The sequence below is a fragment of the Schistocerca americana genome, chromosome X, assembly GCF_021461395.2.
Source record: "Schistocerca americana isolate TAMUIC-IGC-003095 chromosome X, iqSchAmer2.1, whole genome shotgun sequence".
Classification (NCBI taxonomy): Eukaryota; Metazoa; Arthropoda; class Insecta; order Orthoptera; family Acrididae; genus Schistocerca; species Schistocerca americana.
The window spans coordinates 374,741,706-374,873,399 of NC_060130.1; the positions used below are offsets into that span (position 1 = coordinate 374,741,706).

The following is a 131,694-nucleotide window of genomic DNA, read 5'->3' on the forward strand; positions in this document are numbered from 1 at the left end:
GTGCTGGCGATTATGCTTCTCCAGTTCACACATCCGCAGAGCTGCGATAGTCTGTAAATTGTTACCGTAATGCGTATGAACGATCTGGCCTAGGGTTGCCAACTACCCCGGGAAATGCTGTAATTTCACTTAATTTGGATGAAAATACCGGATCCCGTATTTTTCAAGAAATATCCCGTATGGTCAGATTTACGTCCATTCATTCTTTTAGACGATGATTGCTTTGATGCTCTTTGTCTCCTGCTTTTCTATATTTTCCTCCCCTCTGCTATCGATGAATTTAGGCTCGCCAATGTGAGTTCTGTTCGGTGTTGCATCGGCCCAACACATCTCGATGCGTGACGAGGTACTCCCGTTTCACTGTCGCTCAATCGTTGTAGTTGTGTTCTGAGAGGGCAACGTGTGTCAGTTAAGCACTGAAACATTTTGTAAAGAGTTAAAGATGAGTGGTGCTGATGAGTATGATGGAGAAGAAAATTCACCAAGGAAGAAAACAGAAAAGTTACGAGTGTATCGCTGTAATTTGGAGGAAACGTGCTCGTGGATTGCACATCTAAAGAATACTCGTCATAACACACATTGTTCTTTCTGCAACAAGGATTTTATTACTGCACAAGGTGGCAACACAGACTGTCTACAACATTCGAAAACGATAGGTAAGTAGTATAAATTATAGACTTATACTCATTGTTTCCTTCATGTCATTCATTTGTTAATCTGGAAAACGCAGTAGTGACTGATTAGTTATTTTTATGTCTTGGTATCTCACAAAGAGAGGGAAAGGGAAGTCAAGCAGGCAAACAAGATATCTAACATCTTCAACGGCACATCACGAAAAAATTATGCAGCACAGCTGCAGGAGAACTAGCATTTATGTATCACAATATAAAACACAACCTCAGTTATAATAACATGGACTGCAAACGTAAACTAGCTAAGGAAATGTTAGTGATTTGTGTATTTCAAAAACATTCAGTGTGGTCAAACAAAAGCTGAAAGTCTTGTGAAAGACGTTCTGACTCCTGAAAGTGTGTCCGATTTTACTGAAATTTTGAAAGACCAATGTAAGTCGAGCTCATTTTTCTCTATTTGTTTTGATGCGTCTAAGCGTAAAAACGAGAAAATATTTCCAGTAGTCTTACGGTATTTTGATTCGGATGTTGGAATACAAGACAAACTTTTAGATTTATAGAACAAAGTGATGAAGCAGCCATAGGCATTCACAAATTGGTGAAAACTTCACTTGTGTCTCACGGTGTTCCCAGTTGTAAAGCGTAACGTGCGGTTAATGTAAATGTAAACTTTGGAAAGCACAATTCAATTATGAATCTGCTACTTGAGCATAAAATAAATATTTTAAAGGCTCATTGTTCCAATCATGTTTCACATAATGCTGTAAAACGCACATGTGGCACCTTAAACGTTGATGTAGAAAATCCAGTTTTAAAACTGTATGGCCATTTTTGCATTTTTAAATCATTTTTTTAATATTCAGAAAGCGAATGGAATGCAATTCTTTGGCATTATCCTACCGGCTGGTTAAGACTAACCCCTGCTGTTGAAAGGATAATTAAAACCTGGGGACCCATAAGAAGTTATTTTAAAAGTGGTAATAATTGTCCTAAAGTGCAGGAGAAATATTTCAATGATTGTGATGACCCAGAAAAGGAATTAATATTACAGTCATATGTATTGTTTTTCTCAAACTGATAACGTAATAATCGAATACTCAAATTAGAATGTTCTGACGTAAGTGTAATGGAGCCATCTGAAATATTAAAAACTGTAATTAGTAAACTGAATCAAAGAAGAGTTGACAAATTTTTTAGCAGTACTAGAAACAAAATGTTAAATCAATTGACTTCTTCCAGAACAGTTATTGTGACAGACTTTATAGATTTCTGTTCCACTTTGCTTGAGTATCTAAATCAGCATTTCACATTTGATGAAACTTTCTCAGTAGTATCTTGTATACCACTCACTTTAGTATCTGAACTTAAATTTAAGCACTTTCAGAAACTTCTGGAATTTCTTCGAATCGAAGATGATGAAGATGCTTTGTATGAGGAATTTAGCAATTCCTATGCAGTTCTGAGAAATTCCATCTCTCAGGAAGGAAACGCGTATAAAAATGGGTTTACGTTTTGATTTCTTTAAAAAACTGAAATGTCATTTTGCCTATTCTTTTAAAGGCAGTTGGATTTGTTTTCACTGTGCCTGGATCAAATGTACGTAAAGAATAATAAATGGAGTGACACACGCAACAATAGTAGCGTAGATCTAATAAAAGCAGAACTTCAGGTTAAGGTAAATTTTGAATATAGCTGTAACGAAATTTTCTCTTTTCTAAAAAGTTACACACTTCGACAGAAAGAACCACAATCTGTTGCCAAATACCAGAAAGCCATCAACAATTAAAAGCTAAGATTTTAAATTACTGTAGGTGTTATCTGTCAGGTGTTGAAACTCTGTTCTGGTGTTTTTTCTTTCTTTTTAGTATTGGTAGAAATGTATGTAGTTTGCGTTGTTACTGTTGTGACATAATTTTTATAGAGAATAATAATACAATAAGATTATTTACCATGTGTTATTCTGAACGAATAATCAACTTGAGAACCCTTATTTTTTGCATTTAGATGATGATGTTTGGTTTGTGGGGCGCTCAACTGCGTGGTTATCAGCGTCCGTACAAATCCCCAACCTTTGCTCAGTCAAATCTCACCACTTTCATGAATGATGATGAAAACACAAACACTTAGTCATCTCGAGGCAGGTGAAAATCCCTGACCTTGCCGGTAATCGAACCCGGGACCTCATGCTCGGGAAACGAGAACGCAACCGTGAGACCACGAGCTGCGGACTTTTTTGCATTTATCCTTTATTTTCACTTCTGTTATACACTATTATGCCTTATCTCCCCGTTGAAGAGTTGGCAACCGTAGTTTGGCCTGACCATCAGTATCCATGAAACAAAGACACCTTCACAGCCAGTTCCTGGAACTCCCTTTCCAGATTTAATTATCTCTCTGTCCTGCACACCTTTTGGAACAAACAGAACACTTTCTCTCTCTAGCAAGTATATTATCAACCAACCGTTCAACAGAAAAGGACGTGGAGAACAGAATTCATGCTGCACATGTAGCTTTTGGACATCTCCTACACAGTGGCTTTCTCAATAAAGATCCGACACTATACATAAAATAGACGTGGTTTCTACTCTGCTCTATGTCTGCGAAACTTGGACGCTATATTACTCTGATCTTAAGGACCTGGAATGCTTCAACCTGCAGCAGCTTACATACATTATGACCATCAAATCGGATGACTCTGAATTAAATGCTACTATCCTTGAGAAGCCAAAGATTTACAATATAGAAATAAGATGGATTGGGCATGTCCAGCGGATGAGAAAAAAGACTTCCTCGACAAATTTTGTGTAGTGAACTGAGCGCAGATAGAGGGCCACGTGGCGTGCCTGTGAAGCGCTATAAGGGCCAATTGCAGAAATATTAAGTGACTAAACAGTGACCCACGTAATTGGTACGCTGCAGCAGATAATAGTAATCCCTGGCACATAACTACTTCAGCTACTATCTTACATTTTGAGCAGGATCGTCCGTAGCAGGAAAATTAAAAATGTCAGAGATGCGAACTTCACCTGCCACTGTTCCCCTTACTATGTTTAATTTATGTGGCCGTATGTGTCATGTCAGGATTGGTCTATTAAGCCATCAAAAGCATCTCCACAGCTGAACTGCCATGCAGTACTGAAATGTAGGAGTATCATCTGCCGCCGCCGCCACCGAAGACGACGACGATGACTACATATGCCATGTAGTTAATTTAAGAATTATAAAAGCAACTTAACCCTCCACATTACCGACATATTCAACAAAATATAAAAATCCAAGTCTGCACCACCGTTATCAGTATTTCTATTTCTATTAACACTGGTCTGCAGACTATGAATATGCGAGGCCGGCTGTTGTGGCCGAGTGGTTCTAGGCGCTTCAGTCCCGAAACGCGCAGTTGCTACGGTCGCAGGTTCGAATCCTGCCTCGGGCATGGATGTGTGTGATGTCCTTAGGTTAGTTAGGTTTAAGTAATTCTAAGTCTAGGGGACTGATGACCTCAGATGTTAAGTCCCATAGCGTTCAGAGCCATTTTGAGAGCATGTAAATGAGGGGAGTTCTGTTTCTTTTAGTCATTTCCACATACGTTCGAGAAACAAGTCTTTTTTTTTTATTTTTTGTGGAGAGTCTATCCCCTTTTATCTCCCGTTACTCAAATCCCAGTGATTTGCTGGTTCTACCCACGGACTAACGAACTCTGTCGCATTTTTTGGTGACAGCCTATACAGTCAGCCTCTGAATGTGTGCCTTTACCCGGCTGGAATGTCACTGGTGGATGCAAGCCCGTCCACATGGATAGGCTCTCATGGAAGGAACTGAAAAGTCTCTTACATTAAACGTAGTTTGTCATTTTCAAGACGTACTTTCGATGCAACTATATTTACTAAAATATAGCTGTAAAATATGGAAACTGATTATATATCAGTCAATTTCCATTCAAAGCCAACGTACATATACACTGTCGGAAAAAATTAGCACACCCTTTTAGAGATTCCCATATCACTCAAGATTTATTGTTGCAACAGTGCATATGGAGTCTATGAAATGATTGCATTTACAGATCAATAGGACAAGCTGTTCTGATGTACCAGGTATTCAACCATGCAGAAACACCCATATTAGTACGTGGTATAGCCTCCTTGGGCGACAATGCAGACGATGACTCTGGCATCTAGTCGATCGTACAGATGGTGAACACTGTCCTGCGATACGTTATGCCACGTTTACTCGATCTGTTCACGTAGTTCTATAACAGTTATTAGTTGACAAGCCGCATGAGTCGCTTCTCGGTCCAGTATATGCCACACGTGCTCGATTGGAGACAAGTCTAGAAATCGTGCTGGTCAGCAAAGTTGCTCCACGTCTTGCAGGGCACGTTGCGTTTCACAGGCAGTGCGCGAGCGAGCATTATCCTGTTGGTACAACAAATCACTTTCCTCTTGCAAGAACGACAAACGAACGCGACTAACAACATTCTGCACCTACGAAGCACTGGTAAATGTCCCTTCCAGAAACATCAAAGATGAAAGAGTGTTGTAACTTATCGCACCACAAACCATAAGGCCTTGGATGGGGCCGATGTGTTTTGAACAAATACGCTTTTCGAATAGCACTCACCAGGTCTACATTGCACGTGCAAACGTCCATCAGTTACGTGCAGGCAGAATCTCGTTTCATCGTTGAAGACCACGGTTCGCCATTCCATCTTCAAAGTGATTCTCCGAAGACACCAGGTGAGCTGTGGACGTAGATGTTGTGGCATGAGTGGAAGACGGAATAGAGGTGTGCATGACCATAGTCGCACTGCTAATAACCGGTTCGACAGTTCTGCGCTCAGAAGCCCTCTTATCTGTGCTGTGGTAGCTCTTCGATCTGCCACTGCTGCCCTTACAACACGACGATCTTGGCGAGCGTCTATGCTGCGTGAAGCAGCTCGGCGAACTTTTGTGGCAATTCTCCGGAAAGACCCTCCGGCCACAAGGAAGGCAAAAATTTCACCCATCCAAATCAGCTCCGATGGCTGTAGGAAGCACGATTGCTTTTCTGTGGCACGGCTTCCTGCTTGCTTCAGACGTTTGCACCACACTGAGCCTTCTAGCTGTGAGCGTTCCCTATTAAGCGCTCTGGTAGCTAACCCTCTACGCTATCTGCTGGCGGACGATGCTGAAACCATTACCAGTACATCGACTATCCTCCAGGAGGCAGATTATATCAACAAATTAAACTCAACGTCGTCTTTCCAGGTGTACAAATTTTTTTCCAGCAGTGTATAAATGCAAACACTTCCACTAAAATGTTTCTGGGAGCGGGATCACGGGCTCCATGACGCTCCCCCCACTCCTTTCGGTCCAGGTGCACGTGCTCTTATTCTAGCTTTCTGTGTTTTATTGTTCTGGGTCTATCAAAGGTGTAGCTCTCCTGCTGTCATGTAAATAACCTCGACATATTGCCTGGACATTCTGTAACGTTGTTGCTTTAATTTGGTATGAAAGCGGTGTTGATAGACAATAAAAGCGGGTTAAAAGCTGTGAGCTGTCTGGGGAAGTTAACCTTGCATTACTGAGCAACTGTTTCACCAGGTATCCAGTCTAGCTTACCAAATTCCCAACCAGACTAGCATTAATTATAATCTTTTAAAAGTCATGCGACAACCGGTGGTATGTATATAAAAAAGAGAATTTAAATAAAAAGAAATAAATCAGTTTATATTTGGAAATTTATTTTAACATTGCTCATTGAAATTTCAGCATATTAAACTTGACTCATAACTAAACTGGTGCCATATTTAGGATTTTGAAAATGTGAGTTTGTAATCTTACAGAACACATCAAATATGGAGCCAAGATTGGGAGACTGCATACAACACTGCATTCATAAAATAACACACGAAGAACGTTGAAGCACATGCAAGAGGAAATTAACCACAACCAACCGATTCAATTTTCACCCAAAGAAGTTACGTTCGTAGCGCAATCCTGTCCGTCATGTAATTACCACACACTGGTATACTAAATTCATATTAACTCTCTGTGAAATCTTCCCGAAAAGAATAGCTGAGGGCTACTTTGATGATTACACCACGTGCTTCACGTGGTCAACTTGGCTTACACAAAGAGTGTAACTCCACAATAATTCTGATAATTAAAATAAATTAGATCGAAAAGCAATTTACAAAAGAAAAACCTTGAACTGGTTACTATCGTCTTACTATTGACCTGATGGGTCAAACAACTGTATAAGCACGTGGTACTGGTCTCACAAAGTATACCCCACGTGGGTTGAACATAAAGAAAAGTTGCTGTATTGAAAAATATTGTCAAGACGAGACGTTATAATCTCACGCACATTCGCATTTAAGATTGATGATCTTAGTTAGAGTTACTGATCAACACGTGGTCCACTTTACTCACAAAGTAGTGACAAAGCAACTACCGGAATATATTCTGAACTTCACACTCGAATTACACTGCGTAGCAATTTAAGATAACATTAGATATTTTAGAGCTAAACCTGAAATAAAGGTGATTAAATGTTCAGTTAGGCTGAACTTAAGAAATCCATTGTCCTGCGGACTTAGCAGACACGCGCTTAGCCGGAGATCTTACCACTTCAGACGCTCGCCGCGGACACACTGACGTGGTCCCTTCCTGAGGGTGGCTCACAAATACAAACGGAAGTGGCCAGAGAGGCAGCTTCCTATACCAACATGACAAGGGACGGACAGGACCATACTAAGAATAGAAACCTCTCTGCTTTTAGAAAGCGTAGCTACCTGTTCCGACGTTGGTCCTACTCTTCTCTAGCAGACAGGCTTGTCTGCTACCCTCAAGCATGCAACTAGAAATACATTTGCTCATTCATCCTCTCACACAGAAGGGAAGGGGGATGACAGTATCTTATCATATACAGTATATAAAAGAAAGCGGATGCAGGTTCCGTATGAGACTGTGTGACATGAATTACATATAAACTGTGTTTTAAAGTGTAGTAGTGTGACAGATCGTTCTTGTTTATGTGTAAAAGTAACACGTTTCACTGCTCAGTCTCCACCCAGATAGTCAGAAACGCGACAGTAAATTTAGAAGAGGAATTTATGCCGTAAATGACAACAGATTTAAGAAATTAATATGAAAGGAATCCAACAGAGACCTTTCAATTCATATGATCCTTTCATAACACAGTACACAGTCACCAGCACTGGCGGTGCTTCCATGTAGATTGCGTTGTCGGCCATCCATTTTGACGTAGGCCATGCCTCTTATTTCAGAGTGGTTTTAGGAGCAATGCGCGGATCGCAGTCTCATTCTGCGTTAACCAGTCTACATAGTGGCTGCTTCAGATACTATTACAATTAGGCATATGGATTGCATTATGTGCATGGAATTTCGTTCTTAATAACACTAGCAGACTTGTTTGAGGATGTGTGTGGCTTATTAATCAACCATTTTTGTAGCCACAAGCATGTTGTAGCGCCCCATCTAACATTCCACCAGCTTTGCAAACGACATGAGAGTCACATCTCTCGTGGGTAGCTGACCATCACAGCTTTACCCGTAAATGTAAATTAAAATGCGAAAAAAAATCAAAATCTTAAACCTGTGGAATTGTCTCGCGCTATGTTCGAGACAGAGAGCTTTGGCAAGATCCACTGTTATTAGCCGATTCTTCCTAGAGGAACTGCTACACGTAGCTCAGGCTTTCAGAGTTGCAGATACTACAGACAAACAGCTACAAGACAAAGTGTCCCAATCATTCACTGATAAGCCAAAACAGAAAACAGTATGATCACTGTCCACCGCATGACTGAAGCCGCCTGGGGGCGTTTTGGGCACATTACGCATTAAGAAAAGTATATAAGCAGAGCAGAGATGAACAGGGAATAACTGTAGTGACAATATGAGCCGCAAATTGGAAAATGCACTGACATAAGCGACTTTGACAAAGGGTAGATTGTTAAAGACTGGCACCTGTCATAGTCATCTACAGAAAGTGGTTGAAGGATGGTGAAACCACCAGTAGGCATCAAGGACGTTCACACCTCACCACAGAATGTGGAACTCGGAGGCTTGCCTACTCTCATAAGGAGTGTAGGTCCCGACCTGTGAGAAATGTGACGATGGAGTCCAATACTGGCGCAGCACAAGTGTTTCAGAGTACACTGTTCAGCACACTTTGTCAAACAGTGGACTTTGCATCAGACAGCCCGTACATGTTCCCATTTGACCCACTGACACTGTTAATTACGAAGACAATGGACATGGGATCATCGAGATTGGAGCACGGATCAATGGAAATGTGTTGACTGGTCAGGGGACACACATTTCTTGTTACAGTAGGTTGATGGTCGTGTCCAGATACACCATCATCCAGGTCAATGGCTGCTTCGAACATGCACCACACCATGGATGCAGCAGACTGATTGCTGCAGGACCATGCTATGGAGGACATTCATATGAACTTACAATGGGACCTTTCCTAATAATCAAAGCTACCATGACAGCTGTGGTCTACATGAACATTCAGGACCATCTGTAATCCTTCATACTTCGTCTTCTCTGATGGACATGGCATGTTCCAGCAGGATAACTGTCATCTGTGTTACAAGGCTGGAATCATGCTACAGTGAGTTGAGGATGATGGCAGTGAACCCATGCTTCTGCTGATGACCATCATCATCATGTGCCGCATGCCATTCTCGTGAACCAAGGGGGACGGGGGAAGGGGGGGGGAGCAAAGGTTGTGCCCATATTAGTTAACAATGCAGTGAAGTCCGCTTCCCCTATACAGCACTTTAGGGTTGAGGTTGGACAGTTCACAAAACTGCAAAACCTGTGTAGCACTGGTGTCAGTATCGGTGAGTATGGTGGGCAGAGTTCCACCGAGGGCTTTCTTGATGTTGGCATATATGACACTCATAACGAAAATATTCTGAATTGAAGGTGGCACACCACAAACTTCACAGAGTGGTGTATCCTCTTGCTGGGGGAGGAAACTGTGTTAAAGGAGCGTATTCTATGCGCAGCCTGGTGAGCAGCACTTCCTTCCATTAGTGAGGTTGGCAAAAGTCTGCCATGCCTCTGTGGTTGATTTCAGTGACTGCAATCTGTTTTATGCCACTTTCAGCACTTACATTTCCCTCTGACAAATGATTTGTCTGTCAGATAATAAGATGACTGCTTGGAAGGGGATGGTACAGCGATGTACAACACCCTCCTGGCATGCTTCCTTGGCTGCTATTCCAATGAACCCAGGTACCCAGCAGAAGACCATCTTCTTGTCATGCTGTTGGAACCACTGTAAGGAGTCATGGATGAGATGAAAAAACTGGTCAACTGCATACTTTTGGTGAACCACTTTCAGTGCACTGAGTGAGTCAGAACAGACAAGAAACCTTGTACTGTGATGCCTGTGAACCCACTCCAGTGCCGTCTTAATGCCATATAATTCTGCATCATAATTTGTAAATACTCCAGAAGGTGACTTTGAAAACCCTATCAGGGAAAACTGAGCAACCCAGGTACCCAGCAGAAGACCATCTTCTTGTCATGCTGTTGGAACCACTGTAAGGAGTCATGGATGAGATGAAAAAACTGGTCAACTGCATACTTTTGGTGAACCACTTTCAGTGCACTGAGTGAGTCAGAACAGACAAGAAACCTTGTACTGTGATGCCTGTGAACCCACTCCAGTGCCGTCTTAATGCCATATAATTCTGCATCATAATTTGTAAATACTCCAGAAGGTGACTTTGAAAACCCTATCAGGGAAAACTGAGCAACTGAACGCATTCTCCTGCTGGGATCCAACTGTATAAACAACTATTAAACTGTGATACGCATTTAAAATTGAAGGAAACAGAGCTGTACCCATATTAGTAACGCTGTAATCTGGAGCACCAGTTTTCTTGTACTGTATCGAGCTTAAAATCACTTTAGACCTCTAAAGGTGCCAAGGCGGCAATTTCTTCCATCTCTGACTATGTATTTAGAGGTCTGATATATCCAGATCCTTCAGATAATCAGTAGTGTGTATCCCACATGGCTTGGTCACATGGGGCCGTTTGCTCAACAGCTGCTATAAGTTGCGTTGGAATACGGCACTAAACGCCAATGACAAGTAAACGCTGAGATTTTCTTGAAGTAAGAAATACAGGCTGATCCATAAACTATGCTGCCATAATCTATTTGTGATACGTAAATGCACTATTAAACTGCAGAGAGTGGGACCTGTCAGCTCCAAATGCCTTTACACTTACGCATTTCAATAATTAGAAGGCCAATAATTAGAAGGTCTTTCATCTGAGGCAGCCAGGTTAATTTGGAGTCAAATAGCAGGCTCAGAGTCCTTAAAATGTAAAACATAATCTCCCACTGTGAGCTCTCATTGGTTAAAACTTCGACGAGCATGGCTAAAATTGATGCACGTGGTCTTGTCTGATGAGAACCTAAAAGCAGTCTTACTAGCCCAAGCTTCCAGCCTCCTGATGGTCAGATGTAGTTACCTCATTGTCGTCGTGATCGGAGAAAGAGAAGAAGACTGCAAAGTCATCTACAAAGAAAACATTTTTAACAGGGCTCCTGACTGCAGAGGAGATGCTACTGATAGTAAGTGCAAACAATGTGACACTGAGTACACTGCCTTGTGGGAACCCCATTCTCATGAACATAGCAATCAGTCAAGGAATCAAATTCAAAAGTATCGGTCCTCAATGAAGGATTGGATACGAAGCAGCAAATGCACACACAGTCCACATTCACAAAATTGGCGGAGGATGATGCACCTCCAAGTTGTGTCCTACGCTTTTTTAAAGTAAAAGCACAAACCAAATATTTTGAGTGCAACAAAGAATCCTGTATCGCAGTCTCCAGTTGAAACAAGTCCCATAGTGCTCAGAGCCATTTGAACCTTTTTTTTTTTTTTTTTTTTTTTTTAAACAAGCTGTCACGAGCAGAACAGTGGTGCCTGAAATCACACTGGGAGCGGCACAGGCGGCTTTGGGATTAGATCTATTAAGGAGACTGTCTACACTACGCTTGTCGGTCCTCTTTTAGAATACTGCTGCGCAGTGTGGGATCCTTACCAGATAGGATTGACGGAGTACATCGAAATAGTTCAAAGAAGGACAGCACGTTTTGTATTATCGTGAAATATGGTAGAGAGTGTCACTGAAATGATACAGAATTTAGGGTGAACGTTATTAAAAATAAGGCGTTTTTCTTGCAGCGGAATCTTCTCACGAAATTCCAGTTATCAGCATTCTCCTCCGAATGAGAAAATATTTTGTTGCCACCGACCAACATAGGGAGAAAAGATCACCACTATAAAACAAGGAAATCAGAGCTCGCACAGATAGATATAGGTGTTCGTTCTCTTCTACCAGGCATTTAAATGTGATTTGCACAATATCGATGCAGATGTAGATTTAGAGGTCATGTGGAACATTAGACGGTTCCTGGCTCTGTTCCCTCCATGACGATATCAATGTCCTTGACAGTAAAATCACCATGAGAGAACGCTCACTGATCCGAAGATCTAGTTGCACTTTCTTTGAGTTAGAACGACTTCTTGTGTGATGTTTTTCCTTACTTATGGGAGAAGTTATTTGCATGAGTAGTGAGGACTGCTTAGTGTGCTTCTGATGGTGCGCAGCGGTACGTGGCTGAGTTTCGATGTCCATCGTCGACAGCTTCCGAATGATTTCAGGTTAAAGTATAGCTTCCCCCCTCCCCCCCCCCCCCCAGCTACTCTGACAAGTTCATGTACTCATGCTTGAATTTGTGGTCTGGGTTTATGTGGAAGCATCACCCCTGGTGACTGGCTTCTTAAAGGGCTGATGCAGAAGACATGGCAAACACTAACTTTATCTTGGAGCTCTTCCGTTTGGTCCGTGTTTGCATAGAAAAACAATAATATTGGAATTGCGAGTCCGCCTTGATGCAAAACACTTTTTGTTATTTATTTACTTATTTATTCCCCAAACTAGTTTCAGCGACAAATATCGCCAACATCAGTGGGTTCTCTAAATCTAAAACATGCATAAAATAGCATAGTTATAAAACACTGCAACACTTCATTACATTTGTACTGTTTGTTTTTAAAATATTATTTTCTGTGAATACTTTTATATTATCTTATTTATTGTACATTGCAGCATGGTTTTAAGAATAGTTGTCGCTGATAGAAGCATATTTTCAGTGCTTTCTCTGTTGCCGTTTTTCTTGGCATACATCATGTCATCTGCAACTGTGTGAGCAGATGTTAGTAAACAAATACTAAAACGTGAACTTACGTATGTCAGCGTTATGCGGTTGGGACTGCGGATACAGTTTTGGTGTGAACTAGACTGTTACTTAGTTTGTCGTATACTCACGTTTGTTGGGCGGCTTGCAGCTACTTTTATACACAGAAAAACAAAACTTTCGCACTTCGTTTATGATCCAAAACATTACGCCATCTTGAAATTTCCTGGCAGATTAAAACTGTGTGCTGGTCCGAGACTCGAACTCGGGACCTTTGCCTTTCGCTGGGAAGTGCTCTACCAACTGAGCTACCCAAGCACGTCTCACTCCATCTCCTCACAGCTTGACTTCTGCCAGTTCCTCGTTTCCTACCTTACAAACTTTACAGAAGCTCTCAAGCGAAGGAGGAGACCTGCATGCCTGAGCCAGCGTTATACAACTGGGGGACAGCAGGTGGCCCAGAGGTTGCCCACTAGAGACTGTTCTTGTCAACACATAGCACACCTTGCGGTTGGCAGCTTTTTAATGGAGGTGCATACCTTCCTCGTGGTCCGAGCAGTAAAGCTGACACCTCAGTTCCCTGAAACAAACAATGTTCCACACCTGCACCTAACGATGGTCGCAGAAGTATGTGCAGAGCTTACAGTGGAAGTGGCTGGCAGCTCTGGCCAGTCCCTAGCTGAGGAAAACTGCAGTAGCCAGAACTAGTTCTGCAAGGTTCGCAGGAGAGCTTCTGTAAAGTTTGGAAGGTAGGAGACGAGGTAATGGCAGATGTAAAGCTGTGAGGACGAGGAGTGAGTCGTGCTTGGGTAGCTCAGTTGGTAGATCACTCGCCCGCGAAAGGCAAAGGTCCCGAGTTCGACTCTCGGTCAGGCACACAGTTTTAATCTGCCAGGAAGTTTCATATGAGCGCACACTCCGCTGTAGAGTGAAAATCTCATTCTGGAAACATCCCTCAGGCTGTGGCTAAGCCATGTCTCCGCAATATCCTTTCTTTCAGGAGTGCCAGTTCTGCAAGGTTCGCAGGGGGAGCTTCTGTAAAGTTTGGAAGGTAGGAAACGAGGAACTGGCAGAAGTAAAGCTGTGAGGAGGTAGAGTGAGTCGTGCCTGGGTAGCTCAATTGGTAGAGCACTTGCCCGCGAAAGGCAATCGTCCCGAGTTCGAGTCTCGATCCGGCACACAGTTTCAATCTGCCAGGAAGTTTCATATCAGCGCACACTCCGCTGCAGGGTGAAAATTTCATTCTGGAATGGTCAATCTGTTCATGGAAAAATGTTTTCTGTTGTCTATGGAACATTGATTTTATCCAGGTAGGGCATGGGTGTGCCCACATGTTAGCAAGGTTGTTGGAACGATAAGGGGCAGTCAAATGAAAACCGAACACCAAGTACAGGGTGACAATGGAATAGTTCCATTCCAAAGTAATCACCACATGTGTTAAGACGTTTATCCATCTCGGAAACGAATGATCAATTTATGTTTCATAGAACGCAATTGACCACTGACGGCTCCACAATTGCACCGACTCTGGCACATCCTCGTCCAACTGAAACCGACATTCATCCATGTCTTTCTTCAGGTCACTTAAGATGTGAAAATCACACAGTGAAAGGCCAGGGATTTATGGAGAATATTGCAGTGTTTCCCAACAAAATCGCTGAAAGCATTGCCTTTGTCCAATTGTCAGTGTGGTGGTGGACATTATCGTACAACAGGATGATTCTGTCCAATAGCATTCCTGGGCATTTTGACTTTATGGTGCATCGTTGTTCCTACAGAGTATCTTCAGAGCACTGTGCACTGTATGTGGTTTCATGTTCGAGGAGCTCGACGAGCATAAGGCACCTGTAGTCGAAGAGGGAGGTCATGATGACCTTGCCAGCACTTTTGTGACCAGTTTTGGATATCTTTGGTGCGGAAGATGTAGGCTGTTTCCAGTGTTGGCTTTTCATTTGCCCTCGAGCCGTTGGAATGTTGTCAGATAGAATAATCCTGTTGCATGATAAAGTCCACCACCCCACTGCCAGATGGACGAAGGCTGCACCTCAGCACTTTGATTGGGAAACACGGCAACGTCCTCTGTACATTCCAGATCCTCCACGATGTCATTTTCTCATCTATTGCGACCTGAAGGAAGACATTTATGGGTTTCGGTTTCAGTAAAACGAGGTCATGCAAGAGTTGGTGTGGTTGTGGATCTGTCAGTTGTCGACACGTTCTATGAAAGAAGAAGTGATCGTTTCGTCTCTCAGTGCGCCATTCGATGGCCCCGCTGTGGCGGGTACTCGGTTTAAACTTTACTGTCTCTCATACACTGCAGAAGTTTCGCTGGGAAGTCATTACACATCCTCAAATGGTTCAAATAGCTCTGAGCACTATGGGACTTAACATCTGAGGTCATCAGTCCCCTAGAACTTAGAAGTACTTAAACCTAACTAACCTAAGGACATCACACACATCCATGTCCGAGGCAGGATTCGAACGTGCGACCGTAGCAGTCGCGCGGTTCCGTACTGAAGCCTCTAGAACCGCTCGCCCGCCGCGGCCGGCTACACATCCTCCATAAAGTCCCGATCTCTCCCCATAAGATTTCCATATTTTTGGAGCTCTGAAGGAAGGCATTTGTTGCGACCGATATGCTTCAGACGAGGAGCTGCATGCCTGGATATGGTCATGGTTCCGTAGGCATCCACAAACGTTTTTTCATAAAGGCGTTGGCCAACATGTCGCTCTGTGGGATAAATGTTTTAACAGCTACAGCGATTGCTTTTGTAATAATAAACAGTTTACTTACTTTTTTCCATCTGTCCCGTTTTCGTCTGGCCGCCCCTCATAGGTAACATGCCCCAGCGGCGACACTCGCTCCTCTTCGGACAAGTCAGAAAAAATCTGGTACCAACTAGAGTCTGTTTTGCGTAGTGCAAGAAAGAAATGGCACGTTATACTAGTCCTAAGGCTTTCTCTATTAGTCAAAAATGCATGATAACGTCTCTTTTCAGCTTCACTGCATCTCTCTCTTGTGCTGGGACCTCATTCATGTGAAAAGTATTTTGAGTTACATCTTACGCTTTTGTGTCGGCACTACTTGACATGGTGTGTTTATTATGGTAAGCAACACCTGGTAACTGACGTCTGGTTAAGGAAGTGATGGCGGTAACTTCTTGCAATCACATTGTTGCCATAAAAACTATACCTTTCCTTTCTCACTCAGAACAAGAACATAAATTTTCAAACTGATGCAGGTGCTGTAACCATTTAGACCTATTTACTGACATACCAGCAATTACGAGCGCCATCCTTACCAAAACACACAGACTGGCGTTTTGTAGCAACCAAAATGTTCAAGTAAAAATGATATATCCAGTAATGGTTTGACACAAAAAAGTAATAAAACCAACAGGCGTTATAGCAGTCTCTTTGTTTTCACTTCGCTTGTGAACCACAAGAAAATATCAAAATAATATATTTGATTATTTCAAACTAATTATAATGAATGTGTTAAGTCCTCCTACCAAAATGCTATAAAATTCTGGTACCAAGGAGCATATTGATGAAAAGTACACTTTATAGCGTCATTCAGATGCCTTTAAAAATTATTAGTTGCCAAAAATCGGAGAGTTTTAGATAATCTAGTATTAACTAGTATACTGCCTCTGATATTGCCATCGATCTTAATAGTTCTCGGGCCAATTGCTTTTAGAGTGTATTCAAAATCGTATTTTTGTGAAATTCTGGAAAAGATGTATATCCAGCCGCGGTTCACAAAATCAGTTCGCTTGCATAAGAAAAGAACACATCAGCACAGCTCTATTTCTCTTTTTCTTGCTAGCTGTTTACTTGTGGAATACAAAGGCAGGAGAGCTGCACTCACTTCTAATAGTTCGCTATCGTCTATTTCACGGAAGTACTATTGTCCATATAAACACTTATGGCCCAGACATGTCTTGCCTCAAACACTAATGACAATGTTGTCGACCACATTGTTACAAATCGTGTGGTGGGCATTGTTGCTGGACAATACTGTTGACAGCATAGAAATATGGAGCACAAACACACCATAACAAATAGGTTTGAGGCATTGCCTCTTGCTGACAATGAGACAGAGCTAAAAGGCCTTGCGCATCCTAGTCGTGCAGTAGTGTCTACTCTATCAAAGGCAGGGCAGCCACAGACTGGAAAGAGGGGACTGTTCCCATGTTACACATGTGAAAGTGTCACCAGAGGAAAACGAACCAAATTTTCACTCGGTGTGTACCCTAAGATGAATCGTCTACCAGGTGGAAGAGGTCATCCGAGAAACAACTGAGAACCTATGTTGCCATCATTGTTGCTCACATTGGCACCAACGACGTCTGTCACCTGAGTCCTGAGACCATTCTCAGTTCTTTCCGGAGATTGGCGGATATCGGATGTTATGAAGACAGAGAAGCTCCATTGTGAGGATTCTGTCTTGATCTCTATTTGCAACAACATTCTGGGGGCTGATCGGGTCTCTCGTCTGCACCCGAGTGAACGATCTACATCGGATCATCTGTCAGTTCTGTGAAGAGCTCATCTATAAATTTCTCGACATATGCTGCACAATAGAGATTTGTGAAGTCACTTTGGATAAGTCATATCATTGGAAACAGCCACATTACTTAAAGAGTAGATGTGGAACATACTTAGGAGCTTTTCTTAATTAGGCTAATCTCCGAGACTCCCACTGGAATAACTGTCATCATGTACGGCAATTACTACAACAGACTAGATAGCAAATATATGAAGATAGACTCTTAAAATATTGGCTATAAACTGCCACAATATTCGCAGCAAAGTCTCAGAACTCAAATTTCTCCTAGAAACCCAAGTTAGAGACAAAAGAAGTTTTTGTCAACTTATGGAATGTGTAGCAGATAGACTAACCCACTGACTGCAAATTTTCTTTTTTTTTTTTAATCTACACTTATACTTCTGGCCATTAAAATTGCTACACCAAGAAGAAATACAGATGATAAACGGGTATTCATTGGACAAGTATATTATACTAGAACTGACATGTGATTACATTTTCACGCAATTTGGGTGCATAGATCCTGAGAAATCAGTACCCAGAACAACCACCTCTGGCCGTAATAACGGCCTTGATACGCCTGGGCATTCAGTCTAACAGAGCTTGGATGGCATGCACAGGTACAGCTGCCCAGGCAACTTCAACACGATACCACAGTTCATCACGAGTAGTGACTGGTGTATTGTGACGAGCCAGTTGCTCGGACACCATTGACCAGACGTTTTCAATTGGTGAGAGATCTGGAGAATGTGCTGGCCAGGGTAGCAGTCGAACATTTTCTGTATCCAGAAAGGCCCGTACAGGACCTGCAACATGCGGTCGTGTATTATCCTGCTGAAATATAGGGTTTCGCAGGGATAGAATGAAGGGTAGAGCCACGGGTCGTAAAACATCTGAAATGTAACGTCCACTGTTCAAAGTGCCGTCAATGCGAACAAGATGTGACCGAGACGTGTAACCAGTGGCACCCCTTACCATCACGCCGGATGATACGCCAGTATGGCGATGACGAATACACGCTTCCAGTGTGCGTTCACCACGATGTCGCCAAACATTGATGCGACCATCATGATGCTGTAAACAGAACCTGGATTCATTCGAAAAAATGACGTTTTGCCATTCGTGCACCCTGGTTCGTCGTTGAGTACGCCATCGCAGGCGCTCCTGTCTGCGATGCTGCGTCAAGGGTAATCGCAGCCATGGTCTCTGAGATGCTGCTGCAAACGTCGTCGAGCTGTTCGTGCAGATTGTTGTTGTCTTGTAAACGTCCCCATCTGTTGACTCAGGGATCGAGACGTGGCTGCACGATCCGTTGCAGCCATACGGATAAGATGAATGTCATCTCGACTGCTAGTGATAAGAGGCCGTTGGGATCCAGCACGGCGTTCCGTATTACCCTCCTGAAACCACCGATTCCATATTCTGCTAACAGTCATTGCATCTCGACCAACGCGAACAGCAATGTCGCGATACAATAAACCGCAATCGCGATAGGCTACAATCGGACTTTTATCAAAGTCGGAAACGTGATGGTACGCATTTCTCCTCCTTACACGAGGCATCACAACAACGTTTCACCAGGCAACACCGGTAACTGCTGTTTGTGTATGAGTAATCGGTTGGAAACTTTCCTCGTGTCAGCACGTTGTAGGTATCGCCACCGGCGCCAACCTTGTGTGAATGCTCTGAAAAGCTAATCATTTGCATATCACAGCATCTTCTTCCTGTCGGTTAAATTTCGCGTCTGTAGCACGTCATCTTCGTGGTGTAGCAATTTTAATGGCCAGTAGTGTATTTTGGGTTCCCTGATTGACATAAAGACTGGAAAAAGAATGTGAAATAAAAACATGAAGTAAACATTGTATTTCAGTCGATCCCCAAATGGTGATCATGGCACATGTCACTCTCTTTTTACGTTTTCTTTTATTTTTGTGCCATACAAAGCATTCCATGTGGAGTCCGACATCGCACACAGATCACTGCTTCCCTGCATTTTCTGCATTTTCTTTGTTTCCCAAATGTCTTGGGTTCAATCACGTGTCCAGTTAGAGAAGTCCTTAGTTTAAGTTGTACACATGACGCGGATGCTTTCGGGTAAATTGATGCCCTGACCATTTTGGATCAGAAGCAGCGGATGATTGAGGAAAATATGCCCTTGCCACGATCCTTCCGAATTGGAATAGGGGAATATTTTTATTCGTGAGGCAATAGATTTGGGAAACGCACATGATCCACTGTTTGAATGAAAACTGTTTTAGATAATGGTGTCTTTAATACTGAAACGTTTGCTCGTCAATCCTCCAGCTATCAGAGAGAACCTGAAATTTCATGGATTCTTATTCAGCAAGTCCATAATGGTACGAATTTTGAAAACTTTATCTTGTTTGTCAGCGGAGACTATGTTCAGACGTGTGTTATCAATGAAGTGAAGGTAACACTTGATTTCCAGGTATCTGTTGCAGCTCATACACTATATTACACACCTTATATCAGTGTTCTCATCATCATTCAAATATAATTGTTTCTTTGGCAGACCACGGTCTCCAGTGAGGAGCAGTATATCAAAGAACTTTTTTATACATTCAAAGGATAACTCAAAGCTGTGATTATTCTTCTGTGTAGCATATCGGACACTTTCACCAGCAGTCAAATTCAGTACTTGTCCATCAAAAAATTAGCTTTCATTTTCTTCTTGTGATGGTCTGCATTTTCCTCGTTCTCCCTTTATTTATTAGTATGAACTTACAAGGTACTTGGCACATCAGCTGGAAGAGTATCTACCTATATATTCTTGCCACCATAGGACTTGTCATCTACGCGATCTGGAGGGAGCTTGACAATGTCAATGGTCTCATTCACTTCACCCTCGTCGTACAAGAAGCCAAGATATTGGGGTCATTTAGAATTTCTTCAATTTCCCTTTTAGACCGTGCTTTATAGCCACTCATTGTACCTGAGGAGAAATGAAAAGCAGAATGTTTTAGGCAGAACCTGCCATGAGCCCAAAATGAAAAGCAGAATGTTTTAGGCAGAACCTGCCATGAGCCCAAAATGGGGATCAAAATTCAGAGAGCCCTCCTGAGAAAATAAAATTAGACTCGGAAATAAATAACCGATTAACATCTTCTAAGGTCATTACAGAACATGTCAGTACACATGTGTTGAAAATTATTTATACAATAACGTAACTTATGCTGTTTTGAAAATGTTCAACTCATGTAACTCTGAAAAACTTCATTTCTTCACACAAATAATCCCATAAAGTTCACTTGTTTAACAAAAACTGATTAATAATCAGGGCACAAGTTTGCAAAGATCTAGACGACTATGCAAAATAGTAACAAATGCTGACAAAATAATTACAAACACAAAATTTCTATTACAAAGACAAGTCGCCAAATGGGAATCATGGCAATGAATGGGTTAAATTCTCCAAGAGTAGTGCTGTCAGTAGCAGGGCGCGCCAAACTTAATACGTGCAGGGTGTGCGGGCCACATGCAGGGCAAGGCCAGGCCTGTCTCGACTTTGCTCGGTCCTTCTCGGAAGCATCCAGAACAGCATGACAGTTCATTGAGTATTGCGGTGTGGCTTTTTCGGTCGGCACGACTCTCTTGACTCTTCAGCTCGGCAGAATCATAGTGTCAGCAATTTTTACCCTTTGCTATTTGTTCATGGTATGGAGGACATTCACAGGTCCAGTTGCTGTTTGCACAAAAAGAGGCAATCTAGTCATCTATCGTAACAAGCATTTAAAAATGAATGGCAGTGATAGAAGAGAGGGATGAGAATTCTCAATCTATATTATGTAGTTGCATAGGCGATGGGTACCGTAAATTTGCTATGAAACGTTACAGTTCAAGCAAAAAGGATTTAAATATTTGTTGACAATGAAAGAGCAAAAAATTACAACGATCGATAGGCGGGACTCATAGTTCTGTACATCAAGAAACACGTTGTGAGACCTGAGTTTCTCCTGGCGTAAACAACTTTCAAATAACTTCCGGGAATTCAGCCAGGTAACACTTTCAGCGACCGCCGATATTTCGGCGGGAGAACACCCCGCCATTTTCAAGGCAAACTGCAACGGACAGGCGGCGTACATGCAAATTTAATACCTCGGTTCTCAGACCCAAGCAGGAAAGATAACACACACGCACTGAACACTAGTGCCACCAAAGATGGCCAAAGTCAGAGCTATCGATAGTGAGACTATGAATTCGCAGGTGAGGTAGCATTGAGTCTGTCCCTCTGTTTCTTGACAAGGGAGAGAGCCGGATTCCAAACAGAGTTTAAACAGAAACCTCCATCCCTGTTAACAAGGTTGCTCGCTAATTTAATCTCAACTGCCTCGCGAATCACACTGTCCCAATAGCTGGACGTGCGTGCCAATATCTCGGTGTTATTATATAACATGGAGTGACCAGTATCCAAGCAATGTTCGGCAATAGCAGATCTATTTGGCTGCTGTAATCGTGTGTGCCGTTTATGCTCAGTACATCTGTCCTCCACGGTCCTGATAGTTTGACCAATATATGCCATGCCGCAGCTACAAGGGACACGATATACACCCGCCTTACGCAGTCCAAGATCATCCTTAACGGAACTCAAAAGTGCTCTAATTTTAGATGGAGGTCGGAAAACACATTTCACATCGTATTTCCGTAAAATACGACCGATCTTATTGGACGTGTTTCCCACGTAAGGCAAGAAGGCAGTAGACTTAGGTGTTGACTCAGAATTATCATCAATCACCTGATGTACAGTTGGTCGATAGCGCAACGCACGTTCAATCTGTCTATCACTGTAACCATTTTGACGAAATGTAACTTCAAGATGGGACAGCTCAGCTGGCAAAGTCTCAGCGTCAGAAACGATATGTGCCCTGTGTACCAAGGTACGAAGTACCCCTTCACGCTGAGCCGAATGGTGACAACTATTAGCTTGTAAGTACAAGTCGGTGTGAGTACGTTTCCTGTAGACTGCATGTCCCAATGATCCATCATCCTTCCTCCTAACCAACACGTCGAGAAAGGGAAGGCAACCATCCTTTTCCACCTCCATCGTAAAACGAATGTTCGGGTGGATCGAGTTCAGATGTTCTAGAAAGACATTCAAATTCTCCCTACCGTGAGGCCAAACAACGAAGGTATCGTCAACGTATCTATAGAAACAGGCGGGTTTTAAAGGCGCCGACTCCAATGCACGTTCCTCGAAGTCTTCCATAAACAAATTTGCGATCACAGGAGACAACGGACTACCCATCGCAACTCCATCTGTCTGCTCGTAATACTGGTCATTAAATAAGAAGTAAGTGGATGTCAACACATGCCTAAAGAGATTAGTTAAATCAGCACCAAACCTGGCTTCAATTAACCGCAACGAATCAGACAGAGGAACACGAGTGAAGAGAGAGACCACATCGAAACTCACTAAAATATCAGAGTCATTCAGCCTCAGTCCCTCCAAACGACGTAAAAAATCAGCTGAGTTCCTGATATGATGTTCACACCGTCCTACTTGTGGACTCAACAGAGAACCAAGATGCTTGGATACACAATATGTCGGGGCGCCGATGTTACTCACTATAGGACGGAAAGGAACCCCTTCCTTATGAACCTTTGGAAGGCCATATAACCTAGGGGGAACCGCACTATAGGTGTTAAGCCTCTTGATTGTGTCCTGCGACAAACCACTTTTCTTCAGGAGGCTGTTGGTCTTTCTCTCAATACTTTTTGTGGGGTCAGCATCGATTCTGCGATACGTTGAATCAGATAGTAAACGTTGCATCTTTTGTACATAATCATGTTTATTTAAAACAACGGTGGCATTGCCCTTGTCAGCAGGTAAAATAACAATACTGGGATCAACTTTGAGAGCTACCTCACCTGCGAATTCATAGTCTCACTATCGATAGCTCTGACTTTGGCCATCTTTGGTGGCACTAGTGTTCAGTGCGTGTGTGTTATCTTTCCTGCTTGGATCTGAGAACCGAGGTATTAAATTTGCATGTACGCCGCCTGTCCGTTGCAGTTTGCCTTGAAAATGGCGGGGTGTTCTCCCGCCGAAATATCGGCGGTCGCTGAAAGTGTTACCTGGCTGAATTCCCGGAAGTTATTTGAAAGAAACACGTTGTGCTTAATTTTCAGGCTTGGAGCACGTGATGAAATTGATGGTATAAAAGGTAAATTTCTGATGTCACACGCATTATTCCATTGTCAGTTGCAACAGTTTTCGATGGAATTGAACGAAGTATATGGAGCCCTTGTATGTCATTGCAAAGTACATTGATTAAATAGCATGCCAGGAACAATTTCTTGATTTAAAACTCGCTGTTATTGAATTTATGAAGGAAAAAGGAATGTAGGGACGAAAATTAGAATAGCCGGACTGGATCGTGCAGACCTTGCGTTTTAAGTGGACTTGACTGCACACTGCCCATAGTAAGACACTGCAAGGTGAGAAACAACATCTGCTTTGATGGGGGTGCATTTAAGAAGAAAATAGCGCTGTAGAAGGGACACATTCTGACAAAGATAATCCAGTTGCCTCAGCTCACTGGCGTTAAAGAAAACGGAAGATTTAAAGAGTTCATTGTTGGCTTGAAAGGTATTACTCAGACAGTTTCCCAAACGTTTCACACCTGTTTTCGAGCTGTTTTCAATACCGTTTCCCGTTTCAGTTGAAAGCACCCCTTTGCATGTGCAGATGTAACTGACATATCTACAAGATTATTCCCATTTTAAAGACAAATCCCTTTAGCATTAAAACTACAGAATATGTCTTCATTGCTTCCCTCAGGCAGTGTGTCCACGACTCCATAATTAGGTTACAAAGTGTTACAATATATCAATCAACATGTATATTGAAGAGCCAAAGAAACTGGTACACCTACCTAATATCGTGTAGGATCCCCACGAGCACCCAGAAGTACCACAACACAACGTGGCACGGACTCGACTAAATGTCTGAAGTACTACAGGAGGGAACTGACAACATGAATCCTGCAGGGGTGTCCATAAATCCGTAAGAGTATGAGGGAGTGGAGGTCTCTTCTGAACAGCACATTGCAAGGCATCCTAGATATGCTCAATAATGTTCAACTCTGGGGAGTTCTGTGGCCAGTGGAAATGTTCAAACTCAGAAGTGTGTTCCTGGAGCCACTATGCAGCAATTCTGAATGTGTGGGGTGTCGCATTGTCCTGCGGGAGCCGGCCGGTGTGGCCGTGCGGTTCCAGGCGGTTCAGTCTGAAACTGCGTGACCGCTACGGTCACAGGTTCGAATCCTGCCTCGGGCATGGATGTGTGTGATGTCCTTAGGTTAGTTAGGTTTAACTACTTCTAAGTTCTAGGGGACTGATGACCTCAGATGTTAAGTCCCATAGTGCTCAGAGCCATTTGAACCATTTTTTTGTCCTGCGGGAATTGCTCAGGTCCGTCGGAAAGCTCAATGGACATGAATGGATACAGATGATCAAACAGGATGCTTACGTAGATGTCACCTGTCAGAGTCGTATCTAGATGTATTAGGGGTCCCATATCATTCCAACTGCACATGCCTCACACCATTACAGAGCTTCCACCAGCTTGAACAGTCCGCTGCTGACCTGCAGGGTCTATGAATTCATGAAGTTGTCTCCATACCCGTACACGTCCATCCGCTGGATACAATTTGAAGCGTGACACGTCTGACTAGGCAATATGTTTCCAGTCATCAACAGTCCAATGTCAGGGGAGGCATAAAGCTTTGTGTCACGCAGTCATCAAGAGCACACGAATGGGCTTTTGGCTCCGAAAGCCCATGTCAATGAAATCTGTAGCAATTTGTGGAAGGGTTGCACTTCTGTCATGTTGAACAATCTCTTCAGTCATTGTTGGTCCTGTTCTTGCAGGATCTTTTTCCGACCGCAGCGATGTCAGAGACCTGATGTTTTACAAGACTCCTGATGTTCACAGTTCACTCGTGAAATGGTCATATAGGAAAATCCCCATTTCATTGCTACCTCGGCGATGCTGTGTCCCATCACTCGTATGCTGACTATATAACACCATGTTTAAATTCACTTAAATCTTGATAACCTGCCATTGTAGCAGCAGTAACTGATCTAATAACCGTGCCAGACAGTTGTTGTCTTATATAGGCGTGGCTGACCGCAGTGCCGTATTCTGCCTGTTTACATATCTCTGTATTTGATTATGCATGCTTGTACCAGTTTCTTTGGCGCTTCAGCGTGTGTGTGTGTGTGTGTGTGTGTGTGTGTGTGTGTGTGTGTGTGTGTGTAGGGGGGGGGGGGGAGGGACAGCGTGTAAGAGAGAGAGAGAGAGAGAGAGAGAGAGAGAGAGAGAGAGAGAGTAGTGGAGCACATTCCATTCTGGCACACTTTTAATATCAAATTAACTAACTAATTAATTAAATTGATCAATTAATTACCCTCTCAATCTCCCTCCCACACCTGGAAAAAAGGAAGGAAATTCAAATTTTCCTGGTAAATTTGATTTTTTGTGGTAAATTCGAATGCTAATGACACTGCATTGCAGAGGACACACTAATAATTGTAATAACAATAATTATAAATTCATTATTTATAAAAATTCAGTTTGATTATCGCTGGTGCAGAAAGATGTAGGGTACTCTCTTAGGACTCCATCAGGAGCCAAAAATGAGTTTACTGCTCTAGTCCTGTGATACAAGATTAACAGATATTAAGTTGACAAGAACAGATTTTTTAACGAATGAGAGAATACTTATGGAAAATATAGCCCGTTCCATGCTTTTGTACCGGATTTTCACATCAAGAACCAGCAAGTAATGATACTTTATCAAAATGAAAATGCGTGTAGTCTCCAATTTCTTCTGTCTTCCAAAATAGCTCACTTGAAAGGGAGGACTCTACATTTTGTGTGAGACATTCGAGGTGTATGGACAACATCCCTGTCTTGGATTGGGTAAGGTGGATTTTTTAAACTAGGGAGTCTATGTTGGAGTTTAAATTACAGTGTGTGTGTGTAGGGGGGGGGGGGGGGAGGGGAGGGAGAGCGTGTAAGAGAGAGAGAGAGAGAGTAGTGGAGCACATTCCATTCTGGCCAAGCTGCACTTAGCTGTTTCGCAGTGTACTAGAAGTTAGCGACATTGGCAGGCATGGTCACGAGGGCTTGGTTGACTGGAAGTCACAGCTAAGCATGTTGCGACTGGAAGGAAACAAAGAAGGGCTCCAGCCAGTCAGCCCTTCACATACATAGTACACACATTAGATGGCACTGGACTAGACTGGAGGTCAGTTTTTTAGTCTTGAGAAGCTGTGTTCAAGTAAGACAATGAGCACTACACTCGTAAAAAATATAGTATGATGTATTTCCCATGTTTCTGTTGGCTAGTATAAGACATGCATCTTGTTAATAGATACAACTGTGTTTCATTCTCCAATGCTGAGCCACACGACTCCTACATATAGGGAGTATGGATTTGTAGCAGCACTCCCTTCTCCATAACGACCGCTCCCTTCCCGACAACCTCAGTAAGGCCAGCCACTTCGCTTCCCACCTTTCCGAGTTCTTCTCCATCCCTGATGATCCCCACTTTGATTATTCTCTTTTCCCCACCATCATGGAATGCGCCGATACCTTGGACACTCCACTTGCCCCTAGTCTCCAGTACTTGGGGCAGTTGCCACCCTCTGACATCAACACTCCAATCACAGCACAAGACATTAAACTTATCCTCCGGTCAAAACGTAACACGGCCCCTGGTCATGACTGTGTTACCTACCGCCACCTTAGACAAAGTCCCTTCTCCTTCCTGACAGTCCTTGCCAATCTCTATAACGTCATCCTCTCCACCAGCTTCTACCCCGAACTGTGGAAGACTCCCGTGTCCTCTTATTCCTCAAACCCAACAAACCCCCTCCCGTCGCCTCTTCCTATCGTCTCATCTGCCTCACCTCCGTCTTCAGTAAGGTCTTCGAATCCATCCTCTCCTTTCGTATCCATCAGCACCTTAATCAACACCACCTCCCCCCCTTACCCAGTGTGGCTTCCGACCCTCCTTCTCCGTCGAAGACCAACTCCTTAATCTCGTCCACCTTCTCTCCCTCCAGATTAACTCCCATCGCTCCGCCATTTTTGTTTCCCTCGACCTCCAAAATGCCTGTGACCACATATGGCATCCCAGTCTCCTCTTTAAACTCCAAACCTACGACCTGCCTATCAGTTTTGTCCGTCTGGTCGCTTCCTTCCTCTCACGCCGTCCTCCTTATGTCACAGTCCACAACATCAACTCCTGCATCTTTTAGCCCACTTCTGGCATCCTCCAGGGCTCCGTTCTCTCTCCTCTCCTCTATCTCCTGTACACCAGCGATATTCCTGTACCACCCCCACCTGTCCACCTTCTCCAATATGCTGATGACACCGCCTTCCTGCCTCTCTCTCACACCCTTCAATGATCCCAATGCACCCTCCAAACCCACCTTGACCTGCTCAGCACTTGGTGTAACAAATGGTTCCTTCGTCTCAACCCCTCCAACACCCATGCAATCATCATAGGCTGCACCACCTGCTCCTTCCGTCTCCATGATTTCTACCTTACCATTTATGGTCATCCCATCCAGCTCACCCCCACCCTGAGATACCTAGGCCCCACCCTCGACTGTCACCTCACCTGGACCCCTCACCTCCTGACCATCCAGCAGAAAGCCCATTCCCGCCTCCGCCTCCTGAAACTCCTATCTGGCCAGACATGGGGATTGCATCCTTCCACCATCATCCACACCTACAAATCCCTCATCCATCCTATCCTCTGTTATGCCAGCATTGCCTGCATCTCCGCACCCACCCACTTTTACAAGGTCCTCCAAATCCTTGAAAGCCATGTGCTCCCCCATGCCTTCCATATCCACCTTCCTTCCCCCACATGACTCCTGTATGACCTCATCCCCTTCCCCCACTTCCTCCTTTTCCTCCAACATCTCCACATCCTTTACAATGCCCGTAGGCTTGATCCTCCCCACCTCCTTCCTCTTCACCCCCCACCCATTGCCGCACCTCTATCGCTGTATCCCTCCCTCTCTCCACCTCCACACCGTCCATCTCCATCATCAGGGCAGTTTTCAGCACCTCCCCCTTCCAGATGTTGAACTTCGCTGTGACATCTACCTTTCCTTCCTACTGTAACCTGATGTTGTCCCCCCTCCCCAGGGCTCCCTTTTTCCTCTCTCCTCCTTCCCCCGGAGTGGATTTTTCTCCTAACTTCCCTGAGTCCCTGCACCCCCACCTCGACTGCTTCCCTCCCACGTTCTTCCCTACCAGGCCCTCTTCAGTGCGCCCCTCGCCTGTCTTCCCCCATCTCCTCCTTGCCCTCCCTTCTTCCTTTCTCCCTCCTCTCCTCCCCTCCCTCCCTTCTTCCCTCTTCCCCCTCTCCTCCCCTCCTTCTTCACTCCTCCCTCGTCTGTATGCCCCTGGCAGATCCTCTCTGTTTGTTGATCGTCGTCAGTGTACTACGTCAGTGTTGTTTGGTGCTGTTCTCCTGTGCGTCAAGAGCTGTGGTTTTAATTGTGTGCTGGACTTATACATAGTGTTATTCTCAGTGATTGTTATGTGCTACGCCATCCAGCGAAACTTTTATGATCCAGTTTGTGGTTTTGTTTTGTGTGCACTGATTTTTTTTCAGTTTTTATCTCGATTTTACAGTCGCCCCCCCCCCCCCCCTTCTTGTCTGTTCTATTCCATGATGTTCCCCCTTTTTTATATCGATTTACGCCATATTCTCTCATTTATGGTATTTTAAATGTCTTCTATTGTATGATTAATGTCTTTTGGCTGAAGAGCAGCACATATGCTGCTGCCAGCCTGCCCCAGATGGGGCACTGAAATACAATAACGGAAAAAAACAAAAAATAGCAGCACTGTGACAGTGGGTACTGTCCTAATATTGTTATTCATCCTTACATCCCTCCCAGCAGCTATTTACTCGTTAACTGGCACGAATCTACTACCCTGCAATTAAGTGATAGTTTGCTGTCCTATTGTTACTCATCATCCCCACATAGGGCTTGTAAATAGGCTGTTTAAGTTTTTATGTTGGTAACTCCACGTAGCGCTCTGTATGAAAATCACTGACTGTGCTGTGTGCAGTGTGTGGCTGGTTTGCATTGTTGGAATATTCGTTATTGTAGTGTTGGGCAGTAGGATGTGAACAGCGTGTAGCGTTGGGCAGTTGGAGGTAAGTCGCCAGCAGTGGTGGATGTGGAGAGAGAGAGAGATGCCAAAATTTTGAGGGGTTACTATAAGCGGCCGATCTGGACGTGTGTCCGCCAGAAAAAGGAAATTTGTAAAGATGGAGGTCGAACATTATTAAGGTATCAAAATCTTTCATTTGCTAACTATGCCTATCAGTAGTTAGTGCCCTCAGTAGTTAGAATCTTTTACTTAGCTGTCAGTATTGGCGATCACTGTATTGCAGTAGTTCGAGTAATGAAGATTTTTGTGACGTAAGTGATTCATGAAAGGTATAGGTTATTGTTTGTCAGGGGCATTCTTTTGTAGGGATTATTGAAAGTCGGATAGCGTTGCGCTAAAAATATTGTGATAATCAGAAAAGTAAAGAGAGAAATGTCTGAGTACATTCAGTTTTGCTCAGCTATTAGAAAATCAAATAACGTAAGAGGTTTTCCAGCACTGTCATTTTAAGTTTTTTCTAAGGGGACGTTTCATATGTCGACCCTTAGCCGAGGATACCTCACTGGAATCTTCTGATTTTTTCTTGTGGTTTGAGTAATTAGTGTAGTTATTCTTTATTGCTAGCGCGTAACTGTAGAGAGAATTTCCTTTGTAGTTGTAGTTTTCATTTGTTGTACTGTAAAACAGGTGGCACGCATGTAGATTTGCACCTAGTATTTCGCAGCCGTGCTTACAATTAATTAGATATTATTTTCAGTGCTATGTTAATGTGTTTTCTTATTTTGCTCTTCAAATTGTGGCTTTTCTGTGTTATCGTGTGAAATATTTTGACAATTATGGCGTGTGAAAAACGTAACACTAGGCTGCAAAATAAATTGAGAAATGACAGTGAAGACGAGAGTGTTAGTGCCACTGTGTAATGAATTAGCAAATATTCAGAATAGTAATTCGGTAATTGTGCATAGGGAAATGGACCAGGCAATAAGTAATGGTGTAGACAGTGAAACAGCTAGTGAACAGGGTAGTATTGTCGATCGATCGGTCGGCAACAGCTCGCCCCAGGAACCCGAAATGACAGGACATAATCTTGCAAATACCATAGATTCAGGTTTTGCGTCCTCACCTTTTTCTCAATTAAGTCCAGACACATTTTCTGCTTTTCAAAATGCTACGCCCAACAGTACAATAGCGAATATTCCAACAATGCAAACCAGTCACAGACTGCACATAGCACAGTCAGTGATTTTTATACAGAGCGCTACGTGGAGTTAACAACATAAAAACCTAAACAGCCTACTTACAGGCTATAGGCTAGACTGGCTGGAGCAACTCTCTAGTGCTATACTAATAGTGAAAATACCCTCTCTACATCCAGCAGTTATTGACAAAACTGGCTAGAGCTACTCTCTAGCACTCAATCAATGGGAGCGACCCCTCTCCAACTCCCATGCTTCACAGCCAGAGGAAAAAAATTTAATTGTCCCAGTGATTTTTGAATCACCCGCCAGTAGCAGGAGGAGGGGAGTTAGACTGCCCCAGTATTCTGGGTCGGCCATCTTATATTGTGACAGCATAATCAGATGGCGAAATAAAGAGAGAACCCTACATCCTTCCAAACCAGCAAAATGCAAATTGTATTATTATTATTACTATTATTATTATTATTATTATTTCTTCTACAAATGGTTCAAATGGCTCTAAGCACTATGGGACTTAACATCTGAGACCATCAGCCCCCTAGACTTAGAAGTACTGAAACCTAACTAACCTAAGGACATCACACAGATCCATGCCCGAGGCAGGATTCGAATCTGCGACCGTAGCAGCAGCGCAGTTCCGCACTGAAGCGCCTAGAACTTCTCGGCCACTGCAGCCGGCACTTTCTTCTACAATGAAATGCAGTTGTCATTTCAATTTACCAAGAAGATTTCAATTTTCTGCCAATTCTGAACTTCCTTCTATTTTTCTAGATGGGGGAGGAATGGTGGGAGGGGATAATTAATTGATCAATTTAATTAATTTAGTCAGTTAATTTGATATCAAAAGTGTGACAGAACGACCTTTGCTCTACTTCTTGTGTGAAAGACGTTTTTCCGATATGAAACTAGATAAGTCACGATTATGTAGGAACCTGAGTGCGAAAACATATGAAATTATCTGTCTGTGCATATACTGAGTGTTTGTACCAGATAAAAATTATAATATGTCTTCAGTGTGCCAAAAGCAATTAAATAATATGGCAAATTTGTTTTGCTTTTGATCTATGCTATTGAGAAATGTGAAACTATATCATATGTAGTGTGACTGCGTTGTCATTCAAATGTGGTGTGTGCACAGTTTTCCCCTCCTCACACCCATACAGCATGGTGTGGTGGTGGGGGAAATGTGCCAGCCAGGCTGAGCACTATGACACTTGCGCCAGGGCACATCTCATGAACCGAATTCTTGGGCACCCTTGCAGAAACAATTGGTCTATCTGAAATCCAAAATGAATCTGACTGAAAAATGATTGTGACAAGACTAATAGTGGTTGCTGGACTAATAATAGTATGTTTTGACCTATCACCTGACACATCCGTTTTAAAGTCTTTCGAACATAGCCTAAACTCTGTAGCAGGAAATACTCTGAGAATAGGGTAGTAGATAATAGTGACTTTGACCCAGATAAATCACCTGGGGAAACATACATGTAATGTGAATGGCGCTTAGGATGAACTGCATTGTGAGGTAACACCGAATACATTATCTGACAACTCCTTTGAACAATTATTTGATGTATCACAAAACCGGCCCCTGCCCTGACATCATAAACATGGTAGGCAGCCTGCCTAAGGATCCTCCGATAAAGCCCATAGTCAAGCCAGAGTCCCACTACCTGCCAAGTAAATCAATGTGAAGAAACAAATACAGCAGAAGTCCAAAATTACAACAAAGTTAAATGCCACATAATGTAATCAAGAGTCATAAGAAAAGAACAGCACGGTCTAAAATGATTGTGTCCTGCCAGATGGCGAACTACATCACTTGTGTGACATCAGTGGCGACACCCTTCTCATACAGTCTCACAGGCTTATGTGAGCAGCAGAAGCGTCCGACAGGCGCAACAGGTCCATGCGACAAAACACAACCGCCATTGTAGCTATAGAAGCATCCTACGTTGGTGACATCCGTTTTGCTGTTGCTTGTCGTCTGCTATAATTGGCGACATTCAAATTCAAATGTGTCTGAATCTTGTCACTACAGCATGTGTGACAGTGTCACCTACAAGTCTTCTCAGTGAAGCACTTGAGAGGGCATCCTGGCTGCTATGAAAAACTTATCATCTGATTTTAACAATACCATTAGGTGCAAAAATTTTCTTCTTTCGCCTCTTACAACTTGGTATTGTCGCTCGATGATGGACTGAATTTCTTTTGGTTATTCACCATAGTTCCTGAGCTGCGTAAAACTATGTAAATAGCTCCAAGAACATTTAGGGAAAACGCATTGTATGAAATTTGCATATGGTCACAAATTTCTGCATAGTAAATGTAGCTAACATATCAAAATTTTGAAACTTCCTGGAAGATTAAAACTGTGTGCCGGACCGAGACTCGAACTCGGGACCTTTGCCTTTCGCGGGCAAGTGCTCTATCAACTGAGCTACCCAAGCACAACTCGCGCCCCATCCTCACAGCTTTACTTCTGCCAGTACCTTGTCTCCTACCTTCTAAACTTAACAGAAGCTCTCCTGCGAACCTTGCAGAACTAGCACTCCTGAAATAAAGGATATTGCGGAGACATGGCTTAGCCACAGCCTGGGGGATGTTTCCAGAATGAGATTTTCACTCTGCAGTGGAGTGTGCACTGATATGAAACTTCCTGGCAGATTAAAACTGTGTGCCGGATCGAGACTCGAACTCGGGATGCTTGCCTTTCGCAGGCAAGTGCTCTACCAACTGAGCTACCCAAGCATGACTCACGCCCTGTCCTCTCAGCTTTACTTCTGCCAGTACCTCATCTCCTACGTTCCAAACTTACTGGCAGAAGTAAAGCTGTGAGGACGGGGCTTGAGTCGTGCTTGGATAGCTCAGTTGGTAGAGCACTTGCCCGCGAAAGGCAAAGGTTCTGAGTTTGAGTCTCGGTCCAGCACACAGTTTTAATCCGCCAGGAAGTTTCATATCAGCGCACACTCTCCTGCAGATAGAAAATCTCATTGTTGAAATTTTATTTGAAGTTGAGATCAGAATTATATCTCTCTCAGTTCTGGAGAGTTTGGTTGTTATATCTGGCAAACAGGTCAGGCATGGCGCTCCCTATTCTGTCCCTGCGCATCAGGAATTGGGGTTGTGAAAATCATCATATTTTGCAAACGGTTCAAGATAAAGAAATGATCACATGCAAAGAGGCACATATTTCAACTATGATTAACACTTGAAGCGTTTTGTCCAAATGTTTCAGCGGAGCAGGAAAGGACTCCCAATAAATTATACAATTGGTTTTTGTCCACATTTTCACAGCTGACCAAAGTGTGGGAAATGAACAAATAGGGTATAAAATTGACCAACATGAGTTCTAGTTCTGCAAAAAAAAAAGTTAATTATTTGGAAGTAACAAGGGTAATTAAAAAAAAACTTAGTCAGTTGAAGGAACATTGAAATGTTTCATGAACAGCCACTGCTAGCTATTTAAAGGAAGTGTCAAAAAGTTCATTTCTTCAAGGCCTAGCTAATTTTTTGCACAAAAAAATACATTAGGGTGATATTTAACTGTCAAAAAAGCTTCCTTCAAACCATATAATAAATTTAGGACATTTTGAGAACAGAAGACACTTGCAACACAAAGTAAGTTTCAATAAGATCATTCTTTCTGAATTAAACTTGAAAATTAAAAAAAAAAAAAGAAAGAAAGAAAGAAAAATAAAAGATATCTGCCAATGTTTAGTGGAATTACTTGTCTAAAAGTAAGAAATAAAACAGTTTAGGCAACCATTTTACATCCCTTTGAATGATATTCTAAGTCATGTACAGTAAATTATGTGTATCAAATGTGTCTCTAATCTATTTTATTCCCTACTTTTAGAAAAATTATTTCAGAAAACGTTTGACCTTTTTCTTCAAAAAAATTTTTCTGCTTCATGTATGCAAACTATTTAGATTAACAGAAACACTTGGCATTAACATTGATTGCTGATGAATTCTGTTTGCAAAAAACAAAGCTCAATTAGATTTCTTTGCTGTTCACTGTGTTTTATTAGGAATTTAATGTTTGTGATGTATTGGGATAAGTGCATATACACTCATTGATAATAATGTCCTATATTAGATAATGTACTTTGAGATTATGTGTAAAGAGTGTAGAGAAAACTTTTTAAACAAAACAGGTGATAGGTTTGTAGTTCAGGTAGTTAAAATTTAAGTAGTTGCTGCATCCAAGCCTGGGATGAACAATGAAGTAGATTAATAGTCAAAAATGCTAGTACAAAACTACAGACCCCACTTTGCTACAGCGAGTAATTTTATCCCTTCTTACAGTCATATTCATTCTTCGGTACTTATTGGTCACATAAGAAACACTCGTTTTCAGTTCATTGATGAGATAGTCAAACATATCAGTGCTCATCCTTGTATATTCTTTATATGTAAATGGAAGGTGGAGAGGGAAAGTAAGGAAAGGGAAGGGAAGAGAGGGGATCACTATTGTCACCTGCTTCGGGCATTACACGGAATCGGCAGTGACGAGTGAAAAGGTGTACCAGGCCGGGATTCAAACCTGGGATCTCCTGCGTACTAGGCAGGTGTGGTAGCCAATGCACCATCCAGGACTCAACATTATTGCAACAGCATAGACTGTCTTGGCACGCCTCACAGCCAATCCACATTCCCATTGAGAGATATCTGTTGCCTTACTCTCGAGCTACAACTTTCTGTCCTTTATGTGTGCCATTTTATAGAAACAGCTTGACAGCTCTAGAAGCCACCTTCAGCAGGAGTTTGTCACTCACACACAGAACACCAGGGCATGTTGAGCACTGTCAGTCGCTTCTGTTGCTTATGTAGGCCGCAGCCTTAGGGCCAACATGCCAAGCTCAAGCTCTTATTCTATGTTAATCAGTCACACCTAACCCAATATAACGTTTCCTAAGTTGGCTCCTATCAGTCAAACACAGCAAAGGACCTGTGAGGTGAGACAAATGTCTTTCTGGAGATGACACACAACACATGACTATGCTTATTTTTTATTATTTTTTTAAATTAAATTTATGTTGACATATTAATTTGTAATGTAGCGCAGTGTCTATGTTAGGTTGGAGGGTGATAGTTTCCTTGTAATGTGGCCATGCCAGGAAATGCAACATCATGTGAAACTACCATACAATTCATGCAGCATGAATTAAATTATCCCATCAGGCATGTATAATGTCTCCATACTATATGCTGTGCTGTGATTGACGTGTATTAACTGAACACACATACTTTGAATCAATTACTCATCATGGCATAATCTTCTAGGGGTAATTCAACAAATGTCACCAGGCTACTAGTGTGGCAAAAGAAAATAAATAACATCATGTGTTTCACACTGCTGGAAGTATCATGTCAGCCATTGCTAAAAGTATTTGAAAATACTATCCATTCCATCACTGTACCTTATGTCTTTATTTTCTTACACAAAAAGAAATATGCATTTGAAACTTTATTTTCAGCTCAACTACAACACTTATCACAGAGAGAATTTTAAACTTCATACACAGCATTTAAAACTCTATGAGGTTAAAAACTTACAATGAACTAAAATTCAGGAACAACTCTTTGTGCTATAGTGGAAAAGTGTGGTTTTTGAGGTTTCGTGTACCATAACTTTGCAGTAGAAGAATTGAACTGTATTTTTTTTCTGTACACATTGTGAGTATTGTGTAACTATATCATACCAATGTATGTAAAATAATGTAAGACTTTTTTGTATTGATCAGATAAAAAAAATGCCTCATTGTAAATCTTGACATCACAAAACAAATGAGTTGAAAATTGTACGTAATGGTTTGACTAAATTGCACCTCGAAATGTTAATACTTCAATCATGACAAGGTGATATTCCCTCTGGTAGTATATAAATTGTTTTAATCATTTAGTGGTCTGGTCTACATTAAACTTTTCAACATTTTCACAGCATTTCCAACAGACTCACTCTCTAACTATAAGCGAAATTAAGAAATCACAAAAAATAATACGTTTTCTTAATTACTCTGCTACACATATCTAATGACATTGTTTTGATTAAAATGCCACACTTCCATATTTTCCTCATTGTGCTATTCCTTCATCTATATGATCAGAATACCACTTGAATAAGTTAAGTGTGAAAGTGAAACTTGTCAATGATTTTTATTATTATTATTATTATTATTATGACACGATTTTTTTGTGTAATTGACACCTTGCTCTTCAGCATCCTGCTAAAACAATTACAGAGGAGTGTCCTCAAAGCTGAATAACACTCATCTTGGCATCAGTTAAAATTAAAGGGAAAAGGGGGTGGGGAGAGTATTTTCCCACATAATTCACCCTTGTCAGAATACAAAACTTGTCTCATTTCAAAACTTACAAAATCCTTATTAATTATATTTCTACATTCATCATTAAGACAGTTGAGCAACCAGCAAGAACATTCTGTGGAGCTTATTTAAATGACATTCCACACAGTTGCAGAACATCTGCCAACAAATTAAAAGACCACATGACAATACTGAACACTAAACTACATTTTTTTTTTTTTTTTTTTTTTCAAGAATTAACACCTCAGGGAACAGTTTGTGATTCAAACCATAACTAAGTATGCAGCATTTTCTCTGAGACACACTTTACCTATGTAAAATGGGAAATCATTGTTCCAAACTACTGACAAGACTAAGCAGCTGTCTATGAACTGCATGGGCTTAAGTAACCACAGTTCTCCTTGTCTGGACATAATACATTCTCACAACCACGACCTCGAAGCAGTAAAAAAGTCGTTTTGTTCCAAAATTCTGAATCGCATTGTCTACTTACCATAATTATCTACACAGTGTATGCAAACATATATGTCTGTTCTTCATTCAAAGATGCCAGCAATGTAAGTAATACAGTGCACATCCTCCATTTGTTGCTATTACAGCATGTCATTTTCAGGGACAGCTTCTAACTAACTATAATACGTTGAAATGGGAATTTTTGCTATAGTGTCTCAAGCATTCAGAGTTAAAATTATATACATGTAGGTGGATCCTAAAATCAGTATTCCAAGACAAGACACCAATGGTCAGAAATATGTATCTTGAAGTATGAGGTCTTGAATGAGCAACAAGTGTGAGGCACATGTAGATAACTACTTATGTTTTATAACAAACAACTGTCTGCATCAGTGTGGTAGTACTACTTTGAAAGATCTGTTTACCACTATTTGTAGCAGTTCATGACTGGTTCTCGAGATGTGGCATTACTCATTACAGGCATGCAGCAACTGACAGGCACATATTAACTGTATGGTAAAGCAAAAGGAGAAATGTACAAAGAAAAGTTTTATAACAGGTATCATCAAAATTGGAAAAAATAATTAATGCTGTGGATAGAAACTATGTCATTCAACCACAGTGGACTGGCCAAGATTCTCAACAAGGAATTTTTCACTCAGGAGGATTTGGGATGCCAGTACTGGATTGTGAGAGAGACAATTGACCAATAAGCCTTCATCTTTCCTGTGAAATGCACACTTTGAATAATAGTGTGGAGAGCACTGGTGGAGCATATATATATATATATTGAAAGTGCTGGCAGGTCGACAGACACACAAACACAAACATACACACAAAATTCAAGCTTTCGCAACAAACTGTTGCTTACACTTTGAACTCAACCATATATATATATATATATGTATATATAGAAGGAAATGTTCCACGTGGGGAAAAAAAATATATCTAAAAACAAAGATGATGGGACTTACCAAACGAAAGCGCTGGCACGTCGATAGACACACAAACAAACACAAGCATACACACAAAATTCTAGCTTTCGCAACCAACAGTTGCTTCATCAGGAAAGAGGGAAGGAGAGGGAAAGATGAAAGGATTTGGGTTTTAAGGGAGAGGGTAAGGAGTCATTCCAATCCCGGGAGCGGAAAGACTTACCTATATGTGTGTGTGTGCGCGAGTGTATACCCGTCCTTTTTTCCCCCTAAGGAGTTGTGCAAAGCAATTAGGACAAGTGATTTTGAACCCATAATTCGATTCTGTCAACAAATTACCCCAGGACCCAACTTCCAACAGTTTGCATCGGTCACAGATGATGTCTCTCTCTCTCTCTCTCTCTCTCTCTCTCTCTCTCTCTCTCTCTCTCTCAACCAAGATGTTGTTTTCAACTATCAAAATCCATGCATCACTCTCATCTCAGATTATCAGCAATGATTCTCTATAAATGCAATTTTAGAAGATCAACAGGACATCATTACCTGTTGCCCCGTTTGGATGGTGCACATACCTGGTGTTCCTTTGATATGTGCTGCCACAGCTGGAGACTGCACCTCTTTGTCATTAGTGAGAGATGTGATTTCAACATGGCTGTTTCCATTTTGGTGTTAATGTTGCATTCTACTTGCTGTTTTACTGTACAAATATGTGAATCCATACATATCATGAAAGTGAATGTATATATGTATGTATGTATGAATGAATGCAGTATGTTTGCAAGTTCCACATCCCCTCCTACATCACTTGACTGATTTCAAGCAAACTTGGTACACATATTACCTACTACTTGGGAAGTCCAGCTTGGAATATCAACAATTATGAAAAGGACAGATTGCCACTCACCATAAAAATGACACAATGAGTTGCAAACAGACTAAACCAGTTATCCAAAGTTTAGCCTCCTGTGGCAGATATTCCTAGAGCACTCCAGGGCAGCACCCTCCCAATAATATCCATCACATGAAAGGTCGCAGTATGTACGAAAAGTGTATCGCAAACTGGCTCATTTAATTTTTGTATACCGCGAGCCCCTGCACGCAAATGATAATGCTTTTAGAATGGGTAGACTATCTGCCCCTGTAAGCGAATAATGAATGATTATCTACAAATCCATTAATTAAAGTAAGAACATCATTTTAATTTTATTCTGTATATTACTGTCTTGCCTGCAGAAAATATTAAGAACTACATTTGTGTGTCAATTTTTATATTTTGGTATTAGAGTAAAAAATTATGTTAGATGAAGATTTAAATATGTCACTTGCTAAAACATTAAATGCTATATTTTCCCTGTTCCAGAAATATTCTGAAGAGATGAAAGATTGCATCAGCTGCCACTACTAGCCTTCCACATCAAAGATACCAACCACTTCCTTCTCCAACTCTCTACGACTCCCACCCCTTTACCTCCTGGATTCCCACTCGTCATTCCCTACATATCAAAATCCCTAATACCCATGGTCTTGCCACTACTGAACACTACGTCTCCCAGTGTCCTTCAGATTCCAAACCCACAACCTCATTTCTCATACACCTTACTAACTTTATCTTAACACAGCTACTTCTCCTTTGAAGGGAAGGTAAACAAACAAATTGTATTTCAGCCATGGGCACTACTATGCCATCTTCTTTATGAAACATCTAGTGGAAACTTTCCTAGCCTCCCAAAACTCCAAATGCCTGGTCTGGTTAAGGTTCACTGATGATATCTTCACAAGTCTGAACTCAGGGCCAAGACACCTTATTCACATTCCTTCACAACCTCAACACCTTCTCTCTGATCTACTTTGCTGCTCCTCCTCCTTTCCAACAGCTCCCTTCATATGTCCATCCACATTATACGCACCAAGAACCAGCTGTAGCTGCATTTCAACAGCTTCCATGTGTATCTGCAGTTACAAAAACTCCCTTGCCCAGTATGCTGAATGTCTCACAAAAGCCTTTCATAGACAGGCACTATACCCCACACCTAGCCTGCAAGCAGATTTCCTGAGCCATACCCCCACACACCCCTAATGCGCCCACCACCCCCAACAACCAGCTACACTGAAGCACCTCCTTCGGCACCCAATACCGCTCAGACTGGAACTGAACCACATCTTTCGTCAAGTCTTTGCGCTGAAATGAGAATTCTCCTACACCAGATCCTTCCCATCCCTCCTGAAGTGGTGCTCCATTGCCTACCCAAGCATCACACCCTAGTCCATATCTATCCCACTCCCAGTCCCAGACACTGTAGAAAATCAGGGTGCAAGACTTGTCCAATCCACCCACCCAGCACTTCCTATTTCTGTACTGTCACAGTCTTGTCATCCTATACCATTAGAGGCTTTGCCACCAATTAAAGTAGCCATCTCATATACCAGTTCTGCTGCAATCATTGGACCAATCAGCTGTCCACCAGAATGAATAGCCACTGCCAAACTGTGGTCAACAGCAAAGTGGACCACCCTATGGCACAACATCCAGCTGAACGTAACATGCTTGATTTCAATGTCTGCTTCACACAACCCAGGCCATCTGGATCCGCCCCTCCACCACGAGGTTTTCATAACCCCACAGATGGTAGCTATCATCATTGCATATTCTCTGCTCCCAAAAGTATCCCAGTCTCAACCTACAATAACTTACTGCCCCACACCCTCCACCCAAAAGCTTCTGCCCCTCTGTCCTATCACTTCCTCACAATTCACATCCCCTAAGCCTCATTGTTCTCCAGTCTCTGCCAATGCACCCACCAACTTTACCCCTCTCTGCTCCTCTCCTTTTCAGCTCTGTTTCCCCCTTAGCCTGGCAACTTTGTCCTGCCACCTTCTAGTCCCTGCACGCTCCACCAGGCAGTGGTCTTCTGTCCCCCCATCCACACCTGCTATCCCTCCCCCTTCCCTGCCACACACCAGATTGCTGCTTTCGTTCAATGCAACAGTTGCAGTCTGGCCAGAGATAGTGGTCATGTATGGCATGAGGTGTGTCTGCTTTTGTGCATGTGTGTGCATTTTCCTCTCTTTTCTAAAGAAGGCTTTGGCCAAAAGCTGTGTGTAATAGTCTTTCCTTTGTGTCTGTCTGCTACTCAGTGTGTCATGTTTAGGGTCAGTAGAAATCTGTCCTTTTCAGAAATGTTGTTACTATCTGGAAAGAAATACTGTGGGGGTAAAGAACCAGAAACATAGAGAGAATGGTGGGAGCAGCAAATAGACAGGCAGAGGGGGGAGGAGGAGGAGATGGACAGAGACAGGGAGGAGATGGATAGATATGGAGAGCAGGAGGACATTTACATACATACTACACAAGCCTCTGTCTGATGCATGGGAGAGATTACACTGTACCACTTCTAGTCATTTCCTTTCCTGCTCCACTCGCAGATAGCCCTAATTTCTCATATCTTATCTTCATGGTCCTTATGTTAAATGTATGTTGGCAGCAATAGAATCACTCTGCAATCAGCTTCAAATTCTGGTTCTCTAAATTGTCTCACAGGTATTCCTCAAACAGAACTCCGCCTTCCCTCCAGGGATTTGCATTGAAGTTCCCAAAGCATCTCCGAAACACTTGGATGTTGTTTGAACCTACTGGTAACAAATCTAACAGCCTGCCTTTGAATTGCTTTGATGTCTTCCTTCAATCATGCCTTGTATGGATCCCAAACACTTCAAACACTTGAGCAGTACTCAATAATAGGTCATACCAGGATCCTATATGAGGTGTGTGCTTGTTCCCATCCACTCAGGGAGGAGTAGATGGGACAGAGAGGGGGGAGGAGAGGTGGAGGTGGAGGTGGAGGAGGAGGAGGAGGAGGCAGAAGAGGTGGTATACAAACAGAGGGCAAATAATGATGAGGAGATGGAAAAGGACAAGGAGGAGATGGGAAGAGAGGGGAAAGGACAAGATGAACTAACAGAAGACTGAATTAAACCCACACCGGGGCTGTGCCGTGTACTCAGTTACTAATTAAGAAAATGTGACAATACTTTGTGTGTCATTGTAATGGATGCATTGAGACTGGTGGTGGTGGTGGTTAGTGTTTAACGTCCCGTCGACAATGAGGTCATTAGAGACGGAGCGCAAGCTCGGGTTAGGGAAGGATTGGGAAGGAAATCGGCCGTGCCCTTTCAAAGGAACCATCCTGGCATTTGCCTGAAACGATTTAGGGAAATCACGGAAAACCTAAATCAGGATGGCTGGAGACGGGATTGAACCGTCGTCCTCCCGAATGTGAGTCCAGTATGCTAACCACTGCGCCACCTCGCTCGGTTTGCATTGAGGCTGGCAGTCATTACTTTGACCAGTAGTAGTAGTAGTAGTAGTAGTAGTAGTAGATGTCATCGGACTTCTGCCATTTTTTAAATTTGACCTAAAGTTTTGCATACCTTGCATTTTTAAAGTGTGATGACAGAGTTGTCACCAGCTTTTTGAATGAACTGATATTGCACACAACTGGAGCTCTAGCTCATTCCAAAGAAATTCAATGTGGTTAAGATTGGGTTCTGATCAAGCATGACCAACAAACTGGCCTAATTTTCTTCAAATAATTCAATGATCCTTGCTTTGAGCCTCAAAGGATTATCATGCTCATATGGGAGGGTCTAATTCTGAGTTCTCTGCACTCCATTCATCCTCCTGATCAGCACCACAATCATAAAAACCGAGTATTTCACCTCTCTGATATTTCTATGAAATGATTCTGCAATATCTGTCAAGTATGTTAAGCAACTGGTTTATATGGTGTGCATTTCAGCTCACTGGTGTCTTTCCGAAAATTTCTTATATCTGCTTAGGCAACAATTGAGTTTAGTGCTTCCCTGATATTTACACTTCACAGTAACATTGCTAATGGTATACAGGTAGGTAAAGCTCTGCATTCTGGCCCTATACAGGCCAATCAGGCCCGACCAACCGCTGTGTCATCCTCCGCCAATGGTGTCATTAGACATGGTAGAGGGGGCCAGGTGGTCAGGACACCCATCACCCTGTTGTTGAGACGTTCCTTGACTGTGGAACTGCTACTAATCAGGACACAACTATGGAGATGGATTTGCTAATTTAATTTCTAGGATATCTCACTGATGAAATGTCTGAGCTTGAAGGATCTTCCAGAAAAGAACTACTTCAAAATTCCTAATCTCTCCGACGAGTCATTTTGACAAAAATATGTCTATAACATTGGTGATACTATGCCTGCAACAGAGCACGTAGTTCTTGTAACAGTACATTCAATGTAGTGTCCTCAGGCCTAGCTGCATGGGTACAACAGTGTGTGTGTGTGTGTGTGTGTGTGTGTGTGTGTGTGTGTGTGTTAATCATCAGGGACGTTCTGATGCAGTTTCCAAGTGACACTGACGAGTTTTCTCATCCAGCTAGTGATTCCCTGTTCCTGCTTCCTTAGCCTCTATCTTCTGCTATCTTACTTTCATTGACTATATAAATATAAACTTAAAACACAACTTCCCATTCTGTCCTCGCGGTCATAGTTTCCTGGGCATTTTCATGTCCTTTCTGTGGTAATGCATTCATTGAGTAATATCAATAAAATAGAGACTACACTGTGTACACAAAATTTCTGAAAACATTCTCAGGTTTGCATGAATAAAGTGAGTCAGAATATTCTTCACCCGACAATGTACTTAGTGTGAGGGAAGTTGCTCGAAACAAAGAACCTTCTCTGACTTCGTATGAATAAAACTAGAGGAGCTTCTCACAAGTGGATAAAATTCTCCATTTTTTGGAGTGAGTCCTGTAGCGTACTTCAAGCTGAGTAAGTTCTGCCGAGGATAAGTAGTATCAAGTTCTTTTTATTGAAAATGGCACAATTTATGTTGCTTGGTAATAAAAAAAATTATGTACCCCCATAGAAATGGTGAAGAGAGAACCTGTAGAAATTTATACTGGTTTAACTATAAAAAATTATTTTACTGATGACCTTTCTTCCCGAATATCTTCAAAGAGAGGGCAACCTTTCAAATGGAGTCAAAATTAAAACATTTTTGTTGTTATTTAGCAGACTAAGGTTTTCAGATTGTTGTACAAGATTTAGTTATACACCAGACAACCGTGTCACTGACTTTTTCAGATGTTCATTGTCTTTTTTTTTTTTTTTTTTCTAAAAGCATAAATCATACATTTTGCTATGTTAGAAGTAAGTAGGCAGCTTAGAAAAATTACTAAAAGGTTTATTACGGGAAACAGGTCGCTGGGTTTATAACAAACTGCATGGACGACTGCTTACATCCTTGATGCACGAGCAGACCATTATGAGTCATATTTAACGAAAATTATCTTGCATTAGGAAACCCTGACTCAGTTCCATTTTGGAGTAGATGGAAATGTCATGTAATCTTAAGATTACCGTTCGCGTAATGTGTTCACCTAACTTCAATAACAAAAAAGTTTTGCACAAGTCGAAAATTCGATAACATTGCGAGAAAATATATTTTCGTAAAGTGTCTGTAATTGTCTTATAAATCGTTGGCGCACATAAAAGCAAAGTCTAAATGTGGAGCAGTTTCCTATATGTACACTGAACAGTTCGCCTGTTTGAGCAAGCTGAATGAAACTTAACATTATGCACGAGTTCTGTGCCAGATATAGCAAAATACGCACACCGAGAACCTTCTCAAGGAGGGGAAGTACTGAGAAGGAGCCCCCTTCATCAGAGAAAATGCTTTGAATTTTTTATTTATATGAAGAGAACTTTCTCAGAGAATGTTTTTTTGCTCTGAGATTCTTCACCACAGAATGTTCTCTTTTTTTTATTTATACGACTCATCATTTCTCCTAGACTGTGTACCATAGTTACAATGGTCAAATTTGTTGATGCTGTTCCTTACCTTTGGTAATGCTTAAAAGCTTTTTATTTTTTGTATCACAAAACATGAATTTTATGTTACAAATTAGAGAGATTTGGAGTTTCTTTCTATTATGCCAGTTGCACCACATGGTCTTGAAGAGTTCTTGCAGTCTTTTGTTGTGTCTGTCTGCAACTTAACATTTCCTCGATACGATTAGTGCCAATGCTTCCTCATTTTCAATGGTTTATTGCTGTTGGAAATTGATGAGGTTTTATACAGCCTGTTTATCCATTTTCAACACTTAGCAAATGTGTGGCCAAATTTAAGCCTACTGTACTTCGATGAACGATGATCCATGTGAAAGATAATTAAAATTTGCAATTGTTGATGAAAACATCAATAAAATGTTCAGTATGATACTGGACAATCAGCTATTGATGGTGTGTAGAACAGATAATACCACAGGCATATCAGAACAGAGATTGCAGTACTTTTTGCTTGGAGGACTAGCTAAGAGAAAACTTTGGAGGGACACTACCCTGCAATTGTTTAATTCTGTCCAATAAAAGATACAAAAATGAATATTTGGGTGTTTTAGAAGGAATACAACTGATTTTGTTTGCTAGTTTGTTACTGAAGAGGTGTAAGCGTAAGTTGGTGGTAGAAGTGATTTAGGGGTTAATATCCCTCCAATCACATGACTCTTTAGAGGTGGAATGCAAACTTGAATGCAACAAGAAGTCACCATTCTCCTTTTCAAGGGAACCATCTACACGTTTGCCATCAGTAACATATGGAAAACATTGAAGATCTAAATGTTTATTTTGGACAGTGTCTCCTGGTACATATGAGATTTTTCATATTGTCTTTCACAGGATAAACAACAACTGGTCAATACTAAGCAAGCGTTCTGTAACAGCTGGACAAAATAAATATACAATGAGAGGTCTAAATTGTAACAGATGAAAAGATACATATTTCAAGACAATGTGCTTACTCACAAATGTACTCTCACAATGGGAAAAACTGAGTGGAAATACACTTGTCTTGGCACCCTCCAACTACTTCCTGTTTCCACATCTGGAGAGAGAGAGAGAGAGAGAGAGAGAGAGAGAGAGAGAGAGAGAGAGAGAGAGAGTGTGTGTGTGTGTGTGTGTGTGTGTGTGTGTGTGTCTAAAAAAACACTTTCAATCTAATGAAAAGATACAACCATTACCCATTACATGTGGGTATTTTGCAGGGTCAAGGATGACACTTTACACGTGCAATCTACACACTGGAAAAACGTTGGATAGCTTATAGTGATCTTAAGAGGAAACAAATTTAAAACAGAGTGCAATTTTGCCCTTAAAAAAAAAAGTTTTCATTCACTGCAAGGTTGAGAAAGTTTTACCTTGCTATCAAATTGTCCAAGTATTTAATCTGAGAGTACCACTTTTTTGAATGTGCTCTTAGAGTGATTCCATAGATTTACCTTCATCACTCTTCACCCTTACCTCATTATCAAGTACCTTGTATGTTCTTTAAAAACAGCAGGATTGTCAGGTAAGGAAAAAGCATATTACATTCACATTCCTTTTATTTCGATAGGTTATAGACATTTAATAAAACACGTACAGACAATACAATGATGTATATGGCCATTATGCCAGACAAAAAGCATCATATCATAAATTGCAAATAGCATAAAACAACAGCCAATGAAGACAACAGTGTAAAAACAAATCACAAAACTTAGGACAGGATCATTTAAATAAAAGAACAAGCTTATCTACACACCAATGTACACAACAGACATCATAGACACAGTGTGATCCTGAAGAACAGTTTTGCATGAAGAGCAACAATTCATTACAAAACTGGGTTTCACTTTTGACACATAACAAAACATTTATCACTTGTATCTGACAACTAAACACAGAGTAAATATTCAGTTGCTGAAGTTACCTTGTATGTTCTTTTTTTTAAAAAAAAGAGCATGACTGTCAGCAAAAAATTAGCATATTACTGTCATATTCCTCTTAATTTCAGTAGGTTAAACAGTCTGAAAAGAAATCATGAAACATAGGACAGGATCACTTGAATAAAAGAACAAGCTTATCTACACACCGATGTACACTACAGACATCATGGGCACATTAATGACACTGACAGAAAGTTCTGCATGAAGAGCAACAATTCATTACAAAAAGGGTTTTACTTTTGACCCAACACACAATTACATCTTGTATCTGACAGCTAAATGCAGAGAAATATTCAGTTGCTAACATTATCTTGTATGCTCTTTAAACAAAGCATGACTGTCAGTTAAGAAAAGAATATATTACTGTCACATTTCTTTTCATTTCTGTAGGTTAAACAGTCTAAAAACAAATCATAAAACTTAGGACAGGATCATTTGAATAAAAGAACAAGCTTATCTACACACCAATGTACACTACAGACATCATAGAAACAGTGTGATCCTGAAGAATAGTTGTGTGTGAAGAGCGACAATTCATTACAGAACTGGGTTTCACTTTTGACTCATAACAAAACATTTATCTCTTGAATCTGACAACTAAACACAGAGTAAATATTCAGTTGCTGAAATTACCTTGTATGTTCTTTAAAAAAAAAAAAAAGCATGACTGTCAGCAAAGAAAAGGTCATATTACCGTCATATTCCTCTTAATTTCAGTAGATTAAACAGTCTGAAAACAGATCATGAAACATATGGCAGGATCACATGAATAATAGAACAAGCTTATCTACACACCAATGTACACTACAGACATCATGGGCACAGTATGATACTGAAGGAAAGTTTTGCATGAAGAGCAAAAAACTGGTTTTACTTTAGACACAACACACAATTACATCTTGTATCTGACAGCTAAACACAGAGTAAATATTCAGTTGCTAACATTACCTTGTACGTTCTTTAAACAAAGCATGACTGTCAGTTAAGAAAAGAATATATTACTGTCACATTTATTTTCATTTCTGTGGATTAAACAGTTTAAAAACAAATCATGAAATGTAGGACAGGGTCAGTTTAATAAAAGAGCAAGCTTATCTACACACCAATGTACACTACAGATATCATAAACACAATATGATCCTGACGAAAAGCTATGCATGACGAGCGACAATTCATTATGAAACTGGGTTTTACTTTTAACACACAACACATGTATATCTCGTATCTGACAGTTAAACACAGGGTAAATATTCAGTTGCTAACACTACCTCGTATGTTCTTAAAAAGGAAAAAAAGGGAAAAAAAAGAAAGAGCATATTACAGTAGCATTTCTTTTCATTTTGGTATGTAAATGGTCTAAAAACAAATCATCAAACTTAAAGACAGGATCACTGAGTAAAAAAACAAGTGTATCTACACACCAATGTACACTACAGACATCATGGACACAGTATGATACTGAAGGAAAGTTTTGCATGAAGAGCAAAAAACTGGTTTACTTTAGACACAACACACAATTATATCTTGTATCTGACAGCTAAATACAGAATAAATCTTCAGTTCTGACATTACAACAATATGGTATAATTGTTCTGGTATTCTGACAAATTTGACATTTCCTGATAACGTAATGTCAACAGGACTGTTTGGGTTTCCAACTTTTGCTATGGCCCTAGACATTTATGCCCAGCTTACACATAAACTCAGTCTTCTCATGAGTACATCACTTTTCCTTACTACAGTCATAACCATGTTTGCTTTTTTTTTTTTTCTTTTTTTTTCTCGTGTTACACAGAAATATCTTCATTTTAATACTGAAACAGGTACAACTGACTACATAAATTTTACATAACATACATAAAATAGAAGAAACTGTTGTATGTTCCCATGTGACAAGACAAACACATGCACATAGAAGAAAATCACAGAACTCTTGCTTCATATTAAGTTAACTAACATATCATACACAGATTTTTCCCTACTTGCCAGTTAACAGTCTTATAGTAGTAAACAGCAAAAATAACCATTTACTGTAAGCTCTTTGGAAGATCTAAATTAAGGATATACATATGCACTGCCTGAAATGCAATAAAGAATGTGGTAGCAAAAGTCAATGCTATTACTTAATGTCAGGACAAGAAAAACTTTGTTTGGAAGAGGGGAAAATAATATTAGTGAAGGCAGGTAGAAAAGGTGGCAAACAGGAAAGTTAAAGTGAGGAAAAACTAAGAACAGGACAGAGATATGTAGTAAAAGCAAAAGACAAACTGAACATCACACAGAAACTAAGAAAAGGCAGCTAGTTAGGCAGATACACCAGTAGCTTACTCGGAAAACACATGCCTATTAAGTGTTTTGTTTGATTTCCCACAATTTCTCAGCTTGCTTCTTTCCACATCAACCACACCACCTCCACTGTTTTTCCATTATCCATCCAAATCAACAAGAAATACATTTCTTAGTTACAGATCTTCATAGTCAGAATTTGTTTTCTGATGCTGAAGATGAAGATAGCAAAAATAATTACTTTCTGTGTGTCTTATAACATTTCTTTAATAAATTCTTAGCTGGAATTTCAATTTTTTGCCTATTAGTACATCGGGAAAAATTATCACAATTAGCCTCAGAACATTATGCAGCAAATTACACATGCAAATTCCTCCAAACAAATCTTTGGCAAAGTAGGCTTCAGCAGCTTTGTATTAAGTATATCAAATTATTTTGATCGATCTTCATGTCCACCCATGTGTCAACTGAATGCAAACTACAAACAGGAAGAAGGCATGAAATAAAAACAGAAGACAAGCTGAACATAACTAAGAAATTAAGAGAAAGCAGCAAGTTATGCAGAGGCAGGTTGATTTGCAATTTTCTTGGAGAACACATGACCATTAAATAAATGATTTTGTTTGTTTATCTGCCACATTCCTCAGCTTATTTTTTATATTTCTAACCCCCCCTCCCCCCCCCCCCCCCCCCCACACACACACACACACACACACACACACACACACACACACACACACTCCACCACCCTTCCAAATCTAAAAAAACTGTTTTCTTAAATAAAGACCTCCATATTCAGAGTTTGCTCTATGATGCTGATGAGCTTAAAACCAGTTATTACTTTCAGTGTGTCATAATTTTTTGTATTCTACCTAAACTTGCATTTTCAAACTTTTGTCTACTGGCATACCAGGGAAAATTATCAGAATAAAGCATACAACATTTGCTAGTAACTTAGACTTGTTAATTCCTTCAGAATAAACATTTGACATACCAGTCTTCTACAGGTTTTGATAAATCTTTATGTGCATCCATGTGTTTACCGAATCTCAGAAAATTTCTCTTTCCTGGACTACATAGTACAAAAGAACACAAAGTATTTAACATTGTCTGAAATATCCATTTGGTATCAGTGTGGGTCCCCTCATCCATATGACAGTGTGGCTGTGCATCTCAAGTAGCCCATAACTCTTGGTGGGCTTGAAAGACTTACAATCAGGAGAAACATCTAGACATATTCTGGGCTGAATCATGGAAACTGAACAGAAGCAACATGTTTTCCATACCTTGTAATAGTTGGAATGTAAATCAACATTAATAAATTTCAACATGCAAAATCACGTTTCAAATTATGGTGAATATTGTTCAACCACAAAGAAATGATAACTTTGTAAATATGTAACACAAAATTTGTACCGTAACACATAAAATAAAATTTGTACCATGTTGTAGTGCAGGTACTAAATACCTTCACTAATGTGTTATCTAATAAATTCCTTGCTGTTGCACTTTTCACTGTAATCAGTTTTACACAATACTTAACACATACAGTGAATAGTCCATTTTTAATACTGTAACAGGTAAAATAAGATTATAAATTATGATATCACAAATAGGAAACAAAATATTGCAGAGAAACTACATTTCAGTAATATAGATATGACACATTAGGCACAGATGCCATCACGACATGCGCACACACCCACACCCACACCCACACTCACTCTCTCTCTCTCTCTCTCTCTCTCTCTCTCTCTCTCTCTCTCTCTCTCTCTCACACACACACACACACACACACACACACACACACACACACACACACACACACACAGAGATAGAATGAAACACACATCTGTTAACTGATTTCTTCACATGTAGAACTCATCACAGTCACAGATTACTGGATTAGTTGTTGTGGATGTCTCTCTCAAGATCTGTTATGAATGGGCGACCTGAAAGAAATGCAAGTACTTTGTTCAAATTTGCATTATTCAAATACAAAGCACACTAAGTCCATGACACACTACACTAACTGTAACAGCATCACACCAGCTTTAGTAGGCTAGTGAAATATTATTATGAATACATTAAAATACTCTGGTTCTCATGCAATCCTGTACATTTGCACTACTTGTATGATTTGAATTTTATCTTCCTTTGGTATGGATTAACTAAACATGACATTAGGCTGCCCACTGAGATGACAATTTAGTAACATTTTGCAACACTAAATGAAACTGATGATGGTAAAGCTTACAAAGCCATAGCATAACTGTAGTATCCTGCAGTCTGCAGGAAAGAACTAACAGTCAATTTGAACACAACTTACTACAATTAAAGAAAAATGCCTTCTTGGCATACACTAAGTTTTAAACGCAAGGGACAATCAGAAAAGCCCACAACTCTTGTGGTGGCAGTCCAGTTAAGGAAACAAGACAATGGAAGAAAATACTGATCAAAATCTACTCTACAAAATACGTGCTACTACAACGCTACGGCGAGTGAATACTATGCTAGGACCGGCATACTGGCTGGAGCTGTTCCTAGCGGTTGGTAAACACTGCCGGTCTGACGGTCTAAGCGTGCTTGTAGAGCCAGGTCGGCGGAGTGCTACACAAGTCATAGGAGTTCCGATTGGTGGAACATTGTCACATGTTGTCTGGCAAAGTAGTTCTGTGTTTATTTGGAAAGTCTGTTATTGTTTCTGTCTGCTGGCAATGCTTCTCTCTCGGTTGTGCGGAACCTCTAACTAATAAGGGGTCGCTAAGACAACAACCATAGCTTTAATGATGAAATACAACTTCATTTTTGACCAAGAAGGCAAATTTATGAAATTTATTCATACATGAGATCACATCAAGCTTCTATCTTCATTAGACTCAGGGAAATATTATTTAGTATGAAACAAAAGATTTTTTTTCTGTAAAAAACACAAAATACCTTGTAAGACCACAATTTCAAATTACCATATATTTGGCTGCAGCAAATGTGTGTGATCAGGAAAACACACATGCCATGTTCACATTAAAACTACCAATAATGTAAGCCATGGGCCTCAAAATATTTATCAACCACATTCATACTTTCCTACCTTATAGCCAATCACAGTATTTCAGATATAGCGATGACTGACGAACTTCCATAACTAACTAGACTTGGCTGAGATAATCAAGTTTTATCTGTTACTTCTCAAATTCCTGTATATTCTCCCCTTCCTACAACCCATTCCCCATAAATAATTAAATTTTCTTTGGTGCCAATCCTCTTTCTCATTTTGCACTGCCTTATTACTATAATGGGAGAGGTGCTGTACTCATTAACAATAAAATATTCTTCCACTGAAGAAATTTTGGCGTTCTGTAACAACCCTCAAATATTTTTCATTATAGAATTACTTCTTGGTACATTTCTAAATTCAACACTTTTTTGTTAAATATCATAAACGGTGATTTCCTTCATTGCGCAGTTATTTGGCAAACTGATACTTTCACACGGGAACCTTATGTGTATTCTATTACTATATCGTGAACTGCTAAACCTGAGAAGCTTCATTTCATCAAGCCAGGTTTCATGAATTGAATAAATGTTTCCCCAATTAGCATAAAAAAATAAAATACAATCAGATTATGATACTTTACAATTTATTTCACACCTGATATCCATACAGAAAGAAAGCATTGCAATTTTCAGTTTTCTTACTGCTACCTGTTAATGCCATTTATGCAAATACAGGAAGTTCCCATAATTTTAACCCAGCAGATTGAGATTATACCCAAAATTTAACTGTTTAAAAACATTAAAATACATAGGAAAGAGTTCACTATTACACCAAACGCTAATGTAAGTTGCTGCCAGTGACTCTTTCCCTAACAGCACAGGACTAAGGAAACAATTTTATCATCATTTTACAGCCCACAATCTCTGAATGGCATGTTTCTGAACAATGAACTATCATACAAAACTGTTTTACAGCTGAACCTTCCTGCAAGTCTATTATTTTTATTACTTATAATATTGTGTGTGCCACTACATTGTCCTTGAAAAATTTATGGATATCCCAAGGCTGATATGATGATATGACTGGTCATTAGAAATACTATGCAATTACTGTTTGGAAAAGAGAGAGAGAGAGAGAGAGAGAGAGAGAGAGAGAGAGAGAGAGAGAGAGAGAGAGAGAGGAGGGGAGAGGGGGGGGGCAGGAGTGTATGTGGGGGAGGGTTATGCACATGTGCACGTCATCCTCACGAATTGATAAAATCTTTTTCCAGAATAAACTCACAATGGGCAAGGTACTTTCCAAACTGGTGCAGCAGCAGAATTTTTATTTCAACATTTAAATGCTAATGACTGCCAATGTCCACCTTTTATTCTGTATGTTTTCATCAGGATTGGCGAGACAGGAAAAGGCGTTGACATAATTCTTCATCTCATCGTTAATCAGAAAACAATTTATCCAAAAATGTCCTGTGATGTTACGTTACATTACATTAAAGACGGTAACAAGATCCCCTTGATATTTTGTAGCCAGTACATGAATTTTTAAAGACTAATTGAACTACATCAATGCGACTTGTTTCAGACAGCGTACATCCAAATTTGGGATAGTCATCAATCAATATTTTAGCTCCTGCCAAATGATTGAAGCATCCTTACATTATATTAAAGGTGGTAACAAGATCCTTGCAAGGTCAGGCAATTGTAGCCACACTGTGTGTGTGTGTGTGTGTGTGTGTGTGTGTGTGTGTGTGTGTGTGTGTGTGTGGGGGGGGGGGGGGGGGGGGGGGGGCATATTTTTGAGGAAGACCTTACTGGCCCAAAGCTTTAGTCGTGACAGTCTTTCTGTTGTGTCTATCTGCGACACAGCATCTCCACCATATGGTGAGTGGCAACTTTCCTTTTCATAATACTGTTACATTCCATCCTGGATTTTCTATTGTTTGTATGAACTGAAAAGTATATCAAGTTTGACCGTGTCTAGGACACGCATTCTTGCGTCAATAAAATCGTTCACTGTACCTGCACAATCAGAGCAGTTTTTAAGGTGCTTCACAATCTGTTCACCATCACACTTTCACAACTGAACTTTTCTCCTGGCCATGGTTTTTTTAAGTAGTCATAATCTGACTGAATTCAGAAAGTAATCTGTTTGTGTGCTCCATTCTCTTGTTAATACTTTGAATTCAGGCAAACTATTTCTTCGTACTGGTTGTTATGGGAGTGCTCACAGTCCCAGCAGTAAGGCACATCATCTAGATGAGGTTCTTTTCACATGAGGCTGTTGCCCATCCAGTGAGTGATGAATATTGCTCTGGATTTTGTGGACTTCAACTGGCTTTTTCCCTTTTTATTGCAGTAGGAGTTAACCTGGTGTAGGCCTTAAATATCCAGTGATGACAAAATATGACTCACTTAAAGTGGCATCTTCTCTCTCTCACACACACACACACACACACACACACACACACAAATGTCACCAGTTTGGTGTGGCACATACTTCATCAAAGTAATAGAGTATAACAATAATAAAATGTAAAGTACTGGTTCTTATTCTCCTTCTGAAACTAACTAGTTGGAGGTACCCAGCATTGCCCATGCCATTGATAGCATATGAGATTAAGTGGTAGCTTGAGTAAAAGGATAAACTTTAAATTATACAAGGTAAAAAAAAATACTGAAAACATATTGTAAGTAAAAAAATTATTGAAAACATATTCTAACTATTTACAAAACTTTTTAAAGTATAAGAGGTAAAAACTTTTATGCAGAACGTATTCTAACGACTTACAATATTTGTTTATAAACAACATTCTTCACTTTGTTATCTGGGGCATATATGTAGAAATTTTTCAAATTTCTTACTTGACAGCGAGCTACGTGTAGTTGACAGTGAGAGAAGCAGGAGTCTTTAAGGTTGATGCCACAATATTCTAATGTTTGTTCTTGTGCTTTCTTAATTTTAAAATTGTCAGTTAATTTCATAGGAAATTGCAGTCTTTTAAATGGGAATGACAGTTTAGTGGAGATCAGTGGTATCCTGAGGATAAACAAAGTGTGTCCTCTGTACTTTCCATCATAAGTTTTGCTTCAATGATGTTATTCGACAGCTGTTTTACGGTCATACTTGTTCCATTACATAGCTTTAGTGAGTTAAGATTTCCGAGTAGTTTGATCAGGGATCCAATTTTAAGTCAAAGGCAGTGTAACGGCATTCCTCGTACCGGCAAAGAGCTCAGAAATTCCGTAGGGAAGTTCACACTTACTTCAGAGTTTACCATTGTTTCAATCCATTTGGATATTCTCTCTTTAGAAGCTCACTCCATCCAGACACACTTGAAATTTTACATACCAGGAATTGTTCTTCAGCTGTGTTCAATAATAGTTGTAGAGCGGAATGGGCAGTTCTTCATCCTTCCATACGCATGGCTACAGTGCTGGATGATGCAAGTTCAATGTGGTGTTTAGCACATGTTTCCGCCAGCAATAGATTTATAAGAAATGATTTCCCAGTGCCGCTTGGTGCATCCAAGGGAATAATTCCACCAGGACTGTTGTTAATCTGGTCCATGATGATTGTAAATTTCCTCTTGATTGACACTGAGGAGTGGTGTGCCGTGAACAATGTATTGACAGTTTGCTGATTTAGCTTTTTCCTTTGTAATTTCGAAGTTTAGCACACTGATAGCATCTTTTTGTGGTGCTTGCATCCCAAATTTTACTACGGTCTGGTTGTTTCTCTCTAAACAATTATCTTCCACACGAATGAGTGTTTCATTTAAGATGTCTTCACTGAATTTAATGGTCATTTCAGAATGAGTTTTTCAATGATTTGGTACATTATGTCATCACTGATACCGTCTTTGAAGGGGTCCCATAGCTGTTTTGGATTCGATAGGTTACATGTTGTTAGAATTATGGCGAATAAGTCTCATTTGTTCAGCCGAGGCCGCAGTTGACGCTTCTTGCAGTGTTAATTCCCAGTGGTTGTCGTTTTCCAGTAGTACTAAGTGTTTGCATGCTTCTCTGTACATCGGGCATAAGTAACCGTCAACAGCCTAGAGATCTGTGAAACTTGGTGGGCCCCATATTTAATTTAGCAACATCCAGAGATATAAACATTCAACATTGCTCAGATGTATGGTGTATACTCTACCTAGTACACCCATTTTCAAGATTCCTTTATCATCATCTACAGGGATTCACTGTTTTCGTCAATGGAAGATTTTTCTTGTGTACCACCTATAATGTGTAGGGATATCGAGATACAGTAATGTTTTCACGAATGAATCGGTTTGGCACACTTGCTAAAAAGCTGTTAATGTGTTCTGAGATGGTTCACTTGCAATTTTTCTAGTGGTGTCTTTTGTGAATAAACTCTGTCCATTCTCCAAATGTATTGCTACATGTTGCGCAGTTGGTTTGCGTTCATGAACGGGAAAACCAAAAACCTGCCACACTGCTTCGTTACTGTTGATGTCTCTTCCCATTAGGTACACGAGGAACCCTGTTTCATTGTCTATGGCTATTTGAAATACGTCATGTCACTGCCTTTGTTCACATACTTACAGACATATTTGATGGATTTCACCGACTTCCAGTAGTCTACATGTGTGTGTCTTTAGAACATTTTCAAAATTAGTGTATGATATGGTACTACCCACTGATTATCTATTTCCAGTTCATCACTGCCTTCTTTTCATATTTTTGCTGTGAAGCCACACTTTTTGGGTGATCATCATCTGTCTTTGGAATTGCCATCAACTCCAGCTTGTGTGCTGTCCAAGTAAAGTTTTGGATATTTTTTGTACATTTTACATCACTCAAACATGGCGAATTGGTGTTTAATGGACCATGAATCACATTTTTCACTACTATGTCATACAGTTCCAGTTCTTCTTGTGGATTTGGAAATTCAGTTTGGATGATTTTGTCAATATCTATGGGATGAATTCTGTCGTAGTCGCATGAGATTGTGTGAATGAGGCAGCCTTAGTTTTTGTCATTCGACTGTGTATGTCCAGCATCCAACAGTTCCAAAGATGTGGTATTTTGTGATGACTTCAATAAATCTCATTTGTTTTCATTGGAAATCTCAGAATATTATGTCGTGCCAATGCATTGGGGCTTGTCTGTATTTTAGTTGTTCGAATTCTGGCCACACCGAGTAGCATGTGAATGTTATGAAGAGGTCGGGTCGTCCATATTTTTTTTAATGTAGGTCATGGCATCTTGAGCGTATTTGTGCATGTGTCTCAGACTTCCTTCATGTGACGAGGGTAAGATTACCATTGTTCTAATGTCATCAATGTTTCTGTCATTTATGATTGTGTCTCTAAGGTGAATGTATTCTTCATATGTATTTCTTCTGATTCAGTCATACGTAAAACATCTGTCCCGCTTCTATTTTTCCATACATATCTACTGGAAATTGTTGGAATAAACTAAGAGAGTTGAGAATGTGGCTGTATGTTTCACTGTTTCTGATCATTAAGTGGTAAGCATAGAATTCCTTGGAAATGACTTGTTTCTAGGTCTGTTTCAAGTTGGATTTGTCTCAAACTAAACAGATATCCGTCCTCTAAATGCAGAAATGTTTATCGATATTAGAGGGCATCAATACAAACAGTGTGTGTCTGCAATGCATTTTAGTCCTTCCCTTCTTCGTTGTACAATTACGTCACAGTGTTTTCATTGTTCACAATTACAATGGCTCCCTTGTCTGTCAGGTACATAACTTTACAATTATGACAAATCATTAGGTCTAGTGCTGCTTTGAATACGTGAACCACTTGACTGTAATTGTGCCCTCTGTGCATCTCAATCCTCTGACGCTTGTGCATCGTTAATTTCTGTTTCTTCGTTTCTGATTAAATATACTTGCAGAAATTTATGGTTTCGTTCGGTAGTGGTACTGATGATCCCATGTTGTTATAGATTTGTTTATGGCTGGAAACAAACATAACTGATTTCATCTATGCTAGTGTTGATCAAAGTGACACCACAAGAAGTCATTAGGAAGCAGATGTTGTTTGCGTTTATATTTAAAAAAAAAAGTTTTGATTCTGGAGTTTGCCCGGTCATGTAATGTAAAAATTCCTGCGGATGTGCGTCAAGTGGTTGTAATCGAATTTTTCAATTCATGCAACAGAATCCTGGTGATCCTCTACTGAATTTTTTCATGTTGCAAAATGGCAGATGTTATCCATTCTTCCAATTACTATGTGCTGTGTTTGTTATATTCTTTCGTCAGGTTGTAGTGGAATGTTTCATCTGTTAGCTTCCACTGTTTACTTGTCCTCATCCACACTTCTTGTAGTGTGATATTTTCATGGCTGGCTGGAGTTTACAGGCTTTTACTGTAAGATTGAGTCACAATTTTTGATTCTTCAATCTATTCATTTCGTTGTTCTTCGGTTTCTCCACTTATCACGGTGCTCATTATCATTCGTTGATAACCTAAATTTGCCTTCATCACTGATAATAAACTGACATTCAAACCCACAAAGGGTCTTGCCTCATATACACCCACCAAAGGGTGGCCCCACCAATGGAGAATTCCAGAACATACCAAAAAGGCTTTGAATGGTCCACAATGTTCCAGAACTTTCCACAACATTTGAGTGTGTCCTAGAATGTTCCACAACAATCTGCGATGTTCCTGAACATTCTGGAATCTTCCTAAATGTTCCAGACTATTGCTGAACATTTCAGATCATTGCGGAACATTACAGGACATTCTGGAATGTTGTGGCATGTTTTCGAATACTCTCAAGTGTTCCAGAAATTTCTACAGATCGAAATTTCCCAGCCCTTCTATCTTCAAAAACATGCTTTTCAGGTAAAAACAGAAACCTGCTTCATGAATGGGGGATAGAGAGCTACCACATCATGTAACTCCCTTGATTGTACTGGGACTCATTTCTGAGTTTTAGTTGCACACACATTGTACATTTACTTTTACGCTATAATACTGATTATTGTATTCAGAAGATTGGTAAGAGCATCATCCAATATTGTTCAAATATATTCTGATAGTAAGTACTCTGTCAAATGATATAGTAAGATATCTAATCAAATTCCTGTGTTACTGCTGAATGATCACATGTTATATTTAAGGTTTAAGTTTAAAAATTCTGAGAGATTGCCTTTGTTGTTCTCAGTTTTTGTTCTGTTGTTCTGTAAATCCTTGACTGTGAACATAAATAATCTGCCATGAGAAGGAATAGGTTTCATAACTGATATGAGAACAATGATACTGCCTTGTGGTTGGCCACTTCTCTGTAGTCTTGGTCTGTTTCACCTGATCTGAAATTTGGTAATGGATCTTTTTCAGTAGTAAGTATGCTTACAATCTTCCATAACCGTTAATAATTTGTTGTGTTTTATAAATTCATACAAATGTCTCTGCAACTTACACACAGTGAAAAGAACAGCAAAGGCAACTCTCATCACTTCCTCAAAGTTAGAAAACAATCTTCAATATGTTCAAAATTATAAGCCTTCAGTGTGTTGAGCACTCATCTGGGGATTTGTTCAGAAGTTCAAGGTGGATCAACAGCAGGTGTTAGTTAATTCAGTCTAACTCTGATACTGTGCATATGACAGCAGAATGAAATTGGGCTATAGGTCTTTGGGGGCACTTCTGCCTCCAGTATAGCAACTATTCTTACTCTGTTCCACGTTGAAGGTATATTGCTAGTGTTTCTTCAGTTGATGGACAATTAGAATATATAAGTTCTTGCTTGTGATTCAAAATTATGTACAATTCTTCATTTCCAACCTACTGCTGATTCATAGTGTGGGTACTATAATTTAGAAATCAGTGCACACCTGAAGGCACATTTTTGCAGCCGAAGAGGCAAATGATTCAGTGTCTGTGGCCAGCAATACCCAATGGAGCACACTATAGGGTCACTGCAATCCTTTCTTTGGCCACCAACATGTGCCCATGGACACAGACAATTCTGTGGTGTTCGTCCTACATGCAAATAAAAAAATATAGATGCTCCATTTGCATGTAAAGTTCGAATAATTCAACCATTATTTACATCCCGACAGATGTGTACCACATACGTTTCACATTGTCCGAAACACTTTTATTTACTGAATTTGTCAGCATGTCAGTTTCATTTATTCCTTGATTTTTCTGACTTATCACTGCACACACCTTGTCACATGTTCTAGAAAGCTGTACAATTGTTGCTTGCATCCCCTTATGCCTCAAAGCTTACTTTAAAGCTGTTCGAAGTGAGTAGGGTATCATCTACTACATTCAATTATTTGTTCTCACTAAAAACATCAAGCAACTTTCAACTTTTCAATTGCTGTAGTCATATAATATCTGTTTCCATGGCATTCAATCGTACCCAGCAAACAAAGTTTTTGCATGGTTCAAAATTAAATATTGGTTTAAATTATGTATTATGCATCCATGGAAGGTATCAATTTTATTGTACTCCATGAATCATTACACATTTCATATGTAAACGTGTCCTTTCTGCATACTTTAAGTGTTATCTATATGTGCTGTAATATGAAGTGCCAAATTTCACTGCTTGGTACAAAATATAGTCTGGAAAATTTTGGAATAATGCCATAGTCCTTGTACCATAATAAAAAGCTGAAGAACTAAATAATCTCACTCTCAAAAGTCAGAATGTGAACACACAGAACCATCTCCTCCTGGTGCCTTGAAAAGTAAGTTTGGAAAAAAAATTTCATTTTTGTAATGATGTGCTTGTGCTAATTTCTCTGCAAGTGGTGTTAGCACTTAGTGGTGTCTTTCAGCAGCCAACATGGTTTCACATGCCCTACTACTATCGTGCATCTTCATTTTTTGTGGAGTACATCTACATCATACTCGGCAAGCCACCTAATGGTGTGGTGGAGGGAACTTTCAGTACCACTATCTGATCTCTCCAACCCTGTTCCACTCGCGAATAGTGCATGGGAAGAACGATTGTCAGTAAGCCCCAGTATTGGCTCTAATTTCTTGAATTTTCTCCTTGTGGTCAATACACAAGATGTATGTGAGGGAAGTAATACGTTGTCCGACTCCTCCTGAAAAGTGCTGTCCCGAAATTTCAATAGTAAATCTCTCCTTGGTGTACAAAAGACCTCTTGTAATTCTGGCGAGTGGAGTTTCTTTAGCATCTTCGTAATGCTCTCTTACCAGCTAAACAATCCCGCGACGAAACATGCCGCTCTTCATTGGATCTTCTTTATATCGTCTATGAGTCTTATCTGATAGGGATCCCAAATAGATGAACAATACTCAAGAATCGTGCAAACACGCTCCTTCTTTCGTGGACGAGTTACATTTTCTTAAGATTCGTCCAATGAATCTGAGTCTGGTGTCTGCTTTTCCCACTATCTGTTTCATGTGGTTATTCCACTGAAGGTCGCTCTGGATAGTTATGCCTAAATATTTTACGGCAGACACTGTCGCCAGCTGTTTGTCATCAATAGTGTAGCTGTACAGTAGTGGATTTCTTTTCCTATGTAAATGCAATATGCTACATTTATTTACATTCGGGGTCAGCTGCCAGAGCCTGCACCATTCATCAATTCACTGCAGGTCATTCTGCAAATTCTTACTATCTTCTGGTGTTGCTACTTTGGTATAGACAACTGCATCATCTGTGAGTGGCCTTAAAGAGCATCCAACACTTTCTACTATATCAATTATTTATACTGTAAACAGCAACAGTCCTATCACACTTCCCTGTAGTACTCCGGATATTACCTTCACATATGTCGATTTAGTTCGGTTAATGAATGATCCCTTATGATTTGGGCATACAGCTGCAGAACTCCCATTTATATACAACTGATATTTTGGCACAGCACTCATATCTTTAATTTTAAACAGAAGAACCATGTCACTGTATTCACAACCACAGAATACACAAGAGCCAGTGTTGATGTTTGGCAACTACTGAGGCACTGATATCCCAGCACGGATAGTGTGTCTAACACAAGATTCAGTTTATGCAATGCTTTCTGCAGCTACATGCCCGAAACATCTGATTAATCAACATGCCGAGAAAATATGAAGGTGCACATCAACATCTCTACAGGGAGGAGATGGTTCTGTGTGTTTACATTCGAGCACTTGAGAATGATATTACCGAGTTCTTTAGCTTTTCATTATCGTGCAAGGACTATGGCATTATTCCAAAATTTGCGAGGCTAGTACATTTTATATCATCAACCACGTTGAATTAAATATTATGAAATGCTGGTGTTGCTGTTGTTTTAGAGGATATTTGAATTACCTATTGAAAACTTATCAATTTTGTCTGCAGCTGAAGATGTCTTTGGAGTTGTCTTACAACTTGTGGAACTGAGTACATGGTATGACATGGTCTACATCAGATTAGGTTCACGAGGTGGCCTCAGCCAGACAGTGAAATTTATCCTGTGTGTTCATGGCAAAACAATATTCTGCACGCTCCATCATAAATATGATAGGCAGTGATCGGGTGACACTTCAGTGATGGTTCTAGGTGAAGGAGAGTTAGACAGTGGTTCTCCCAGCTGATTAAGTTAATGCTGCTGATTCAATGTCTCACAATAGCTTTCACTGATAACATGTGCAGTTTACAGTGTGATGGCTCATATCAGAAGACTGGAGAAAGCCCACTAACCAGTTGGTAAGAAAGATTGCTTTGCTTCTGATTCTCTCTGGAGATTTGTGATAGGATTGAAACCAAGATGTGCTGTTCCTCCGAGGTTGTACTACATCCGAAAATCCATACGAAAAATGATGATATGCAACCAATAGTGAGTAACATTAGCTCCCAAAATTACAACGTTGCCAAGTACTTAGTCTTCTTATTAAAAACTCTGGTGGGGGAAATGTGTTCAACACATATGAAAATATTCAATCTTTACTGCCAAACTTACACAATTCAGACTGAACACCTGTGATCACTGAACACTTCTGGCCTGAGATGCCATGGTCCATACATAATACTCTCCCCTGACATTTCGCCTTCGACTGCGGAAGGCATCCTCCGAGGACAATCGGCGAACTGCAACGAGAGCGCGAGTGAACGCACGCCATATATATATATATATATATATATATATATATATATATATATATATATATATATATATATATATATATATATATATATATATAAAGCCATCCAGAGGGCGCTGCTATCAATCACATGGCTTCGGCTGTGCTATGATCTCTGATATTGCCAACTTTCTCAATTGAAATTAATCGATTGTCATGCTGTTGCTGCAATGTTGACATCCATATCTTATCCAGCTTAATGCTTTCATCTACATCTACGTTTATACTCCGCAAGCTACCCAAAGGTGTGTGGCGGAGGGCACTTTACGTGCCACTGTCATTACCTCCCTTTCCTGTTCCAGTCACATATGGTTCGCGGGAAGAACGACTGTCTGAAAGCCTCCGTGCGCACTCTAATCTCTCTAATTTTACATTCGTGATCTCCTCGGGAGGTATAAGTAGGGGGAAGCAATATATTCGATACCTCATCCAGAAACGCACCCTCTCGAAACCTGGCGAGCAAGCTACACCGCGATGCAGAGCGCCTCTCTTGCTGAGTCTGCCACTTGAGTTTGTTAAGCATCTCCGTAACGCTATCACGGTTACCAAATAACCCTGTGACGAAACGCGCCGCTCTTCTTTGGATCTTCTCTACCTCCTCTGTCAACCCGACCTGGTACGGATCCCACACTGATGAACAATACTCAAGTATAGGTCGAACAAGTGTTTTGTAAGCCACCTCCTTTGTTGATGGACTACATTTTCTACGGACTCTCCCAATGAATCTCAACCTGGTACCCGCCTTACCAACAATTAATTTTATATGATCATTCCACTTCAAATCGTTCCCCACGCATACTCCCAGATATTTTACAGAAGTAACTGCTACCAGTGTTTGTTCCGCTATCATATAATCATACAATAAAGGATCCTTCTTTCTATGTATTCGCAATACATTACATTTGTCTATGTTAAGGGTCAGTTGCCACTCCCTGCACCAAGTGCCTATCCGCTGCAGATCTTCCTGCATTTCGCTACAATTTTCTAATGCTGCAACTTCTCTGTATACTACAGCATCATCCGCGAAAAGCCGCATGGAACTTCCGACACTATCTCCTAGGTCATTTATATATATTGTGAAAAGCAATGGTCCCATAACACTCCCCTGTGGCACGCCAGAGGTTACTTTAACGTCTGTAGACGTCTCTCCATTGATAACAACATGCTGTGTTCTGTTTGCTAAAAACTCTTCAATCCAGCCACACAGCTGGTCTGATATTCCGTAGGCTCTTACTTTGTTTATCAGGCGACAGTGCGGAACTGTATCGAACGCCTTCCGGAAGTCAAGAAAAATAGCATCTACCTGGGAGCCTGCATCTAATATTTTCTGGGTCTCATGAACAAATAAAGCGAGTTGGGTCTCACACGATCGCTGTTTCCGGAATCCATGTTGATTCCTAGATACTAGATTCTGGGTTTCCAAAAACGACATGATACTCGAGCAAAAAACATGTTCTAAAATTCTACAACAGATCGACGTCAGAGATATAGGTCTATAGTTTTGCACATCTGCTCGACGACCCTTCTTGAAGACTGGGACTATCTGTGCTCTTTTCCAATCATTTGGAACCCTCCGTTCCTCTAGAGACTTGCGGTACATGGCTGTTAGAAGGGGGGGCAAGTTCTTTCGCTTACTCTGTGTAGAATCGAATTGGTATCCCGTCAGGTCCAGTGGACTTTCCTCTATTGAGTGATTCCAGTTGCTTTTCTATTCCTTGGACACTTATTTTGATGTCGGCCATTTTTTCGTTTATGCGAGGATTTAGAGAAGGAACTGCAGTGCGGTCTTCCTCTGTGAAACAGCTTTGGAAAAAGGTGTTTAGTATTTCAGCTTTACGCGTGTCATCCTCTGTTTCAATGCCATCATCATCCCGTAGTGTCTGGATATGCTGTTTCGAGCCACTTACTGATTTAACGTAAGACCAGAACTTCCTCGGATTTTCTGTCAAGTCGGTACATAGAATTTTACTTTCGAATTCACTGAACGCTTCACGCATAGCCCTCCTTACGCTAACTTTGACATCGTTTAGCTTCTGTTTGTCTGAGAGGTTTTGGCTGCGTTTAAACTTGGAGTGGAGCTCTCTTTGCTTTCGCAGTAGTTTCCTAACTTTGTTGTTGTACCACGGTGGGTTTTTCCCGTCCCTCACAGTTTTACTCGGCATGTACCTGTCTAAAAAGCATTTTACGATTGCCTTGAACTTTTTCCATAAACACTCAACATTGTCAGTGTCGGAACAGAAATTTTCGTTTTGATCTGCAAGGTAGTCTAAAATCTGCCTTCTATTACTCTTGCTAAACAGATAAACCTTCCTCCCTTTTTTTATATTCCTATTAACTTCCATATTCAGGGATGCTGCAACGGCCTTATGATCACTGATTCCCTGTTCTGCACATACAGAGTCGAAAAGTTCGGGTCTGTTTGTTATCAGTAGGTCCAAGATGTTATCTCCACGAGTCGGTTCTCTGTTTAATTGCTCGAGGTAATTTTCGGATAGTGCACTCAGTATAATGTCACTCGATGCTCTGTCCCTACCACCCGTCCTAAACATCTGAGTGTCCCAGTCTATATCTGGTAAATTGAAATCTCCACCTACGACTATAACATGCTGAGAAAATTTACGTGAAATGTATTCCAAATTTTCTCTCAGTTGTTCTGCCACTAATGCTGCTGAGTCGGGAGGTCGGTAAAAGGAGCCAATTATTAACCTAGTTCGGTTGTTGAGTGTAACCTCCACCCATAATAATTCACAGGAACTATCCACTTCTACTTCACTACAGGATAAACTACTACTAACAGCGACGAACACTCCACCACCGGTTGCATGCAATCTATCCTTTCTAAACACCGTCTGTACCTTTGTAAAAATTTCGGCAGAATTTATCTTTCTGTACCTATAACGCTTTCTGTACCTATAACGATTTCAGCTTCGGTGCTTTCTATCAGCGCTTGAAGTTACGGTACTTTACCAATGCAGCGTCGACAGTTTACAATTACAATATCGACTGCTGCTTGGCCCTCGCATGTCCTGACTTTGCCCCGCACCCGTTGAGGCTGTTGCCCTTTCTGTACTTGCCCAAGGCCATCTAACCTAAAAAACCGGCCAGCCCACGCCACACAACCCCTGCTACCCGTGTAGCCGCTTGTTGCGTGTAGTGGACTCCTGACCTATCCAGCGGAACCCGAAACCCCACCACCCTATGGCGCAAGTCGAGGAATCTGCAGCCCACACGGTCGCAGAACCGTCTCAGCCTCTGATTCAGACCCTCCACTCGGCTCTGTACCAAAGGTCCGCAGTCAGTCCTGTCGACGATGCTGCAGATGGTGAGCTCTGCTTTCATCCCGCTAGCGAGACTGGCAGTCTTCACCAAATCAGATAGCCGCCGGAAGCCAGAGAGGATTTCCTCTGATCCATAGCGACACACATCATTGGTCCCGACATTAGCGACCACCTGCAGATGGGTGCACCCTGTACCCTTCATGGCATCTGGAAGGACCCTTTCCACATCTGGAATGACTCCCGCCGGTATGCACACGGAGTGCACATTGGTTTTCTTCCCCTCTCTTGCTGCCATTTCCCTACGGGGCCCCATTACGCACCTCACGTTGGAGCTCCCAACTACCAGTAAGCCCATCCTCTGCGACTGCCTGGATCTTGCAGACCGAGGGGCAACCTCTGGAACAGGACAAGCAGCCATGTCAGGCCGAAGATCAGTATCAGCCTGAGACAGAGCCTGAAACCGGTTTGTCAGACAAACTGGAGAGGCCTTCCGTTCAGCCCTCCGGAATGTCTTTCACCCCTGGCACACCTTGAGACGACCTCCCACTCTACCACAGGTGAGGGATCAGCCTCAATGCGGGCAGTATCCCGGACAACCACAGTCGTTGTCCGATCGGGGGATGCGTGGGACGAGCTGGCCGTCCCCGACAAACCCCCATCCGGACCCCCACAGTGATGCCCATTGGCAACATCCTCAAGCTGTGTGACCGAAGCCAACACTGCCTGAAGCTGAGAGCGAAGGGATGCCAACTCAGCCTGCATCTGAACACAGCAGTTGCAGTCCCTATCCATGCTAAAAACTGTTTTGCAAAGAACGTCTGAACTAATCTACAGAGAGCGCAAACAAATGGACACAAAATTTAAACTGTTATTAAAATACAAGATTGCCTAGTAAATGCAGTAATGCTGCTACTTGCGCACTGCTGACACACTGCTCGGCGGCGCAGGGAGACTACGCGATTTTACACTATTCAGGTACTAAAACGCGATGCTACAACTCGCGAATACTATAATACGCTCGAAATTTATGACTTAAACAATGCAAGTACCAAAAACACGCAAAGAAATTAAGAATTAAACTATGTAACAAATGAGTGAGCTAGTATACGACTTGCTGCTACAGCTGCTTATCCAACGGCGGCAGGGAGCACACTTTTCTATTAAAATTATTGCAGTGTTTGGCAATCTCAGTGGCCTCTGTACATTCGCGCAAAATAATGCGACGTCTTTGCTATGATCTCACTGAACTTTATTTCATAATCACCTTCCAGAAACACATGTTCCGCTACAACCGATTTATCAATATGTCTGAGGTGGCAGTTCCTTTTATGTTCACCCACATGGGTGTTGACGCTTCTTTTTGTTGTGCCTATATAGGCCTTTCCACAACTGCACGAAATTTTATAGACACCTGGTGTAGCTAGTGGATGTTGTTTATCTTTTGCGGATCTTAAACATTCTTCTATTTTCGTGGTGGGTCTGAAAATAGTTTCCACATCGTACTTGCTTAAAACTGTTCCAATGCAATCAGTGATCTTACTGATGAATGGTAAGAACACTTTCCCCTTGGGTTGGTGTCGATCCTCGTCCGTCCTGGTTGTCAGTCTAGGGCGTGGTGCATGATATCTCTCTCTCTCTCTCTCTCTCTCTCTCTCTCTCTCTCTCTCTCTCTCTCTCTCTCTGTGTGTGTGTGTGTGTGTGTGTGTGTGTGTGTGTGTGTGTGTGTGTGTTGGAATAGCCATTCTTCTTGAAGGTCGCTCTAAGGTGTTCAATCACAACATCTAAGTGAGCTGGTTCACATATTTTGTGCGCCCTGTCTATTGATGTTTTAATCACCCCTCTTTTATGTCTTGAGATTGCCAAACACTGCAATAATGTTAATAGAAAATATGAAAGCATTAAGCTGGATAAGATATGGATGTCAACATTGCAGCAACAGTGTGACAATCGATTAATTTCAATTGAGAAAGTTGGCAGTATCAGAGATCATAGCACAGCCGACGTCACGTGATTGACAGTGGTGCCATCTGGATGGCTTATATATACAGCGTTCACTCGCGCTCTCATTGCAGTTCACCAATTGTCCTCAGAGGATGCCTTCCACAGTTGAAGGTGAAACGTCAGGGGAGAGTATTATGCATGAACCACGGCATCTCAGCCCGGAAATGTTAAGTGATGACAACACCTTACGTGAAAGCCTTCATTCTATAATTAACACCTGTGATTTATGAATCCGCTTTGACATGGGTTCCTTATTCACCATAATTTTCATTTCAGATTTTTTATCTCTTATTGACTGAAGTTCTGATAAAGAGGTTACAACTTCATTCAAATGTGTTCTAATCTTAAGTTAATTTTTATTTAATAACAAATTGTTTGAGCAATTTCATGGTGTTGTCAGAGCACAGTTCTTTGTCATCCTGGGTGTCCAATTTGTTGATGGATGGAGGGAGATTGGGGTTTAACACCCCATCAACAACGAGGTCATTTTAGATGGATCACAAGCTCCGATTGTTTCAAGGATGAGAAAGGAAATCAGTTGTGCAGAGAACCATCCGAGCATTTGCCTGGAGTGATTTAGAGAAACCACAACAAATCTGAATCAGGATGGCCGGATACAGATTTGAACAGTCATCCTCACAAATGCGAGTCCAGTATACTAACCACTGTGATGCTTCACTCAGTTTGTCTACAGAGGGCTTCCAAGAGAAAAGAACTGAAATCTACTAGTTTAAAACCCACAGTATTTTGGAGATATGTTGATGAGACTTTTGAAGTGATGGCCCCATGGTGACAACGAATTACAGGAACTCTTATTAAAACACCCACATTAAATAATAGGAATATTCAATTTACAACAGATATTAACAACAAAGGCTGCCTTCCATTCTTGCATGTTTTGATGCATCAAAAAGATGATAGCATCTTGGGGCACACAGTTGATAGCAAGCTGAGTTATACAGACTTTTGTTACATGCAAATAGCAACCACCACGCTTCACGGATAGTGGGTGTTCTTAAAACCTCAGTTCTCTATCTACATCTATACTTTGCAGGCCACCTTATGGTGTGTCGCAGAAGGTACTACGCATACCACTGTCACTCCCACTTTCCTGTTCCAGTCGCTACAGCCTGCAAAAAGAATGACAGGTGGTAAGCTTTAACTCTTTAATTTTACATTCATTGTTTTTTTTCTTCGAAATATACATGGGAGGAAGCAAAATATTGACTGACTCTTCAAGGAAGACACACACTTGAAATTTTAACAGTAAACCAGAATGTGACGCAGAACACCTTTCACGCAGTGTCTGCCATAGGAGTTGGCTGAGCATCACTGTGACGTTTTAACTCTTACTAAATGAACCTGTATTGAAATGTGCTGCTCTTTTGATCTTCTCTAGTCCCTCTCTAAACCTTATCTGGTACATATCCCAGACTGATGAACAATATTCAAGTATTGGTCTCTCCAGGGTTTGTAATCTATTTTATTTCTGGGTGACCTACATTTCTCTTAGTCTGGCAATTGCCTTACCTGTGATTAATTTTATGTGATCATTCTACTTTTAGTCACTCCATATGCATACTCCCCGATGTTTAATGGAAGCGACTGCTCTCAGTGATTGTTCTGCAATCACATAATCATATGATAATGTGTCTTTATGCTTATTTATACACAATATGTTACATTTCTTAATGTTGCCAATACTGCACCAAGTGTCAATCCTCTGCAGGTCTTTCTGTATGTCGCTGCGGTTTTCTAGCCTCATGCTACTTCCGATATTCCCTATATCATTTATGTATATTTTGAAAAGTAATGATAGTACAACACTCCCTTTGGGTAGGCCCGAAGTTACTTTTATGTCTGAAGATTTCTCTCTGATGAGAATGACATGTTCAGTTTACTGGGAACTCTTGAATCCAGTCCCAAAGCTGATCCGATACTGCGTATGTCCAGGAATCAAGGAACACAGCAGTAACCTGGGCACCAGTATCTTGCGTTCTGTGTCTTGTGGGTGAACCAACCTGGCCACCAGTATCTTGCGTTCTGTGTCTTGTGGGTGAACCGAGCAAGCTAGGTTTCATACAATTATAGTTTTCAGAACCCATGTTGATTAGTACACATGTGGTTTTCAATTTCCATCAATGTCATAATACAAAAGCACAAAACATGTTTCAGAAGCCTACAACAGACTTACGTCAAAGATACAGGCCTATAGTTCTGTGGATCGGTTCAATGATCCACCTTGGAAAGAGGAATGAGCAGCACTTTTTCCCGATCATAGAAATGTTTCATTCCTTCAGTGACCTACATAACACTGCTGGTAGAATAGGAGCAAGTTCTCTTGCATCCTCTATATAGAACAGTTTTTGCATCCCAATATGCCTGCTTTTCCATCCCTCCATTTCAAAGCCATTATCGTCACAGTGTCTGGTCAACTGGGTTCCACTTGTTTACTGGTTTAACATAAGATCAAAATTTCTTACAATTTTCTATCAAGGAAGGGAGGGAGATTTGGGTTTAACAACCCATCAACAACGGGGTCACTGGAGACAGAACACAAGCTTGAACTACTTTTAAGGATGGGGAAGGAAATTGGCCATGCCCTTTCAAAGGAACCATCATGGTTTTTGCCTGGAGCAGGTTAGGAAAATCACATAAGATCTAATTCTGGATGGTGAGTTGGTAGATAGAATTTTACTTTCAAAGTTTTTGAACATTTCATGCATGTTTCTTCTTGCAATATGCTCAGCTTTGTTCAAACTTCTTTTCTTTTTTTCTTTTATGGGGTTCTGGCTATATTTAAATTTGCAGTGAAGCTATCTTTGCTTTTGTACCAACTTTCTAACATGGCTGTCAAATTATGGCATGTCTTTCCAATCTCGCACAACTCCGCTCTATCCACACCTATCTACGGTGTATTGTGAAATACTCTTGAAATTTGTCAATTAATACTCAGCAATTTCGGTCCTGGATACGAATTTTTCATGTTTATTGCTCTATTAATTTAAAATCTGTTTTTATCGCTCATGCTAAACAAAACTATTTTCCTATTCTTCTTCACATTCAAATTTACAGCTGTAATCAATGATGCTATAATGGCATTATGAGCAGTGATTCCCTGTTCTACACCGAGTCGTGAAGTTCAGATCTGTTGCTGACCACATCTAATACGTTGCTTCATGAGTTTGTTCCATGATTAGCTGCTCAGCAAAGTTTTCAGATAGTGCATTGAGACAATTTCACATGGTTCCCTTTCCCTCCTATTTGCCTTATTCACTCCCAGTCTATAGTTGGTAAGTTGAAATCTCCACCTAATACTGGAACATGAACAGGAAATTTATGTTAAATCTTGAAGTTTTCTGTCAAACATTCTGTCACTTCTGCTACTTAGGCAGGGTGTCTATAAAAAGCTTCTGATTGCCATTTTTTAAAACTCCTGTAACACTTACCTTCACACAAATTACTTTGCATTGAAAATCTGTACTAACATCAGCAGATATAAATCTTATTTTTCGACAGCTATAAGCATGTCTCCATCACCACCGTATCATTGCGATATGCATTCCAAACGGATTTTAGAATTTCACTGCTATTAATGACTGGCTTCAGCCAGCTTTCTGTCTCTAGTACTATATGGGCATTATTAGCAATTATAAGCGAGGCTAGTTCTAGGATCTTTCCATAGATGGCATAGGGAATATAGTGTTGCTGAAGACAGCAGTACTCAGGATGAGCTTTCACACTTAAAAAAAGTTTTTGAAGCAAATGGGTACTCTTCACAGCAAATAGGCAAGGTCCTATGGATTAAACCAAAGGCAGGCTCACATATCAAGGAAGATAAAGTAGATACATATGGCTTTCCTGCCACATGTGGGATGTCTGCCATAAAAAAGCGGTTGGATCCTCACCAAGTACAAAGTTAAATTTATCTTCATCCCTTCACTGAAGAAAGCGGCACTTTTCCGTTAAGAATGGCTTTATGCTCCACACAGCTGCCATTTATAAGACCCCCACGAATACGTCCCCCCATACAATGGGTGAACATACATACAGTGCATGAGAGAATCGAAGAAGAAGAGGAGGTAGTAGTAGTAGTAGTAGTAGTAGTATTACTGGCTCTCTCTCTCTCTCTCTCTCTCTCTCTCTCTCTCTCTCTCTCTCACACACACACACACACACACACACACACACACACACACACACACACACACACACAAAAACTGAACCTTTAGATGTGGTGTGTAGCGGCTAAAGATTTTAACACTGTTCCCTCTTTTGCAAGAACATTTGCAGATAAATGTTTATAAAAGTTTCACCTGATTGGGATTAGGCTGAAAATTCTGCTCCCCACTGGCTTTTTTCTCATTCTGTTTCTTCTTTTACCATAGAATTGAAATATTTTCTTGGTTTTGAACATATAATTTGCTTTGTAATTATATCTCTCATATTCTCTCATATCTCCAGCGTAGTAATTTATGTACATAAACTGACAGGAAAAAGAATCACAACACCAAAAATATAATTATTGCAGAGTAATGAAATTCGGAAATACATTTGTCCATGTCACATATCTAAGTGATAAACATTGCAATATCACGGGTTAATGTAAGTGTGAAATAACCCATTGCAAATGTGAAATGCTGGTACATTAGTAACTGGTGTAACCACCAGAATGCTGAATGCAAGCAAGCTGATGTGCATGCATTGTGTTGTACAGTGGCCAGACGTCAGTTTGTGGGATGGAGTTCTATGGCTGTTGCAATTGGTCGTCAATACAGGGATTGTTAATGATGTTTGTGGATGACACAGGAGTAGTTGTCCCACGATGTCCCATATGTGCTCGACTGGAGACAGATCTGGTGATCAAATGGGCTAAGGCAACACGTCGACACACTGTACAGTGCATTGGGTTACAACAGCAGTATGTGGGTGAGTATTATCCTATTGGAAAATGTGCCCAGGAATGCTGTTCGCAAACAGTTGCTTACCTGGTTGAATCACCGGAAAGATGTACAAATCTTCAGTAAGTGTGTGTGTGTGTGTGTGTGTGTGTGTGTGTGTGTGTGTGTGTGTGTGTGTGTGAAATAACAATGAGAGTGCTCCTGCTGTCATATGAAATTGCACCCCAGATCTAAATTCCAGGTATAGTGCCAGTGTATCTAGCTAGCATGCAGACAGGTTGGTTCCAGGCCTTCAACTGGCATCCTAACCAACACAAAGCCATCACTGACACTGAGGCAGAACCAACTTTCATCAGAAAACACAAGCCATCCACCCTGCCCCTCCAATGATCTCTCACTTGACTTCACCAGTCACAAATGGCGATGGTTTGGGTTCACTGGAATATACGTTACAGGACATCTGGCTCAGAGCAGTCCTTGAGGTAACCAATTTGTAGCAGTTCATTATGTCACTGTGGTGGCAACTGCTGCTGCAGATGCAGTAAGATATGCCAGAGCCATACGCAGAACATGATGGTCTTCCCTCTCGGTAGTGCCATGTGGCCATCCAGAGCCCTGTCTACTTGTAATCATACATTCTCATGACCACTGCTGCTAGCAATCATGTACAGTGCCTACATTCCTGCCAAGTATTTCAGTAATATTGCAACATCCAGCTTCTCATAGCCCTATAATAAGACCTTGTTCAAACTCAGCGAGGTGGTGATAATGGCATCTTTATAGTGTTACGGACATTCCTGACTATCGTCATCTCACCACATCCAATGTCAAAGGTAACTAACACTGAAAACCATTACAGTGTGTATTTAAAGCAAACTTTATTTGCATCCTCATAGGAGCACTATGAGTGCCACTCTTATGCAACTGGTGCCAAATATGAGCAGACACTATGTTTCACATGTAGAAACATACCTACCAACTTTCGTTTATGACACTCAACCCCTTCTTTGTGTTGAGACTTTTTTTTCTTCAGTGTATTTGACTTTACACAAAATACCACCCATCAACAAGGATCATTTGCAGCTAGGACTTCCTAAAGGTGGCCTCTCTCTCACAAAATGGTTGTGTACCCATGTGTTGACACTTTAAGTACTGAATTATATTAGAGGCAGAAAGTCTCACTGCAAGACTAGTGTAACTGGGTGTTATGTATTTAAGTGAAGTCAATGAATTAAATGCCAGCATAACAGATGTAGCATGGAAAGTGACTGTTTGTATGCCTCTATGTGAGCTGCTTTTTTACCTAATTTTATCCATACACTCAGTACATTACAGATTCATAGCCCTTTCCCTTGAAGCGAGTTCATAAAGTTTTTGTAAGCAGCTTCTCAGGAGATGTACCACCGCTTTCTTCAATCATACGTGGGTGTGTCACACTTTTTAAGCACCAAAGTACACCTGTTTCATGTGCAGTCTCTTTGGTACATAAACAATAATAACCAAGCTATGAACTGTCTCTTACCATTTGCTTTATTTATAACTTGCCTAGGTGGTTATTCCATTTCATATCTGTACAAAATTGTTACTTCTAAGGCTTTAATGACATGGCTGACAGTAGATGTGATTCATTAATCATGAAATTAAATGTTACCATATTTTTTAAATTTCAGTAAGTGCACAACTTAGCATTTATCTACATTAACAGAAAGTTGCCAGTCTTTGCTAAAGGCTGACATTTCATCAGCATCTGTATGGTAACATGCTACCTGCTACCTGTCAAGAAATTTTTGATCCAATTGCAAACCTGGTTGGATATCCCATAGAAATATATTCTCTTTAAGAGAGATTTATGCAGTACTGAATCAATACCTTTTTAAAATTCTAAAAAAGGAAAAAAAAAATCAACTAATTTCCTCTACTCATGGCACTGAAGATATTGTGTGAAGAGCGCGAACTGAATTCGCACGATTAATGTTTTTTGAACTGCCTATTTTTCTTGAGCATGTAATAATATTTTGCTATGATAGTCTGTGGAGGCTTCAGATAGTGCCCTTCTGGTAGCTAAGAGCATTTCAATCACCAACTGCTCAACTGCAAAATTTTGTTATCATTAGCACCTATTATACAGTAGCTAGTGTTTCTAAAACTTCCTTATATTGTCTGTGTACCAAGTGCGATCTCCACCACCACCACCACCACCACCACCACCACCACCATCTTCAACTGTTCTGCTATGTATGTGTTTCTGGAGAGCATTGTCAACTACATATTGGATGTTGAGCCTAGTTCTTTTACTTGTTCACTACTTGAATCAACTAAGTAACTCCTGTCCAAGACATGAGATAACCTTTTATTATTCATTTTAGTGACCATGTTACACCTATCTGCTTACTTTTCTCACCCTTGTACCACGTTACCCATTGTTGCTATAACTACATCATGTTCACTGTTCTCAGTCTTTAGATAAGCATCCTCAAAGAGGTCCAGTCTTTCTGTGTCAATAAGTCTACTACATTTCAAACACGTGTAGGATGCCTGTACTTCCAAGATGAATACAGTGCCAAACTATTTGTTTCATGAAATTAACAGACACAGCTTTTATAACTGTGTAGCTGTTTTGCAGAAAGTTTTCTCTCGTCGTCGTCTTTTTACGTAATTCTAACTCAGTCATGGAGAGATTAAAATTTCCTCTATCTAGCAACTAAAGCATGTTTCAGAAACACAAACTAGAGTAGAGATTTTCTGTAGGTGACTGATAAAATGCTCTAACTATAATTATGGAATCTGTGACTGTTGTTTGTGTCCACCCATTTTGCAAGAAGATTCTTTATATTATGATTTCTTACACTAAGTGATCAGTGGAATTCAGGAAAGCAGCTAACACAGTCAGTCATCAGGTAGAGCTACTGAAGAGGACTTCCGCAGTACAAGCACAGAGATGAGTGACAGAACAGTCCATCAAAAGGTCATTACATCTCAGGTTTCAAATATTCTGCTCTGGCACTCATCACAAGAACAAATGTCACGCATGTCAAAGGGGTACTAACAATGACATCATAGGGTAATGGACCAACAGAAAAGAGTTTTATGTAGTAATGAGTCCGATGTGCATGTTCACGTGCACATTTGTGGGCTGGATGCCTGATAAATGGTATTTTACCCGAGTGTGTTGTGTCAATTTGTGATTTGAGTACAGTTTGTGCGATGGCTCAGATTTGTTTTTTCTAGTTTGGGCTGAGATCTGGTTGTTGGGAAAGTGAACACCGGTATTCACATACGCATATTAAACACCATGTTTCCCACACTAACAACAATTCAGAAACTGACTTTTTCAATATCAGTACAATAGTACTACTAGCCACAAGCAAGGATGACTGCATTTTGGTTTGCTTGCTGATGATGCTGTAACGTACAGAAAGTCATCATCATTGAGTGACTTTAGGAGGATACAAGATGACTTAGACAAAATTTCTAGTTGGTGTTATAAATGGCATCTCACACTAACTGTAAATGTTCAAGTACAGCATTAGTAGTGTGCAGCTTGACACAGTCACCTTGATTTAACATCTACACAAAATGTTTCAAAGCAATAGTAAAAGGAATGGAATGAGCATGTAAGGATTGTAGGAGGGAAAAGGAGGGCAAATGGTCTATTCGGTTTATTGGGAGAGTTTTTGGAGAGAGAGTAGTTCATGTGTAAAGGAAACTGCATATAGGGCACTAGAGCAACCCATTGTTGAGTACTGTTGGAGTGTTTGGGATCCGCACCAGGTTGATTCAAGGAAGATATCGAATCAATTCAGATTCAGACGCGTGCGTGCGCGCGCCCACACACACACAACTAGCACCACCACACAACTACCGAAAATGACCAACATCAGAAGTTATCAATAGCAAGTATTTATTATCAACAGTGATCAAGTAGCATTAACTCTGTCCCTCTGTTGTTTGACCATTGAGAGAGCAGGATTCCAAGTAGAATTTAAGCAAAAACCCCCTCTCTATTTATAAGAACACTCGCTAATTTCACCTCAACTGCTTCCTTAATAACACTGTCCCAATAGCTGGAAGTGAACATCAGAATCTCTGTGTTGTTATATTCCATAGAATGATGAGTGCCAAGACAATGTTCTGCAATAACAGACTTGCTTGGCTGTTGTAAGCCAATACAACAGTTCTCCATGGTCCTGACGGGCTGAGCAACGTACGACATGGGCTGAGCAACGTACGACATACAACGACTGCACGTGATACGGTAGACACCCACCTTACGCAACCCACAATCATCCTTAATGGATCCTACAAGAGCCCTTAACATAGATGGTGGTCAAAAAACACACTTCACACAATGTTTTGCAGAGTATGACCAATACTGTTGGAAATGCTACCTGCGTAAGGCAAACAGTCCTTAGATTTAGGTGTCACCTCACGGTTTTCATCATTCACCTGGTTCATCATTGGTCAATAGTGCAACACAACTCCTCCAGACTAACATATCAAGGAAGTGAAGGCACTCGCCCTTTTCCATCATGACATGAAAATTTCAGTGAATTGTACAGACAGATCGAGCTGTGATGGCTATAATGGGGGGGGGGGGGGGGGGGGGGCCACTTTGTCACATGTTATTGCCAATCTCTTTTTAGGAGATTACAAGGAACATCCCCTGTAGTAAGCAACACTTTAACCTGCGTGCTTTTTTTTAGACATTTAGACAATACTTCTGTTCTTTAGCCTCAAGAAAGTGAGAATTTAAATAGCTTCTTAGAACACCTGAATTGAAGTGTATTTTCAAGCTGGTAGTTTTTACCACCTGGTTCAACGTAATGTGCAGTACTTCATACATTGGTACGCAGGGCCATCGTCTTCTCATACCCTGGAAGGTTGTCAGCTGAATTAGCCCACCTAAAAGTCACCTTTCCCCAGAATGGTAATAGTGACAGGCAGGTCACATGCAAGTTGCACTATTGGCCAACTGTGAATCAGGTGAATGATGAAAAGAAGGTGGCACCCAAGTCTACAGCACTTTTGCCTTCTACACACAGTATTTCCTAAAAGATTGGTTGTATTCTGCAAATAAATGGTGCAAAATGTGTTTTTCAATCACCATCTAAGATTGGGCCCTTTCATGATCTGTAATGGATGGTTTGCATGTGGCATGTGACCACTATATCCCTTGCAGCTGCAGCATGGGACACTGAAACCATCAGACTGGGGACCGGTGAACTGACATAAGAACCACATAGTGACAATAGCTGAGAAAATCCGCTATTGCACAACAGTTTCTTGGCACCAATCATCCTATGCTGCATAACAACACCGAGATTATGGTGTCCACTTTCTTTTACTGGTATAGTGTTACTAAGGAAGCCACAGAGTAAATTAGCGAGTGACCTTATAAATAGAGACACAGGTTTTTCATTTAATTCTGCTTGGAAAGAATCTTGCTCTCTTTTTTTTCTGTTCACAACAACAGAGAGACAGAGTTAATGCTATCTGCTCACCCAGTTGATAATTGATATTCATTATCATTAACTTCTGACAATGGTCATCACTGTTGGTTGTGTGGTCGTGCTTGTTGTTTATGGTGCGTGTTGTCTTTCTGCATATGCCCCACATAACAAGGTTTTAAATTTCCTTGCACAGCTCTGTCTCACTGCATTTGAGTTTTGGAACTGATGGAGTTTATACCTGTCGAACTATCAGCAGTTGTAGAAAACATTGCAAAGCTGCAGTCCTGTAAGTAGTTTGAATATTTTATGTGCTGAGAGAAATTAAAGTTTCACACTGTTTGCCTTTATGTGGTGGAAATGTATCGCTGCTTATGTAAGTTAAAACTTCATAAGTAGAAGAGTGAGATTCCTACGCGCACTTTCATCTTCATTGTGGTCTCGACACCACAATGTTGTTCCAACATTTTCCAGATTTATGCATCATAATAGTTCTCCTGTTGCTGCTCGCTTAAAGCAAATCACTAGTTTACATCTGGTTCCTAAAAGGCTCCATTATACTTGTCTGGACGGAGCTTCTTAGTCACGGTATGATTGAGAATTCCATTCCAAAAACTGCCCAGTATTCGGCTCAGGTTGAACATTTCCATGACTCAGAGTGTAATGTTAAGTCTCCATGTTCTGAGATCAATCTAACAGAGAAAGCTTTGGATGGCACAGCTTTACCCATGTCGAGGAAAGATTTAAACATTGCACCAATGCCCTAGCATTTACCTGTTGATTTTGTAAGTCCTGCTGAACATACTGTTTTTAAACTAACTCTCGATGCTGTGGAGGAAGTTAGGAGAGAAGCATGCCCTACACTGGCTGGGGCTCCTACCAAAGAGTAATATTAGAGCAGCTAAGGGGATTGATTTGTATTCACTCAGGGTGTGTCCTGATATTATTTTTTTTTTTTTGTGGGGTTTAAGGGCGCTCAACTACTGAGGTCATTAGCGCCCAGTCACAGTTATTAGAGCACATGGAATCTAGTAAAACTCAAGGGGAGGGGGGGGGGGGGGGGGGGGGCACAAGAAAGGCTTGACAAAGATGCAGATAAAATAAGTAAAAAAGTTAGATGTCTTCGGACAAGCCAGTCAAAGTTATAAAATGCAGAACACGAGCAGCTGCTCGAGCGTCATCAGCTAAAATATCCAATAAAGTAGATGGCAGGGACAGGACAACACGAGATTGACTAAAGCGGGGACACGACAATAAAACGTGGCGCACTGTTAATGCCTGACCACAAGTGCACTGCGGGGCTGTGTCACCGGAGAGCAGGTAGCGGTGGCTAAACCGGCAATGCCCAATCCGCAACCTGGTCAAAAGGACCTCCTCTCGCCGAGATGGTCAGGAGGAGGTTGTCCAAGCAGTTGGGAGCGGTTTTACTGCCCAGAGCTTGTTTCCTTGGAGGGATGACCAAGTATCCCACCACAACGACACAAGCCTCTTACAAACATCCCCACGAACGTCAGATGACGGGACACAATGGGAGGCTGGCCGAGGCAGGAGGACTGCAGCTTTGGCTGCAGCATCCGCAGCCTCATTCCCAGACACTCCTACATGTCCGGGAACCCACAGAAAGCTGACAGGAGAACCATTATCAGCGAAAGAATGGAGGGACTGCTGTATCCGTTGAACTAAGGGATGGACCGGATAGGGAGCTCCAAGGCTCTGAAGAGCACTGGGTGAGTCAGAGCAGAGTACAGATGATGAATGGCGGTGGCGGCGGGCATACTGAACGGTCTGATGGAGAGCAAAAAGCTCGGCCATACAGCTGGAACATTGGTCGAGGAGCCGGTATTTAAAGGTGGCGGCCCCGACGACAAAGGCACAGCCGACACCATCGTCAGTTTTGGAGCTATCGGTGTAAATAAAGGTGTGACCGGCAAGTCGAGCACGAAGTTCAACAAACCGTGAGCAGTACACTGCAGCCGGAGTACCCTCCTTCGGGAGTGAGCTGAGGTCGAGATAAATATGAACCGGAGCCTGGAGCCAAGGTGGTGTCGGGCTCTCACCTTCTCTGAAGGTGGTAGAGAGGGCAAAATCCAATTGTCGAAGCAGGCGACGGAAGCGGACTCCGGGGGGCAGCAGGGCAGACACATACAACCCGTACTGACGGTCGAGAGAATCGGCGAAGAAGGACTGATAAGAGGGGTGGTCGGGCATAGACAACAGCCGGCAGGCATACCGACACAGCAGTACGTCGCGCTGGTAGGTCAATGGTAATTCGACAGCTTCAGCATAAAGACTCTCGACAGGACTAGTGTAGAAGGCTCCGGTCACAAGACGTAACCCCTGATGGTGGATGGAGTTGAGACGGCGTAAGAGGGATGGCCGAGCAGACGAGTAGACGAAGCTCCCATAATCCAGCTTCGATCGGACTATGGACCGATACAAGCGAAGCAGGACAGTGCGATCCGCTCCCCAAGATGAACCACTAAGAACTCTGAGGACATTAAGGGAACGTGTACAACGGGACGCCAAATAAGAGACATGCGGAGACCAACACAGTTTCCTGTCCAACGTGAGCCCTAGAAACTTAGTTGTTTCCACGAATGGGAGAACAACGGGAGCGAGATGTAAGGATGGCGGAAGGAACGCTTTATATCGCCAAAAGTTGATACAAACCGTCTTCTCTTCAGAGAACCGGAAGCCATTTGCCACGCTCCACAAGTATAGGCTGTCTAGACAACGCTGAAGGCAGCGCTCCAGGAGGCATGTTCTCTGGGCACTGCAGTAGATCGCGAAGTCATCGACAAAGAGAGAGCCTGAGACATTAGGTGGAATGCAATCCATAATTGGATTGATTGCGATGGCAAAAAGGGCTACGCTCAAGACGGAGCCCTGAGGCACTCCGTTCTCCTGGAGGAAGACGTTGGACAATACAGAGCCCACACGTACCCTAAACTTTCGATCCGTTAAAAATGAATCAATAAAAAGGGGCAGGCGACCGCGTAGGCCCCACCTGTGCATAGTGCGGAGGATACCTCCTCTCCAACAGGTATCATAAGCCTTCTCCAAATCGAAGAACACTGCTACCGTTTGGGGCCTTCGCAAAAAGTTGTTCATGATGAATGTCGACAAGGTCACAAGGTGGTCAACAGCGACGAAAGCCGCATTGGACATTGGTAAGTAGCCGTTGAGATTCAAGAATCCAAACTAACCGAGCATGAACCATGCGCTCCATCACCTTACAGACACAGCTTGTAAGAGAAATGGGGCGGTAACTAGAAGGAAGGTGTCTATCCTTCCCGGGTTTGGGTATAGGAACAACAACGGCGTCACGCCAACGCATGGGGACCTGACCTTCCGTCCAGACGCGATTGTAGGTACGAAGAAGGAAGCTTTTGCCCGCCGGAGAAAGGTGTGCCAGCATCTGAACGTGAATGGCATCTGGCCCCAGAGCAGAGGACCGGGACAGTGCAAGCGCACGTTCGAGTTCCCGCATAGTAAAGGGGGCATTATAAGTTTCCAGATTTAGCGAGTGGAAGGAAGGTCGCTGAGCCTCTTCTGCCACTTTCCTGGGAAGGAAGGCAGGGTGGTAATGGGCGGAGCTTGAAACCGCCGCGAAAAACCGGCCGAAGGCGTTGGAGACAGCCATAGGATCAACGAGGACCTCATTACCTGAGGTCAGGCCAGGTACCGAGGAGTGGACCTTAATGCCCGACAGCCGGCGCAGGCCACCCCATACGACAGGAGAGGGAGTAAAACTGTTAAAGGAGCTGGTGAAAGAGGCCCAACAAGCTTTTTTGCTGTCTTTGATGACTCTACGGCATTGGGCTCGGAGTCGTTTGTATCCAATACAATTCGCCAACGTAGGATGGCGGCGAAAGGTGCGTAAAGCACGTCGTCGAGCACGGACAGCGTCTCTACAAGCCTCGTTCCACCAGGGGACGGAAACGCGACGTGAAGAAGAGGTAGTACGAGGAATGGAACGTTTGGCAGCATTGATGATAACAGCCGTGAGGTATTCGACCTGACTGTCACAACTGAGAAAATCGTGGTCCGGAAAGGTCGCCAGGGAGGAGTCAAGTCCCCAGTCAGCTTTCGGTATGTTCCAGCTCGAAGGACGTGGGGATGGGGTGTGGTGCAGGAGACGAACGACACAGGGGAAGTGGTCGCTCGAATAGGTGTCAGAAAGGACATACCACTCAAACCGACAGGCAAGAGTGGTAGAACAGATCGAGAGGTCCAAGTGGGAGTAGGTATGAGTAGAGTCCGAGAGGAAAGTCGGGGCGCCAGTATTGAGGCAGACAAGATTGAGATGGTTGAAGACATCCGCCAAGAGTGAGCCTCTTTGACACGATGCAGGAGAGCCCCAAAGGGGATGATGGGCATTGAAGTCGCCAAACAATAAAAACGGCGGGGGAAGCTGAACAATCAGGTGCATCATGTCAGCCCGACTAACAGCGGATAACGATGGAGTGTAGATGGTACAAACTGAAAAAGTAAAAGCAGAAAGAGTAATACGGACAGCTATTGCTTGGAGTGGGGTGGTCAATGGGATGGAATGGTAATAGACATCGTCCCGAACAAGCAACATGACCCCACCATGAGCTGGGATACCGTCCACAGGGGTGACGTCATACCACTCCGAGGTATAGTGGGTAAAGGCAATACGGTCAGTCGGGCGCGACTTGGTTTCCTGGAGACCAAGGACGAGTGGACAGTGCTGGCGGAGGAGCAGTTGTAATTCCTCCCGATTAGATCGAATACCTCTTATGTTCCAATGTAACAAGGCCATCGCTAGTCAAAAAAGAGGGGGAACGAGACGGGGAAGAGCTGGTCACCTCGATGGCCGCGGAGGGCCAGGTTTCGAGGGAACAAGGCTACAATTGGCGGGAGGCGGATCCAGTTCCATCGAGTCGTCGCCGGCTGCGGCCGCTGTCCCTGGTTGTGTAGGAGGGGCAGCATCATTTGCCGACGAGAGGACAGATGAGCGCCTGGCAGCAGAGCGTCCCGGCGAAACTGAGGACGGCCGGGAGCAGCGACTCACGGATGGAGCGTCAGACGAAACGCGCCAGCGTGGTGAGGGGGATAGAGACTTCTTCTTGGAAGCCTTCTTGGAAGTCTGAGGAGGCACAGGGATGGTGGGCTGGACCCGAAGAAGGTCCTCACGCGTGGGTTCCGTTTTGGAACGCTGGACCTCGGAAGCTGGGGTCCGGAACGTTTCCCCGATGGACGCCAGAGAAGAGGATCGCTTCTCAGGCGGCGGCGGCGGGGTGGGGGGTGGGGGGGGGTGGGGGGGGGGGAAGGGTGGCCCCTGGGGCAGAGGGGACGGGGGCCATGGGGGAGGAGGATTTGGAAGGGAGGGATTTGGGAGGTGGAGGCAGAGACCCCGGATGGGGGGAGGAGGCGGAGGGGGGACAGGATAGGGGTGAGGATACCGCAGAAGGAGTGGACACAACTGAGGCAAACGAAGCGGTCAACGGCACGGGATGGAGGCGGTCATACTTCTTCCTGGCCTCAGAATAAGAGAGCCGTTCCAAAGTTTTGAGTTCTTGTATCTCCTTCTCCTTCTGATATGCGGGGCAGTCTGAGGATCTAGGCGAGTGGATGCCAGGACAATTAACGCACCGAGGTGGTGGGGTGCATGTATGTTCCTCACGAAGAGGACGTCCACAATCGCCACAAAGGGGCTCAGCTTCACACCGTGACGACATGTGCCCAAAGCGCAAACACCGAAAACAGCGCATAGGAGGCGGGACGTAAGGTCGCACGTCGCACATCACCTTTACCTTCTCCGGGAGAACGTCCCCCTCGAAGGCGATGATAAAGGCCCCGGTGTCGATGCGACTGTCTTTGGGGCCGCGCTGGACTCGCCGGACGAAATGCACGCCTCGGCGCTCCAGGTTGGCCCTGAGCTCCTCATCAGATTGCAGCAGGAGTTCCCGATGAAAAATAACCCCCTGCGTCATATTCAGTGCCAGATGCGGGACAATGGACACTGGGATGTCCCCTAGTCGGTCGCACGCCTGGAGCGCCGCCGACTGTGTGGCGGAGGTGGTCTTTATAAGAACGGACCCCGAACGCATTTTGCTGAGAGCCTCGATTTCCCCGAAGATGTCCTCAATGTGGGCTCAGCTTCACACCGTGACGACATGTGCCCAAAGCGCAAACACCGAAAACAGCGCATAGGAGGCGGGACGTAAGGTCGCACGTCGCACATCACCTTTACCTTCTCCGGGAGAACGTCCCCCTCGAAGGCGATGATAAAGGCCCCGGTGTCGATGCGACTGTCTTTGGGGCCGCGCTGGACTCGCCGGACGAAATGCACGCCTCGGCGCTCCAGGTTGGCCCTGAGCTCCTCATCAGATTGCAGCAGGAGGTCCCGATGAAAAATAACCCCCTGCGTCATATTCAGTGCCAGATGCGGGACAATGGACACTGGGATGTCCCCTAGTCGGTCGCACGCCTGGAGCGCCGCCGACTGTGTGGCGGAGGTGGTCTTTATAAGAACGGACCCCGAACGCATTTTGCTGAGAGCCTCGATTTCCCCGAAGATGTCCTCAATGTGCTGAACAAAGAACATGGGCTTGGAGGTGGCGAACGTCCCCCCATCGGTCCAAGAACAGACCAAATAGCGGGGGAAGTACTTCGCCCCAAGCCGACGGGCCTGTCCTTCCTCCCAGGGAGTGGCCAAGGGGGAAAGGGCAGGAGAACCAGAACCAGAGACAGTACTTTTCTTTTTGAAAGACTCGGCCGCAGAGCGACCTGAAACATGTTGACGTTTCATCTGCGAAACGTCCGCCCCAATACCACCCACTCCGACCAGGGGCTCTCCCCACGGGCGCCACCCAGCCTCGGCAAGGGCCACCTGGCAGGATGACCGTTGCCGGGAGTCCTGATGCCCCGAGGAGACGGGCATCTATTCCTTGGCCGACATGGGGAGAGTGCAGCTCAGGTATCGGCAGTACGATCCCTGTGTTGTCAGGGAGCTACAACCTAGATGGTACATGACGACCCAACCACAATGGGCTGGCTACCGTGCTGGATTTCGGGTGCCATGGAAAGTCCATCATGATCGTAGGTGCAGATGGGGACGCACTATGGGCGTAACTTTTACAACCCATCAGGCGTTTAGGCCCAATTTGATGAATAGTGGGTATGGTTACAACGCCGTTACAATGCTGAGTGCCAAGGTCTTAGTGCACGGAGGACCAGTGATACACCACGTAAGGTGTCCTTCCCCAAAAGGCTCATACTTCTGTAGAATTTTGGAAAATGGAGGTCAAACCCCAAGGGGGACCATTACATGGAAGGCCGAAACGGTTGAAACTCCTTTTAGTCGCCTCTTACGACAAGCAGGAATACCTCGGGCCTATTCTTACCCCCGACCCGCAGGGGGATGTCCTGATATTGTTATCTTAACTGTGGCCAAGAGCAACGCTACAGTTGTGTTGTACAAGCAGGATTTTGTTCAAAAGATGCACAGTTTACTATCTGACCCAGCTTATCACGAACTCAATGCTGACCTGACAGAAAGGGTCGAGGGGAAGAATAATAATGTCCTGAAGGAAAGTTAATTGTTGCAAGAGACAATCAAGAGTCTTAACTATCATTGTGCTCTTCATTCAAAAGTGCCATGCAGGAACTCCAAGACACAAAATTCTTTCCTGTTCTGATCACAACTTTTACATACTCAAATATATGCATTGCCCCTTCAGATTGTAGTTGGTCTCTAAGATTGTCCTCACGTTGCTCATCTTTGATCTCTGCCCCCCCCCCCCCAAAAAAAACAACTCATCTTTGCCTAGATATCATATCCTTCCCTTCATCTTTATTATTGAAGAGACTTTATGTGACACCTACTTTATTTTTGGAATTATCTAGTACACTTTTATATATTTTACCATCATTGTCCCCTACTTTTCTTTCTTTTACTTCAACTCCCAATTTCAATAATCTCTCCATTGATACAAAATTATGCTTTTATTGTAAGCATTTTTTCTGACTATGTTTCCAAGACATTAGGTAACAATGTCATTCATTTGCATAAATTGTATGTCCGACACTGTCAGTCACATTTGACCAGTGATTTTAAAAACTTGAGACATAATGTTGTTTATTTCCCTGCAGCTATCACCTAAATTGTGATGTTTTCTGATGGATGACTAAATCTATTCCATGGATTAATCCATCTATTTAGTTGAGAACTATAGCAACTGAAGCCAAAAGCATTAATATTCAATTTAAAAAATTCACCTTCTTACCAGGGCAAGAAAATATCCAGATCATACATAAATAGACAATGTACAAGATTCTAATCTACATACATAAAATCAGGAGGAAACTATACAAAACACTACCGTGTTCTGACACTACATCTGGTATGTAAGGCCAAGAGTATGAAAGGGTGTTTTACAGCATTAAGCCCGACCCCCCAAAAATTGTTAAGTCCCATAAAAAATTACATTCCACAATGGAGGAAGACATTACGATGCTGAAGTGCATGACAAACTATGTGACCTATATGAACTGTTTGGAGTAAGTGACAGAAATGAAATAGCGACATCATTAGGCTGGAGGGTAACACGAAAAACTTCATGCTATCAGAGCAATGGAAATCTGGAATAACAATTCTGATATGGGATTTCCTGGTACACAACACAGATGTGTATTGTTGGCTACCATCTCTCCATGTTGCACCATGTAGATGCAAAACATTAGCCCATAGTATTTGCAGCATCTCCTTCAACCATCATGGTAATACGTGGTGCCAGCTTCACCACAAGCTAGTGGCACTGCAGTTAGCACTGCAATCGTGAGCACAGATGCTCGTCTGCCAATCATTGTGGAAACATTCTTCCTTTGTAGCTATGAAGAATGCCGCACAGTCACTCCAGGCCATAGCACTGACTGCCATCATCAATCCTTAAATTGGAGCATCCATTGTCCCAGGGCTGTTTTACACTGAATTGCATCCAAGTATCCACTCCACACCTCATTCAAGTTCTCCATACCTGCTGCCAAAGCCTTCAATCCAAGTTATGTCGGAGCTGCTGCCCCGTGTCTTGTTCCGATTTCTCCACAGTGTACCCAAAGTCACTGGGTGGCACTTTCATAAACAAAGAAACATCATCAAAGCTGATCAAGATGATGTTTCATGCAAGTTTTAGTTTCTTCAACATCTCAAATGTCCTGAGTACTTCATATATGTGTCAGTCTTCCCATAGGGTACACCGAATTCCTTGAAATGTAAGCGCCTATTCACCAATGCCCAAGCACACCGAATCTATGACAGAATGGAAAGAACTTTTGTTTGTGAGCAAATTCATACAACATGGAGGTACTTGGCAAGAACGGATGAGGAACTTCTGAACATTTTCTATGAACTAAGTAGCAGAATGCATCGAGATGAGTGGAAAAAGACGGACATCATCGCTCACAGTAACATGCAGAACAAACTCTAGCGCTACACTGAGCGACAGAAGAAAACGTTTACAAGATGCGGAAGCAGACTAACAAGGTGATTCCCAACATGTCAGGCACAGTGGTCAAACTCACTCAATGACAATTGACCAAAGAGAAAGAATATGTCTTTCAAACAGGAGCGAATTTTGCTGTCATCCCCGAAGGATATCATTGCTAATACCGAAGCAACCATTCGGACCCTTTGCTATGAAAGAACAGAGGAAACGCACACCGAAACAGCCAGGATACTGCCCTGAGCAAAACCACCATCTCGCAACCCGAATTTTATTTTTGTTTGACAGAGTAACTGTTATACAGGAACAATTATGTCACTAAATTAAATAAACAGTAATAAAATACTTATTGAAATCAAACACTCAAGTTGTCTGTTATTTGGTATTCTCTTTATGCATTTCCCAGTGTATATGCTATTCTAATAACTAATGGGAATAAGGACGAGGAAATTCATATAAAACTGTGAATGTTTCAACAGGTAACACACCGTCTACCCACCTACAATTTTTGATGCCCAAAGCTGGCGACACTCCACGATATAAACTAACAAAGGATAGGGTGGAGCTGCACAGGCCAAGACCATATTGGAGTTGGTACAGGAAAATATACTATACATAATCAACACTAATGCCACTGCCAGCCAGACAGAACTACCACCGTTATGTACTGACAGCACAAAAATGAAGGAGTGAGAAACTATCCCTGTGCTCTTTTACCAGAGAAAAAGCAGACTGACCAATATAGGCAAAGTGGCAACTCAAGGGATCTGATAGACTTCTACATTTTGTAGACTCAGATTGTCCTTTGCATACCTTGAAAGAGTTCTTACCTTGGGAGAAAATCTGATCACACATTGAACACCATATTTCTTCAAAATATGACCAAGCTTGTATGAAATGCTCCCTGCAGAGGGTAGAAAAGAGTTTGACTTAGGAGACTCCTTCACTTTCCTCACCCTCCCGACTGACACTACTACCGACCTGTTGTAATGTTTGAAAGTACAAAATTATATGTAGTACAACTAAATTGCGAACAGTGCAGTCTTATAAAGCATGCCCAGGTATTAGCTCCTACTACTCTGATACACTGACAGTGAGTAACTGCTGTGTTGCTTTTCATATTGGCTAAACGTTGAATACCTGTACAGAGGAAAGGTGGTTAAAATATGATTAATATCTGCAGGTGAGGACGTTAGATCCTGAGAATCTAAGAATTTCAGGTTGTTTGTTTCTCTTGTACAACCAGTCAACAGATACCTCAAGAGTGGTCAAAAATATAGATGAAGTAGTAGTTTCTTACAAACATGCCCTCCTTGTCATCACGTGCATGTCATGGGCTGAATGCCATCCTGTCACTATGGCATCACAGTGAACCAGCTTGCATGCACATTTCTGTGAAGATAGCTGATCTTACACGTAGAACACAACTCCTTATGAAGCTTAAAAAAACATTAAAATAAAACTGTTCCTAATCAGCAACAAAGATGAATGACTGACTTCAGTGAAGCACGAAGTATGCACTAAGTCCTGCTTTGCTAATGTCTAAAATTTGTATTGCTTGTGGCCATTTTTTGAAGTTTCACTCAACTTGTAGGTAATCAATGACATGGAATGCTGACGACAGGGAGAACAACAGTATACTGCGTGAATGACATATCAAAAGAAACTGCCACTAGCTGCCAAGTGATGGGGTATCAGCATCAAAGCCTCATCAAAAAGGCCAAATAGCTGGTGTATTCAAAGCCTTCTGTGCCCTTTTTGGTATCTGGTGAGCATTGTTTTAGTTTAATTGCATAGACAAACCCTAAACTGAGATTGTATATCCAGACCCAAAAAGCAGATACATTCCACCTGCTTCCCATGACCTGTGACATACATTTCAAGACATTGAGACACCTTAAGCCTTCGGCCTTCAAATTCTTTAGGTATAGGAACTGCATAATATTAACTGTTAAGATAGCTACTGTGATATTTTTTTTTACTACCAGAAGAGTGTTGTTCAAAACTACACTCCTGGAAATTGAAATAAGAACACCGTGAATTCATTGTCCCAGGAAGGGGAAACTTTATTGACACATTCCTGGGGTCAGATACATCACATGATCACACTGACAGAACCACAGGCACATAGACACAGGCAACAGAGCATGCACAATGTCGGCACTAGTACAGTGTATATCCACCTTTCGCAGCAATGCAGGCTGCTATTCTCCCATGGAGACGATCGTAGAGATGCTGGATGTAGTCCTGTGGAACGGCTTGCCATGCCATTTCCACCTGGCGCCTCAGTTGGACCAGCGTTCGTGCTGGACGTGCAGACCGCGTGAGACGACGCTTCATCCAGTCTCAAACATGCTCAATGGGGGACAGATCCGGAGATCTTGCTGGCCAGGGTAGTTGACTTACACCTTCTAGAGCACGTTGGGTGGCACGGGATACATGCGGACGTGCATTGTCCTGTTGGAACAGCAAGTTCCCTTGCCGGTCTAGGAATGGTAGAACGATGGGTTCGATGACGGTTTGGATGTACCGTGCACTATTCAGTGTCCCCTCGACGATCACCAGTGGTGTACGGCCAGTGTAGGAGATCGCTCCCCACACCATGATGCCGGGTGTTGGCCCTGTGTGCCTCGGTCGTATGCAGTCCTGATTGTGGCGCTCACCTGCACGGCGCCAAACACGCATACGACCATCATTGGCACCAAGGCAGAAGCGACTCTCATCGCTGAAGACGACACGTCTCCATTCGTCCCTCCATTCACGCCTGTCGCGACACCACTGGAGGCGGGCTGCACGATGTTGGGGCGTGAGCGGAAGACGGCCTAACGGTGTGCGGGACCGTAGCCCAGCTTCATGGAGACGGTTGCGAATGGTCCTCGCCGATACCCCAGGAGCAACAGTGTCCCTAATTTGCTGGGAAGTGGCGGTGCGGTCCCCTATGGCACTGCGTAGGATCCTACGGTCTTGGCGTGCATCCGTGCGTCGCTGCGGTCCGGTCCCAGGTCGACGGGCACGTGCACCTTCCGCCGACCACTGGCGACAACATCGATGTACTGTGGAGACCTCACGCCCCACGTGTTGAGCAATTCGGCGGTACGTCCACCCGGCCTCCCGCATGCCCACTATACGCCCTCGCTCGAAGTCCGTCAACTGCACATACAGTTCACGTCCACGCTGTCGCGGCATGCTACCAGTGTTAAAGACTGCGATGGAGCTCCATATGCCACGGCAAACTGGCTGACACTGACGGCGGCGGTGCACAAATGCTGCGCAGCTAGCGCCATTCGACGGCCAACACCGCGGTTCCTGGTGTGTCCGCTGTGCCGTGCGTGTGATCATTGCTTGTACAGCCCTCTTGCAGTGTCCGGAGCAAGTATGGCGGATCTGACACACCGGTGTCTGTGTTCTTTTTTCCATTTCCAGGAGTGTAGAAGATAACACCTTTAGCAGAATACCATAGTATTGTTGTCGATATTAGTCTTTTATAGTAACATAAACATGACAGGTAATGCCAGCATAAGTTTGATAGAGATATGGTATATTACGTACTTTTCAAGAACCACATTACAAAAATGGAAATTGAGCACAACGGGCTTACTGCGCAACACAGTCTAACAAACACTACTCTTCAGGAGACTGAAGATAAATAACATGTAGTTCCCCTGTATTTGGCTTTATCAAATATACCTCTTCTGTGTTGTCTACTCATAATTAAAATTGGTTGAAAGATTAACTACAACTAAATAAACCACCACTAAAAAAGCAATCTCATATTTTATTAAATCAAATTACTTAATAAGCAGTTAAAAGTATACAGTTCTCATGCAGTTATGGTAATTTTTACTGGTTCAAGTTATCACTGCCCAAATAAGATAACAAAGTCACAAACCTGGCACTCCATAGATGCGCAATGTCCTTACATCAGTCAGTTGCCGCAACTCTGTGATGTCTGGTGAGAGACGAGGGCAATGAGACATGTTCAAACAGCGCAAGCTGTGACATTTTGTGACAAAAAACAAGTCACCAATTGTTTGTATGCAAGAGAGATCTAGTTTCTTTAGGTTTGGCATCTTCTGTAGTATGCCACACAAGAGATTACTGCTGAGAGAACAGTTTCGAAGATTGAGGTTTCTCAGTTTCCTCAACTCTGCCAGAACAGAAAATGATGTAGCTGGGACTTGGCACAAGCCAGACAGATTCAAGTCAACTAACTCTGGGCAGTGCTCAAGAAAAGATACAGATGATATACACACACAACCACCCAGATTGAGTGTTTCCAGCATTGGCAGTCGCTTCAAAATATGATCCATATGTTCCTCACGCACTGTTGTATTCATCATCGACAGATGTCGCAGACCTGAGGGTAGCAGAGCAAGGTCAAAATAGAAATACTTCTCGTCGGGTGACCATTTGCTCAGTTCAAAATGTTGCAGATTGAAGCAATGGCGAACAAATGATGTAAATGTTATTTTAGGGCAAGACTGAATAACAAGTACATCAAGCCCAGGTGCAGCTTTACACACATACTCCAGCGCCTCTGAATTTATGCTGGTGTTGCAGATGCGCAGCGACTGCAAATTCAAATTATGGTGCTTAGCCCAGAACTGTATTTTTTTCAAGAAGGGGCAATGCTCAAGTGTGATATCTCTCAAATTTTGACATTGCTCATGGATTAAGAATTCCTTCATTTTTGAATGAACAACGGACAAAACACGTAACTCGTCTCTGCGACCAACCATTTTCCAAGACACACAAGTACATCCAGAGATTCTTAGCTGCTTGAGTTCTGGACATGATCTCAATGACAGAATAACCTCACTACCAGCACAGCTGTCATACTTAGCATCTGCTGCACTCTCACTACTAATTCGCAAAGAGCGAAGAGATGGAACAGCGCCTATGGAAAATGTGTGAGCCAATGCTTTCAAGCTGGACTCTGTACGCTTGATCATGTCTCGGTTCAATGGACCAGGAGGTATTGTCACTGAAAGCCTAAGTAAATTCTGAGTCTGAACTGCAAGACAATTCTCTAGCCCTTCATCAAGAAGGCGAACATCAACTGACAAAGTTTTTGTCATAAGGGTACCAACTATGGAATGTATTGTCTTGTCTGTCAAGTTTGGAAGCTCAACAGATGCCCCAGCCACATTCAATGACATCCTGAAACGATCTCCTTTAACAAGATTAAGATAAATTAATGCAGGCCAGACCCCTGCAACTAATAAAATGTCATCCTTTTTCTCAATTTCCTCAACATCGTATCTCTTCCCTTTCCACAGTCTTGTGTCCTGGAGCAATTCTGCCCAGCGCCTGCATACATTTGCAGCTCGAGCCAGCTCATAAACTGACAAGTGGGAAAATATTTTCTCCAATATTTCATTAGGTAAATGATGCACTGTCTTCTGAGTTGAGAACATTTCTAACACCTGTAATCAAGAAGAAAAAGTTATTTTAGAACCAGTGCCAAAACATTAAGGTAATACTGAATGTTACAAATACAAAAGGCAGAACATTGTGTATGTTCTGTACTGCAGAACATATACAATATTGTGCTTTTCATCTATAATTATGAAGTTCTACAAAATAGTGATGGAAGAATCAGTTATTATAAATACATTGTACATACAATACTTTAGTTGCAACAACACTAAAATTGGAATTGCAAAACTTTATTATTTCAGTGCAGCATCTCAGTATACAGCTAATCCATAGCTTCTTTTTTCTTGACTGTCAAATAATTGCATATTTTTTCAGTAAGTTCTTTCATTGCTAGGTCATATTAGGCACTAAAAACTGCATTTAAATAAATACAAGATTTTACAAAAAAGATCTTTTGTCACTAATGTGATTCTGTACAGGAAAACAGGAACAAACAAGAAGAAGAAGAAGAAGAAGAAGAGTGAAAAGTAGTAGTTTAACTCTCAATTCCACAGAAAATATTTTATACCATTCCTGACAGATAACAATGACATACATTTACTGACCAACTATGAGTGAACCAGCAAGACAAAACACAGGCTTCAATATCAATAACCTTTTTTCCATCTCATCAGGGTTGCCACACGTTTCCCCAAGTAAAATTCCTTGGTTTCCAGAAAAGTTTTAGCATTTTTCCTTGACAAATTTTGAGATCTCAAGGGTAAGAAAAGACATAAGTTGGCAAAAAAAAAAAAAAAAAAAAATGAACGGACTTCTGTATTTCTAAACAAGTGAGAAAATCTTAAGTACTAACATCAACATCTTTTTTAATTAACTGTTTTTGGATGGACAAAGCAAGCCAAACGGTATATATGTTTCATTAAGACCACTGTTGTTATTTTATTTAAATAAAGCACAACACATTTTGTTGTTACAAGACAGATTTAAAATACCTTCACTGCTTTCAGAAACAGCCACAGAAAAAAGTAGGCATCTTGAAAGAAATGTATAAGGTGTGGAAGAATTGTGTAAACCAACACTATAGGTGACTGCCAATAAAATTTTGGTTCTACTATGTCCATTACTATCAGTTATTACCCACTGTGTTATGTCTATTATTCTACAGGTACTGTGTGATTTTTCTTTCAAGAAATACATGAGTACATAGCGTACAAACTGCCAGCGACTGCCATAATTTTCTTCCTCTTATCATCCATACTTACTAGCATATAAACTACTTTCGAAGTGCCAAAATGTGCTAGAATAAATAAAATGTCTATAAAATGCCACACTGTTCAATGTACTTGTGGTAAGACAGTCGCAATTCCTGACACCCAATGCCCATGGCCTCTGGCCTGTCAAGGAGCACCACAATTCTGGGTCCATGGATAAACCATAAAAATCCACCAATTACGCCACACACAGACAGACCCGGCCTGCGAGCAGATTGGCGAGACCAGGTCGCACAGGCAGGGCCCGCACATTAGTGGGAAACTATGGGCTTCAGATCAGCAAGCCCGATCCATTAGAGATACCCGCACAAATGGTCTGCGGTTTTGGCCAGTCATGGAAGTCCACTTGTGTGGCCAGCTATTCACATGTCACAGACACCATATTGATGAAATGAGACCACAGTGATCACCCATGTAACAGATAACTTGTGCAAATACTCAGAATCAATTAGGATAGGTAGCAACTCACTGTGAAGATGATAACTGAGCCACATAGAGGCACACAGAAAAGACAATCACAATCTCACAACTAAATTTTTGGCCATAGCCTTTGTCAGAAAACAAGCGCGCAAACACACTCACAGAATCACTCAAACACAATTCATGGATACATGACCGTTGTGTCTGGCTGCTGTGTCAACTACCTCAGATAATAAGAACCAAACAAACCACCCCTCACACCTCCCCGCCTGTCATCAGCAGCTGCTAGGATAGTAGCAAGTAGCAGTGGCAGCACTGACTGCAAGTTGAGGGGAGGGGTAGTAAGGGGGAAAAGCAGTAAGAATGAGTGAGTAGGGAAGTGGCGCACTTACTCAACTGCGCCTAGCCAGCAACGAAGCACGACACCTCACAAACAATTTCACTCTAATGAGACAAAAATGAGATTTTTCCAGTTTTTCTTTCAAATTTCCCTGATACATTTGAGATTCCCTGATTTCCAGAACTTGTGGCAACCCTGCTTGTCCACACAGTCCTTTCACTGCAAAGTACTATAGAATCGGGCTGCACCAATTTTATCCATTTCCCGAAAAGTAGGGATTTAATTTATTCCACATAAACTAACGAGGAACTGAATTAAAAATGGTTGTGGCGTTCACAGTTCGTAGGATTAAAACAAGACAGTAGTCCACTACAATTTCCCAACAAAGAACGAGCAGTCACATATTTCACTACTTATCTATATTTGACGATGAACTACAGTTTCAAACATTTAAATTTATTCCTGAAATTCAACTTAAACACAATAGATACAAATGTACCACCTAAGTTTGGTTCAGTCCAAGGAGTATGCTCAGACAACCTAAGCGGTGCAGCAACCACTTATGGTAAGTTGGAAATCCAGGTTAAAGTCTCAGTCTGGCACAAATTTTAATTTGTCACTTTAGGTAGAATATCTACCATGGACCTAGCCGTTGGTGGGGGGCTTGGGTGCCTCAGCGATACAGATAGCCATACCGTAGCTGCAACCAGAATGGAGGGGTATCTGTTGAGAGGCCAGACGAACGCGTGGTTCCTGAAGAGGGGCAGCAGCCTTTTCAGTAGTTGCAGGGCAACAGTCTGGATGATTGACTGATCTGGCCTTGTAACACTAACCAAAATGGCTTTGGCATGCTGGTACTGCAAACAGCTGAAAGCAAGGGGAATGCCATAATTTTTCCCAAGGGCATGCAGCCTTTACTGTACGGTTAAATGATGGTGTCCTCTTGGGTAAAATAGTCCCCCATTCGGATCTCCGGGCGGGGACTACTCAGGACGACGACGTTATCAGGAGAAAGAAAACTGGCATTCTACGGATCGGAGCGTGGAATGTCAGTTCCCTTAACCAGGCAAGTAGGTTAGAAAATTTAAAAAGGGAAATGGATAGGTTAAAGTTAGATATAGTGGGAATAAGTGAAGTTCAGTGGCAGGAGGAACAAGACTTCTGGTCAGGTGAACACAGGGTTTCAAATAGGGGTAATGCAGGTTTAGGTTTAGTAATGAATAGGAAAATAGGAATGTGGGTAAGCTACTACAAACAGTACAGTGAATGCATTATTGTGGCCAAGATAGATACAAAGCCCAAGCCTACCACAGTAGTACAAGTTTATGTGCCAACTAGTTCCGGAGATGACGAAGAGATTGATTAAATGTATGATGAGATAAAAGGAATTATTCAGATAGTGAAGGGAGACAAAAATTTAATAGTCATGGGTGACTGGAACTCGATAGTAGGAAAAGGAAGAGAAAGAAACTTAATAGGTGAATATGGAATGGGAGTACGGAATGAAAGAGGAAGCCGCCTGGTAGAATTTTGCACAAAGCGTAACTTAAACATAGCTAACACTTGGTTCAAGAATCATAAAAGAAGGTTGTATACATGGAAGAACCATGGAGATTCTGAAAGGTATCAGATAGATTGTATAATGGTAAGACAGAGATTTAGGATCCGGGATTTAAATTGTAAGACATTTCCAGGGGCAGATGTGGACTGACGACAATCTATTGATTATGAACTGTAGATTGAAACTGAAGAAACTGCAAAAAGGTGGGAATTTGAGGAGATGGGACCCGGATAAACTGAAAGAACCAGAGGTTGTTGAGGGATTCAAAGAGAGCATTAGGGAACGATTAACAAGAATGGGGAGAAAGAAATACAGTAGAGGACGAATGGGTAGCTTTGAGAAATGAAATAGTGAAGGTAGCAAAGGATCAAGTAGGTAAAAAGATGAAGGCTAATAGAAATCCTTGGGTAACAGAAGAGATATTGAATTTAATTGACGAAAGGAGAAAATATAAAAATGCAGTACATGAAGCAGGCATAAAGGAATACAAATGTCTGAAAAATGAGATCGACAGGAAGTGCAAAATGGCTAAGCAGGTATGGCTAGAGGACAAATGTAAGGATGTGGAGGTGCATATCACTAGGGATAAGATAGATATTGCCTACAGGAAAATTAAAGAGACCTTTGGGGAAAAGAGAACCACGTGCATGAATATCAAGAGCTCAGATAGAAAGCCAGTTCTAAGCAAAGAAGGGAAGGCACAAGGAGTATATAGAGGGTCTATACAAGGGCGATATTCTTGAGGACAATATTATAGAAATGGAAGAGAATGTAGATGAAGATGAAATAGGAGATATGATACTGTGTGAAGAGTTTGACAAAGAACTGAAATACCCAAGTCCAAACAAGTCCCTGGGAGTAGACAACATTCCATTAGAACTATTGATAGCCTTGGGAGAGTCAGGCCTAACGAAACTCTACCATCTAGTGAGCAAGATGTATGAGACAGGCGAAATACCCTCAGATTTCAAGACGAATATAATAATTCCAATCCCAATGAAAGCAGGTGTTGACAGATGTGAAAATTACTGAACTATCAGTTTAATAAGCCACAGCTGCAGAATACTAACATGAATTCTTTACAGATGAATGGAAAAACTGATAGAAGCCTACCTCAGGGAAGATCAGTTTGGATTCCGTAGAAATGTTGGAACACGTGAGGCAATACTGACCCTACGACTCATCTTAGGAGATAGATTAAGGAAAGGCAAACCTACATTTCTAGCATTTGTAGACTTGGAGAAAGCTTTTAACAATGTTGACTGGAATACTCTCAAATTCTGAAGGTGGCAGGGGTAAAATACAGAGAGCGAAAGGCTATTTACAATTTGTACAGAAACCAGATGGCAGTTATAACAGTCGAGGGGCATGAAAGGGAAGCAGTGGTTGGGAAGGGAGTGAGACAGGGTTGTAGCCTCTCCCTGATGTTATTTAATTTGTATATTGAGCAAGCAGTAAAGGAAACGAAAGAAAAATTCGCAGTAGGAATTAAAATCCATGGAGAAGAAATAAAAACTTTGAGGTTCGCCGATGACATTGTAATTCTGTCAGAGACAGCAAAGGACTTGGAAGAGCAGTTGAACGGAATGGATGGTGTCTTGAAGGGAGGATATAAGATGAACATCAACAGAAGCAAAATGAGGATAATGGAATGTAGTCGAATTAAATCGGGTGATGATGCAGGAATTAGATTAGGAAATGAGACGCTTAAAAGTAGTAAATGAGTTTTGCTATTTGGGGAGTAAAATAACTGATGATGGTCGAAGTAGAGAGGATATAAAATATAGACTGGCAATGGCAAGGAAAGCGTTTCTGAAGAAGAGAATTTTGTTAACATCGAGTATAGATTTATTTAAGCGTCAGGAAGTAGTTTCTGAAAGTATTTGTACGGAGTGTAGCCATGTATGGTAGTGAAACGTGGACGATAAATGGTTTAGACAAGGAGAGAACAGAAGCTTTTGAAATGTGGTGCTACAGAAGAATGCTGAAGATTAGATGGGTAGATCACATAACTAATGAGGAAGTATTGAATAGGATTGGGGAGAAGAGAAGTTTGTGACACAACTTGACTAGCAGAAGGGATCGGTTGGTAGGACATGTTCTGAGGCATCAAGGGATCACCAATTTAGTATTGGAGAGCAGTGTGGAGGGTAAAAATCTTAGACCAAGAGATGAATACACTAAACAGATTCAGAAGGATGTAGGTTGCAGTAGGTACGGGGAGATGAAGAACCTTGCACAGGATAGAGTAGCATGGAGAGCTGCATCAAACCAGTCTCTGGACTGAAGACAACAACAACATCTATACTTACTACAGTCAAGTTGAATTTAAGGAAAAAATTGCAATATTTTATTGATGTTGGAACTAGACGGAAAGAAGATTGTTGCTGAACACTTCCCAATAACATTGTTGTCATAGATGGACTGTGAATTCCAACTGGAGGACGACAGGGTAGGAATGCATTCCTGCATTTTGAAAAGCAATACCTTGACATCTGTAGTTGTAAGTTAAGAAATGATAGAAAACCTAAATGTGTGGGGCTGGATGGTGATTGAAACACTACCCTTCCCAAATAATATGTCTTAACCACTATACCACCTGGTTTGGCTTAGCTGAAATTCCAACCACCTCTATCAATGATTGCATGGTGGATCTTGGCTGATGGTAGCTTGGGCAAAATGGTGTTCAGTCTTTCCACTGAAGTACTCATGTTTGTAGACACTTCTGTCTCAGTACAATTGCTATGAGCAGCTTAATGTGTATACTTTAAATCCTCCTGTGATGTCCCATATGCCTAATTATGTAAAACTGGTGGGACTGAGCTCAGGGATCAATTGCAGCAGCTTTTTCTTGCTCTTGGATTATTCAAGTGAGTCTTACCCTCAAAACCTAAAAGGTTGAAAGTGTTTATATGGTAGTTTGAGACTTTTGCTGTTGCTGTACCACATGCTTACCTGAAATACTGCATGACGTATGAACTATAAAAGGAATTGCTTAAAGGTATGCGACAACAGGGACAAATGATGTGCGGTACATCATTTGCAAATAATACGATTCCACTGATGACCCTGTCCCCTGTAGGATAATTCTCGAAGATGCTAAAATTCCTTAACAAAGTGGCCTCAAAACATTTCGACCAGAAAATGCAAGGAATTTCAGTCACTCTGTATGTTTCACTACAGTATGTGGATCACGTACACAGTGAGGTTCCTCAGTGTTGTGTTCGCCTAAACCCACTGCGTATCTCATTTTTCCACCTCAACAGGTTTTGTTAATAGATAATACTCTGTGCTGTAATGCACAAATAGATCCACATGTCCTCACAGCTTAAAGCCTTTTTCTATTTCTGCCCTAGAATACACAGTAAATGTTACTGCGTTAAACAAACCTCTGAAAAACAATAAAACATGTGCAACTTTTCTAATATCCTTTCTATGAGGAAAGTGTCAAATGAATCGCAGTTATTAGACAACAATGCTATAAATACATATGAATATCCTTATCTCCATTACTGACACCATTTATCAAGTCTACTGCTTACAAATTGGTGATGGCTGAGTCCAAGATAATACCGATTTCTATTCCATTACTACTACTTCTAGTACCACCACCACTGTTTCTGCCATTTTCGCATATTGTATTATTTCACTGTTCATTAATTTGAAGTTTGTTTCTTGGTCTTTGGTTTTATCGGTAGATTACCTGGGCTCTGGAAGTCACCACAATCACAAACTCTGGACATTCTGATCAATAGCTTTCAACAACATAGATGCATAGCATTCTCAAATATACTCTTTTTTTTCTACAACAATGCATTTAGAGCCCAGTGTAGTCAATAGTGGCATCCTAACAATTCAATCAGCTTAACATAGGTAGCCAAGGGAAAACCTCTCCACTCACCAAGAGCTCTTAAATGGATCGATTTGCTTCTGTCTATTGCCTTATGGGATTCTCCTGGTATGATTTCCCCCAATCAACATCATCTCTTTAGTTTCTTTACATCCTGTTTTTTGACACTCATATGGTTTCTCAGTTTTATTACAACAACTGATCAATGTCCTTTAAACTATCTATGTAAGTTTTCTTCTGCCATACCCCATTAACGTCAAATTTGCCATTCGTTGTACATTTCACATTTTATTTCTGTCGTTATTTCAGGTAGTGTTGCTTGTCTGTTACCAATGACAACTATGCAAACACTACTGTTCTCTGTCATTACTTGAAGGCCATCAGCCAATGCATTGTCCATGGTCAGATGTAATACCTGATATTTGGTATTCTCAGCACACTCTTGACACTGTGGATCTTGGAATACTAAATTCCTTAACAATTTCCAAAACGGAATGTCCCATGCATGTAACTCCAACTACCATTACCCATTCAGAGTCTCTTAATTCCCGTTCTGTACCCATAAACATGTTGGAAACCTTTCTACATGTATCACCTCAGTATAAATGACAGCTGCAGCAGTGCACTCCTCTTTTTACCTTGTGTATGTAAAACTACCACCATCTGTGTATGCGCATATCGCTATCCCATGACTTTTGTCACCTCAGTGTTTATAGCTTTTCAGCGATGGATGACTGTGAAGTCGAACATCCAGAGTATACAACAGATCCCTCTACAATCCTTAAAAAACACGAAGCTTCACCATTTAATGTCACCAATAGAAGAACACCGACAAGTGCCCTAAATACATTTGATGTAAGTCTCACCACTTAGCATTAAAACTGCAGACAGCGTCAGGACTGTGTTCCAGTGGAAAATGTGTCTGAAGATCATGGCATGTTGAATGCAAACTGTAACAATTCAATGAAAAAACTTCAAGAGAAATTTAGCAGAAGTCATGCCAATAGCTTTAACACCAAATTACAGATGTTAAGAAAAATTCCGAATCTTTTTTAACACCAGTGAATACATGGTAAAGAAATAATGGTTTTACTAAATGAAGATGGTATTTTGTCAAAAGGAACATATAAACTGGTAAACAAAATTGGTAAGCACATGGAAAAATATGTCCGGGCTTTTTATTATTTCAATGGTGTAAGGTGAATTTCTGGTAACAAATGAGATTGTGTCTGCCCCTTCAGAAAATAACAAAAGATAGATAAGCAAAGGACACATTTTGCATAATCTGAAGATGTGTACTTACTTTCACAGAAAAATATCCTTCTGATAAAATTGATTTTACATAGTTTTGTGAACTTCCCCCAAAACAACGTGTTACTGTAAACAGTAGTGGAGTGCACAATGTATGTTTAATCATTTATCAAAATTGTAAAACTGATAATGCAAACTGCACGTTTAAGAGAACCATACACTGAACTTTTACAGAAACTTCTTTGCAATCCAGGAGATGCATCATTTTTGTGCCATTACAAGCGAGATCACAGGGCCACTGTAGAATGGAATTTTTTGCCACTAGTCATGGCAAAAATGCATGTCAGGGTGTTGGTGGTAATATTACCATTTAGCCACAAGAGCAGGTTTACAGCATCCATATGAAAATCACCTTTTTAAGTCCAAAAGGTCTGCTTACATTTGCCTATACTCATGTTCCAGGAATACAAACATCCTATCTTATGAAAGATGAGATATAATAATTCACAAATATGTTACAAAAACAATATGAATCTGGTTTTACCATCCCTGGGACAGTGTTTCATAATCTACTTAACTCATACAGTTTAATCTTTGAGCTCACAGCACGGCCCCTATCACTATTAAAGAAGAACATTCATCACAGTTATCTATGATAACAAATGGTGGCTTGGAAAATGTTTTTGAGATCAGTGAAGAACTTAGATATACAAAAGGTCAAATTCATGACAGCAAGCGGACCTATCTCAGTTTTTCATCGTCACTTCATGCTGAGGTTTAGTGCACTAAACAGAATGTACGTCCTTCTGATTTTTTATGTCTAGAAATATGATAGTAGGCATTATATGAAAAAAATTAAGATGGTGAAACTCATGATGTCTGTGAAAAGAATTTCTGAAATTTACAAATAAAAATTTGTAGAAATGACTTTCATTACAGAATTGTAAACATTTGTCTGCATAATTCCTGCATTTTAATAACTGTCTATCATAGTTGATCCTTTTATATTTCCAGTGACTTAACTGAATAAAACTGATTCACTAATAAAAAGGTTAATATGGTTCCAAATTGTCACTCAATGCCAGTGGGTCAATCCATGCCAAGTGGTCCAAGAAAAAAATAATTGGTTACTTGACCATCTCAGAAAAATTTTATATTTGCTAGGTGAATTCCCCAATGTTAAGTAGTCACAAAAATATGTAAAAAAATTGTTTATTATTTTGAAGTGGCAGCCATATTTGTTCCAGGCTGCTTGCATTTTTCATATTTGCAAGCATCTACATTTTTTACAGTTATTCAGTAGTGGATTGTCATAAGCCTTTCAGATAAAATGCATTTAGTTCAATACATTCTGGGCTACAAATCATCAGCATTATCACTTAGCTGAATGTATTCTTTAATATATTTTTAACAGTTGAAAGTTATCAGCCACAAATTAAAAAAACTCAATTTTTGAACAGTAGTTTTCCAAAGAAAGATTAATTTCTCAGCCTTAATATTTTTTGTGCTATTACACTGTATAGTATATTTACTTTTTAAGCAGTATCAATGGTGAGCAGCATACACTTAAAAAATTACACTATTTTAAAAATGGATTTTTTTCATTTTGTGGCCTGCAATATCTTTGTTGGGGGACCAGATAAAAATCTTAAAATTTCACATATAATAGACCTTTATGATATCAAACTTCAGTATAAATTTCAACTTTGAGATTCAATTGGAAGTTATGGAAAAAAAATTACAAACACAAGTCAAAAATACATTTTTTTAACATCTGCAATATCTAGGCTTATGGAATAAAATGTATCAGTTACAGTATATAATTTAATTACATCTATGATTACTCACTTTTTTTAATGAAAATAAGACTACTAATTACATTATATTGTTCTCATCATTTGTTTTAGTACATTGAGAAATTTGTTCATTCAGTTTGGGTGTTAGATTTTAAGTTCATCCAGTCACAGCTGTAAATTCCACGGGAGACAGCTTCCATTGTACATTTTTAAGTGGCGCCCAAACTTCATGTTTCTCAGTTTTTTTAAAAGATGTCCTTGGTCATGGAGGGCAATAAAATACAACACGTACATCTTGGTTTTCACAGTCAATATTATCAACTTTGCCAATCCACCACTGTTCATAGTAAACACAAGACACTTATGTTTTTACTTTGATGAAGCAGTTGTACAAGTTTTTCACACTAATGAAGTTCACTATCAGGCAAAGTTGATCTGATCTCACTTCAGTAAGTTGTGTGAATGGGGTACTAAACAATTAAAAGATTGAGTGCCTTTAATCTTCTGACAAGAGTTGGACTTTTCCTTCAAGAAACTGTCAGACTGCTTGTATTTCCTCACATTGTACAAAAACATAGGTACTTCCTTCGATACATTTTTTTACAGAATTCAAACATTTCTTGATGTGTTATGATTGTCATCGGTCTACAGCAGACTTGCTTTTGTGACAGCTTGCTTTGTTGTACCCCCGACACCATCACAAGCATTCTTCCCATGGCACAAAGCGAAAAAGTGCCATTCTACATCAAACCCAAAATCTTCTTTATGAAAGGCGATGTTAATAATTTTGTTTTTGTTTTTATATTGACTTGCTGCCCCATCCGAAAAAGTAAATCAGTTTTTTATGGAAGGGTGGTGCTGTTTAATGTACTTTGTTAACTTTAGTTGAAAAATGTGCACTGCTGCAGTGTTGTGTTCAAGGTAGTCACTTATGACACAAAAGCTGTGGCTTAGTAGTTTATGTTCATAATTATAATAGAATACAAATGGATGAACAATGGCCTGTTTGTTTACCCAGTGGCGCCCTTGCACTTCATCTTGAACAACAAAGGAATAATTTTCCAAACAGTCAGCAAGAACTAAGCATTCATCAGCTGCCAAGGTTTGCTTCTTGTCTTTAAAAATTTACCTTGAGATTTTGCAATAAAATGATGCATTTTCAGATTTTCAAGGTTAGTGGCTAAAACTTCAAAAAATCTTCTCGTGATTTTATGACTGTCACCATTTCAGTTCTGTCTCGTCTCACCCATTGTTTGTATTTTATAGTGTCAGGCATCAAATCATCTTCAGGTTCTTCAAACATGTCAAGTAAGGCTTGTTTGGCTGGACAATCTTCACATTTTACCTTGATCATAGAATTGCAACTGTCAATATTGCATACTGTAACTTCCAAAAGGTCAATTCTAAGATTGGCCCCATCTATCATCAACTTTACGTTCTGATGATACAAACAAACAAACACAAACATTATGGGTGCCAGATGCCCCTGCAACAATACACCATCTTGGTCTCACTCGCATCTTCCAATTTTAATGTCAGGACTTTTCTTTTTTTTTTTAATTCAGTGAATAGTTCATTTAAATCACACAATATTAACCTTTTTTGTCTTGTGTATCTTAGAACCAATTTCTTTCACAGAAAAACAGTCTCTTTTGCCAGACATCAAATGGCTCTTATTGTCATCATCATAATACTTACTAACTTTATTGATTGTGTTTTCATCTGCCAAATTAGATTCACTTTTCTTTTGTAATGCTGGTAAAATTCCATTCTTTTACTAATTGCCTTGTTAACTTAACAAGACGTTCTGACGCATTAAATTCATCACAAACTTTTGTTCGACTCCAAGAATTCGGCAGTAAACTGATAATTTTATCCTCTTTCTTTGAAGTACTGCATTTAATTTTTGGTTTTTCTATCAAATCATCATATTCTGTTGGTCAAGTTTTAGAACTTCCATCTGTTTTAGTACAAATTGTATTTTGAAATGAAATTTCCAAATTCTTTTTGACTGTAGCTGCCACTTTCTCAATTTTTGTATTCAAAGCACTTTGTCTTTTATCTTGACTCAGTTTTCTAATTTTACTAGCAGGCGATATACCCAGCATTTCACAAGTTGTATCTACTTTCTTAATGGTTGCTGATAAGTCACAAAATTCTGTATCTGAGGTTCCACTATTCTTTCTCTTGTGAATTACAAATATCTTCCCTAACATGTTGAACACAATGATTTTCCTGGTATGAGATTGACAAAAGGGCTTTTATTTTTAGAATAATGATCAAATGTTATTTCTCGCAGTCCTTTTGTTATAGGCTAGTACTTTTGTTATAGGTTTCTAATGTTTCTCAAAAGGGCCCATACAAGACTGACCAAGAAAGTGATGAAATTTTTTTAAGTATTTCATTTCATGGAACTTCCATGCTGATTTGACCTCTGGGCAGTCTCTTAGGTAAAACAACACTTTTTTCCTTCTTCACTGTAATCTTCGATTAAAGTAATGTCTTTAGGATACACTCCATACACACTTATGACATTCCTCATTAATGATAACACCAACAGAACACTGAGACACCATTTTTCAAGTGCACACTTCAAGAACTTCTACCTAAGGAATTGTGAGTAGACAATTGTTGGTGTAAGGGGGAAGACAATAATCTGACTTGCATATGTTTGCAGATGCCATTGTTAGCCTGCTGAAACAATTACCACACCATTGTTTCAACAAATAATCATTAGGTAGTGTAATGTGGTGTGTTACATTATGCAATTGGTATACTTTATTTGATTAGCCTACCAGATATCGCAGATAAAAAACATATTTTTGACTTGTGTTTGTAATCTGTTTTCCATAACTTACAAATTAATCTCAAAGTTGAAATTTATACTGAAGTTTGATATAATAAAGGTCTATTACCTGTGAGATTTTCAGATTTTTATCTGGTCCCCCAACAAAGATACTGCAGGCTGCAAAATGGAAAAATTAAAAAATCCATTTTTTAAAATAGTGTATTTTTTAAGTGTACATTGTTCACCATTGATACTCTATAAAAAGTAACTATACTATACAGTGTAATAGCACAAAAAATATTAAGGCTGAGAAATTAATCTTTCTTTGGAAAACTACTGTTCAAAAATTGAGTTTTTTTACTTTGTGGCAGATAACTTTGAACTACTAAAAATATATTAAAGAATGCATTCCGCTAAGTGACGATAATGTTAATTTGTAGCCCAGAGTGTGTTGAACTAAATGAATTTTATCTGAAAGGTTTAGGACAATCCACTACCGAATAATTGTAAAAAATGTAGATGCTTGCAAATATGAAAAATGCATGCAGCCTGGAACAAATATGGCCGCCACTTCAAAATAACAAACAATTTTTTTTATATTTTTGTGACTACTAAACATTGGGGAATTCACCCAGCAAATATAAAATTTTTCTGAGATGGTCAAGCAACCAGTACTGGATCACTCTGTATGGATTGATCCCAGTTTGTGAAAATGACATTTCAAAATGGCCACCTAACTGTAGTTTTGGTTAAAAATTCTAGAAAAATTATTTTAAACATGTTTCATTATGTACTCCCTTACACCAAATTTCCACAAACATTCGTGACATGAGGACAAGATTTCCCCCCCCCCCCCCCCCATTCCTGTAGCTGTTGGAAAGATCTAAAACTGACTGAAGTACTCTGCCTGTAAATACAATGGTGCTTCAACTGCTAGATTGTGCAATTTGAGGGCATATGAAATGAAACCAGTGGAAAGTTACAATGAATTGGGTTTGATCCCCAATCGACCTAGGATTTGTGTGTGTCACCAGTTCTTTCACCTTTGGCAATGTTTGCTTCTGTGGGAATTGCCAAGCTGCACTATGGTTCTCAGTCCACATTAAACTGCAGATCCCCCCTCTAACTGGCTGGATGAGTCAGTTCAAATGCCAATGGAAGGCAATAACATAACATCTCAAATAGGAACATGCCTAGTACAGCACGATGCTGTTCAAATCAGTCTTCAGATTGATGACAACTCCTACCACTTCTTTAATTACAGAATCATCAAACTGCAAGAGAGGGTTATACTGTCCAAAGTGTTGCAGAATGGAACGGCAAGTAGCAGCTGAGTACTGATGCTGACACATATGACTCCATACTTTATATGAAGACTGTTTTTCTTTGGTGCATCTGCTTTTTAAGAATTCTTTGCAACACCTTTTGTAAATTCATTCTGATTGACTTTTATCAATTGTGCTTGTGTTTATAGCTCTTTGCTTTTCTTTGGTAGATGATCTGATGATGGGCAGTGCCCAAAAGGTTTTGGTAAGTAACAATTTTTTAACAGCAAGTGACGAGTTGATGTGGCAACCTACTCATCATTGACGTAAGTATCCTCAACACTGCAGAATATCTACATCCAGATGGTGAAATAAAGATCTGAAAATCCCTCCTAAATAAGAGTCCTGTGCCATTATCCCTGCACCACCTCACCTGATAAATGATTAATAAAGAAGCAAAAAAATTTGGGTTTAGATAGTATCAAAATTCAGAGGGACAAAGACAGGAATCTGGAGAAGCTGTATACATGATTAGAAGTGGCGACAGAGTGAACTGACAGGGAGGGCTGTTTTTACTTATCTGAGGTATGTTTGTGTTTGGCATCGATATAAGGCAGGAAAGTATACCAACCAAATGCAACTGATTCAATTTGGAAGAAAACCAAGTCTAATCAAGAACTCTGAAGACAGTTAAATTATGCAGCTTGATTTGTTTTAGCAATCTAATTTCTCTCGGCTCTATCCAATCAGAGTTCAATTCACAATACTGAAGCAGAGAAAGAGGGAAGAAAACCTTACCTGAAAATGGTTTTAAAGGTTGCAGTGAAACACTCATTTTTCAGGACAATTTGGAGGACAGTGGTTGCTGGTAAATTCAGTGTTATGTCTTTAGAAGGTCAATTCCAGGACAGTACCTTAAAAGAAGACATGGTCAATTTCCTACATTATTCTTGTCCCACTGGAGATGATGCTCCATTTCTTACATGATCTACAGCATATTAAGCCATCAACTTTCTTGTTTCCCTTTGATTAACCATAAATGTCTCTAAGTTTTCTGGTGTATTCTGGCCTTCATTTGATTAACCCTCTTACAATCATTTGGTGATTCCAATTTATCGCAAACCATTTTTCAATTAATAACTTTACTACGAAGCATTAATGTCCCACAATAATATTTATTAGTTTGCTATGAACTGCCATTTGGCTTCTTAGACCATCGTCAGATAACAGAGTCCAAACAAGTTAGCGAGAATTCATAACTGTGCAAAAAATTCTGTATAAAAATTTGTGACATTTTATGACTATATCGATACAATTCCCATGCATATCTAAAGAGATCCTGAACAAGTAAATCTTATATTAAAACTATGTGAATGTGTGTGCCAAAAATGAGTAATGGCACAGGCTGCTATGTCATATAGACAAACTGGTGAATGTGATGAACAGACCAAATGAAGGGAGGGGCAGCAAGAAGTCTATGGAGTGTGTGTGTGTGTGTGTGTGTGTGTGTGTGTGTGTGTGTGTGTGTGTAACAGTTAAAACAAGTTTACTATCTAATGATGAAAGAAATAATGACTGGCTGCTACTTTTATAGTGTTAAAAGCTGAAGTATATATCCTGGTGAGAACATGTGAAGTCCTAGGATGGGCGCCCACTTGTTATCAGTGTCGTTTTGTGCTGTCTGAGGTGGACAATGGAGTCCTGTTAACCTGTCTCATTTTTATTGACTGTGTGGTCAATTAGTGTAGAACTATAACCATTGTTGAATGTTATTTCTTTAATTATTTTGAATTCATTTTCAAAATCTGGTTTGGTTGGTGGTACAGATAGTAGGTGGTGCACCATGGAGTCAAAGGCCGCATAATTGTGTGTTATGGGATGCTGTGAACTGGGTAGTATTATTGTCTGTTGATGTTACTTTCCTGTATATCTTAAATAAACACTGTTGCTTACTGATGTCAAACAGAGAGGTCTGAAATGTTGACAGCCTTCTACCAACTCCATTGTAAACTTAGGTAACTCTACAAGTTTGAGAAATGTGAACACTTTTTCAACATATTCTGACTTACAAAGTTAGTTTTGTCAGACGATGTGTCCACAAAACATCTGTTAGCTCATGAAACTAAAAATTATAACTAAAGATATGTTCAATGCTAGTTGTAGGGAGCAAAGAGTGTTGCCCACATTAAAGAAAAAACTGTCTTCTCACGATGGGATTGCTACCAATGGTGACAAAGGGAACATTTTAGTGTTACTTAGTAAGTAGAATATATTGAAAAGTGTTTACATTCCTCAAACCTTTTGAGTTCCCAGAGTTACCCAAAGATTCCACAATGAAATGAAGAACCTTATTAAAACCTGTAAATCCATATTTACCGATAGTGATGGCAACCACACATGAATCCAATAGCACCAAAGTTATATGGGTTACCTAAGCTTTACAAAGAAGCTGTTCCAATAAGACTCGTTTCTTTAGTTTCAGCACCTTGCCACAAATTAGGAGAAGAGTTTCATTCACTAATTAAAACAAAAACTAAATTTCAACCAAAAAAACTAAGATGTAGCCATTCCATCTAGTGCAATACATGTCTCATTTGTTGTTAGCAGCCTGTTTCCTAATATTCTTGTTGCAGAGGAAATGGAAATTTTAGCAGAATGGCTACATAAAAACACAACAAATCCAGTGGAGACACAAGATATAAGAATGAGAACTGAAACAAGCTTAGAGCAAAATTACTTCCAATTTTGACAAGCTCTGTAGTCGGTCAGATGGATTAGTAATGAGTTCCCTACTGACTCCGTTATTACCTGAAATGTTTAGGTATAATTTAGAGCAAACATCTTTAGGTAAAAAGCCTCTAAGTTCGAAAATACAGTATTGGGCTAGGTATAGGGAGCATGTACTGTGCTTGTGGACAGGTATCACCAGACAAATTTTTTCAGCATCTCAATTCCTGACACAGTAACATAAGTTTACAACACAGTTGAGAGAAGACCTCTCCATTTGACATCAGTAAGATATAGCATTTATTTAAGACGTAACCCCAACAGACATATTTTAAAAATGAATTCAAAATAATTAAAGAAATAGCATTCAACAATGGTTATAGTCCTACACTAACAAGACAACATACTCGGCAAAAATATCCACCATAGATCGCACAAAACACTGACAACAGGTGGGCTCCCATGCTATATGTGGGTAGGACTTCACAGGATTTTGCCAGGAAACAAAAATCCAGGAAATATACTCCAGTTTTTAACACTATAAAAGTAACAGCCAGTCATTATTTCTCTCATCATTAGATAACAAGCTTGTTATAACTGTTCCATACCCACATTCCACAGATTTCTTGCTCCCCATCTCTTTATTCGTCCTATTCGTCACATTCGCCAGTCTGTCCACGCGACATAGTAGCCTGTGTCATTACTCACTTGTAGAGTGTTTTTCGTTTATACATTTATGTAGTTTTAATATCTAAATATACTTACAGTAAAATTTATTTGTTCAGAGGCTCTTTAGATATTACATTACGCTTGTTTTACACATCAATGTAGTCACTAAATGTCTCGCATCTTTGTACAGCAATTTTTGTACAGTTATTAATTCTCTTGGAAGTTGTGTGGACTATCCATTTCATATTAAGTTACCTCACAATGGCCAAAAAAATCTAAAGCCAGCCCATAACAAACTAATAAATATTATCGCGGAACATTAATACTTCTTATTCAAATTATTAATATGTCTGTGTTCTTCCAAGAACCAACTGAATGTCCCATAAATATCATTTACCAATCCCTTATACTTCAATTAATTTCTATTTGTGCTCTTCTAACCCTTCACACACTATTTATGGTAACTGACTACCATCTGATATCATAAGGCACGTGTCAAGGTAATGTGATGTAAGTGTTAAAATAGTCAGATGCTACACAAAGCATTTTCTACATGTGAGCCTTCCTGTTACCTACCATGACATACTCTCTCCTGCATGAAATCTTGAAGACTTGTCATTTTCACAAAACATCACTATGTCTTGTTTCACAGTTTCAGGTTACACCTTTAGACCACACCTGCATTCAAGAGATGCGATTATACCACTACTGTCTAACTTATCTTGCTACAGTACCACGTGCTCTGCAATACCGAAAGTACTCTGGCAACACTCCAATGAAGGTGGAGTATTTGTTGAAAACCTGAATCTTCTCACTGCAAGTGTAACTTCTACATTTCTGAATGAGGAGCTCCATTACATCAGAAAAATGTCCGAGCTGTTCATATGGGTACTCCACAGAGTACAGGGCATTAATAGTTCTCCATTTCTTCCCAGGAGATCAAATCATATGAAGGTTTTTTGGAACACATGTACAGTACAGGTAAGACAGTTCAAGGAACACAACCGCACCAACCACACATTTCTAGTCAGTGATACTAGCACCTTTATAATGAAGAAACTTTCAACAGATTCAAATAAGACCACTGTTGCTATGGCAACTTATGAAAATGCTTTGTTGAAACAGCTGCACCAGGGAAAAGATGTGGCTTTCAAATATGACAAAAACTGGTACATAGGGTAAATTTCCCAGATATCAAATGAATTTAGAGATGCTGAGATTAACTGTACATATCCAACTGAATCAAAATTCCTTTCACAGCACAGTAGGAAAAATGCTGTTTAGGTCCCCTATTCCAATGTCATATATAAGGTGGTGTCCCATCATTAAAAGTGTCACAGTGCACCGCTGTAAAAATGTGACTAGTGCTGTAAGATAATTCTCTCATATTTAACTGAATTTATTTTATTTTTGGATTAATATTTCAAAGATAACAATGTTACATGCAATGTGGAAGAGTTTTAAAAATACACTTTCCTTCTTCATATTTTAATTTGTTTATGAAACTGTTCTTTGCAGAATCTTTATGTCAATAGATACCGGTATCATTGTAAAAAATTATTGATGTCTCATTATTGCTTCCCTCTTTTCTTTTATTTAACTAAAGTGGTCTTTTTAAGTTACCATATTTGTGTGCCCAACCTGCCTTGCATTTCTTTACACTGAAGACATTCAGCAGTGAAATAAAACATATATTAGGAACAATGATTGATAACTGTTTTCAGTTTTCACCTGTTCACAGTTCTCATCTACAGGTGAAACACAAATATTTAAGGACAATTATACAAGCAAATACACTTAGTTTTTATTTGCCCATTCCGTGTAACACTGAATGTGAATGGCATGCTAATGAATAAAATGAGTTAGCATATATTTCTTTACACTTACAATTGCTGCCAGATATGTGAAAATGTCAGCAAAAATTCAAGTTGAGAGCCAATTGTCTACGTAACACCCCCACCCCCAGGACTTTGAAGTTAATCAAATTTGACCTTTTTTCCAAAGGAGCCACCTCTAAGTTCAGGTAGTAACTGTTAATTGCAAGGCTAAATGCTTTTCATTATTACTTATACTTACTACCAGTACTAAAGATTTACAGTGCACATGCAGAGGTCTGTGCTGTTTCCCTGGGCAAAGTACCTTTTTTTAATCCAGATTTTGAAGCATGGCATGGAAATGATGTATCCTACTTTTCATTCGTCAACATAGTGGTCTACATACTAGATGTATAGAAAATTGATGCCTGTAAGTCAGCTCATTACCAAGTACCAATCTCCGAGATTAGGGAAACTGTTGCCTGATCAATGACTCTGCACACATCCTTGTGTATTCAAACCTGAATTTATCAAAGTGGTTAGAGTTAGCACAGTGCTATTTGGCAGTTTTACTATTAAGACATATAGGTATCCACATACCAAATATGACTAAATCCCCCCCACAAAATGAGATTACACGGAATGACCCCCTTGCCTCAGATGCTAATGCAATATTCCAGTACACCTCACAGATCAAAAGTTTAATTCCTGGTCTACGACACGGTTTCAATCTGTCGGGAAATTTCAGGCTTTATAGCTTATTCATACAGTAGTCCCAGTAGTGTAATAAGTCTACTGTTGAAATCGATTATCTGTTGTCAAAGTCTTATTTATTTTTGTATTGGCTAATGCACAAATTTTATTTCTATATACTTAGTACTAGTCGCACGGAATAAGGAAACATCTATGACTTCACAATGACAATCAGTTTATATTGCATGTGGAAACACAAAAAAACCTAAACCACGAATGACAAAAAGGAATTTGAACAACATATTTTCATACTAACCCAAGATTTCAACTGTTGCATAAACAGACAAAAACGAACAAGCTTCAACACGGCAGTTCCTATGAAAGTATACAATGTTTACACAGGATGTTCACACGTTACTTGATATATTTCATAATTTAAATATTTCCGAAGTATAAGTTGTATCCCAAGAATTAAATCGGAGGAAACAATTCAACAAATGAAAATTCGTTACTCTAAGGAATTCCAGAAATAAATTTCTATTTAATAAGCGATGCAGATGACACTTCAATCTTATTCTGTAGTAGAAAATGTAGGAAGCTAGAACCTTTTGATGTAAGTGATGTAACAGAATTAATAAAATACTTCATCCATCAGGGCCTCTAGGTAAATGTCATCAAATCACAATTACTGGTATTTAAAACAGGCAGCCCTCAATACAACACTGTAAATAATGTATGTAAGATCTCAGAAACACAAAGCATATCGACTTTTTAAGAGGAAAAATCTGTAGCGGCGTATATCTCCTTAGCCAGTTGGAAAAGATAGTTACTAGACGACATTAAAAACACTGTACTTTCAAATGATTTACCCCTTTTGTAACAATGAAATTGAGTTATAGTAATGTATTGCTGATGTACACTTAACAATGTTTGTGTTAAATTGGAGAGCAGTAAGACTTACACATACGGGACAGGCTGTAGTAGAGAAACATGTCATGAAGTGTTCCTGCAGCACAAGTACTTGATGTATTAGTACACATATTAAAATTAGTTGCAGTTTCATGTTTTTCCCAAATAAAGTTAACAGGTACAATGTAGTACATGATCATAACACCTGGACAAAATTTAACTTCACTCCCAGAAGGGAAAAAAAATTAAAACTGAGACTGAAGCCTACACATCAATGGTTTGATATGGTTTAACAAACTACAAAGGTCTCTGAGAACATGTAAGGGGAATGACTAACACAAAACTGGAAACTTTCCTGATAGAAAAATATTTATTTATATTCAATGTATGAATTCAATGCTTATTATATGAATCAGAACCATATCAGCTATAAAGTAATTAATGTTATAAAATAGATATAATATGTAACAATTGGAATATGTAACATGCTTTGTAAGTGCAATTTTCATATTATTATTTCTAACATTTGCAAAAACAATCATTGTGATAGCCCCAAGCAAAGAAAATGTAAATAAATAAAAGTTCCTTAAATGAAAGTCATATTTTAAAATATGATTACTTAGGACAAAACCAGAAAACTGTTTCAAAAACTATAGGCAACATTCCACAAGCTGACCAAGTCTTCAAATTTGTCATCACAGTCAACTGAGAATCAAATTAAATATATCGGACACAATATGCAGACACATTTAATTATTGGGAACACAAAGTTTGTTCACTTGAAACCAACAAAACTGGTAATAACAAATACAGCACTACTGTGAAAACTGCCTACAAAGTAGACACACATCAGAAAATCTGTATTAGAGGAACAAAAGGCTTAAAAAATGTGGTGAAAGGAATATAAAAATACATTATTATATCAAAAATTACTTCTAGGGCAATTAGTCACAGTACAAGCAAAAATTGCTGAACAGTTTGCTTCTTAATGCACTTTTCTGATACCACAAAAGTAGTATTAGTACAAGTTCATATGACAATTAGCTTATCAGATTTGATGTTGCAAGAATTTATGATGAAATAGAAAACATTATTCATATAGTTAAGGGAGAAGAAAATTTAACTGTGATGGGGGGACCCGAATTCAGCGGGGGGGGGGGGGGGGGGGGGGGGGGGGGGGGGGGAATTAACCGACTGGCAGGAATGAAAAAAAGGGAGCTGCCTGGTATAATTTTTAACAGAAAAATCTTGTAAACTTCATTAACACTTGGTTCAAGAATCGATCATGAAAGAAAACTGTGTATGTCAAAGGGACCTGGGGACACGAAGATTTCAGACTGTTTACATAATAGCGTGACATACTGAGGGCAGCCGGGGATCCCATACATAAAAACACAAGGCCTTGAAGAAATTCTTGCATTACAAAAGAGCAGCAAATGAAGAAGCTAAAAAGAATACCAACATCTAAAAACCGAGAATTTTATAAATTGTAAAATAGCTAAGCAGGCACTGGAGAATAAGTGCAAGGTTGTAGAAGCATGAATGACTAGGAGAAAGACATACCACCTATTTCGAATACTAGAGAGATCTATTGAGGAAAGAGAATCAGCTGTATGAATATCAAGAGCTCCGATATGAGCCAGTACTAGGAAACGGAGGTTACACTGAAAGGAATACAAAAATAGCCTATACAAAGTAAATGAACTTCAAAAATTGTTATGGAAAAAGAAGAGAATTCCTCCAAATTACTGAGATATTTAGAGGAGCCAGCAATACCAAAACTATTCACCAGGTGTGCAAGGTATACAAGTGAAGCAAAATACTCTCAGACTTCAACAAAAATGTAATAGTTCCAATTCCAAAGTAGGCAGGTGCCGATAGGTGTGAATATTACCAAACTGACACTTTAGTAAGTCGTGGCTGCAGATCACCAACAGGAATTATTTACAAAAAGATTGCTACGATATAAAAACTCGGGGAAGATCAGTTTTGGTTCTGAAGAAATTTCTGAACTGATGTACCAACAGTGACCCTATGAGAAGATACACAACAAAAATGCAAATCAACATTTATGGCATTTGTAGATTTAGAGAGAGCTTTTGACAGAGTTGACGGGAACACACTCTTCGAAATTCTGGAGGCAGCCGGCACAAAATACAGAGAATGAAATGTTATGTACAATATGTTGTACGAGCTCAATGACAAGAAGGTAGGCCAAGTTTAGAATGGAGTGAGACAGGGTTGTACCCTAGTCCTCACACAATTCAATTTGTGCAATGAGCAATCAGTAAAGAGAGCCAAGGTGGAATTTGGGGGGGGGGGGGGGGGGGGGGGGGGGGTCGACAGAAGCGTCCAATCCAACGCGTCGGCTTTGACCCGTGACGTAAGGGTGTTGTCGTGTGTGACATCATGACGGCGCGGTGTTTGGTTTGAGTGTCGCTGTCTCCAGTTCCGTTTTATCTTATTTTATTTTCTGATCTGTTCGTTTTATCTCGTGAGATTTTTTTTTTAAATTTAAAAACAGTTAGTACTTATTTTAATTATCTGTTTCCTCGAATTTCTGTTTTAGTTTATTATATTTATCTTTCTGATCTGTTCGTTCTATCCCGTGAGATTTTTTTTTTAAAAAAAAGACAAAAAACGCTAATCAGCTACTGAAGCATCTTTATCTTCTATGAGTTGCAGGGGTTACAACCCCTGGGGAGGTGGGTGGGTATTCATGCATGGCTGTCTTCACTTACACGATGTAGCTATGCAAGGCGTCTAAATTTGTTTATATTTAGTTTGCCCCCCACCCAAAACACCCAATTTCCCGCGCTTATCCCGTTAGTGTCATTAGGCTTCTTGTGGAAAGTGTGTGTGTGTGTTTGTTTTTGTTTCCGCCATATTTGTGACGTCATGGGTCAAAGCAGACGGGTGGGATCGGACGCTTCCATATTTCCGAATTTGGGAAATGGATTCAAGTTCGGGAAAAAGAAATAAAAACTTTATGAGGTTTGCCAGTGGCACAGAAGTTGAACAGAATGGACAGTGTCTTGAAAACAAGCTATAACATGAATAATAACAAAAATTGAACAGGGGTGTTGATGTGTATTCTAGTTAACTCAGGTGATGCTGAGAAAATTCTATTAAGAAATGAGACACTGAAAAGTAGTCTATGGATTTTGCTGTTTGGGCAGCAAAATACCAATGAAGGAGAAAGTAGGGAGGATAAAAAAATGCAGATGCAGATACCTGAAAAAGATAAATTTATTATCATCTAATAAAAATGTGAGGGAGAGGGAGGGAAAGCTGGTACAGGATAATTTCATTTGTTTTTTATTGTAGTAAACATGAAGTTCACACATTACAATCACTCTAGTAACAACAATGAGGTGAATCTTAACATAGGGCAAATAAGATACAACTAAAAAGTCATATAGTGCCCACAATTAAATTATGAAAGGTGTCTAATACAGACTAATAACAATACTTACAATTAGAAATCATCAAGGCAATAGGTACATCTTAATATAAACCAGCTCTTGAGCTTGGCTTTAAATTTTTAACCTTCAATGTCTTTCAGGTTTTTTGGTAATTTATTATAGAAGATTGCTCCTTTCACGTATGGGCTGTTTACATTTCAGGTAAAATTACTTCTTATTCTAAAAAAAATAATGCTTATGCCTCTTGTTTTATTAATATACTTGATTAATAACAACAAGGTATTTTCGGTTCTCTTTTATCAGCATAAGGGTTTGATAAACATTGAGTGCATATAATGAGATCAATTTATATTTCATGAATAATTCTTTACATGGCCTTCTTGTATCCACATTGGCAACCAGCCATATTCTTTTCTGCATCAAGAAAAATAGTTGTGAATCTGTGAAAAGTGGTTCCCCACAACACCCAAACCATTCATACTGTAGAGATAAATTACCCCAAAATATGTGTGTCCAAATAATGGGAAAATCTTCTTAGCAAATATGTACCACTTAACATCCTTGAGCATACATGATCAATACATTTGTTCCAAGTAAAATCTATGTAAAAAAAATCCCGAAAACTTACAAAAAATTTTGCTATCAAAACTTACACGATTATTTACATCTGACAAGGAACATTAATTTCTATGCCAAAGTAAACTACCTCACTTTTGCTTAAACTACCTCACTTTTGCTTATGTTAAGTTTAAAATCTATTTCCGTGAAGAAATCACATGCCTTCCATAGGCCCATGCACATACCCGTCACCTTACAACCGAAGCCACGCTTGTCAAGTGCTACATGCATAAATTCCACGGCTTCGAATATTGTGCTTCGACCCACACGAAAGCCATGTTGGAAATCAGCCATTGAGTCCCCTACATGTAAACTGATCATGTAATTTAAGAACTAATATTTTTTTATAATCACTGAACTCAATGTAAGCGATATTAGCCTATAGTTTTGAACGCCGGTTCTGGTTACCTAAATGTAAAGCATACGAGGCAGGTTAATAACAAATGAGTGGGGTACTGTGCTGAACCTGCCCATCAACAGCATCTCAATTATCACATCAGGAGATTTCAATAATCAGATGATGCTGGCCATAATCGAGACGTAAGTCAGTGAAAAAAGTGGTAATCAAATCACCATGGTATGACAATACTTCTTGCTAATATCTGTGATTCACATGGTAAAAATACATATATCTACATTTTAGCAACAGTGAAATGTAAAATGGTTAGAGAATTACCATGGCGATAACTTACCTGCACAACAATCCGGATTGTGGATTTGGCAGATCGAAGCTCCGGGTATCGGCGTTCTTCTGATGGCGTCAAGCTTTAAAATACATTATGCATACCAGCTTAAATAGCTGAGCCTGCAGCTAAGCGTCGCGCAACTTCATTATAAATGTCTCTCCCGTAAAGAATTTCCCATGTAAACCCCAACTCGCTTGCGAACGTAAACAAGCACCAATCTGCCTACAGCCCAGCCCCAACTTCCAATGGCGCCGAACCAACTTTGTAACTGAAAACACACCCTCTGGTTTCAGGAAATTTCCGTTAGCGACATTGAGTAGCAATGTCTCTGGAGCGAGTAGATATTGATTTTGTGTTGTCAACATTCGATGCCAACGTGGTCACGTGATCGCGGGACGACGTAGATTTGTCCACAATACGACCTATAAATTTTGAATGTCATAATATCGATAGCACAGACAGATTCCCTTCATAGATGCTGTGGTTTTGCTATAGGCTCTTGTAGAAACGATAACAATTTGCATTTGATACCTGGAATAGACTAGGCTCTTAAGGCTGGTCCACACGCAACGATCTGTCTGCGCAAATGTCTGCGCACATGTGATGTGCGCAGACAGATCGTTGCGTGTGGACAGAAGATTTGCACCAACCTGAGGTGTGTGCAAACCTGGAAATTGGAGTTGGAGGTTTGAGCGAAACCTCTCAAATCTGTGGGTTCAAACCACATCTGCGCAGACAAGTTGGAGCGTGTGGACAGGAGATCGCCGCAAATCTGGCGCGAAACAGCTGTTTGCTCAGTCTAGTGTTTATATTTGTGCGCACAGGGCATTAAAATGGCTGGTACTAGTCAGTGATCTCGAGAGTTTGTAAGTGAATTCATTGAAATATATAGAAACCACCCATGTTTGTGGAAGATTAAAAGTAAAGAATATAGTGACCGAGACAAAAAGACAGCCGCATGCAATGCTCTAATTGAAAAATTGCGGGCAGTTGACGTCTCGGCAAACAGAGAAACGGTAATAAAAAATAAAAAAATTCGTTGCGAACTGGCGAAATTATTTGCGAATGGATGTCGAAACTTATAATTATCTCTTAAAGCTTGTAACCCCTCATATTATGAGAAAAAATACTTGTATTAGAAGGGCAATTTCTCTCATGAACGGCTGGCGGTAACATTAAGATTCCTAGCAACAGGAAGGAGCTACAAGGATTTGGAATTTTCATCTGCAATATCGAAATAAGCATTGAGTGAAATAATATCCAACAGATGTGAAGCTATTTACGCTTTCCTGAAGGATGAGTTCATGAAGGCAAGTCAAGTAAATTAAGTCCGTCAGCGAATTGTTTACCGAAAAGAGTTATCAAAAGTTCAGAAATCTAGAAGATCTGGTGTAGGAGTGGATCAAGTATACCAGCCAACGTTATGGTATTTTGATCTGCTTGTCTTTCTTAGTGATCAAGAAACGCCAAGACCAAGCAGGAGTACAATTGAAGATGAAATTGGAGTGCCAATGTGCGAGGAAATGGAACACGAGGTAATGTAAAACAAAACTGGTTCGCCCTGTAACTCTCGCAGTAAATTTACGTGAGAAAACTGCTTTCGCTTTAGCAGCCACTGTCTACACCATTTTGACCGCTTTCTCTGTTTCCTGCGGTTGGTCTGAATGTTTTTTGCAACACAAGTTGCGACCACAGACCACAACAGAACTTCCTCCATTTCTATATTTCAAAATAACTGATTTAAATTTTGACGTTTACGGGGAGCGTAGTCGCTTACCACTGATATTTCATTTCTACACCGACAGATGGCGGGCGAGTAGTAGATTGGGGTTTGTGTCGTGTGAACACACCACATTTGCAGCAATCTTTTGCATGTACAGACATCTGCGCCGATAGATCGTTGCGTGTGGACCGGGCTTTAGGTTTAAAGAGCAAAATGAGCGGACATTTCAGTTTTATGGACGTATCACAGCTCAGATGTCCCTAATTCCTTTCTTTTTTTTGGGGGGTCAGCCACAGCTAGTTTTGGTCTGGTCGAATATATTTTTGTGACCGCAAAACAAAATGACAGCAGTAAACCAGTGCATTTGAAACTGTCTCGAAAACACTGAATTTGGCCACAATGCGTGGCGATGATACATCCTACTTCTTCATTACCTTTTCTCGATTTTTCGTGTATTTTTTTCGTCGACTACGTCATAATTTTGCCTATTGGTAGCTCTCTGATGTATATATTTAGCGCACTCTGTCTACAGGGTCCGACTACTCGGTAGAATAAGTAACAAATGGAGAAAAATCAAGCAGCCGTTCAGTATGCTACGAATATTAAAAATATGTATGACACGTTTCACTCGCCAGGGCACACGTACACGGATAGAGAGAGAGAGAGAGAGAGAGAGAAAATACTTTACATGAATTTGCAATACAGTTAGTCGTCCCTTATAAAATTTATGTTGAGTGGGCTGTACGATATGATACATGAAGAAGTTAGCTGCCATCTATTGTATTCATATTTTATGTTTGTTAATCAATAATGGTAGCCACAGTAAACAGAAGGCAAAACCCAACAAAGCAGCTAAATCAGCACTAAAATGTGTGCACTATGTGTTTGTGTGTTATTTGCTCCTTTCTGTTCCCCACTGTTATGAAACATATTTAATCTGTTGACTTCCTACTGACTTATCTGTAAAACAGAATATACAACCTACGTCTGTGGCTGTTAGTGTCGTAACACAAATAAACAAATGCAGTAATCTGTACCCTTATCGTACAGGAAATGTATTTAAGATACATGCTCTAATTTCACTCAACACTGCAGTTCATATTTTGTATCTTTATACACTTCATTTCGCATAGCAATTAGCACATTTCTTATTTACTTTCAGTTCTCTGTAGTGTAAAGGATATACACACAGAATTGTGCCATTTTTCTTTTTTATTGTGAAAAACATCCCATCAGACAAGATTGAAACATTTCTCTTTTGCATAAAATATGTAACAGATTCTTCGTATTACACAGTACCATTGGTACGAATATTTCGGTGTCAAACAAACTGGCCATACATCACGCAGATGTGAGCTACAACCTAAATAATTTTTTTCAGATATCTGACCTCGTTTGTGCAAGAACAGTCAATGGAAACAATATCCAAGTCGTCATCGAAAATCTGCCACGAAAACAAAGTATAATAATAAAATAAAAATTAAGAATACAAAAAAGCATAAAATCCACAAGTATAACTGGAGTGGACGCGGCGAAAATGGATTAACTTTGCAACCTTCTTCCCTAGAAATCTTGACGTGCCGTGACGTGACGGTAATTGACGGCCTCTGTAAATGCTACCATTTGAAATGCATTTTGGAATGCTTGGCGTGACGTGATTTGGCGTGTGATGACGTGACGTGGCCGGCCGAAGTGGCCGTGCGGTTAAAGGCGCTGCAGTCTGGAACCGCAAGACCGCTACGGTCGCAGGTTCGAATCCTGCCTCGGGCATGGATGTTTGTGATGTCCTTAGGTTAGTTAGGTTTAACTAGTTCTAAGTTCTAGGGGACTAATGACCTCAGCAGTTGAGTCCCATAGTGCTCAGAGCCATTTGAACCATTTTGACGTGACGTGACGCGACGACCAATGTGAATTGGCCTTACACAAACAGCTTCATCTTAGCGACAAAGCTCCGGCAAAAACAACAGTTAGCGAAGAACAAGTTCTATGATTAGTTCAATTTATACTCCACTAAATATTTTTAATTCGTCACTACAAACATTCCATGAGTGTCAAAGCTAAAACTTAGTTACGTTTCAGAATTATTCTAATTTTGACTATTTAACACGTCACAAATGTTTATGGGTAAATTTAGAAAATAATGAAAAAATGTTTGATCGTGAACCAAATGGTGCACATCAGTGATAAAAGTATAAATAACATTAGGGAGAAGCAGGAGGTACCAAACTGGAATAATGTAATATATACTTTCAGCAATGGTGAGGAAGTTTTTGGCAGCTTTATTACTCTTCTAACTGAGGTACCTCCTCATAAATTGTTACCAAACGAAAAGAAACTAAGCAAGCAAACATGGCCAGACCATTCTACATAGGTGGTTCACACCGCACTTACAGAAGCTAGGATTGACGGTTTTGATCAGCCATGATAAGCAAAAAGTGAAAGAGTTGATAAAACAGCATATACACAGAAGGAAAAAAAATCCCAACATCTACATCTGAAAAACGATGTCTATTTAAACTTCGCGATACTCGCATAAGAGTGGCGCTAGTAGTGCTACTATGAGGATACAAATCAGGTTTGGTTTAAATACACACTGTCACATGAGCGTTAATTACCTTTGAGATTGATGTTGTTGAGTTGACGTTAGTCAAGACTCCCTTTAAGGCGACAAAGACGCCATTATCAATACCTCATTGAGTTTGAACGAGGACTCTGTGAAGCAGGATGTTCCTTGTGCGAAACTGCAGAAAGACTTGGCAGGAATGTAGCCACCTAACATGACTGCTGGTAGCAGTGATCACGAGAATGTACGATCGCTAGAAGGCAGGGCTCCAGACATCACTACTGAGAGGGAAGACCATTGTGCTCGGTATGTGGCTCGAGAGCATCTTACTGCGCCTACAGCAGCAATTTGAGCAGCAGTTATCACAAAAGTGACGCAACGAACTGTTACAAATCGGTTGCTTCAAAGACAGCTCCGAGCTAGACAGCCTGTAGCGTACATTCCACTTACCCGAAATCACCGCCATTTGCGACTTTAGTGATGACATGCGAGAGTTCATTGGAAGGCAGGTAGGAGGTCTGTTGTGTTTTCTGATGAAAATTGATTCTGCCTCTGTGCCAGTGATGGCTATGTATTGGTCAGAAGGAGGCTAGTTGAAGGTCTGCAATCAACCTGTCTACATGCTAGACACCCTGGACCTACACCTGGAGTTACGGTCTGTGGTGCAATTTCGTATGACAGCAGGAGCACTTTCACAGTTATCACACACACACACACACACACACACACACACACACACACACACACACACACACACACACACGCACACACACTGATTGCAGGTCTGTATATCAGTCTGGCGATTCAACCTGTTGTGCTGCCATTCATGAACAATATTCCAGGAGGTTTCCAAATAGGATAATGGCTGCCCACATACCGCTGCTGTAACCCAACATGGTCTACAAAGTGTCAACATGTTATCTTGGCCAGCTCAATGACCAGATCCGTATCCCACTGAGCACATATGGGACAAGATCTGAAGATAACAGCAGCGTCATCCACGAACAGCATTAGCTGTCCCTACATGACCAACTACTAAGTACAACAGCCTTGGAACTCCATCCCACAAACCGACATCTGGCACCTATACAAAGCAATGCAAGCATGTTTACATGCTTGCATTCAACTTTCTGGCAGTTACACTGCTTATTAATCAACCAGCATTTCACTTTTGCAATGATTTATCTCATGCTTACATTAACCTATCTCATGCTTACATGAACCTATGATCTTGGAATGTTAATCACCTATGTACGTCACCTAGACAAATGCATTCCGAAATTTAATTACTCTATACTAATTATTTTTTGGTGTTGTGATATTTTCTCCATCAATGTATTAGCCTTAAAAGACAATACAGGTCATAAATCAGATCAGCCAAATGTAGAGCAAATGATAACTGCATCAGAAACTCCAATAATAAATGTAAAGTTGTGTGGAGTGCTTTTAAAGCAGAGTCAGACATGGAAACACACTGTGCAAAAATTACAAATAATGTTAATATCTCTTCACTTGAATTTATCAGTACTGTGAAACATAAATCCTCATCTCCTCATAAAAAGAGTTCGAAAACTGATTCACACTCTGTTTATATGAACCAGTGTCTACAAAACTTTGCTAATGCAGTGTCAACCTTTAAGGGAAGAAAAGTGGAAGTATGTCATGTAATTAAATCAGAAGCAAAATTAAATAACTCAAGATCAAAAGACATAGGTACCGTCTCAAATTTTGTGATTAAAAATGTATTGAACTTAATATCAATATCTCTCTGCAATATTGTAAACTGTGTGTTTGTTTGTGGTATTTTTCCTGAATGTTTGAAACAGACAGTAGCTATTCTATTACACAAAAGGGTGAGACATTATAGTCTAAGAATTATAGTCCAGTTTCTTTGATACTTATATTCTCCAAAATATTTGAACATCGTATAAAAAAGCGAATTTGAAGCATTTGTCAGAAAACAATATGTTGACTAAGTCTTAACGTGGTTTTAGGTTCCAGTTATCAAGAGTTCAAACTATTGGAAATGTTATTTCTTTTGTGCAGCCTTCTTCTGAATCAAAATTACCCTGCTGAGGACACACTAGTCTACTTGAGCAAGGCATTTCATTCTTCCTATCAAAGTATTGTACAATATTATTGGTGAAACTATGGTGACATAACATTAAGAACCTGGAACTCTTCCTCACTAAATCCTATCTCAGTAATAGACGGCAAATCATAAGCTACAATGATCAAAAGCCACAGATTCTGAATGTTCCCAAAGGGTCAGTTCTCGGACCATTACTGTTTATAATATTTATAAATAGCCTACTCAGCAATATGTCTTGCAAATCTGTGTTTTATACAGATGATACAACTTTCATCAGTTCTGGAAAGAACACATGCAAACTGAAGGTGGAAAGTAAACTACTGTTTATAATATTTTTAAAAGACTTGCTCAGGAATATGTCTTGCAAATCTGTGCTTTATGTATATGATACAGCTTTCATTAATTTTGGAAAGGACACAAACAAACAGGAGGAGCATTGTAAGTACTACCTCAAATTACCCAGTATGTGATTTCAAAACAATGAGTTAGTTATTAATTACCGAGTAATTGTGAATATTTCTTTCAGATTGTCCAATGTTTATGTTTAGTCTAATTCCACCAAACTTTTTGCTGTGCACCTAAAAGTTAACTGGAATTTCTTGTCTCCACGGCAGCATTGCCTTGCTCACACTGCTTTGTGTGCTTTACTCCCATGCACGTAACACTGTTGCTAGAGTTTATCCTAATGGTAAATCTGCACACTGCTGGACTCCAGGTGTGGCTCGCTTTGTGCTGGCTGTAACTAGTTCTGCTGTACACACATTTTTGTAGCACAGGTGCCACACAGATCCTCCCTTGGGTAGCAGAGCTCGAGAGCTGCAAGAAAGTTCAGGCATGTGGGCAAGCTTGGCAACATGGAGGGCGATTCCAGAGCTCAACAGGAAAGCAGACATGAAAACTAGCAGAGAAGTTAGTCCAACGTCAACGCCCCACACAGACATGAATTTAAGTCCAGGAGCTGTGACAGACCAGTTACTGGTTAATGTGACGTGGTTGGTGGTTTACAGAGCTTGACTGGAAACGATTTCCCAATGATGTGTCCCACTGGAGACAGTGTCTCTACAGCAGGCAGTGTCTGGGGCACCTAATTCTTGTCCTTTGCTAGGGAGGTTAGCAAGTGGGCTGTGTCACATGACAGGACGATGTTATGATACAGCTCGGGCGTTTGAGAATATGTGGCAGCCAGGGCACATGACTACACTGGCAGCTGTGGTGGGGGTGGCCTGGGCACCTGGTGTGTCCACGGTCTGAGCTGCTGTGCTGGCTGGCAGGGCGAGGCGGGGTGGGGCTGATGTGTGTATGGCAGTGAGATTGAAGCTGATGATGTGCGTATGTCATTGGCAGCTACGGGTGTGGGCTCTGCCTGACCAGTTCGACATGTCGAACTAATGAATGGTTGCTGAGCAGTCAGGACATTCGACGCCTCGACTTGGTTGATTGAGACATAGACTGGCTTGATGTTGCACTCAATGCCGAGCATTATCTCATCATGGGTGATCACATTGTGTGGCACTAAGTAGAGCAGCTAAAGTGATGGCTGTACTACTTGTGTGTGACACGACATGTGTACATTGCTGTAGACTGGCATATGCAAACACTTTGTCAGTGTCATGCCATGTCGACATGTGCAGTCAGAAGCCAGATGTTCTGCCAGTAGTGGGGCTGAGGCATTAGAAGACACTTCCTCCACAAAATCGCCAGAGATGATGAGAGATTGGTAGGTGAGGTGCTGATCTCTTTTGTTGGTGTTAGTTGTTGGGCAAGGAGTACCACCAGGAGTGCTTTCACCCAGGTGGTGTCATGGCAAGTCAGGGAGGCATTCAGTGTCTGACTGAGCTGCTCAACCATGCCATTAGATGCCAGGTGGTGGTTGGCAATCCTTTGCAACTGCATACCACAAAGCTGGGCAATGTGTGTAAAGAGCACACAATATAAATAATTTTGGAAAGGACACAAACAAACAGGAGGAGCAATGTAAGTACTACTCAGACAATTCGCGCCACTTGGGTGTCAATGAAGGTGGTAGCGACAGTCAAAGCTATAATTTCCGCTATGGGCATCACCTCCACCCAGTGAGTGAAGTAGTTCACCATCGTGAGCACTTAACCCTTGCCATGGGAAAGGGGGAGTGGGTCCACAATGTTCAACACAGACATGTGCAAAGTGGCGCGTCACATCTGAAAAGGAGCTGATGGGTGTGTGAGAGTATCTTCCAACTTTGACTTGCTGACAGGGAGTGCAACTATGTGCTCACTGATGGGAGCCCTTTTGTAGCCCTGCACAGAGAAAAGCGTGGCCATGAGCGACACAGTGTTGTTGACCCCAGAATATGACAGTCAATGGATGAGGTTGGAAACAATGGACCAGAAATTCTTCAGCAGGAATGGGCAGTGTGTACCCATTGAACTGTCTCATAAGATCTTATGGGCAGGGCTGGGAATTGGCAGTAGCTCGAGTTGTAGACTGCTGGAGATGTTTTAGTGGAGTGTTTCCAGTTATTAATCACTCCCTTGGCCTTGGGCGATGTCCTGAAAGTTCACAGAAGAAGAGATAATGGCACAAGCACTGGGTAAGCAGTTAATGACGATGTTGTCTATTCCCGAAATTTGGTGGATGCCCATGGAAAACTGTGACACATACTCGACTTGCCAGAATTGGAGTAGTGAAAACTTTGTGTGGTTGTTCCAAAAAGTATAAGTGACAGGCTTGTGATCAGTGAATATAATGAAGAGACAGGCTTCCACAGATGGGCGGAAGTATTTCACCTATTGAAATACCACAAGTCACAACCATAAATACTCCAAGCACGTTGCAACTCTGACAGCTCCTGCAGGAAGAGCCAAAATGCCAGCCAGCTACTGCTTATGCATTGTTAAAGCACTGCACCTATGAGGGTCTGGCTAACATCCACAATCCTGGCTAATTTGGTGTCATGCACCAGGTAAGTGGGCAGTGTTGCTTCTGCAAGTCTGTGTTTGACCTCTTTAAAAGTTTTCTCCAGTGCATCTGTTCAGATCACTGGATTCCTTCCGTTGGAGGTGGAGCTGTGTAGAGTTGCGATCAAAGATGCTAGTGTAGCAGTGGCATTAGGCAGATGGTGCTGATAAAAGTTTATCATGCTGAGGTGTAATTTTTTGTGTGTCTGTGGACACTGTAAGCCTGTACCTTGTCCGTTAGTGGCGCAGATACGGTTTGGGCGATTAAATACCCAAGAAATTCAATTTCAGTCACCTTAAATATGCTCTTCAAGGGGTTAATGATAATACCTGCTCTGTTCAGGTAGTGGAAGATGGTCGTTAGGTTGTGGTGATGGAGCTTGGATGACTTTGAACATACCAGGATGTACATGAAATGTTTTATGATTTGCGAATGTCGACAACCATCAGCTGTGTATTGAAAAGATGACAATGAAAATTTGTGCTGGAACAGGAGTTGAACCCGGATTTCCTACTTATTGCAAATGATCACCTTACCACTAGGCTATCCAAGCACAACTCACAGCGAGACCCAAACTTCCATATTTTATCAACCATGTGTCTACATTCTGCACTTGTACAGTCATTACATATATTCTTGTACAGGGCAGACGTAATCCAAAGTCACTTGCCTGGTGTTGACAGATAAATATGATATTACAGAGCCAGTGTTGTTCAGAAGTACAATGAAAAGTTGCTTCGGACATACATGAATGCACACATGATTGCACGAGTGAGAGTGGTAGACACATGGTTGACAACATATGGAAGTTTGGATCTGGCCATGATGCATGCTCAGATAGTCTAGTGGTAAGATGACTGCTCACAATAAGCAGGAAATCTGGGTTCGAGAACCAGTCCAGTACATATTTTCACTGTCGTCATTCCATTACACAGCTGATGCTTGTCCATATTCACAAATGCAAATATATTTCATTTATTTCACAATAGATGTCGTCGCCACAGTGTCTATACCTTCAGACGTGCATGCATGTCCAAGGAAACTTTGTATCCTATTTCTGAGCAACACGGGCGTTGCAATATCGTAATATTGTACCAGGATGCGGTTGAGGTATGCAAAACACCAAGGTAGGCTACACATGATGCCATCCAGGAAATGCTGCCAGGTCTGGGCAGCATTCCAAATGTCTATACCTTCAGACGTGCATGCATGTCCAAGGAAACTTTGTATTGTATTTCTGAGCAACACAGGCGTTGCAATATCGTAATATTGTACCATGATGTGGTTGAGGTATGCAAAACACCAAGGTAGGCTACACATGATGTCATCCAGGAAATGCTGCCAGGTCTGGGCAGCATTCTAAATGCCGAACATCACGTACATGCTCCCAAAAAGCCCAAAAGGGTATGATAATGGCCATTTTATGTATGTCGTCAAACGCCACATGAATCTTAGTGAACACCCTCGTGCAGTGTATTTTGTTAAATATGACTGAGTCTGCCAAAGTGTGGCTGCAGGTGCGGTATCAGGAAATCATATTGGTCCAGTACTGTTTGTGCAATAAGGTACAATAGATCCCATATGTGTGCCACAAATTGTCTTTCTTGGGGAATAAGTGCAAGGCAGAGGAACATGGGCTGCTTGATATTGAATAATGGCATGTAACAGCATGGCCTCAAACTCAGTCTTTGCTACTGAGAACCACTCAGGCGCAAGTAGACGAGGAGCGCATGAGATGGGTGGGTCAGTTGTAGTCATGATGTGGTGGACCTTGATGCACCAGGTGGGCAAGTGAGTTCTAGAAGTTTGCCCACAACAGTGCAGGGCACTCCAGGAGTTATACTGTAGAAAGTGGCTTGCCATTGATGTCTCCCTATTTTCTAAGTTGTTACTGAATTGATTAGCTTAATGTTTGTGATATCGGCTAGCTGAGAAAATCCACACCCAGGATTGGTTCATTGATGTCAGCCACCGTGAATGTCTACAAGTATGTGTAGTGTAGTCCGAGGTCCAGATTTCAGTGATGTGTGCCATAGGTTATTATGGTGGGGTTGTTTGCAGCTGAAAGAGACAGTGCCTCAGTGGTCCTGTGGCCCCCTAGCGTGGTGTACGGCAATACTGAGAG

At 40.9% G+C, this 131,694-nt stretch overlaps 1 protein-coding gene across 1 annotated transcript; it reads right to left on the reverse strand.

The window, feature by feature from the left end:
- Positions 1-51,364: 51,364 nt before the first annotated feature.
- LOC124555471 (F-box/LRR-repeat protein 15-like) lies at positions 51,365-120,509 on the reverse strand. The gene is made up of 3 exons (XM_047129393.1): positions 120,261-120,509; positions 92,682-94,218; positions 51,365-51,561 (listed from the first exon to the last, which is right to left on the reverse strand). Exons 2-3 carry the CDS (start codon positions 94,207-94,209, stop codon positions 51,515-51,517), a joined length of 1,575 nt encoding a protein of 524 aa, XP_046985349.1. The 5' UTR covers positions 94,210-94,218; positions 120,261-120,509; the 3' UTR covers positions 51,365-51,514.
- Positions 120,510-131,694: the final 11,185 nt, after the last annotated feature.

Excerpts from the sequence above, each read along its gene's own strand:
- LOC124555471 (XM_047129393.1), bottom strand. The coding sequence starts at position 94,209 with ATGTTCTCAACTCAGAAGACAGTGCATCATTTACCTAATGAAATATTG. Across the intron at positions 51,562-92,681 it reads GCGCATCTATGGAGTGCCAG|GTCGCCCATTCATAACAGAT; the intron begins GTTTGTGACTTT and ends CATTTCTTTCAG.